This window comes from Aedes albopictus, chromosome 3, assembly GCF_035046485.1.
Source record: "Aedes albopictus strain Foshan chromosome 3, AalbF5, whole genome shotgun sequence".
NCBI lineage: Eukaryota > Metazoa > Arthropoda > Insecta > Diptera > Culicidae > Aedes > Aedes albopictus.
The window spans coordinates 10,545,988-10,690,166 of record NC_085138.1 but is presented as its reverse complement, the minus strand read 5'-3'; the positions used below and the strand labels follow the sequence as shown (position 1 = coordinate 10,690,166).

General features: G+C 39.6%; 2 protein-coding genes across 2 annotated transcripts in view; one reads left to right on the top strand and one right to left on the bottom strand.

Annotated features, from left to right (window-relative positions):
- The window catches only part of LOC109421757 (golgin subfamily A member 1), a 22,249-nt gene extending 7,268 nt beyond the window's left edge, over nucleotides 1-14,981 (top strand). Inside the window, exons 2-8 of the mRNA XM_062860653.1 lie at nucleotides 2,572-2,994; nucleotides 3,064-3,162; nucleotides 12,968-13,131; nucleotides 13,198-13,347; nucleotides 13,411-13,531; nucleotides 13,588-13,953; nucleotides 14,010-14,981. Of these exons, the coding sequence (XP_062716637.1) occupies nucleotides 2,572-2,994; nucleotides 3,064-3,162; nucleotides 12,968-13,131; nucleotides 13,198-13,347; nucleotides 13,411-13,531; nucleotides 13,588-13,953; nucleotides 14,010-14,171 (1,485 nt within the window). The 3' untranslated portion in view covers nucleotides 14,172-14,981. The remainder of the gene's footprint in view (nucleotides 1-2,571; nucleotides 2,995-3,063; nucleotides 3,163-12,967; nucleotides 13,132-13,197; nucleotides 13,348-13,410; nucleotides 13,532-13,587; nucleotides 13,954-14,009) is intronic.
- A 14,052-nt stretch (nucleotides 14,982-29,033) lies between these two features.
- LOC109421754 (long-chain fatty acid transport protein 4) lies at nucleotides 29,034-139,934 on the bottom strand. The gene is made up of 8 exons (XM_019696291.3): nucleotides 139,197-139,934; nucleotides 53,645-54,006; nucleotides 31,617-31,767; nucleotides 31,077-31,549; nucleotides 30,791-30,992; nucleotides 30,527-30,719; nucleotides 30,329-30,459; nucleotides 29,034-30,266 (listed from the first exon to the last, which is right to left on the bottom strand). Exons 1-8 carry the CDS (start codon nucleotides 139,215-139,217, stop codon nucleotides 29,649-29,651), a joined length of 2,151 nt encoding a protein of 716 aa, XP_019551836.3. The 5' UTR covers nucleotides 139,218-139,934; the 3' UTR covers nucleotides 29,034-29,648.
- Between the last annotated feature and the right edge of the window lie 4,245 nt (nucleotides 139,935-144,179).

The window sequence follows — 144,179 nt, the reverse complement described above, 5'->3', positions numbered from 1 at the left end:
CAGTTCTAAGTTACTGTCGTATATATGTACGGCGAAAAAGCAATTTTCATTGCATGTGTTGTTATTTTTTAGAACTTATTGCGATGTATCTGGTAATGCAAGAATTAATATTTATAAAGCATGACTACATCGTAGTAATAGATATTCTGAAGTTTTATTGTGATGCATTTAACATACTCGGTAGCAGGCTTGAAAAGCGTCAGTGTCAACACGAGACGACATGCGATTTTTTCAAAAGTGCCTCTCTCAATGTTATTGAATCGGGAGACGGTTTCGAAGAGAGTCTCACAATGTTCGCTCATTTTTCAGTCATGGCGGAGCGTGTTGTTGTTTGAGTCCTTCAAATCATAAATATATATCCTCTCTATCTGTTAAATACAACGACTAGCCTAAATTAGATTGGACCAGGTGAAAATTTTAATTTCGAAACAATTAAGGAAGTTTCCATCACGACACTTGATCATTCTTCATTACACCAACAAAGCTAGCCATGAAAATGTTTGACGCTTATCAGGTAATTTTAACAGACCATACACATCAATCTTGTTGCCGTTCTTTTCATGTGCATGTTACATTTGTCAAAATTACCTGAGAGTTGTCAGTCATTTTAAAGTTAGGTTCGTTTGTGTAATAAAGAATTGCGAAATGACATGACGAAGTGCGCGAGTGCTCGTTTCATCTTGTGACGATAAAAGGGCCTACTTGCATCGTCATGGGAAGGCCATGACTGACCAATAGCAGCGCTGCTCATAAGTGTGAGAGCAAATTTGCAAAGTGTCAAATGAAGTCGCATTAATGCGATTATACGACTTTGCTCGGTACTTCTCTTATTATGCCAGTTTAACTTACATTGGTATCCGAATGAAATCGCATAAATGTAAAAATAAATTACGGGTTTATTTTAACCTTTAACGCAGTGTTGATAAAATGCGATTTGATACGGATGGATAACAATGGAAGGGGTGCTGTTGGACTGCAGATGCAGTACCTAAAAGTTATAAGAAAGTAAACAGCCAATATTATGGTTACAATGTCATTAATCAACAATGGATAGCGCAAGCCGGAGAGAAGTAGTGACGTGGGTAGTGAGTTAGAATTAGTTAGAATAAGGTGTGCCGCCTTGAAACCTAACGTCCGGCGGAATCTCTTAAAGTTTACCGAAACCAATAAAGTAGGTTGAAACGTCAAGAAGATTGAAATAGTAGTTTACGCAACAAGGTGCAGAATGAAGATTTTTACAGCACGAGTCGTACATTTATCCAACGAGGCTTGCCGAGTTGGATAATTACGACGAGTGCTGTAAAAATCGAGTTCTGCACAGAGTTTCGTACAACGTTTTTTGCAGCTTCATAAATTACCACTTGAGGATAGTTTTTAACAAAACTGTTTCATCAGACTGCACACTGATGTTCATAGCCATGATTAAGGAAATCTGATCATAGCAGGTTATACAGTACAGTTGTCACAATTTTTCAAACCTGCGTCCAGAAAGCATCAATAAGTTGATCAAAACTGAAAACAGTGCTGTAATGGTTCATTACGCAACGCAAATCAGTGCTGTAATGAACCATTACAGCACTGTTAATTTGGTGTGGGAAAGTAGGCCTTTTCCTGGCAGATTTGCGTGAGGTAAAATGGCCTATTACGATGAGAAGTTGCAAAAAAGAGTTTTGAATCATCATCGAAAACCATGGAATGAAATCGAAAAAAATAAGACGCTACATTTTGTCGCTATAGGGCATACCGTACTCCACATAACATAACACTTTAAATCATACAGCGTTATAATTGCCCAGCCAAAGTACGTATATCGCCTCCAATTGTGTATGCATAAGGCACTTTCACTGCATCTTATGCGATGTAATTTTACCGCATAAAAGTACGTATACACGATCATAAACTTCATTATGCGTGCAAATAGGTTATCAGGGAACTTTCCATCGCGGGTATACAAAGAGGTGTACTTAATTATAATGTGTTGTCTAGATATACAAGTTTTGTATATCTACAATAGAAAAATCCTTTAGATTCAAGTTAAAATATAATAATCCAACCTAGAATCCATCATATGAAAGGAAGGGTTCAATTCAAGCATCTGATACAAGTAAAACAATTTGATGAAACAGTATCCTTTATCTGCGATTGAACTATACAGTCAGGTCTTTTTTACGCGGTTTTGATTTACGCGGCCGCGTAAATGAAAACTCCATACAAAAAAAAAATTTCATCGTCTTATTTTCGCATGATTCGTCGAGAAATGGTGAGACTTTTTTTACGCGTTTTTTTTAAATTTTGAACTGAGTTTTTTTTACGTACCGCGTAGAAAAAACCTGACTGTACAGATACCCAGATTTGCATTAATCATGTATTCATGACAGCAACTTATATCCAGATGGGAAAATTGTATCAATTTGTTCTGTTCTTTAATTCAAGATCATGGGTGATATCTGCCCTCCTTCAAAGATAACACCTTTGATCAGAGGAGATTTCTAATCCGCTATACAAAACTATAACGACATTACATGAAAATATCGAGCTTGAAATATTTTCCTAATATTTTTTTTATTTTAGGACGAGCTCGAAAACATTCGGCACTCAACCAGCATCGAAAAGAATAACCTCCGATCGACGCTGGCAACCGTCGAAGAGGAGAACCGACACCTTAAAAGCCGTATTCAAGTCTTAGAGGAAAGCCGCGCATCGCTCACAACCGGGACCACCGATGACAAGTTCCGCGCCCTGCTGCAGGAGCGAAAGTTGCTCGAACAACGCCTCGAAGCAACCCATCTGCACCTGTCGGACATCAAGAGCACCTGGAGCGGTCGGAACCTGGCCCTGGAAACGCAAGTCAATCGACTCTCCCGACAGGTCGCCGAAGAAACCCGCGAAAGACATAGTGCTCTCAAGCTCAAAGACGATCTCATCGAAAAAGTCAAACAACTGGAGTTTGAGCTGGAAAAGACTCGAAACGAAGTCACCCAAAGGGACAATAAGGTGAGCGACAAACACAGTTGAACCACGTTTTCCAGCGCTTTTTGAATGCTTACATGATTTTCGTTTTAGATTACATTAATGAGCGAAGAAATCGACGAGCTGAATTCCGCTCTGAGGGAGGCCCGGGAGCAGCATGAAGAGGAAGTGACGTTCATGAACTGCAAGCTCGTAAGTAAACACAACAAGTGACACGATATCAACTTTATCACACATACACAAACACAAAACAAAACTGGGAAACAGGTATAGAGCCTAATCTGGAGTCAAACAGGTCACTAACAAAACACACACAGACGCGCGTCCTAGTCGGAAAAATTAAACGCTTAATTTACCTTATCAGTATGGTGTGTTCTGGTTAGCTGCACATTACGGTTACTCTTATCAGTGTTGTGCCTTTGGTTGGGACTTTCTATGCTTCAGTTTTGCCTTTCGTTTCGAAACCGAAATCGTACTTATAATTTATCGACCGCTGTGAATAAGACCTAGTGAAACAGAGTTCCTTTAGTGAAACGTGGTTCTGGAGGCGTATCTACTAACAATTGTTAAAGTTTCTTTCATTTCTTACATTTAAGTTACATCACAAATGTTACCAAAACAAAGTATGACAACAAGTACAACTTAATAAAAATATATTTTGCATTTATTTCGACACATCTTGTTTTATTTTTGTTTCCTTACTTCCTGCACCCTCTCTTCTGTTGGTTTGCGCAATTACTCTTACTTTCGCTTTCAAACATTAACCATCAACAAACGGTGAAAATCAAAACAAAACAGATAAGATTTAGTTGTAAATAATAAAACATCGCACAGTCAGCGTGTCTGTCAAATCCAACTAGATGTGAAACCTGTGGAACAGTTTAGCTTTGAAATGTTTCACCACGCGCGCGCTCTCTCTCTATATCTCTCTTGGGCTGCAAACCATGTTCTCTCGTCCGTTAAATATTATCAGGGAGTGAGCAGTAGAGTGGGTCATCGTTTATATGGAAAAATAAAAATTCAATGCTATCCCATCAGATCACAGCTTTTTTGATCCCATTTCAGGGCCCAAATAAGTGTGCAAAATTTGGGCACGATCGATTATGTCTACGTTTTGCGCATCGCGTTTGAAGTTTTGCATTTCTCTCATATTTAACAAGCTCGAATTTTTCTAAAACCATGTAACCGATAAAGTGAAAACTTAGCCTAGGGTGTCCTGAAAAACTTTGTCAAAGACCACGAAGTGATCTGATGCTTATGAAAAAAGTTATAGCGTTGGCATTGGTTGGCGAAACAGCATGATTTTGTTGCTATTGTTATTCCTTTACATGTTAAAACATAAACACATGCATGCGGTTCTTTGGCTATAATAACTATTTTCACAAACATCGGATCGCTTTGCGGTCTTCAACAAAGATATTCAGAACATTCTAGGATATCATTTTACAGTATTGGTTAAAAATTTTAGACAAACTTTTTCAACTTATGATAAAAATTCAAAAAAGTATGTTTTCCCATACAAAATCCCATACAAATTTCAATTGCAATGCGCAAAGTGTAGACGCAACCGATCGTGCTCAAATTTTGCACAGACACTCAGGACCCGAAGCGGAACCAAAAAAGCTTTGATCTGAGAAAATGGTTCCGATGACCACACTAGTGAGCAGGCACTTGAACAAACTTGCTTGTATTGAACGGAAACCCCCATCGCGTGAAGGCGTTTTGCCACGGAGGCGTTATGCTTAGACCGAGTAAGTTTTGGCCACAAAGGAGCATTACCTTGTAGTTGAAGTTTTTTCCTTACGAAGAGTGCTTGGTCTTGGCCTAGCTATCCCTGACTCCGTTCACTGTCTGCTGCTATTGTAGTCGATATTGCTGTGTGCTTTTAAGATACAAGCGTTACTTAAAAGCGCTTCAATCGTGGTAACACAGTTTTACTAAAGGCAACTTAGCAACAATAAACAATATCACCGCCAACTAGGATTCAAAAACTCCTACTGACATCGGGTTACTTGTTAGAAAATCTTACCGCATTTGGTGTTCCCGCGTTTTGAATGCACACAGCAATACTGTAGCAAATCGCCAGGCGGTCGATATGAATGTAGGCATCATTTACCTTCCAGTTCGTTGACATCTAGTTTCACCCGCTATTACAAACGGCCTTTGTCCTGTCTGCATGGCCGTCAAAAAGTCCAGCATCTGCGTCAACTGTTCGATCGATCACTGCGCAGGCGCATAGAGCAGCTAGAAAAGAACACCCCGTTGACATTGGCGTCCACGAAGCCCTCGTAGGATGTACTTAGACGCCAGCTCCTGCACTCCAAATCGCTACCATTTTAGGCCCATTTGCGACTCAGTTACCGTTACCGGCGGGTACTCGGTATAGATCCGCTTCGATAGCGATATCCGTTAACCACTCAGTGACTCCCTGACACAACAGCCGCTGGGCTGCATCACAGCGGTTCATGTTCAGCCTGTTACCTACCGTCGGTAGGCTACCAACAAGCTCAACTTGAGCTACCATAATATGTTATCGGACTTGTTAGCGTCCGCCAGGGGTAGCTCAACCATGGCCATCTATTTCTCTGCCGGATCTTTCCAAAACCGAACGACTGCAGTGGCTACCTAAACTTCAAACGATTGACGCAGTGCCGTGAAGAGCCGAATGGCGATTGATTGGACGGTTTGACCCGGGCGGTGTAGAGTTAGTCTAGATAGAGCACCGACTGTGGTCTGGATAGGCCACAACCGACAGCTTGGACTTGGAAAAAGCTATAATTGGATACGACCTGAATGGGTCTTGGCCGACGGTTACTATGTGACTGAGTCCGAAATAGATTTGGGAACGCGCCCTGGATGAGCCACGGTTGGAGCTGCTCTGAACGGCTTGGTCCGGACGGCATGAGTGGACACGCGAAGGTCAGTGGGCCTTAGAACTTCCCGCGGCCGGGTGAAGTCCCGGTCGGTTTTCCGATGGGCACTCGGGCCTGAGTGGTCCTGAGATTGGGCTCTTGGATTTCCGCGGCTTGACTGAGTCCCGGTTGGCATTTCGTTTGGCCTATTGGTGAGCACGTGGGCTTCCCACTGCCTGAATGTGCCCGGATGGAAGAGCGTTCAGCGGTGCCTACGGTTGGGTATGTGACCTCCCCACTGCCTGAAAGTAACCCGGGTGGTGTTTCACTGGGCGGATGGGTTCTGCGGGGTCTTGGGTTGGCCACGAAGGCTCTCATTGGCCGGGAAGGACCCCGTTTAACGTTCTGCGGAACCTACGAGCACGTGGGCGTCCCACTGCCTGGAAGGGTCCCGATCAGGCAGTGTTCTAGTCGGTGTTTCGTCGGGTGGTTGGGTCCGGCGTGGATCTTCGCTTGGGTACTTCAGCATTCCGCGGCTGGCGCTTCGCAGAGTGCTGGGTCCTCTTCAATACCAATTCTGTTTCGAACGGCTAACTTGGACTATCCTTGTTCCCACAACTGACACTCTTCTTTCACAATTTACCACCCACTCCCTGTCATCCTTTCATCTTCGCTGTCTCCCCGTCTCATTCTTCTCCACAGCTTCGTAGCTTCGCCCCAGGTTACTTCACCCCAATGAGAAAGCCGAATTGACCAATCCAAATGCCTGTGCGGTATCTTGCATGCTTACTTCTAAAATAACTCCATTTAAAAAAAAAACCTGGGAAGTTGAGCAGAAATCTTCCAGGAAATCTTTCAAAAATTCGTTCATAGATTCCTTCAGAAATTCCTTTAGACATTTATTCAGAAATTTTTCCAGAGATTCCTTTAATAAAACTTTCAGCGATGCCTTCAAAAATTGTTCCAGAGTTTTTCAGAAAATGTTTTAAAGTTCCATCAAAAATTTGTACTGTGGTTACTTTGGTAATTCGTCCAATGATTTAACAAGAAATTCCCACCACAGCAACTTCCATTTGTTTTTTTTTTCTGAAAATCCACTAGGGATTCCTCCAGAAATTTTACAAAGAGTTGAGTAAGAAAGTTGTGTATGAGTTTCTGCAGAAATTCCGTCAGAGATTTTTTTAGAAAATCCTTCAGAGGCTTTTCTATAATTTTTGCCCAAAAATCCTTTAGGCATTCTCTCAAACGATCTTCCAAGCATTTATTCCAAAACTTTCTCCAGAGTTTGCTTTAGAAATTGCTTTACTTCTAATTTTTAATAATCGAAATTTCCTCCAGGGGTTCTTTTGTGTGAGATGTGTGAGATCCATTCAGAAATTTTCTGCAGGGATTCCTACAGAAATTTCCCTTAGGGTTTCCTAACTAATTTTTCGAAGGATTCTTTCAGAAAATCTCTCATGGATATTATTATAAATTCAACTAATAATTTCTTCAGAAAAATCTCCAGAGATTTCGTAACAAATTTCTCCAAGGATTACTGTGTAAAACAAAACTGCCAAAGATTTTTCGATTACACAAGTTTACAAAATAAAACGAAAGTCGTGAACTTCTGTCAACGACCAAAATTTTTGAAGCACAATTTAGTGCTGATTTCGAAACCGACCTTCAAAAAATTTTAAGGAGAACAGTTTTTGAGTTTTAGCTCAATATCGAGTTTTGCAACTTTTAAAAATATATAATTTACTAGAATTCAAATATTTTGCATTTTGTTCAACCAATTTTAAATCTTTTTCCATAAATTAAAAGCTGAATACAATACCATTCGATCATCTGAAAACAGGTTTTGCGTCAGATTGATAAAATTCAAGATATTGGCGAGTTTTAGGGACGATCTTCTTAAATTTGAGCAAAATTCCCAAAATTTTTTGAAGAAATGTATTTTTTTCAATAAGAAAAAAACAACTTAAAAATTCTTTCTCGACGTTTATTTGACATATCATATGTAGGCGAGTTACAGTAAAAATTTCAGCTCAATCGGAGCATTAATTACGGAGAATGAGATGTGTGAAGTGAGCGACTTTGCTTAAAAATAGAACAAACATCGATTTCAAATCATCAACCTTGTATGGAAAGTCGAAAAAATTTCCGCTTTACTGTATTTTTTTTCCTTCGCGTTTTCGAACTCAGGGCATGATTCTACACCAAAAATGATCATCAGCTTACCGAGTTCAAAAATGCTGTAAACTAGTGTTATTCTTCCATGAACCCTTGCTGAAATCCATCCTAGGATTTATTTATGAAATCTTTCACGAGTTCCTGAAAAATCTCCCAGGGGTTTTTGAAGAAATTCTCTACGAATTTCTCCTGATTTTTTTTATAGAGATTCCTCCGCAAATTTTTCAAAGCATTCGTCTTAAAACCTTCCGTAAACTTTCTCTATTTTTTCATTTTTTTTTTTTTTGAAAATAATTCAATACATCAGAATATCAGAACTCCTTTATTTTTTTTTCTTCAAGAACTACAGGGGATACTCAAAATAACTGGGACAGGTAAAATTTTCACTTTTCAAAAAATGTTCAACTAGCTGTAACTTTTCGAAAAGGGCATCAAATATTCTCAAATTTTAACTGAAAGTTCATCAATTAGTTGTGCATTAGTGGTTAAAATTTGGAAAAGATCGGGCCATTCTACACGAAGCTATAAAGGTTTTAGAAAAAGGTATAATTGTCCGATAGCCAACTTTGAGCTGTTATATCTCCGGATTCAATGAACTGAATGCAATGAAATTTTACCTGTCCCAGTTATTTTGAGTATCATCTGTACCTAAGATATTCTACAAGAAATTATTACGGCAATCCCCAAAGTTTCTTCACATTCCTTCAAGACATTTCTCTTCCAGAAATGGTTCCATAGAGTAGAAATCCAGTCTTACAAAACCCTCCAAGGATTCCTTCAGAATTTTTCCTAAAGATTCTTTCAGAGATTCTTGTAAGGATTCTTACGGAAAAGCTGAAAAACACAGAGATTTTATCAGAAATTCTGCTAGATATTTTTCTATTTGTTTTTTTAAATAGCTGTAACTTTTCGAAAAGTGCATCAAATATTCTCAAGTAACTCACTGTAAGTCGATCAACTAATTGTGTATCAGTGGACAAAATTTGGAAAAGATCTATTCTGCACAAAGTTATAAAGATTCTAGGTAAAATTACTCGATAGTCAACTTTGAGCTGTTATATCTCCGGATTCAATGAACCGAATGCAATGAAATTTTGACCATTCATGACTTATATAATGAACTTTGAAAAACTTTTCACTTAACTTAAAGTTCTTACCACGGAAGAAAATTATAACAATTAGATTATTTTTCTAATAAAACGCCAAATTTTCTTAAATTTCAACATCGTTTCAAAATTCAAGCTAATTATAGTTCATGAATTCCCTCTAATTGTCTTGAATACAGATATGTTTTGAAAGAAAATAATAACATAGCCGGCAATTCATTGAAAAAGTAATGAGATGCATATTAAAAACAGACCAATTTACTAAAAAATCATAAAATTTATGAAATCGCTATAACTTTTTCTCTTGTTAATAATTTCTAGTTGAGTCGAAAGTTTTTCAGAGCTCTTTATATAAGTCATAAATCAGCCAAATTTCATTGCATTCTGATCATTGAATCCGGAGGTATAACAGCTCAAATTTGGCTGTCGGATAATTTTACCTTTTTCTAAAATACTTATAACTTCACGGGATAAATGACCCATAAAATGTTAAAATCCCTGGTAATAAACAAACACCAACAACAACAACAACTTATAACTTCGTGCAGAATAGCCCGATCTTTTCCAAATTTTGACCACTGATACACAATTAGTTGATCGACTTACAGTGAGTTACTTGAGAATATTTGATGCACTTTTCAAAAAGTTACATTGGACATTTTTTTGAAAAGTGAAAATTTTGCCTGCCCCGATCATTTTGTCTATCCTTAGGTTAGGTTCCTGAAATATTCCTGTTTTTCAGATTTTTTTCAGGAATTTATTCAGATTTTTCTTCAACAATTCTTTCGGAAATATCTTTAGAGGCTTCTAGAATATTTCTAACAGAGTTGTAAAATGTCTTTTTTTTTATTTACCCACAGTAAAAAATGTTCATCGATATCGTTATTTCACTATAACTAACCAACATTATTGAAGGTTTGTGTTTACGGATGTAAATTTGTATTAGAAGTGGTAGAATTGGAAAATGTCACGAATATTTTAACGTTTCCGTTACATTTTACAACTTTGATTTCTAGAACTACTTCAGAAATTATTTCAGCAATGGTTTCCATGGATTCTTAAAAAGTTGTGTCAGCAGTTCCTTCAGGAATCGCTCAACCGGTTTCTTCAAAGATTCCTCCAGGAATTCATTCATGGCAATGTACCAATAAAAGGGTGCTATATTCGGTGAACCTAGACAAACCAGCTCTGGTTTTACCATGAAAGCATTAGAAACAATTTATCACACATCTTGTCAGTAAACTGCCTGTCAATTAGCTGAGTACACGTCAAGATAGTATAAGGCATCTACCAACAACAACGGTGAGGAAGTCATAAGAAAGCTTGAAAGAAAATTGTTTGAAAGCTTTAAGGAAAAGTCTAGCGAATGGGTAGTTTGCATGCATCCGCCAAAAATGTTATCATTGCTGAGGGATCTGTAAAAAAAATATCGTCAGAGAATCACCCCATGGACTCCGCTCATCGTGATCATCTACGAAGCGAGAGATGTTTATAAATAAAAAATGAAATCAGAAAGATGAGATTAGGGTAAATGTTTAAAACTAAGCATATCATGATGTATGCGTTGGTGCTATCATGGGTGCTCTACAAATCAATTTATTGGTATGAAGTGTTCCGTGTGTCAAAGAGCTGAAAACCCTTGCATTATAAGTCATCATAATACAAACTGCATGTTTTAAACTGATTGAATATATTAAAAATTTAACCATTTAAAAATGTACATAAAATCGAGAGTCTACTAAGTCAAGGTATACCTGTAATAACATACTGTGCAACAAATGAACAAACCACTCTTAAGCTTGATTACTTGGGAATCTAGGAATCTTTTAAGGAAATCCCTGAAAGAATCCCAACGGAAATTTCTGAAGGAATCCTTGGAGTAATCTCTAGAGAGATCCCTAAACAAAATCCCGAAGGGATCACTGCAGTAGATTTTCGGAGGAATTGTAATAACTGGCAGCTTCCCAGCCTTGGCTTTCGTGACCCCGCTTTTCGTAGAACTATCGCAGCGTGCCTTCAAGCAGCTGGGGGGTCGTGAAACAAAGATTGGGAAACCGTGGCTTAAGGAATCCCATAGCTGAAGTTCCTGGACGAATTCCAATTACAATTACCGAAGAAGAATCCCATGAGGGGTTCCTTGAGTAATCCTTGTCTCCAGAGAAATCCTAGCAGGAATTTCTCGAAAGATGGCAGCACGAATTGCTGAAGGAAGACATTATCTGATACGATAGTGGTTGTAAAGGTTGGATATGGTATGTCCTAGATGATCAGAAATTTATTATTTTACACAAGTTTTTTGCCTTCTCTAGAGACATTTTAGGGTGTAGAGAATCATCGTGTCTACCACAAGATAAGAAAGTGGCATTATCTTGGTAGGGCTTCTATTTTGGACACTTTTGCGCTGTAACTCTGTCAATTTTGAACCAATTGACATATATTTTCACACACAGTGATATACGTTTAGTATCTAGCCACGAACAAAAACTTAAGTCAATTGGTTTGGAATTGACTGAGTTACAACGGAAAATGCCTAAAATACCAGCTACTGCCCAAGTGGTTCGACGACTTAATTTGGACTTTGGCCCAAGTGCTTCGGCACCCTATGCAATTACAGAGTAATTATTTGACGGAGATGCATTCCACAAGCACTTCCAACGAGAACATACATACCTGCTATGGGTGCCCTAGCCACCAATCATCATTGGAGACTTAAACGCTCATATAGGCTAGGAGCAGCAACTTATTTCGTCGCTCCCGAGAATTTGTTTGTCCATACAGCACCAGCTTCCACCACAGCAGACGGAATCACTAATTCTCGGATACTTTTTCAAAACGACGTATCAACATAGGATTTGCGTGTATAATACGTCGTTTTGAAAAAATATCCGAGAATTGTTCTGATTGATGGACGACACTTCTACGACATTATTGACTTCAGAGCCAACCGTGGCGCTAACATCAAAGTCTGGACGAATTTTGGCAAATAAAATAGTTGATATCGATATCCACTTGTGACTAATTGAGGTTCGATCGATCAAAAACGATCAAATCTGACTATACATGTCAATGGTTGCTACTCCGTTATTGATCTGAGCTGGTACCAATTGCACTGAGATCCAAATGAATAAGGGCTGGGACACTCCACTTATTCTCAAAGTGCAATTCTAGCAGCTCATACATTTTGGATCAATACCGGCGCCGGCCACGTCCCTATAGTCAGTTGGGAAGGGAAAGGAATGTTAGAGTGTGCTGGTTGTTGCTACTAAAGACCGAGATCACCTCTGCATCCCCACATCCAGCATGGACTGGGGAATTTGTTAGACGGAAAGGATGGAAGATCTGGGAGTCACCGTTGGGTCGGTGATGCGATCCATGGATAGGGGGTTATTTATAGTGTTCGTAAGGTGATAGATTGTGTGGTGAATGAGGTGAATAAGGTCAAGCGGCACAGCACGCTTTGGTTGCATAACTTGTAGGCGTTATATACACTGTGCTGTGAAGTGGATAGAAAGATACAAAGTAGGATGAAAAGGGACGGGCCAGGGATTGAACCCATGACCTTCTGCTTACGAATCAGAAGCGGTAGCCACTAGACCACCAAGCCCGTCAAGTCACTTGTGACTAATTGAGGTTATGAAAAAAATATTTCTTTCTTTGTTAAAATATTTATATCATAGACAAACGGAACTTTCACTTGGAAAACTAGAAATCGTCCAATGCTAACCACAATTTGCTTTGTCAAGCGCTTACTAGGTGTCAGCCTACAAGTAACAGACAACACTTTTCAAACGCCGCGCGGTCTGAGAATGATAGTAAGTACAGGACGTTCGAAATCTAACGTTTACGATTCTTTCTATTGTACAGGAACAACTTCAGGGAGAGATGAACAACATCAAAACCAATCTCACCGAAACCGAGCAGAGGTTACTGGAATCACTGGAAGGCTCCGATCGGTCCATGAACTCGTACAAATCGCAGATCTTGCAACTGGAGGATAGCGTGCGTGCACTGGATGGGCAACTGTCGATGTAAGAACGATCATCATTGATGAAAAGTGTTTATTCAATTTTAATGGAGATTTGTATCAATTTAAGGGAGAAACAAGAAAAACTGTCGATATTGATGAAAAATGCGGAAATCTCTCAGAAAGAGGAGATTTTGCGAACGGAGCTTCGACAAGAACAGGAAGAATCACAAGAACTGCACGAGAGGGCGACTCTACTGCAAAGGGAGTTAGATAAAAAGTAATAACTTGATTCCATGAGTTGTTTTAGATACCTTATGATGAATACTTGTTAACATTTCAGATTGAACACCGTTAACGAGCTTCGCAAGCAAATCGACGAGTTGATGAGCACCAATCTCGAACAAAATGCGAAACTTGCTTCGCTAGATAGCCTACACGCGGAACTGATCGATAAAAATAAGGTATTTTAAAAATCATTCAAAAAAGTTAGAAAATAAATGTAACCTCTTACCAACAGATCATAAAAATCCTAAACCAACGGCTAGTCGACATGAAGAAAACTCTACAGGAGGAGATAAACAATAATAACAACAATACCACAACGCTCTCACCACATTCCAAATATCCCGATCACATCTACGAACGGGCCAACTCGAGGGAAAAACAGGAACCTGCTGGACCCAAACAGCAAAACGGTGCCATTAGTCACGCTAGTAGTAACAACTGTAGTAATAGTAGCCATATTAGTAACAATAGCGTCGCCACTAATCCCCACGCCGATCAAAACGGCACCCAGAAAGCCAGCAGTGGGACGATCGTCATGGATGAAGTGAATTTTCGCTATTTAAAACATGTGATAATAAAATTTCTCACTAGTCGAGAGGTCCGTGGCTTACAGTTTTTAAACTTCGCAATCATCAACTATTGTTTTTCCAACAGGTGGAAGCGCGACAACTTGTCAAAGCCGTGGCAACGCTGCTTCAGCTGTCCTACGAGGAGGAGAAACTTCTCCAGAACACGCTCACGTGGAAGATGAGCTGGTTCGGCAGCCGACGTGGTCAGCATTCTCAGATCTCCCTGTCAACGATACCACCAAGTTAAGATAACAATACCCAACACAAGAGTCAGTGATCGGAATATTTCTACATAGGTTTTTAGAGTCTACCCAAATCTGTTGCAATGTCTATTCTTCCCGGCTCTCTTACACAAGAATTAAAACTATATATGCAGTTAAGTATGATGGCAATACATGAAAAAAAAGAGTTGCAAGAAGATATAAAAATACTGAAATTTCAATTATTTCAAGCACAAAAACTGAAACATAATCAAATACCTAGCTCCAGACAACACTATATCATAAACAAAATGTAGTAATCTCTTCACGACTAAAAAGCTACACTTAAGTTATCCCTCTTGGAAGTATTATCAACAGTCCATCACCTCCTAGAAAAAAAAGTATACATATTATAGTAGCTTTCGAAGCTTCAGCATTTCGGCATACCTGATTTACATTCCTACTATTTAGCTTAGTGTTTTATTTGTTTTTTTTTACGATACTTGTTATGTTTATGTCAAATTTTATCTCCTGCATCGACGACACCATTAATGATTTCGCCTGCATCTCAAGCCATGTATTGTGTGATTTGTTTTTAGTTTCTTAGACTGATGCAACCGGAAGCTTGAAAGAAATAGCTTCTAGCCACAGCTTTATCAAGAGCGTCATAAATCTTTGACAAGGTCGTTATAGGTACTAGCTGATGAGATGAGCAGTATTGAAGCGTAGAATGAAATGGCTAAAAAACGCGGAACGAATGAAACAGCATTATCGAATGTGTTTATACCTACTTTGCGAAATGGGCGTAGAAACAAATAAAGGCTAAACCAGAAATGGAGAAAAAAAAACTGATTAAATTTGTGTTTTGAATTCACTGAAAAATAAGTATTGCTAACAGCACAACACATAGGGGTAGGCGGGGCAATATGGACACCCGGGGCAGAATGAACACCCTCAATATTTTTAGATATGCGAACTTTTTTGAACTTTTAATGAATGGATAATATAGTCCATTTGTCTAAAACGTAGTTTCAGGAAAGAAACATTTGAAATTAAAATTATACTTGATTTTGCACGAAAAAGTTGCGTCCTCCGTTTTTTGTGCATGGAAATTATAATTTTCACACTATCTAAAATAAGATTTAGTGATTAATTTATTGCAGTTCGATTAAAACCTGATATTTCTAGAACATATGCAAGTAGTTTTGCTGTTCTACATGCTTAACATGTTTATATTTTCTTCTTTATTATATCAAAAATCAAGTTTGGAAATATCTTCTGCTGCCGGGGCAAAATGGACACTTACCATTTCGGAAGAAGCGGCAAGGGAAAAAGATAACCTAAATCACAAACCAACCAAATTCTTCGATTTCAGTATATTTTCGGTTAAATGTTCACTATAGTAACCATAGGGTGAAACAAATTGGTCAAAAAACGACAGCAGTGGAAAATAGTTGTTCTAGGCACAGCTGTACATGCCGACAAAAACGAAGCTTTATCCAAAACAGCCTGAATTTAACCCTCAAGCCGGATTTTTTCCAAGCGTTATTCTGGAGTTTTTTCTACGTTTTTCTGTAGTTTTGGTATTCAATAGTATAAAAACGGTAGAATATTATGCGGAATATTTTTTCTGGACATCCTAGGTCATCCAAACTATTCTTGAGTTTAGATTCTTAAGTCTATGGGTGTAACGGTAAATGCTTTCATTATGCAAAGCTACGATTTGTAATCTATCATGTCCAGTAAGTCTTCTGAAAATTCAATAGACAGTATCAGATCAGTCGGGGTATCCTAGGTCATCCAAACTGTTCTTGAGTTTAGATCCTAAAGTCTACGGTGTAACGATAACAGCTTTCATTATACAAAGCTACGATTTGTAATCCATCATGTCCAGCAAGTTTTCTGAAAGGTAAATAGACAATATCATATCAGTAGGGATATCCTAGGTCATCCAAACTGTCCTTAAGTTTAGATCCTAAAGTCTATGGGGGTAACGGTAACTGCTTTCATTATACAAAGCTACGAGTTGTAATCTATCATGTCTAGTAAATCATCTGAGAGTTCAATAGACAGTATCAGATCAGCCGAGATATCCTAGGTCATCCAAACTGTCCTTGAGTTTAGATCCTTAAGTCTATGGGTGTAACGGTAACTGCTTTCATTATACAAAGCTACAATTTGTAATCTATCATACCCAGTAAGTCTTCTGAAAGTTCAATAGATAGTATCAGATAAGTCGAGATATCCTAGGTCATCCAAACTGTTCTTGAGTTTAGATCCTAAAGTTTATGTGTGTAACGGTAACTGCTTCCATTATACAAAGCTGTGATTTGTAATCTATCATGTCCAGCAAGTCTTCTGAAAGGTAAATAGACAGTATCAGATCAGTAGGAATATCCTAGGTCATCCAAACTGTTCTTGAGTTTAGATCCTAAAGTCTGCGGGTGTAACGGTAACTTCTTTCATTATACAAAGCTACGGTTTGTAATCCATCATGTCCAGTCAGTATTCTGCAAGTTCTATAGACAGTATCAGATCAGTCGAGGTATCCTAGGTCATCCAAACTGTTCTTGAGTTTAAATCCTAAAGTCTGCGGGTGTAACGGAAATTTCTTTCTTTACACAAAGCTACGATTTGTAATCTATCATGTGAAATAAATCTTCTGAAAGTTCAATAAACAGTATCAGATCAGTCGGGATATCCTTGGTCATCCAAACTGTTCTTGAGTTTAGATGCTAAAGTCTATGGGTGTATCGGTAACTGCTTTCATTATACAAAGCTGCGATTTGTAATCTATCATGCCCAGCAAGTCTTCTGATAGTTCGGCTGACTTGGAAGGAACATTCCCAAGTGTCTCTAAATGACATTTAAGATTTCAAGAGCTTCATGGATCTCAGCACATTATGCTATGCTATTTGTTATGGTGAAAACAAATGAAGTTTTTCTTGAAGATTTGAAGGACTTCATTATAGAACAGTTTGGACGACCGTGAAAATCCCAAAGGTTTATTACAAAAAAGTAGACTTCAGATTGCTGCAGTAACTGCGGTTGATTATGCAGCGTTACTCAATATAACAAATATGGATACTGTTACGAGTGTAGACCTGAAAACCTGAACTCCAAGGTAGTTTGGCTGACCTGGAATATCCCTGTAGTGTCTCTAAATGACATTTGAGATTTCAAGAGTTTCGCGAATTCCAGTAGGTTGTGCAATATTATTATTTATGGCAAAACACATAAAGTTATTCTTGTAGATTTACAGGACTTCATTATAGAACAGTTTGGACGAATCTGAATGCCCCAAAGGGTTATAATAAAAAAAAATGACTTTAGATTGGTTCAGTTACCACGGATAAATATGCAATGTTACTCAGTATAACATATATAGCTGTTGTTACGAGTGTAGACCTGAAGTCTTGAACTCCAATGTAGTTTGGCTGACCTGGAATATCCCTGTAGTGTCTCTGAATGACATTTGAGATTTCAAGAGCTCCGCGGACCCCTGCAGATTGTACAATACTATTATATATGGTGAAAACACATATAGTTGTTCTTGTAGATTTGAAGGACTTTATTATAGAACAGTTTGGACGACCCTAGATGTCCCAAAGGTTTATAATAAGCTAGTAGACTTCAGATTGTTCCAGTAACTGCAGTTGATTATGCAGCGTTTTTCAGTATAACAGATATGGATACTGTTACGAGTGTAGACCTGAAGTCCTGAACTCCATGGTAGTTTGGCTGATCTGGAATATCCCTATAGTGTCTATAAATGACATAGTAGATGTCAAGAGCTTTACGGATCTCAGTAGGTTATGCAATGCTATTAATTGTGGCGAAAATACATAAAATTATTCTTGTAGATTTGAAGGACTTCACCAAAGGACAGTTTGGAACACCTAGAACATCCCAGAATATAAAATACCTTTTGATATTCTTGATAAAGGCTAAATGGATACATATACACCATACCCACATCCAAATTCAGCTTTTAGGGCAACTGGTATGTCAATTATTTCGTTTTTGCAATTTTCATGGTGTTCAGGATGTTCTAGGTTATCAATGAAGTCCCAAATACAAATATCCCCATTTTTCCCTAATAGAGGACTCAATTTGCAACAACTTTGCCGAAGACAGCATTCTGTTTTATCGAATGGGTGAATTTATACAGTCGTTTCTATGTTGAGGTCATATATGACCCCTCCGGCTCCAAAGGGTTAAATTAACTGGACAAAAATGAACTACTTCGGCGTATTATTCATCCATAATAGTTGTTTTGTAATGAAATGAAAATGACTTTAAATAATGTACGAAATTCGTAAAAGTCTCATGGTGTCCATATTGCCCCATGGGGGTGTCCATTCTGCCCCGTATGCTTGAAGACGGTCATGAAAAACTTACATTTTCATAACATTTTTTGAAGTGGATAATAGTTATTTATGCAACAAGTTGCAAAATGATGATTTTTTCAGCACGAGTTGTACGTTTATCCAACGAGGCTTGCCGAGTTGGATAAATACGACGAGTGCTGAAAAAATCGAGTTTTGCAACGCGTTGCATACAAAGTTTTTTGTAATTGCAAAAATACCCGTAAAGTATAATCTCTCTAGCCACACAAACGTGTAACAGCAGCAACCACGTGCGAGCCTCCATGCGCGACAGGACGTAGTGAATAGTATTTTCTTCGATCAGGTAGGCTATGGTAGGCCAACTGTCGCAAGTTTTCAAGCTCCCGTCGTCGTCATGCAGCATCATAAGCAAAAGCAAAAGTAGGTTCAGTTTCTGCTTCTACGCCTGATTGGCAGTTCAAATTAGAATCTGAATCGTCCTGATTTGGATTCGAACTGCTCAGTGCATGTAGAAGCAGCAACTGTATCTACGAAAGTAGCGGTGCTTAACAAAAAGTGTGTGCTGGCAAAAGTGCCGAAAAGTACTACTTTTCAGCACTCTAAAGAGTGCCGAAAAGTAGTACTTTTCGGCACCTTTGCTTCAGTGAAGAAAAGTAGGCCGTTTTAACATTGTTTCCGCGAGTGAAAAGTAGGGGAATTCGCAACGCAATTACAAAAATCATTTTTCTTTGTGAGCATTCTTATGCAATAGACTTTAAAAGGATACATGTATCAAAAAACTAAACTGTTTTGACATCTTGGTAGGTAAAGTTGGCAAAAACCTTAGGGTGTCCATATTGCCCCGCCTACCCCTATCGCATTCACATGATGACATCCCTCATCATGCATAAGTTTCAGAATGGTGGAAAATCTGAACGATTTCTCTTTGTTGATTTCCTTTTTCGTTAATAACTTTATCAAAACAAATTTAATCATTATTTTTCTTGTTCATATAGCAAGATGTAGCTGTCCCCTACGGATTTCAACCACTCAATGCACATTGTGTGATAAAAGAGGATCGATAAAGATGAATTGATAATATCAGTTAGGCCCTAATGAAAAATCATTGTCGAAGAATCGCTAGGATCATCGTTCTTCCAGAGCAAAACTTTGAGGAACAGTTTTCTCCATTTCTTGCAACTTCAACAACACAGTAATCCAAAGTACTACGATACAAAAAATTAACTCACTACTATTTTACCCCCTTTATGCTAGAACTAGGTAACTGGTTTTGCGAAATTTCGAGAGTTATGTTTATATCTGAACATACACCATAATGAACAAAAGTTTGTCCATTGGAACTTCGAAAACACATAATGATTCATCTTTTAAGCCCAATAAAGTGTTTGTTTTATACCAGGATTAGTTTTACCAGCCATTTTATCCGCACTTTCAAAAACGAGTTACCTAGTTCTAGCATTAGGGGGGCTATTTATCATTAGTACACAGACAAACAGACGTAACACTTGCGAAATTTCCATCGACCACGCTTTTAACGATCATTTTATTTTTTATAGTTGTGGCTTTCATAACCAGAGGCGCGCGCATCGTTTTTCTATGCGTTTGACGTTTCACACTAGCGCCTTCTGTTGACGATATTGCACAACACAGTGATTCGTGTCACTTTTACACCAGGTGATGGTAGTGTGAACTGGGCGATGGATTTCTATGAAAATCGTTCAAGGTGTTACGTCTATTTGTCTGTGATTAGTATTTGTACCGATTGGCCTACCGTACCGATCACACGACCCATGATTCGGAACATTAGACATTCAGTTTTTTGGTAATTTGGATCCCTCTGATGAGTTATTTTTCAGTTCCTAACTGCATAACCTTATTGACAGCTCTGTTGAGATCGTAGCAGGCTGTGCGCGCGAGCGGCTGCGTTTGCGAAACTGTCACGCTATTTCTTTGCTCCGTGGCGTTGTTCTGATTATGGCCGGCCGAATTGAGAAACGGCTGGTGGTGCTATGCCTTCCGCAAATTTTACTTCGAAAATTGCTTGATCTTCGGTGTTCTACGTATTTCTCTTACCTGACGATTCAGCTGAACAGTATTGAGAATGAATCATGAAAATAACATGAAAGTATTTGGTGATATTGCTGCTGGATGTCCGAGAGACGCAAATGGAAGCCAAAAGTATCGTCTCGATAGTACTTGAATTCGTAAAAATTGGTGAGTTTGTTCCTGTATATAGTTTTGGTGAAAAAACGTTGAGCAAACTTATCCTTTGGACTTAACCCTTCCACTTACAACAGTCAAATTCCCGTGACACCTAGACCTGAGAGTACGTAGAGGTCTCTGCACACCTTTCTTAGGTGTCCAACTAATCTTCCTATCCCATCCCTCAGCTGTCGCAAGGACGTGGCCAGGGCAGCTATGGCCTGCTGGAGCATTGCGTCATTATTGTCTTAGAGTCAGTATTAAGCCCCAAATCTCTGTTCTTTGGTAACGGGTGGGTAGGAGGCAATTCTCATAACAGATGTCTGGGACTGCACCACCTACCTAATGCTAACCTAACTGACAGCTCTGTTGTTTTTTTGGAATAATGAAGATCGTGTTGGATCGGTTTCGATCGAGGTTTAACTGTTGATGTTGAAATCGCGAAACAGCAAGTGCTGAAAATGAGGGATGTGCCTGTAAACATTTAACTCGACCAACGAACTGTCAGGTGGATTTGAGGACCAGAGCATGTTGGGATCCCAGCGTAGTGGACACTTATACGGTACCTAACCGATCTACCGTTAAATTCCCGTCCCGGGATCGCGTGATACGGAGAAAGAAAACTTTTTACAAGGAGTGCTATTATTATTATTAGCTTTATTAGGGAGATTTTCAGCCCGAGGCTGGTTCATCTCCAAGGAGTGCTATTTACAGACGTCTATTTACAAACAGCGCTAAGTACGGACTAAAATAAACAAAATAATAACAAACATAAATTATCATATCTATCAGCATACTGTACATACGTTCGTCAACTGTTCAACTCATACGCATACATTCATAGACACTCACACGCAGCTGTCATCGTCATCTCACAGGGGGTTGTCTCTACACTTTTATTTCAATGCCTACCAGGGGGCTGCCAATACTCTACTACAACAGAGCATAAAACAAACCACTTCAGACCCTAACCACCTCCCGCCCTCCTATGGAATCTGGAGAAAGAAATTCCGAAAATCTGATCATCCGGTCACGGATCACTGCTTAGACTCCCAAGTAACATTTTAAGTTTTGTTCGGCTCCACAAGAGATCTTCATCACCAATTTTATAAAACTTGCAATAAAACTGATTTATACATCAAAACCTCTTGATAACCTCTTTAAGAGCATCTTCCGGCTAAGTGGACCACTCTCGGAGAGGTTTTGCTACCCGCATTAGGAGTAGCAATAAAAGCTTTTTAAAACCTAGTAGAAAAATTTCCCATTCTCGATTGTTGTTGTTTTTTTTTTCAACAAAAACTATGACAGCTTAAAATGCAGAGAAGCTTCTTCGATGGCACGCAAAGTTCAGGACGATACATCATTCGTAAGTAGAAGCGGTCATTTCAAAGTAATATTTTAGTTGTTATTGTGTTGGTAGGCTTATGCGCATTCAATTTTACCGTGAATATTGGGGTTGCAGAATCAAAAAAATAATGCGCTTCAAAAATAGTGAATATAATCATCTTGGAATGAAATGATTCAATTTGTTTATTTAGTAAAACTTTCTCGAATCACAAGAAAACTCAGCGGAGAGAGTTTATTTATGTGAGCATGTTATGGAAATGGTGACAAACTATCAATTCATTGCTAATTTGAGCAAAATTAACTATTTTCCATTCACGTTAGCGAATTCTTCAATATGGCGACAACCATAATCAGCGAAAATAAAATGAAAGCAAATTTACTTTTATGATGACCGCAATAAACCTAGTAATGTCGTAGTTCTGCTTTTCCACCAGCAGATGTCGTTACTAATCGAACGGATCGCCATCTGTTGAGAGTTTTAACAGTTTCATTGTGGTAATAATGATTGCCAGAAGGTTTACAAATCGGAAAGTTTTGTTTACTCTTAAAATCTGTCTTCATGGATATCTTCAAGTATACTATAAAACATTTTATCAATGGTTTTCATAAAAGCAGTCATAAAACTGTGAGTTTTAATTATTGCTGTGATAAAACCCTAATAAAAATCAAACAAAACCAACCAGCAATGAAATTGTTACTTGGGCTCTGTGCCAGGAGCTTTTACCAGCGTCGCTTTGCTGGTCATGGAAAACCATTGGCCACCTGAAGTTCAGCTGAAGCCCCGTTGCATTTAAGGCTTCCATCGGCTCTAAATCGGGCATCTGATGTCAAGACGTTCGATCTTCGACCAACAAGACCACGCCATGTACTCTGTCTCGTGTCTAGGAGTTCACCTTCGTCCTCGCCGGTCCGACAAGCTCTACAAGCTGCCAGTTATTGGGCGCGAGAACAGGTCTTGCTCCTGGGTTCCTTTGAATTGGATCCAAGAGCGCTTCCAGATAGCTCAAAAGAAGAGGGATCCAGGGGACTTCAGCAGGCTTCAGCAGATTTTATGGGAGTTTCGATAGAGACCCCCTGAAGTGCCCTTGAGATCCGCTGGACCCCTCTGAAATGCCCCTGAGATGTCCTGATACTTTCTGAAATCTCCTGAATCCCCTTGAAACGCCCCTGAGACTTTCTGGTACCCCTCTGAAACACCCAGGGATCCATTGAAACGCCCACCGCTCCATCAAACGCCACCGAGACCCCTCGGAATCCCCTGAGACACACTGAAACGCGGTTTAGACTAGCTGGAACCACCCCCACCCCCTCCTAAACGCCGTTGAGACCTTGTAATACATCATAGGAACTCCCTGAAACGTTCTACAACCTCCGGAAACTCCGTGGGAGCCTTGAAACGCCCCCGAGTCCCAGAATGCTTTGGAACCCCTTGAGGTCCCCTAAAATGCCCTGGAACTCCCTGAAGCCCTCTAGGAGTCCTCAAAACCTCCCTGAACTCCACAAAACGACCCCAAGACCTTCAAAAATGCCCTTTCGATCCTTTGGAAACCCCCTGAGATCCCCTGAAGCGCCTCTGAGATCCCTGGAATGCCTTTTGATACCTCCTGGAACACACGTGAGACCCTCTGAAACCTTCCTCGGAAAAGAACCTTTTACGGTAAGAAAGAAGAAAAAAGTGAGAACTGAGACCAAGTGAAAAGAGAGGTCCTGGGCGATGACGTAGAGGTTAGAGACCTGTTTAGAGGGGGCAACTAAACATCTGCACTGGACGCCGAAGTGCTCGCAGACGCCTTTGAGCAGCAGTGCATGATAGATGTATCAATCCGTCTGCAAAAAAACCCCGAAAGGCTCTCAGTAGAGGAGGTAAACAAGGCAACCACAGTTGGGAAAATCAGAGTTAGCTGACCAGTTTCAGAAAGTTTCAAAAACAAATTTCTAGAAGTTCTTCTAGGCTAGGGGGTTGCTCAGAAGTTCCTGAAATATTTCTCCAGCGATTGCACCTTAAACTTCTCGTGGGGTTCATTGGGATCTCTCTTCAGGGAGTGTTTCAGATTTTTCCAGGGACCCTTCTGGTAACCCTTCAGATATTTCCAAGGATATGTCAGAAATCACTTCTGGAATTATTGATTGGCGTTTCTCCAGGAATATCTCTAGAAATTCTTTGTCGAATTACTGCAGAGCATTCTACAGATTTCCAGGCATTCCTTGAGAGATGCCTTCGAGAAAATCCATTTCTTAAGAAAAATATTTTGGTGATATCTTCAAAAATTATAATAGATTTATTTCAATTTTCTGCTGAATTTCCTCCGAAATTTTTACTAGCGATTATTAAGAAAAAATTAAGAGATTTTTGTACACTTATACCTTTAGAAATTTAGCAAGAAATCATTGTAAAACTCCTCCCGAAGTATCTCCAGCATTTCTTCCAGGTTTGCTTCAGAACATCCTCCTAAAAACCCTTCAGAAATGTATTCGAAATTTTTCGAAATTCGAAATTTTTCCGGGTTTACTTCAGAAATTCCTCAAGTTGTGTGCCCTTTAGAAATCTCTTCCGGGTTTTTTTAGAAACTCCTCCAAGAATTTTTCCTTGAATTTTACCAGAAGCTCCTCCTAATTTTTTTCCAGGAATTTCTCCAGAGATATCTCAAGATGTTCTTCCAGGTATTCCCCAGGGATTCATACAGAAACTCCTCCAAAAATTACTTAAGAAATTGCTTCAGATAATTCTGTTCAGGAAATTTTCAATAAAAAAAAATCTAGGAATCTCCAGAAGAATCTTCAGGAATAACTTTGAACATTTCTTCAGTGAATCCTTGGAACATTTCTCCAGTATTTGTAATTTCATGAAGTACTTCCGTGAAGAAATATTTGATAAAAACTCCTGGAGGAAACTCCGACAGAATTCCAGGAGATATTTCTAAAGGGACACTTGAAGCAGTATTACGAAGAAAACTTCTAGATTTTTTTCAGTAACCCCTGACATTTACCCAAAGATCTAGATGAATTTTTGAAAAAAAAAGTCAATGGAAGAATTTCTGATGAAATCGCGAATTGACATGTATGAAAAAATCTTAAAACTACTGAAGGAGTCTCTGGAAATATTTCTGGAAGAATTCCTGAAGAAGCTTAAGAATCCGTGGTGGAACTTCTGAAAGATCCTTTAAAGATTTTTTTAAATAAATCCTCTAAAAATTTCTGGAGTTGTTCTTAAAACAAATCCGTGGAGAAATATCTGAAAGTACCCAAGGGAAATTCCCTAGAAGTGTTCCTGAAGTAATACCTTGAGAAATACATAAAAAGGAGCTTGAAAAACCCTTCGTCGAATTGATTCAGATATTTATTGAGAAATATTCGGTGGAATTCCTGGAGAGTTTCCTTATCAAAATTCATGGATTTTCTAAAAGAGTACCCGGAGAAAGTCGTTATTTTTTTGTGTGTAACGGAATTCCTTTAAAATATAAAATTCGAAATTCTAGTATATAGGGTCTGGGACTATTTGGGCAGAGATTCCTTCCCAAGAAACAGGGATAGCATAAGCTGAAGTTTGCTTAAGAGCTGTTTATTCTACTTTTATGCAACTAAAATGTTTGCTGGGTTTCCATAAATCTTCAACGTTTTTCTACAAATAAAAATCTCAAAAGGATGCTGCGCGAATTGGTTCGGAAATTTTCCCCAGAGCTTCCATAAGAAATTCCTCCATAAAATTTCTACAGAAGTTTATTTGCAAAATCTTACATGGACTTTCTCAGAAACTTCTCCGGAGAATCTTTAGCGAAAATCTTCCTTGGAATTTTACTAAATCCCTCAAACGATTTCTTAAGAATAATTCAGATTTTCTCCCGATTATTTCAACAATTTCCTCCAAAAAAATTTCAAAAGAATTCCATGATAGTAAAGAAATTCATTCAAAGTTCTTCCTCCTTTTTTGACAATATGTAGAAATGTATTCAGAAATATTTTCTGAAGAAATCCCCACAGAAAATATCCAACAGATTTTCATAGCAATATTTTCAGAAATTCCTCCATTTGTATCTCCTTCAGAATCCTTCAGAAATACATCGATGGAAAGTGGGGAGCTTTTTCATAAAATCTCCAGTAATTGTTATTAAAATATCCCAAGATATTAAATGATTTTTAGCAAGGGATTTTTGATTTTTTATTTTGATTTCTTCACAAACTTTCTAAGAAATCTCAAGTATTCTAATTCTTTAGATTTTTTTCTTTTTCTTTTAATAATTTTCTCAATCATTTCTACAAGAACTCGACTGGCGATTTCATTAAAAATTACTTTAGAAATTTATTTTGGGAATTCCTTCAACGAGAAATTCTTCCAGGGATCCCTCCACAGCTTTCTTCAGTATTCCAAGGATTTCTTCAATAGTTTCAGCAGGAATCTATCCTGAAAACAGTTATTTGTTTTCTCCGGAATTCCCATGGAAACTGCTATAAATTTTCCTCAGAAAAATCCTTCAGAACTATCCTCAGTGATGCTATTTGAAATGATCAGAAATATCTTAGGGGATTCCTCCAGAATTCTATTGACATAGTCCCAACATGAAGAAGTTTTTTCAGCACAATTTCTAAATGGGAGGCATCTTCTCGGTTCTACTCTTTGCTTGGGAACCGATCACCAGTGTATTCCTACGTACGGTGGCCATTGTTAACTAGGTTAAAAATAGTATTTCTTGATAATGCAACAACGAAATCCCTGGATGAATCTCTGGAGAAATTCCTGGAGGAAATCCTGGTGTAAATCCTGGAGGAATTTATGAAGGAATTTCTGGAAGATTTTCCAGAGAAATTCCTGGAAAAAATTCTGGAGAAATTTCTGGAAGGATTTCTAGAACACTTCCTGAAGGTATTTCAAGTGGAATATCTGGCAAAATTCATGAATTTATTCCTGGTAGAATTGCTTGAGAAATTCCTGAAAGATATCCTGGAAAAATCCTGGCGAAATTCCTGGAAGAATTCCTAGAAGAATTCCTAAAACAATTCCTAGAGCAACTCAAGAAGGAATACCTAGATGAATTCCCAAAGGAATTCCCGGAGTAATTCCTAGAGGCATTCTTGGAAGAATTGCAGGAGGAATTCCTAGAGCAACTCCTTGAGGAATTCCTGTTGGAATTCCTGAAGGAATTCCTGGTGCAATTTCTGGAGGAAGTCCTGCTGAAAATCCTGGATGAATTCCTGGAGAAATTTCTGAAAGAATTTCTGGAAAATATCCTAGGAGAATTTGTGGACGAATTCGTAGAGGAATTCATGGAGGAATTCCTGGCAAAATTTCTGAAACAATTCCTACTGGAGTTCCTGAAGGAATTCCTGGAGGAATCCCTGGAGTAATCCCTGGAGAAATACCTGGAAGAATACCTGGAGAATTTCCTGGAGAATTTTTAGGAGGAGTATTTGGAAGAATTCCTGCAGGAATTCGTGGAGCAATTCCTGGAGGAATTTCTGAAGGGTTTGTTATAGGATCTCCTATAAAAATTCTTGAAGAAATTTCTAAAAAAAATCCTGGATGATATCTTGGTGGCATTCCTTGAGAAATTCCTGGAGGATGTCCTAGAAGAATTCTTGGAGAATGCTGGGAGGAAGTTTTCCTGTAGAAGTTTCTATAGATGTGTTCCTGAAGAATTTTTCGAGTGGAATTTTTGGAGAAATCTCGGGAGAAATCTCTGGAGGAATCCCTGGATAAAACACTGGCGGAATTTCGGGAATAATTGCTGGCGGAGTTCTGAGAGAAATTCCTGGTGGAATTCTTAGAGGAATTCATGGTGGAATTCTTCTGGAAGAATGTCTAGAGAAACACTTAAACTTCTCCAAAGTATGATAGGAAAATCTTATGACTAATTTCCAAAGGAATCTCTGTAGTAATTTCTAGGGGAGGAAATCCTAGATAAATTAATGTATTTCTTGAAAAAAATCGCTGTAAGAATGTCTGGAATCCGTGGATGGTTTTCTGAAAGAGTCCCCGAAGCAATTTCTGAAATATTCCCTAGAAAAATTCTTGCTGATATTCCTGGAGGTTGCTCTAGATTCTTGAAAGATTCTTCAAACGCCCTAGATCCCACTGAATCCCCCAAAACTACCCCGAGACTCTCTAAAATGCCTCTGCAATCCCTCGGAACCTCCCTGAGATCCCCTGAAGCGCCTTTGCGACCCCTGGAACTTCCCTGAAACTTCTTTGAGAGCTCCTAAATCACACTTGGACCATTTGAAACGCTCCTGAGACTTTCCTCAGAAAAGAGGCTTTTACGGTAAGAAAAAATAAAAAAGTGAGAACTAAGACCAAGCGACTATCAATGGTGGACATCTTGAAGAGATAACCGACGCCCTTGAGCAGCAGTGCATGATAGATGTACCAAGTGCATCAAACTACCTGCAAAAAGACTCCCAGATAGTCGTGGGTAGGCAGGCTCTCAGTAGTGGAGGTAAACAAGACGACCGCAACGGGGAAGACCTGATGCTGGTCAGTGTACCCGATCTGCAGAGGCGATTGAATTTTCGCACAAAACATGATTGACGAGTTAAATGTTTCATAAATTGGTGCAGTTTGATGTGCAGCATAATGGGACTTGGTTCAGTTTTATATACGGCCAGCTCTACCGGTGCTGGTCATAACTCCGGAACGCCTTGGTCGATCCGGACAGCTTTTTAATAGCAACCAATGCGGTGAAAATCCGGTTTGATTCGTGGTCGAAAAATCGACCAATGGGAAATGCTTTAAAAATGATTTTTTCTGTGCACACACATACATGAACACACATACATCCACACATACAGCCATCACCTCAATTCGTCGAGCCGAGTTGATCGGTATATGTGACTTGACCCTCCGAGCCTTCTATTGACAATTTGTTTTTTTTAATAAACATATACCATTCAATACACTCAGGTGTATGAATTATAGAGGCTTTCAGGCAAAACATGATCAATTTCTCTTCATCGATGCTCTCTGAAGATCTACCCAATTCCAAGGGATTTCTCAAAAAAAAAGTCCATCTTCAAACCCAATTACAAAGTATATAACCACTTTATTCCACAGCGTATCTATAAGACAAAACTTCATCTCTGGTTTCTCATTTTTTCCATTTTCGTTCTTTCTGCTTAAATGCAAATAGTTGCCTAACTAAAAATACGCATAAGTACAGGAAAACAATCCAAAAACAAGTTAATCTGCTGCCACGGACGAAGCATGAATCGGCTAGTTATAGTAACAACGTGTCTTCGGGATCTTCTACTCTACTAACATGATTGGGTGTATAAAATGTGAAAACTTCCTAGCCGACAAAACAAAAATTCGTACAAAATTACTGATAAACACATATCATTATTGGCGCCATCCTGGATCCTGTAGGGGAGGAAACCCCCCTCCGTCGATCCCGTTCCGTTCCTGGGCCAGCAAAACCCACCCACTTTCACGCGATATCACAGTTACTTATAATAATGCGGATACAAACAGCAGAGAGGAACAAACTAAACGGGATCGTTGGACCATTGCAAAACTATAGACGGAACGAAACAGGACAGTAAGGAGGAAGCACACAACAGTTGAGCATCATGAATTGGACACGGAAAACGGATGGAATTTCGCTTGAACCCGGGGAACTACTGGCTCAGTCAGAGCACTTAGAATCTAATTTCACCTCGGTTGATCTGGTCGAAGACTTCCTTGGTGAGGCTTTCGTAGCTTCCCTTTGGCGATAGGTAGTATAGGGCATCTTCGATCACGTTGGGATCGAAACCTTCCTTTTGGAGATCGATTTTCTTCAGCTTGAAGGTGCCTGTCATGTCCACTGTACTGAGTAATCGCACAAACATCGGTCTGGCGTACGATGGAAGGGTTTCCTTGAGGGTTTGGGCTAGTTTCACCAGATCAACCTGCCGTTCTGGGTCCAGAACCGCAGCCATTCCGGCACGGCCTTCCATGTGGGGAATTTCCACACCGTACACGACGGTGTCCCGGTAGCCGGAGGCATTGCTGACTTCGGCCTCCACTTCACTGGTGGAGACGTTCTCTCCCTTCCACCGGAAGGTATCACCCGTTCGGTCCTTGAAAAACAGATTGCCCCGCTCATCGGCAACCAGCAAATCTCCGGACAAGAAAGCCGCGTCGCCCTTTTTGAAGATATCGCGAACGATCTTCTTCTCCGATGCGCCCTTGTCCACGTATCCGAGGAACGCCCGACTCGGGTTGTTGGGCAGGATCTTGCCGATGAATACCCCAGGCTCGTTCGGTTCGCACAGCTGGGAAATGGATAGGGAAACTGTTAGTGGATGTACTTTGTGATATTGGCGACTTCAAGTACCTGACATAAACCATTTTTACCGCGAATGGGTTCACCGGTGGCAGGATCTGCTCGGATGATCGAGATCGGGTACACTTGCGGAATGATACGGGACACGAACCCGATGGCACCGACCGTGTTGTCGATGTTGACTGTTGAACGCAAGATCCGTTAAGTTTGTGTCGACACTATAAGCGAGTTAACGAAAGGACTACTCACCAATATTGGCATTGCCTTCGGTAGCTCCGTAGAACTCCGCGACCCGTGGAATGTTGAACCGACCGACAAACTGCGGCCAAATTTGCGGACGAAGCCCATTACCGAAGATCAGTCGAACCTTGTGTGCCTTATCGGTGGGAGAACCCGGAGTGGCCAAGATGTACCGGCACATTTCGCCGATATACTGACCAACCTGTGGATGGAAATGATCCGTTCGTTAACTGTAGTCCACACCACAACCACCATCAGATTTATATCATGTACCGTGCAGTTGTATTTCTGGCAGTCGGCGAAGTATTGCGAGGCAGAGAACTTCTTGCGGATGACAACGGTCGCTCCAAACAAGAGGGCTTGGCCAACACTCATCATGCCACCAGCCGTGTGATACAGCGGTAGAGGAGTGTAGAAGATGTCGTCGTTTCGGAAACCGGCCACCATGTGGATGGCTGCCGTGATGAATACGAATCTGAAATTGCGAACCCCCAGTTATGGACGGACACGGTTCTAAAGGGTCTACCGCATAATGCAATTTGGTATAGAATTGTCAAACCTGGAATGAGTGATGACGGCCGCCTTCGGCAGTCCAGTGGTTCCCGAAGTGTAGATGTACAGCAGCTGATCGTGATGATCGGGTTTCATAACGTTTGCCGTTGGCTGTTCCTTGGAAGCGTTCTGCAGCAGCGTGGCCAAATCCTTCGCATTTCCGATGACGGTCTGCTGAACCGCATCGTTGAGCTGGTACAGTGCCAACGAGGATGGCAGCGATTCGGTGATCTCCGATACTGCGTCACGCAGCGATTCTCCGAAGATCAACGCACTGCACTTGGCCACGGTGACACTGTGCAAGAGGGCATTCTTCCGCAGGTTGTGGTTGATCAGCGGAATGATGATACCAAGCTTGGAAAGACCCAACCAAGTCGCCACGAACTCTGGACGGTTTTCCAGCAGCAAGCCTACCACATCTCCACGCTTGTAGCCGTGGGTGTGGAACACGTTCGCCACTCGATTCGAGTAGTCACTGACCTGTGAGATATATTACGCTCAATCAAGGTAACCGCTGAAAATAAATCATCATCAAAGCAGTCCAAACCTCTTTGAAAGTCCACTCGCGGCCTTCGTAGATGAGGCACGCCTTCTCCGGCTGCTTGGCAACATACTCGGCAAAGATGTCCGCGATCGTGGCATTCTGGCGGTTGTATTTTTTCACCAAAGTCAACAATTTGACGTACCGTGCTAGAGCTCTGAAAAGGAGGGAAAAATAGTGAACAAACAGCGATTGGATGCATGAAGGGAGAAAGGTATGTTTCAAAGGTCAAACTGAGAGACGTGTGCGATTCGGTGGTTCCGTAAGTATGTATAATCATTACTAGGCAATACTTACTGCTGGTAGTTGAACAATCAGTTGACAAAAAGTCGTCTCAGTAGACAAACAAATGAAAAGCGCAAGATAATTGAGTTGAAGCAAACAAAAAAACTTTGACGCTAATGAGCATTTGATTTGAAGATGATAAGTTCCTTTGACCGAAGAAGGGCAAAGGCGATTATTGAACATTTCCTTTCAAACATTCACAAAAATTAGATGTACGTGTAACTCTGTGAACTGTATATACAGTGGCTCGTTAAAAAAAACAAACTTGATAAGGTTGTGTTCTTGTAATGCCTCACCCAAGCAATTTCAAAATCATCAGCTTCTCGACAAAAGTAACGTTACGAGATGGAACAAATAATACAGGGACGAAACTGATAAACTGACCATTTTTACGGATATTCCAGATCTTCCGAAAGTCCACCCGTTGGCTTCTAAAAAAACCCCCCGCGGTGCTCTGGGACGAGATTGATGAATTTGCCATTTTAACCGTTATGTGGCCGGCAAACTTTTTGCTTTTTTCTACACCGTGTATTTTAAATGGGTGCTGGGTACCCGGGTACCCTGCCGGCCACATAAGGGTTAACAGATCTTCCGAAGGACTAGGATTGGAACCTACCTATATTTGTTTAGAGATGAATGTGACCAATTCAGTTATGGAGATGACCCAGCCTCGCCCTGAAAATCTCCCTAATAAAGCTAATAATAAAAATAATAAGTCTTGCATTACTTCTCTTAGGGGTTTTCAATGTGTTTCTAGCTACGATGTAATGTAGCTATCTTGGACATGAATCAGTTTCAAAAGTTTCAGTTTTTGTTGAAAACGTAATGTACGCGTCCAGAGCAAATGAAGGCCATGCCTGTTCTGTTATTGTTATTGAACCGAGGGTCGTTCTTCCCTTATCGCAAGGTACTATTTATTACTGCTGTTATTTTCTATGCTGTGATTGTAAAGAGTTTAATTTTGCCTAGTTTGGGCAGAGGCTACGGTTAGGATAGCCCAGATTAATCTTCAGCATAAAAGATCAGCAACGATCAATCTTTGCAGACTTATGCAAAATAGAACAGCCCAAGTTGCTTTAGTCCAAGAACCTTGCTTTCGTAAGGGGAATTTCTATCTAGGAAACCTTGTGAACCCGGTGTTTGCTATTTTCAGCAAAAATGAAATGGCGAACTTGCGTGTCATGCCTCGAGCAAGTGTGCTTGTCAACAACGCAATCGATGCTACACACATCTCTGAACGAACCATCAGACATGTGCTATCACAATTGATGTATCTGTCGGAAACCTCAACAGGAAATACGTCTATTTTTCGGTTTATTTACCGCATGATGAACCATCCCCTACGGATGCTTTCAAACAAGTCATCGCATATTGCACTTCAAAAGGCCTTCCGCTAATTGTTGGCAGTGGTGCCAGTGCTCACCAATTCAGAGATGGAAAATGATGAAGATTGCAGCTGAGCAGACACAAACCAAAACAAACATACTCGCGAACAACAGGGGCCCGAGAATACTCGCACTTCTTTATTCGTGAATAAACGAAGCTGGTAAGTACTCGCATGTGATTCGCGAAGCTTCGTGAGTTTTTTGCATTTTGACGAAAAACGCATTTTAACGACTGGCAGTGCTGCTTTTCAGGAACAATGAAGCATAAAGCATTAGTTTATGTTCGATAATCACTAGATTTGCTAATATAATTACAATAAAATGCACTTCCCGCACCTATTTCTTCACGAATAAGCACGAATAAACTCACACACTGTTTACTCTCGGAAACGTGAGTCAACCTTGTGTTGGCTTTACACTCGCGAATTGCTTCATGATGAGAGTAATTCCACCACTGCTCACCATATCATCTGGTGCAGCTCGGACATTTACTTGAGAGGCTTCAGTTTGATGGAGTACTTAAATAGTACCGATCTTGGATTACTTAACATAGACAACGCAAGGGCGTAGCCAGCTTTTCGGTCAGAGGGGGGAAATCACCCTTAGCAAATTTGTACCTACTAGCTTTTATAACTAAGCGCAGCACGATGAAATTATATATTCTTAAAGCGTAATTTAATCCTTCAGCTATCACGCTGTTGTATTTTGTTCAATACGTTAAAAAAAGCTTGCCTGATCTAAACAAATCAACTGGTGACCAGTTTCTGGAAGATTAAGGATTTTTATTCACTCGTGCATCATTTTGCTCTGATTTTTATATTAGTAAAGTCTACAAAATATTCATAAGAAATTATAGCTGAAATCTTTTGAATATAACAAACACTTTTGAAGACTAACCTAGAATTTCCTGGTTCCTGTATGCATCCCTTTTAAATTATCTTCCAATATTATTCACTGGAGGAATGCCTCCACAAATTCTTGAAATAATTAAAAAAACATCATGTAATCCTGAAAAAGTTCTTGTGTACATCCCTGAAAAGATGCTTGAAGGATTTTTGAAATTTCCGAAGGAACATCTGAATGTATTTTTGAAGAGAACCTGAGAGGAATTTCTGAAGAAATCACTTGAGGAGTTCCCGGAGAAATCCCTGGAAGACTTCCTGGAGAAATCCCAGAAGAAAAACCTGGATGAATCCCTGTTGCAATTCCTACAGGAATGCCTGGAGGAAGCCCCGTAGAATCCCTGGAGGAATTCCCGGCGGAATCCCTGGAAGAATTTTTGAAAGTATACCTGGAGGAATTCATGTATAAATTAAGGGAGGAACACCTAGACAAATTCCTAAATAGATCTCATGACGAAATCCTTGAAGAAATTCTACATACATTTCTGGAGGATTCCTTAGGGGAAATCTTGGAGAAATCCCTGAAGGGATTTCTGGAGTAATCCTTGAAGCAACTACTGGGAAAATTTCTAACGAGAATCCTGGAGGAATGCTAGGAAAAACTTCTGAACAAATTCCGGGCGTAATTCCTGGAGAAATACTTGGATAAGACCCAGCCGGAATTCCTGGAGAAATTTCTTGGATCAATTCTTGGAGAAATTCCTGGAAGAATTCCTGAAGAAATCTCCAGAGGAATTCTGGGAGGAATTGCTGGAGAAATTTCTGAAATAATCCCTTGAGAAATTCCAGGAGGATTTCCTGGAAGAACCCTTGGAGGAATTTCTGGAGTAATCCCTAGAGGAATCCCTGAAGGAATCCCTGAAGGAATCTCTGGGAATATCCCTGGAAATATTCGTGGGGGGATCCCTGGAGAAATTCCAGAAGAAAATCCTGGAACAATGTCTGGAGGAATCTGTGGGAATTTAGCTGATGGTTCTCGATGAGAATCGCCCAGCGCAGCGACCAGATACACTGCACGTCCGACGTGGTCGAACGCTGACCAAAGAAAGAGGAAGAGTCGTGGCCTGCTGTGATGTCGTCAGCAGCTGTCACTCGATAGCGTGGGCGTTACCCTGGGTGGGGAATGTGCATGCGTTATCAGTTGTCTGTTGACATATTGGGGGATAAGACTCTAAACACACTGAGAGATGCTTACTGTCAGACATATACCACACATTCTCCTTCTTCCCTCAAGAAAAACGAGAAAAAATGCTCCTACCGAGGGATTTCACAAATGTAAAGCATTACTGCCTTTTTCACTGAAAATTTTCTTTGCTTCGTTGAATTACATGAGCGTTTCAACGAAGGTTTACGCAATACTGCACATGTTTAAATTCCTCACTAACATACCAAGAAATCTGTCAACATTAACTTATAGCACAATGCAAATACTCTATTTGCATGACAGCACTCACAAAACTAACGGGTAACCGCGGTCAAATACCAGAATAACCAACTGCCCTGCGACTGCTGTCATAGTTATTTCTTCGTCAACGGATCTTGCGTCGGATCTTCGGCGTTGAAACCCAGAAGTTTAAACCCACTTTGAGGTTTACGAACAATATAAAGTCATCCATTAAAAGCATCGTCATTCTGCAATAGTTGATAGAGAAAATAGTCCATTGCCTAGTCCATTGCGCAATTTAAGTGATCAAACATATGACTAAGTTTCAAGTTCATGATAGAGCCAAACTATTCGCATCTTACTAGCAGAGCGATGACGAATGATATCACTGCTGTACCGTGCAGTCCAAATTCTGTTTCACAAAACGACTCATTGGCCCATTATCATTCGTACACAAGTACTTCAGGAAGTTTATTCTTGACGAATGAAAACTCCAACTTGAACATGTTCGGAGTGCTATTGTAACGGTTTTGGAATTCGAACACGGCCTATGGTCCAAATTTCAAAGAATGTATCTACCAGTCGATTAGATTTGTCTTTTTGCTTTTTAAGTCCCAAACCAAAGATTTCTCCACGAGTTTCCTAGAAGCGTCGTCCCACTTCGCAAAATGTACACTAAACATTTCGACGACGTGTCTGTCGATTCCTTTTTTTATTATTCCAAAACAAAGTCAACCAAGCCTGCGGCCTTCGAGGCAAATACAACACATGTGTTTGTAACGATCATCCCGGTGCAACTTCCGGTTCTTCAAAACCATGCTATTAAAACACGACGTTCTTCGAGACACGTTCCTCATTCACTATTTTGAAGTTCAAAATCAATTCGACGGCCTTCAAGACACGTCCCTCTTTCTCTTTCCCCGATCCTCTTTTAAATTTCTCGACGGCATTCGGGGCGCGTCATTCTTATTCATTTCTAGACGGCCTTCGAGGCGCGTCACTCTTTTCCTTTTCTCGACGGCCTCCGAGGCGCATCTTTCTTTTCCATTTCTCGACGGCCTTCCAGGCGCGCCCCTTTTTTGCATTTCTCGACGGCCTTCGAGGCGCGCAACTTTTTATTTTTTCTCGACGGCCTTCGAGGCGCATCTTTCTTTTCTATTTCTCGACGGCCTTCCAGGCACGTCCATTTTTGCATTTCTCGGCGGCCTTCGAGGCGCGTCCCTTTTTTGTATTTCTCGACGGCCTTCGAGGCGCGTCCCTCTTTTCCATTTCTCGACGGCCTTCGAGGCGCGCCCCTTTTTCGCATTTCTCGACGGCCTTCGAGGCGCGTCCCTCTTTTCCATTTCTCGACGGCCTTCGAGGCGCGTCCCTTTTTCGCATTTCTCGACGGCCTTCCAGGCGCGCCCCTTTGTTGCATTTCTCGACGGCCTTCGAGGCGCGTCCCTCTTTTCCATTTCTCGACGGCCTTCGAGGCGCGCCCCTTTTTCGCATTTCTCGACGGCCTTCCAGGCGCGCCACTTTTTTGCATTTCTCGACGGCCTTCGAGGCGCGTCTTTCTTTTTCATTTCTCGACGGCCTTCGAGGCGCGTCTTCCGATTCCGAAAATCGTACATAACCTATCCGACGGTCTTCGAGACACGTCTCCGAGCATGGCATACTGGAAAATCAGGTCATTTGGACGGTCCTCGGGACGCGTTTTTCTATATTTTTCAATCCAAAACTTCTATTCGGTGAACGACGTGACACCCCTTTGCACATTTTGAACGAAAAAAAGAAACTTATACCTGCCGCTTCACCACAATACTGCCTTTTTCAATCATTTTCACTTTTCATTTCACTTAACTGGCTGAGCGATTCTCACCTATGTTTGAGTTTATTGCAAAAAAATCGCAATAAAGCCTGGCAGGATTGCCATTGTGGGAATTTAGCTGATGGTTCTCGATGAGAATCGCCCAGCGCAGCGACCAGATACACTGCACGTCCGACGTGGTCGAACGCTGACCAAAGAAAGAGGAAGAGTCGTGGCCTGCTGTGATGTCGTCAGCAGCTGTCACTCGATAGCGTGGGCGTTACCCTGGGTGGGGAATGTGCATGCGTTATCAGTTGTCTGTTGACATATTGGGGGATAAGACTCTAAACACACTGAGAGATGCTTACTGTCAGACATATACCACACAGAATCCCTGAAAAATTCATGAAAGTATTCCTGGAGAAATTCCTGGAAGAATCTCTGAAGAAATCCCCAGAAGATTTCCTGGAGAAATTCTTGAAGGAATTGCTCATATAATTTCTGAAGGATGTCCAGAAGCAAATCCTGAAGAAATTCCAGGGGTATTTCCTGGAGGAATTGCTTAAGAGAAATTCCTGAAAATATTCCTAGATAAAATCCTGGAGTAATGCTTGGAGGAATGCCTGGAGGAATTCGTAGAGGTATTCCTGTGGGAATTGCTTGAGGAATCTCTAGAGGAAATCTTGAAAGAATTACTGGATGAATTTTTAGAGAAATCTCCAGACGACTTCAAGGAGATTGCTAGTTCTATTATTTTTCTATTTCTGAAAAAAAAAATACCTTGAGAAATCCTCGAAGGAACTCCTGAAAAATCCCTGGGGAATCCTTGAAGAAATTTGTGGAGAAATCCCTGGAGGAATCTCTGGAGAAATTCCTGGAGGAATAGCTGGAGAAATCCCTGAAAAAATACTGAAGGTATTCCTAGAGAATTTCCTGGAATAATTTCTGAAGGTATTCCTAGAGGATTTCCTGGAAGAATCCTTGAAAAAACTTCTGGAGGATTTCCTGGAGGAATCCTTGAGAAAATCTTTGAAGAAATTTCTGGAGGAATCCCTGAAGCTATTCCTGGAGAAATTCCTGAAGAAATACCTGGAGGAATTTCCAGAGGAATTTCTGAAGGATATCTAGGAGCAATTCGTGGAGAAATATTTGAAAGAATACCTGAAAAAATCCTGGGGTTATTCCTGGAGGAGTTTCTGGAGAAATTCCTTGATGAAATTTCGGATAAATTCTTAGAAGTATTCCTGTGGGAATTGCTGGAGGAATCCAATAATTCCTGGTGGAATTTTCTGAAGGTATTCCAGGAGAATTTCCTGAAATATTTTCTGAAGAAATCCCTAGAGGATTTCCTGTAGGAATCTTTGAAGGATTTCCTGGAGGAATCCCTGGGAAAATCCCTGAAAAAATTCGTGAAGAAATCCCTGGAGGAATACCTGAAGCAATTCATGAAGGAATCTCAGGAGAAATTCCTGAAGAAATGCCTGGAGGAATCCCTGAAAAATTCCTGAGGATGTTCTTGGAGATTTCCTGGAACAATTTCTGAAAAAATCCCCAGAAAATTTTCTGAAGAAAATCCTGGAGAAATTGCTGACATAATTTCAGAAGGATGTGCAGGAGCAATTCCTGGATAAATTCCTAGAGAAATTCTTGGAGGAATTTCTGAAGAAATTCTTGGGGTAATTCCTCGAGAAATTCCCGGAGGAGTTGCTGGAGAAATTTCTGAATGAAATCTTGGAGGAATGCCTTTGGGAATTCTGGAATTCTGGAAGAATTCTTATAACAATTACTGAATAAATTTCTGGGGGAATTTCTAGAGGAACTGTGGAAGAAATTTCTGAAAAAAAATCCGCAAAAAAATTCCTGGAAGAATTTCTAGAGAAATTTCTGGAGGAATTTCTTGAGAAACCCTCGAAGGAATTTCTGAAGGAATCCTTGGAGAATCATTGGAGAAATTCATGGAGAAATCCCTAGTAAAATCCCTGAATAGGTTTCTGGAGGAATTTTTGAGGAATCCTTGCAGCAATTACTGAAGGAAGATCTGGAAGAATTCTTGGAGGAATTCCTGGAAAATTTCCAAAAGGAAAATTCTGGAAGAATTTCTGAAGGGATCTCTGAAGAATTTCCTGGTGAAATTCCTGGATGAACTGCTGACGTAGTTTATTAGGGAACTCCTTGATTAACTCCTGGGGGAATGCCTGCATGAATTTCTGGAGGAATACCAAAAAGAATTCCTGAAGCAATCCCAGGAGTCCCTGAAGCAATGCCTGGAGGAATATCTGGAGGAATTCCTGGAGGAATCGCTGAAAAAATCCTAGAGAAATCTCTGCAAGAATCCAAGGAGGATTCCCAGGAAGAATGCCTGGAAAATTTCTCGGAACAAAGCCTAGGAGAATTCCTGATGGAATTCTTGGATGATTCTCTGAAGTAACTCCTGTAGAAATCTTTAGAGGAATTCTTGTACGAGTCTCTGGAAACAATCCTTGAAGAAATCCTTTAAAGAATTCCTGGAAAAATTTCTGTAGGAATTCTAGGAACAATTCCGGAAGCAATTTCTGAAGGCATCTCTGGAGGAATGACTGGAGGAATTCATGAAGGAATGCATTGAGAAAACCTTGGAGGATTTCTTGGAGGAATCTCTGAAAAAAAAATTGTAGAAATTCTTGGAGGGATCCGTGGATATTCTAGATATATCCTAGAGAAATGCCTGTAGGAATTCCTGAAGGAATTTCCAGAGGAACTCCTGGAGAAATCTCTAGAGGAATTTCTGGCGGAATTTTTGGAGGAATGTCTAGATGAATTCCTGGAGGATTTTTTGAAGAAATCCCTGCAGGAATTCTTAAAACAAAAAATCGTGGATAAATTTCTTAAGGAATTCGTAGAAGAATACCAGGAATAATTCCTGAAGAAATCGCAGATAGAATTTTTGGAGGAATCCTTAGAAGAGTTCCTGGAGAAACACCAGAAGGAACCCCGGAAGCAATTTCAAGAGGAAATCCCTAAACAGTTCCTGGAGGAAGTGCTGAATTAATTCCTGGAAGAAATCCTTAAAGAATACAAGGAGGAATTCCTAAAGAAATCTTAAAAAGAGTTCCTGGGAGAATCTTTGGAAGAATTTTTAAAATAATTTGTTCCAGAAAGAATCACAGAAGCAATTCCCGAGTTAAGCCTTGCAGAAATTCTTGCAGGAATCCCTGGAGGATATCCTAGAGGAATGCTTGTAGGGATTAACGAAGGAGTCTCTAGAAATACTCCTGGAGAAATATCTAGAAGAATTCCTGGAGGAATCTCTAGAGGCATTTCTGAAAGAATTCCTGGATGAATTTTTAGGGGAATCCTTGCAGCAATTTCCAGAGGAATAATTCCTGAGGGAATCTCTGAAGATATTCATCGAAGAATCCCTTGAGAAATTCTTGGAGGAATCCCAGAAAGAATTCCTGAAGAAAGTGCAGATAAAATCCTTTGAGAAATTCTGAAGGAATTTTAAGAAGAGTTCGCGAAGGGAACTCCTTGAGGAATCCCTGTAGCAGTTCCTGAAGGAATCCCTACAGGACTTACTGAATCCCGGAATCAGTCTCATGAGGAATTCCTTAGGAAATCCCAGGAAAGCATTCTTAACAAATTCCTAGAAGATTTTCTGTAGGAAATAAAAATATGAAGGAATCCAGGTCTGCCATTATTTTTGGACGAATTATTGTTGGAATCTTTGGATGGACTCCCAAAATAATGTTTTTTACAATGCTTCAAGGAACTCCTAGATTAATTTTTAGCTTATATCTGGTAAAATTTCCTGTAAGGGTTTCTGGAAGATATTGCTGCTGAAATTATTCCAGATTAAATTATTGGTACAATCTGTAGTGGAATTCTTGAAGGAATATATGGAGAAATTCCTGAAGAAATCTCTGAAAGAATACTTGCAGAAATACTTAAAAGAATTTCTGTTGACATTCCTTTGGGAATCCTATGGAGAAATTTCTGGAGGAATCCTCGAAAAAAACACTGGAACAATCACTGGAGGAACCTCTAAAGTTATCCCAGGAAAATTCACGGAGAAATGTCTGATGAAACCCATGGAGAAATTCTTGAAAAATTCTCTGGAGCAATCGATGAAGGAATCACTGAAGATATCTATGCAAAAAATCCTGGAGTAATTCGTTGATGCATTCTTGCAGAAGTATCTGTAAAAATTTCTGAAGGAATCGTGGGAGGAATTCTAGAAGCATTTCTTGGAACAAACCCTAAAACAATCACTATTAGAACACTGCAAGATACTCATGGAATTCACGAAAAAGAAACTTCTGAGAAGTCCCTTGAGGAATTTGTGAAACAATCCCTGGAGAAGTTCTTGAATAAATGCCTAACGGAATTTCTGAAGGTGTCCTTGAAAGTATTCGTAAAGAAATCCGAGGTATTTTGCTCTTAGCATGATGTTTGTTTGAATTGAATACTAGTGAAATTCGTGTAGCAGTAGCACATAACTGCACTCTATAGCAGCATATGGTTCTACAAAATCCTTGTTTTCCCTACCGGAACTGGTTCCGGCATATCTGGAAAATTTGGCACGTTGTTTTTGTATTCCATGAATAAACATCACAAAATTTAGCCATTCAACCAAGCTTGTTATTTGTTAAAATTCTATGATAACATTGAAGTGGTTCTCTTGGAAAAAATACTTGGCGAAATTCCCTATGGTTCTCAAGTAAAAACGGTTTGATAAGTGTGGATAAAGACCTTAATTATTAGAATAGTTATTTTTTTGAGATATTTTCTCTGGAACTCTTAATTATCGTTAATATTTAAGTTGGCTCGAATAAAAAAAAAATCTGGCGCCAGGGGCCCCTCTCTTGCTACGCCCATGGACAACCGCCCAACCTTCATGGTATCTGCTAGAGAGGAAATGTTAGACATTTAGCTTTGGTCTAACAGAATTAGTCACGAGTTGACCAATTGGCATGTGTCAGATGAAGAATCTTTATCTGATCATCGCTACATCTTTTTTGAACATCTGAATGTTACTTCGCAAACTTTGCGTTTCAGGAATCCCCGGTCAACCAGCTGGTATCTCTTCGCCGATTTGGTTGCGGCCGAATTTCATGGATACTCACCATCCATTGATACTCCAATTGATTTAGATGATGCCGTTGATACTACAACGGCCCTTATCATGGAAGCTTTTGAAGAGGCTTGCCCTCTGTGGTCTGTGAATACCACAAGAGGAACCCCTTGGTGAAACTCTGATCTGGCGATGCTCAGGAAACAATGTAGAAAAAGTGCGAACAGACATCACCTCAATTCACCGTTACCTTCATTCGAAAGATCGCACGTCTGTTTTAGGTCATAGGTAGGACAGTAAGTGGTTTGATCGCAAGTCGTCCAAATACAGACTACTCTTGAAGGTTTAAAAAACGCAGATTTTCTTGCACAGTAATTGTTTCTACGTCATTCCGCTTAAAAGACATTGATGATTTTCTCTAAAAAAAACTCATTCACCATACCACATACAGCCATTTTGCATGGTTTCAGAGCCTAAAATTCCACAAAACAGCCGCATTCTTGAATTTATGGCCGCCATGATGGATTTTATGATCATCACTTTGAGCCCCGGACATCTTCCTCATACCAAATATGCCCATTTACATGGTTTTAGAGCCTATAACTCCATAAAACAGCCACCTTGAATGTTTAGCTACCATTTTGGATTTTAGGCCGCCATCTTGTATTTTTTGGTCATCAGTTTCGGAATCCGGATATCTTCTCAATACTAAATATACCCATTTTGTATGGTTTTAGAGCCTAAGCCTCCATAAAGCAGCTGCCGATTTACAATTTTGGGCCGCCAAGTTGGATTTTGGGCCGCCATCTTAGGTTTGCTGGTCACCATTTTTGGACTCTGGACATCTTCCCCATACCGAATATACACATTTTGCATGGTCTTAGAGCCTATAACTCCATAAAACAACGGCCATTTTGAATATTGGGCCGTCATCTTGGATTTTCTGGTCACCATTTTTGGATTACGGACATTTTCTCCATACTAAATATACTCATTTTACAGGCTTTAGAGCCTAAAATTCCATAAAAAGCTGCCATTTTGAATTTTGGGCCACCATCTTGGATTGTAAGCCACCATCATAGGTTTTCTGGGCACCATTTTTGGACTCCGAACATCTTATCATTACCAAATATACCCATTTTGCATGGCTTCAGAGCCTAAAACTCCATTAAACAGCCGCTATCTTGAATTTTGAGCCGCAATATAGGATTTGAGGCCACCATCTTGGCTTTTCTGGTCACTATTTTTGGACTCCGGACGTCTTCTCCACACCAAATATACTCGTTTTGGAGTTTTGACCCATTTTGAATGGTTTAAGAGTATAAAGCTCCATAAAACAGCCACCATCTTGAATTTTGGGTCGCTATACAGTAGACATTCGATAACTGCAACAACTGACAGACGTCACGGAACTGTCAGTTGCTGTGAAAGGCAGCCAAACCCAACTAACAATCGCCAGCCGCAAACAAGCATGCATGCTGAATTGTTGCTTTATAATAGTAATTATAGCTGAACTAAAATTATGCTGTACACATTACTGTACAAATGCTATTTCAATTGAAAAAGTAGCCAATGTTCAACTTTTCGTATTGGTAATAACAATGATAATTTAAAACACTTTTCAAGCGTTTGATAAGATATTTATTCGACTCGCAGTAATTCCTCTACAACATAGTTTAACAAGATTTTTTTCTGCTTCTTGTTAAGTTCATATAAAAATTAGGACATTTATCTGTATAATGTGTTTTCACTAGTCAAATAAGCGCTTTCGTTTTATCATACTTCGACTCAGAGTACATGATGAAAAACACGTGTTTTTTACTTAACAATAGCTGAATTAATCTGTTGTTCAGTCATTAACCATAATGTTGTGCTAATTCACCACTGCTGAATAGGAGTCGAAGTCTGATCATTGTTAAACCACGGGAAGTTTATGTTTTGATTTGAGCGCTGCAATTCATCATCTCTAGGATGGCACAGATGAGAAAGCATGCGGCTGGCAATCGACGGGCCTCGAGTTCGAATCTGGATTTAGGTAAATTTATGTGTAGTTATTATTTCACAATATTTGTTCACAGCATTAAGTTCCAATCATAAATTCTCGTGGAAATTGTAAAATTTTGCATTTTTATAATTTTTAATTATTTTTGCTAAAGCTGAATAACAGCTTTACTATATAGCTGTAGAACGATTTAACAACAAACAGTTCAGTTGGTACACAACACTATGCTTTATAGTTTCTCCAAATTTGTGTGAACAAAACCCGAACAAAGGTTGTGCCTGAAAATTATCCAAGTGTTATTCAGCATCATGCTGAATCAATTCGTCGTAAAGGTGCTTGTAAAATGAGTGATTGTTAGTTGGGAAGTGCATTCTGTAAACATCGCTGTGTAACAAAAGTGCATACAAAAAAACAATGCAACTGACTGATGTTGATTAACCTGGGCTTTTTAGGGGAATATCTGTAAGTAAAAAGAAAATCGTGTTAAGTACTGTTCCTTTGAATTCCACTGAGAGTTTGCATCCTTTGACATCAATGTCTTGAAGGAACAGTACTTCAGTTGAAAAGCATTGCAGTTAAAGCGTTTGCACCGAGCGAACGTCTACTGTATTGGATTTCAGGCCGCCATCTTGGATATACTGGTACCATCTACCCCCGATGGTTTGAACGACACCTCATGCAAACCAACGGGGTTCATTTTTAATTTCAACTTCTAGTAACCCTATGAGCATCCAAAAATACACTGCTGCTAACCTAATTTGCTGTAATGTATTGATTCTGCATTCCGTTTAACCCCGTTCCATGGGCAGAATATTGTTTGAATCATTTTTAGTTTGAACCATGTGGGCATTTTTTTTATTACCGCACGGGTTTGGGCCGAAGGGTCTCAGATTTTCATGAAACTTTTTCCACAGGCAGGGCTCATCCCAACTAACAATGAATGCTGAACAGCGAGAGTATTAGCTGAACAATAACTGATTAATGGTGACAATGGCTGAACATCTGTTGTTCAACCTTTAATCAAATAATTTTTGACAGCTGGACTCAAGCATGTTTTCGTGAAGTCCACATCGCTTCTTCAGCCTCAATACAGACTTAGTTCAACTTGTGATCGTGACTATTCAAACACAACAAGTAATGCTCTTGTTCTCTAGGGTATGTATACAAGTGTGTGTGGTGTAGGTGCTAAGGTGAGTCAGAGCGTAAATGATTAATCATAAATTTATTTATCAAAAATCATTAATCATAATCACAAAAAAATATCGTTTAATCGTTAATCATTAATCTTAATCACACTTCTTTCGCAATTTAGTCATTAATCAGCAATCATAATCATCAGAATTTTTTTAATCAATCATTAATCATTCAGCACAAAAAATGATTCACCATATAAAATATATGATCCAATTTGTATTAATTTACTTGCTGTTCTAAATATTAAATGCAACTTTTTCAAAGCCCCGCAATATTGTGCATAAGAAAATGTAAAAATGACGGTAACTATGGCAACGGCGGCCAGGGAGCGTTCTTAGGGACGAGCAAAGGGAGGTTACAAGGGGTCAAAAAGGGTTTTCATCGGAGTACCAGGAGATAGCAGAAGTTCTTGTTCTTCTGTATGGCTCTACGGTTCCACTGGAACTTGGCCTGCCTCTCTTCAACTTAGTGATCTTTGAACACTTCCAAAGTTATTAATTGATGGGTTTTCTTTGCTAGCCAATGCATGAATTTGTACATTGTAAGGCAAGCACAATGATACACTATGCCCAGGGAGTCAAGAAAATTTTCCCTACCGGAACAGGAATCGAACCCGCCGTCTCCGGATTGGCGATCCACAGCCTAACCACTGGCTAACGGGAGACCCCAGGATAGCAGGATTGTTGCAAGGGGATACCAGGAGATCTCAGCAGCGTTCAAGGGAGTTTCAGGGTCCACTTAGGGGGCCTCAGGGATTCTATGAGGTCTCAGGAGTGCTTCAGGGGGTCTCAGGGGCGTTTCAGGGAACCCCATGGGAATTGCAGGGGTCCTCAGGGGGGTCCAGTGGAGTTCTGGCAGGTCTCAGGGGCGTTTCACTAGGGGGTCCTCAGGGGCGTCGCACTAGTGCTTCAAGAGGTCTCAGGGGCGTTTCAGGGAACTGGGGACTGCAGGGGTCCTCAGGGGGTCCTGGGCAGACAGGCCCGTGCGCAGAAAAGGTGTCGAGGGAGGGGTTTTTCCGGTTTTTCCTAATTTTGGCATAGGGCGGAGCGGCGCCTAGTGTATGGAACATCGGCAATGCGAGGGGTTTAACCCCCAAAACCCCTCCCTTGTGCATGGGCTTGCTGGCACGTCTCAGAGGCGTCGCACTAGGGGGTATCAGAGTGTACCAGGAGGTCTTAGGGACGTTTAATGGAGTCTCAAGGGGATCCTGGAGGTCTCAGGGACGTTCCGAAGGGTTCAGGAGCTTTCATGGAGTACTAGATCTCAGGGGCATTTTAGGGGAGTTCTCTGAATTCAGGGAATTGCAGGAGCGTTTTAGGTGGTCATAGAGGCGTTTCAGGAGATTTAAATGATTTTCAGGGGTCATCTGGAGGTCAGGCCGGGCCCTGCCAACACGAATTCATATATGATGCAGAAAAGAGGCGTAACGCAATTGTTTACGGGAGTTTCGGAGAGTCTCAAGTGCATTATATGAGGTCCTAGGCAGTTTTAGGGGATTTCGAAGGCACTGCAGGAAGTTCCAGAGAATCTTCGGCGCGTTTCAGAGGCGTTACGCAAGCGTTTTTGGGGATTTCGCCCCAAAAATTCTCTGAAATACCTCTGAAATGCCATTTATACTATTGAAATGAAACCTGACGGAACGCCCTTCAAATGCTCCCGAAATCCCCTGAAACGCTCCTGAAGACCCTTGGAACCCCCTTTTATTGGGTTTCTGGGAGCTCCCTGGAAATTCCCTTGGCCCCATCTCAAATGCCCAAGAGGTCTTGTTCACGCGAACTAGATTCGATCAAACGATCAAATCTGACTATACATGTCAATGGTTGCTCCTCCGTGATTGATCTGAGCTGGTACCAATTGCACTGAGATCCAAATGAATAAGAGCTGGGACACTCCGACACTTATTCTCAAAGTGCAATTTAAGCAGCTCATACATTCTTGATCAATAACGGCGCCGGCCACGTCCTAATAGTCAGTTGGGAAGGGAAAGGAATATGTTAGAGTGTGCTGGTTGTTGCTACTAAAGACCGAGAGTACCCCTGCATCCCCACAACCAGTACGGACTGGGGTATTTGTTAGACGGAAAGGATGGGATATCTGGGAGTCACCGTTGGATCGGTGATGCGATCCATGGATAGGGGTTATTTATAGTGTTCGTGATAGATTGTGTGGTGAATAAGGTGAATAAGGTCAAGCGGCACAGCACGCTTTGGTTGCATAACTTGTAGGCGTTATATGTACACTGTGCTGTGAGTGGAAGTTGGAAGGGAGGGAAACGAGACTTTTTTTGTTCGTTTCTGGTTCTAGCGATGGCTATGAACATATGAATATACATGAGTTGTATATGTAGAGAAGAGAGAGAGCGAGAGAATGTGGATAGAAAGATACAAAGTAGGATGAAAGGAAAGGGACGGGCCAGGGATTGAACCCATGACCTTCTGCATACGAATCAGAAGCGGTAGCCACTAGACCACCAAGCCTGTCATTCTTGTTCACGCGAACTAGATTCCCTCATTAATTCCTGACTTAATTTATGCACAAATTTCCCTCTTTTTTGCCCGTTTCAATTAATATACTCCCAGCCAATGGCAAAAAAGAGAAGTCCAGAGTAATTCCCTTTTTTTTTAATCTCTAATACAGTGTTACTTTCTAAGGCTAGTTTCCACATAGTACAAAAAGATAGGACTAGTAAGGGTCAAGTATGTAATGAAATTACGAAATTACTTGAGCGATTCGCAGATGGCAAGAAAAATGTAACACCGTTAACATCTCCCATGCAATTCAAATAGAGCTGTCACTTTTCCTTGCGGAAAATAGTCCACTCTATTTTTCCGTAAGGGAAAGTAACGCTTCCCCCCATACTAGATCAGTTGTCAAAAGTACTTGCGGGAAAAGGTGGAATTCTACTTAAGCGCTCTACTTGGGAACAGAAAACTTAGCTTCACTTTTGTAATTTCAAATATATTTTAAGTGACTTAAATCTAGTTGATCATTAATCATTTCCAATTTTGTGATTAATTAATCATGATTAATCACGAATATTAATCAATAAGCCATCTTTAGTCATTAATCATAATCACTAATCATAGATGAAACTAAATTGAATCATTAATCATAATCAATAATCATCCTAAAAATTAAATTAATCCTTAATCTCAATCATTAATCACAAAATTTGGATGTTTAATCATCAATGATTAATCATGATTATTTTTTTTTGTTAATCATGAACGCTCTGAGGTGAGTGACTATAAATCAGGAGGTCCGAGTTCAATTCCCAGTTTTCCCACACATTAATTTATACATACCTAAACATCTCTTCTGGAAATACACGCAGCTAATGGTAAAAATAGGCTCACGAAAGTGTTTTTATTTTATTTTTACACAATTAATAAATTCAATTGATTGCTGATTAAGCGCATATTAAGGCCTTAAATCAGCCTTCCAATGAACCTCAAATCAGCTAAAGGTTGAATAAAATTACCAAAATGAGATGTTTAGGAGCTGAATAAAGGATTATACCTCTTGTGCTCAGCTTTTGTTCAAATGAAGGCTGATTTAAAATAGTTGGAGAAACGTTACCCCTGATACTACTTTGAAAAATCATAACTCAAGAACGAAATATCGTAGAAAAAAGTTTTTTCATGAAAATGAATGCAAATTTCCTCAGGAATCAAAAAAAAAAATATGAAGCGGAAAAAGTTTTCCACAAAATTGTCTACCGTTGTTGTTCTATATAATATATGCGTACATGATCAGTTTTCACAAAATTGACCATAACTCAGGAAAGAAAAAAAAAAGGTGTATTCCAAAAATTTCAGCGATCAAAGCTTATGAAATTACCTTCTCAAAAATATTTTTTTGAAAATTTTCCGCGAGTTCAGGCATAGTTTTTCCGGCTTTTCTTTATGAATTTTCTCAACCAACGGTGGAAAATTTTGTGGAAAACTTTTTCCACTTCATATTCATTTTATGAATTATCTCAACGGTGGAAAATTTCTTCAGTTCTTGAGTTATAATTTTTCCAAGTAAGTAAGTAAACAGTTTTGGATTCCGGACACCTTTTCCATATCCATACCAAATACAGAAAAAAAAATGCGCTTGATTCCTTATCCTAAGCCTTTGCAGGACATTTTCCCAAAATCATTGAAAAACAGATGGTCCAGTCTGACTTAACGCCGACCATATGGCCAATTACACCGGTGCTGGCCCGGATCACCCAAATGGCCATAACTCCGGAATGACTCCGGGCAAATCCGGACCATTTTCAATAGCAAACAATGCGGTAAAATTCCCATTAAATCCGTGCTAAAATCGATAAAATCGGCCAATGGGAAGTGTCTCAAACGTGAGTGATTTTTTGTACAGACATACATACACACATACAGACATCATCTCAGTTCGTCGAACTGAGTTGATTGATATATCCCAGGTAACGATTTGATGTTGATTAAGCGCTTCTCCAACTTATGCGTATCAGCCTTAATTTGAACAAAAGCTGTGCAAAAGAACTGTAAAAATATGTTCAGCTCTTAAACACCCAATTTTGGTGATTTTATCCAGCCATAAGTTGATTTGAACTCTCCATGAAGCTGGATTAAGGTTGAAGAAGCGCTTATATCAGAGCAAAGAACGCTTTTCAGCCTTTATCCAGCAATTATTCAGCAAATGGGAAAGATTTATGATTCTATTTATAGAACAGACAAGAATTAGGTGCAGCTTTAGAGTAGCTTAATCATCTTTAGTTCAGCAATTAATCATCACTTATACAGCACTACCAAAAAAAAATCAGAATTAGTCCCACAGAATTTAGGCCAGAATTGCCAGGACTCTTGGTCTAGATGTAGAATAGTAGTTCATAGTTGCTGAAATTGAAATATATAAATGATGATTATAATTGAGAATCGAACTTAGGTGCATTGATTCATAGTCACTTACCTTAGCATCTACTCCACCTGAAATGGTACGAGCTTAGTGATTTGTGAAAGAACAAGCTAGATACCGTCGTGTCTGAATAAAGGTTGAACAATTATGAACAAAGGCTGTGTTGAGGTTGAATAAGCGATGGAAGTGCTTTGTTACGAATGCATGGATTAGCTGTCAAAACATCATTGTTTTGTTTACAGTTCAGTGCTCGGTTCGGTTATCGATAAACACCGCTGCAGTCAGAGAAAATTAACAGAAATACAGGTAAATATTCATAATTAATATTCCACGGTGTGGATAACAAGTATCTGTTATCTATTTTTAGAGAACGCTAGTTGTTTCGCCGTTGTCGAAACGATAGAACGCGGAAAAACCCTCATCTCTATCGTACCTCAACGTTGGGTCAACGGAAGCGTCTTGATGTGGCCAGACAAAAATGCCGCGACGCTCATCAAAGACCGGTCGTCAGCCCCGTCCTCGAAATGGTACAAAATTTCCTGCACACTAAAACGAAAGTCCTTCAAGACGTTCGCAGAAGCGGAAGCTGAGGCGACGGAAATGTATTATACCGTCACCTTCAATACCATAGTCCTCATCATTGACCGCGTCACTGGGACCCTAGTAATTGTTCAACATCAGGAATGCCGTTGATGCCTTCTAAGGGTCTGTTCCAATTGGAGAATTAAAATTAATTTTCACTTAAACTGAAGTGTCAAGTTTATTATTTCCATTGAAGAACTGTCAAGTTTAAGTGTCCAACTGTCAAATATAAGTAAAAATTTTAATTCGGCAATTGGAACAGACCCTAAATAAGCAAATGTAATATTTGGTCAAGCAATACTTTATCATTTATAAATTCTGTACAGATTACCTTTCGATAGTGTAACTACTGCAGCAGGTTCGCAATCCATCGTTCGATGATCGAAAACGACAAAATCCGTTTCTTTATTTTCGGAAAATATGGTCTTCAACACTTTTTCACATTTCTCACGTCTTTTCTTCAAATTGCGGTATTAAGTACAATTCCTTTTGAATGTTATTTTAAATTTACAATCCATTTTTTGTGAATTATTATGATCCGCACATCTTTCTCACTGATAGTTTGTTATTATCATTAAAGGCTGAATAAAAGAATCCTAGCGCATAACTTTCAATATTGTAGAAAGACTGGATAAATGGATATAGAGAAGTCGGATAATCTTCTTTTGAGTATCATATTCAGCATACGATGATAAGCTGAATAAAAGATATTTTATAAACTCAACAAGCTACTTTTCAACTAGATGTTCAGCTTACGACTTATTCAGCTATTGGCACCATTAACCAACCATTGTTCAGCTGTGACTCTCACTGTTCAACTACCATTGTTACTTGGGATGTGACTCGACGCTCCGAGCCTTCCATCAAAGATTCGTTTTTGAGTGAACATATAGCCTTTCAGTACTCTTCAGGTGTCCGAGAAAGGCAAAAACGATGACGAATGACGAAGCTCCGCGCCGCGCCGTCACTGAAATAAGCCATTACGAAACACGCTTACAACGCGACTTGTTGTCAGTTTTGCAGTAAAAGATAGCTGGCTAGGTAATACAAAATAAAACCCAGCTGGCGCTGAACGGACGTTAGCCTCGCGTGGCCCTGCAATTCTGCTGCCTGCACCACAGTACAGGTACAGTCCGGAGAGGGGGAGAAAAGGAGAAAAATCGTCATCGCCATGCGATGGTTTGGACTTCATGGGCTACTATGCAGCAGTGTGCAGTATGTAACACAATATTCACTCTGAATGACAGAAAGTGAAAGCGTGTAAATTATGGCTCTGGTGATAGCAGGCAGTGGATTTAGGAATCCATTGAAAGCAAAGCAGGCCGGTCACGGTGGTATCAAGCTGTAAATGGAGGTGATAACAGCATGAGCCGGTTCGGTTATCACTTTTACCGAAAATAAGTCCGTACAAAGGAATTCGACCTCGAATCAAGAGTCAGTCAACCAAGTAGTCAGCTTGTCGAACGTATAAATATGACGTGTTGGGCAAATAGTTCTGGGAGGAAGCGCCGAAAGACATGACACTCAACAGCGCGCCAAGGTCCAATAGATCGATCATCAATCGACGCTCATATCACATACTGGCTGCGCCTACTTGGTATGCGACGACGCGTTCGACTGTCAAAACGACTCATTGGGTGTAGAACGCGTGGTCTGGTGCACTGCGCGACGATAAAATGATGGAATGTCACGCACGTTTCACCCATGCCGGAGACCGATGAGGTGCATTTTTCCGGATATATTTGAATATGACTTTGGTAGAGTTTCTTAAAAATTGATCTGTATGGCCAGATTGGAGCACGAATCTATAAGAAGTTCAACAAAACATCCCAACCGGCTTATCATTGACAAGTATCGCGAAAGAAGTTTACACAATAGCCTAGTATCACCTTGCTTAACCTGTTGAGGCACCAACACACTTCAGCCTCATTCCGGAGAAGTCAAGAGTCTTGCATAATAATCGCGCAAGTCAGTCGTGCTGTGTTTCGTCTTTTGTTGCTGCTGTGTAGCTTGCTAACCTCCACTTAATGCCTTATAGGAAATTCACACTAGCTCGCTCGATCGAGGCAATTGTTCAGCCACGAAGCTAATTATTCGCGATTCGGGTACGAGAGTTCAAATTGACCGAATACGTCACATAGCCGCTGGTGCTGGTACTGCAAGGTCAATCAGTCGCCACTGCTAACACCACAAACAGCCCCTGCTCATCATCATCATCATCAGCAGCAGCAGCGTGCCATTACCAAAACAACAACAACTGAAGCGGCGGCCTACTAGATGCTCAATCATGGTCAACCGCCGTCAATTGCTCAAGCCTCGAAGAAACCGGTTTCCTCTCGTCAAGATCAAAGCAAACCTTGGAAAACACTTTCCATGGCTTGCTCCGTGTAGTATGTCGTGCTATCCGATGATCACTCGTCCATGGAAAACCACAATTAACGTCTTTCGGATGAAAATCTCTAAAAAATTTTCCCTTCAACTACCGAACGCACACGCTCTGCAATTAGCTTCAACTATCTATGTAATACGTCAAGGTATGTATTCATCAACCACGTATTCCACGTGTCACGCTCAACTCACGTCACATCCCGCGGGATCGTCACGGCGGCGATGTAGAACCAGCGCCACTTCCCGCTGGCGATCAGCACGGCCAGCAGGGCGATCAGCAGCGCCGGCAATCCGAACTCCCAACCCATGTAGTACCAAACGAGGACGATACCCGCGACCGAACAACCGAACCCGACGAACTGAATCACGTACAGGAAAACGCGACTGATCCGCTCACTGGTCGAGCGTGGACTGGCACTGGCACTCTCGCTGGTCGTCGCACCTGGAACGGCGTTCAGGGACACCGCAGCGGAGATGTTGTACTGTTTGCCGTTGTTGACTCCGCTCGGGTGGTCATTTTCTACCCGTCCCTTCTCTATGTCGATGATGGATGGCTGTGAACGAAGAGAGAGAGAGAGAGAGAGAGAAAGAAGCGAATAAGTCGACGGTCAGTGTAAAGCTTTGGCGGCTTAAAAGCTCAACAGCAAGCTGATCGCGGTTGCGTGGTAGCCGGCGTAGGAAGCTCAAGCTTTCCTTATCTCTATGAGCAGCCGAATATGCTATAAAGCCGCGAGATTTGAACTGTATTATAAAGTAGACAAAGGCGAATTGAATGGCAACGACCTTGATAGTTTATTACCGTCTACCCCCGTTGGTTTGACCGCATGTAATCTGAACACTTTTTAGTTTGACCTCTCAGGTTTGACCCCCTCTAATCTGCACATCATTCAAACTAAAAGTGGTTCAAACGTCATTCTGCTAATGAAACGGTGTGAAACGGAACGCAGAATCAAAACAAAACACCAAATCAGGTTGCCAGTAGTGTGTTTTTCGACTTCTAGCAACAGGGTTGCTAGAAGTTCAAATTAAAAATGAACCCCGTTGGTTTGAATGAGGTGTCGTTCAAACCAACGGGGGTAGACGGTAATGATACTAGGACAGGACCAGTGACATCAGTGTTTATTGGGTTTCTCATTAATGTTTAGACTACTGTGATAATTTGAGAATACACTGAATCATCATTTCCCAGCGAAATTTCACACTAATCAAACATATTTTGTTTACCTGTTGTGCATCCGACGCCCCTGTCTTGAACTCAACCGAACTTGTGCATGCCAGCCGCTGCGAAGTCGTGTGCGAAATTCGACTGTGATGATAATGAATTTCGGCCGAGTCTAAATGGGTGCAAATGTCGCAATACAACGTGAACTACATTTAGAAATTCAGGAGGGAATCCTGACTGCTAGTTTTGACATCTATAAAAACCCTAATTGGGTTCTTTAGGGGTATCCGGATTATTTCAGATTCGGATTCTCCGCCCAAAAATTAATTGAAATCCAAAATTTCATAACTTTTGGAATCCGGGAACTATTTTTAAAATGCATTTAAAGTTTGTATGGGGAAATTTTTTTGTTCGGGTCGAACTGTCATTTTATCAATTGAACTGTCATTCTATCCACGGAAATTAAAACTATTTTGTTAATTTAACCATCAAAATAAAGGTATTCGAATCCAATAAAATCACTTTATACTCAGAAAAATGAGCTCTTTCGATTAGGCTACAGAAAATAGCAATATTTTATTCACTAAACAACCCAATTGATCCACCTAGCGGTGATGGCGCCTTTCTCGTGCATTCAAAAGCCCATTTCAACAAAACTTAAGTGAAATGTTGAAGAATATCGCACTTTCATACGTTTCATACCGTTTATTTGGGCCTTAATCTCTTAAAAAAACCGCGATCTTGAAATTTGAGCCGCCCTTTTGGATTTAAGTCCGCCTTTAGAAAAATCTGGTCGCTATTTTTGGACTTCAGACTTCTCCCCCATTCCAGATATAGCCATATGGAATAGTTTTAGAGCCTCTTAAATAGCCGCCATTTTGGATATTGAAACGTCATCTTGGTTATTCTGGTTGCCATTTCTGGACTCCGGAAATCCTTACTATACCAAATATACCCATATGACATGGTTTTATTGCCTAAAACTCCATTTAACAGCCACAGTTTTGAATTTTAGATCACCATCATGGATATGCTGGTCGCCATTTTTAGCCTCCGGACATCTAATAAACCCATATTGAAAGGTTTTGGAGTTTCACATTAAACAGCCACCACTTGAATTTGGAGTCGCCATCTTGGATTTTATACCGCCATCTTGGATATTCTGGTCGCCATTTTTAGTCTCCGGATATGTTCCTAATACCAAATATACCGATATTGCATGGATTTAAAGCCTAAAACACCATTAAACAGCCATCATCTGGAATTAGAAGCCGCCATATTGGATTTCAGACCGCCATCTTGGATATTCTGGTCACCATTTTTGGACTCCGGACATCTTCCCCATATCAAAAATACCCATATTGAATGGTTTTAGGGCCTAAAACTCCATTAAACAGCCGCCATCTTGAATTTGGAGCCATCATCTTGGATTTACTCTGATTTCTGTACTCTGGGCATCATCGTCATACCAAATAGACCCATATTGAATTGTTTTATAGCCTAAGACTCCATTAAACAGCCACCATCTTGAAATTTGGGCCGCCATTTTGAATTTTATACCACAATCTTGGATATTTTGGTCGCCATTTTTGGACTCCGGACATCTCCCCTATACCAAATATACCCATATTACATGTTATGGTGGCCTAAAACTCCATTAAACAACTGTCATCATGAATTTAGAGCAGCCATCTTGGATTTTAGACCACCATCTTGGATATTCTGGTGTCCATTTTTGGACTCCGGACACCTTCCCCATATCAAATATGCAATTAAGGGTGCCTTCAGAGGGTCGCAGGTGAATTTCACGGAGGTTTCATGAGTGTTTCAGAGGCGTTTCAAAACGTTTAATGGCGTTTCAATGCGTTTCAGGAGGTATCAAAGGGGTTTTAAGGGGCTTCAAAGGATGTCAGGTAAATTTCACGGAGGTTCAATAGGGATTTCATAGGCGTTTCAAGGCGTTTCAAGACGATTCAATGCGTTTCAGAGCGTTTCAGGAGGTTTCACTGCGGTTTTAGGGGCCTTCAGAGGCTCTCAGATGAATTTCACGGAGGTTTCATAGGGGTTTAAGAGTCGTTTCAAAGCGTTTCAAGGCGTTTCATGGCGTTTTAACCCTTCAGCGCGCGCGCCGTTGTAATAAGTACAACACTACCCAAAAACCTCGCTCGTCGTATACAGCGCGAGCGCGATGCAGTTTTACCTGCTTGATGGCGCGCGTCCTGAAAGGTTAATGCGTTTTAGGGCGTCCCATGAGGTCTCAGGAGGGTTTTAGGGGGCTTCAGAGGCTCGCAGGTGAATTTCTCGTAGGTTTCATGGGGGTTTCAGAGGCGTTTCAAAGCGTTTCAATGCGTTTCAGGAGGTTTCGGAGTGGTTTCAGTGGGGTTCAGAGGCTCTCAGGTAAACTTCATGAAGATTTCATGGGGGTTCTACAGGCGTTTCAAAGCGTTTCAAGGCATCTCAATGGTCTTCAGAGCGGATTCAGGGGAATATGAAAGCCCATTTAACTTTTCCTCTATTGCGTAAATCTCTTAGAGACAACCAAATACGTTAGTAGATCCGATGACCTATACTCAAGGAAGTTCTTGTTTTATTTGAACCAACATCAACGGAAGTGACATCACTTTGAAGTCGCTTTCTATGGAATTGCCCATTTGCTTTAGATTTAGATACTAAGTGTTTATTTTTTGCAAGGGCGAAAAAAAAAACCAAATACATCTGAGATTCGTCAAGGAATTTCACCTGGTAATTCTTCTGGTGTCACGAGCATTTTCTAGCTTTCCTGCAAGCCTTCCTTCTGGGAATCTGTCAGGATTTCCTTCTAAAAAATCCTCCAGAGTTCGTTGTGGAAATCTTCCAGGAGTCAGCCCAGGAATCCTTAAAGAGTTACGTCTGGGAATCTTTTCCTGAAGGAAGTCTCGCAGGACTCCCAGACTAAAATTCTTGAAGAATCCCTAGAGAAACTTCTGAAGGCCTTCCTGAAGAAACCCCCAGAAGGCATTCAGGAATCCCCAGAAACAGTTCCTGAAGGAATTCCTAGATGGAGTTCCTGGGGAATCCTCAGCAGTAATTCCGGATGGCATGCCTGGAGTAATCTACAGATGGAGGAATACCCAGTTGGAATTTCTGGAGCAGTCCCCAAAAACAACAGAAGGTATTGCCAGCAGGGATTCCTGGAGTAATTCACAGTTGAATTTCTGGATAAATCCCCAGAACGAACACCTGTAAAGTTGCCTTAACATCACAAAAAAAATAAAAGGAGACGAGAAACAAATGGCTCCATTATCCGGGGTGATTCTTTTTTCAAACTTCACGGGTAGTCCGACCTGAATATGATATTAATTCAATTCAGTGAAAAAACATAGATATTTGTATAAGCTTTCGGTTCCTACTAAAAGAATGCAATGCGATACAGAGCAAAAAATTCTGAAAATTACACCCGACGTAAACAAATTTGTCATATACATTTCTATTCCCTTGCACTTAATTTTACAATAAACAACTTCTTGTATGGGAAGTTGTATGCAAGCTTCATACTGACAGCAAATTTAAAATTTAATAACGGATGGAAAAATGTGGGTCCTTTTGTAACAGGTTATATGATGTAACATTTTTTAACTGTGCTCGATGATTGTCATTTGATTTGTATGTATAAAAATATATTGAAAGAAAAAAAGTGCTTCTTTTGAAAGTATCACTTAATTGTTCAGTTCATCTGGTTGTAGTAATAATAATTAGGGGATTCACTAAAGAGTGTAAACTGATTAAACTGACGTCACAATCACCAAGGCAATCTTTGATTATTTCATTCGCAATTTCATGAAACATTTCAATAATCAGATAATCATGGCTTACGCAGTGATTTAATCTGTTTAGTGAACACCTGTGAATACCCCATATATTTTTTTAAAGTGAACGTTATTACTAATGTAGGCAAAAATGTAGAAAACGGATTTCCAATAATTTCATAATCACAGGAACGAGTCCCGTTCCGAAAAAAAAATCAAAGTATTAAATATAATCAATTATTACAATTAAAATTATTAAAATATTTTAAGAGGAAAAGTGATTACAGCGCCATTGGAGTTCTAATAGGGGGATTCACTTAACAGCGTAAACTGCTTATTAAAGTTTATTCTGATTAAACGTCGCGATCACCAAGGTAATCTTTGATTATTTCATTCGCAATTTCATGAAACATTTCAAATAATCAGAAATTCATGGCTTACGCAGCAATTTAAACTGTTTAGTGAGGCCCCTTAATGTATTTCTATTGTGACAATAGTAATAGAAATATAATTCAAACTACACAGCAAAAATTTCTGAAAATTACACCAGACGTAAACAAAATTGACATATACATTTCTATCATATGTCACTGTATTTTATATTAAACAATTTCCGATGACCTATACTCAAGGAAGTTCTTGGCGATCTTCATACTGACAATGAACTCACCACTTGACAGCACATAGTTGCATGAGGCTATGCATGCATAAATTACATTCATAATACTCCAATAGATCACTGAATACGCTTGTCGATCAGATGGCCTTAACTCTAGGGAATTCTCGGATATGCTCTACAATCATAGAACCCACCACTTGATAGAACATAGATGCCTGGGGCTGTGTGAGTGTAAACATCATTCTTATTGCTCTTAAATACAACTACTAGCCCTCGTAGATTCGATGACCTATACGCAAGGAAGTTTTTGGAGATCCTCAAACTGACAATGAACTCACCACTTGACAGCACATAATTTCATGAGCCTATGCAAGCATAAAATTTCATCCATAATGCTCCAATAGATCACTGTTTACGCTTGTAGATCAGATGGCCTAAACCCCAGGGAGTTCTCGGATACTCTTTAACTTTTAACCCTTAAACACTCCGTAAACGTCCCTTAACTCTTAATTCTGATTTTTTCCCGTAAACCAACTTAATTTGTAATCTTGAGCACTCCACCTGCTCTGAACACAATCAAACTCCATTAAGGTAACGTTACCTAAATGGAGGGACCTAAATAGATTTTACCTAAATTGATCCTAGCTTAATGGAGGTTTCAGTGTAGCTAAGATGACGACCCTGAATGTCCCAAAATAGTGTAACGATATAAATCAGGCTTCCAGTAGGGTCTTGTACCATTTGGGCAGGTGAACCTACTTTGGGCACTTGCCACTATAACTAAGTCAATTTTATACCTAATAAATTGATTTTTGGCACACGATATGATACGCACAGTATCTAACCCTATACAAAAAATCAGATCAATTGGTATGAAGTTGACTTGGTTATAGCGGCAAGTGCCCAAAATAGGTACACCTGGCCAAATGGTACAATATTCATGGTGCGGTAACCATAGTTGGTTGGGCAACGTTGCTTTGTAAAGTGCGGATATGACTACTGGTACGGGTGTAGAGTAGATCTGAATTTCTGCTCTTCGGAGTAGTTTGGCTGGTCTGGAATATCCTCAAAAAGTTCCGGAAAGATTCGTACAATTCCAAGGAGGTTATAGATAATAGTTTAATACATGATGTTACAGTTCATAGCCAAAATCATCACTGTTACGGCTGTGCATGGCAAGGGCTATACTTCAGGATAGTTTGGACGAAGCTGTATATTCTTAAAGTATACAGCAATTGAGGTCCAATACTTTCAGTGGAATATGCAAAGTTACTCTGTATGGCGGGTATGACTACTGTTACGAGTATAGATCAGAGGTTCTAAACTCCTAGTTAGTATGGATAACCTGCATTATCTTTATAATGTCAAAGAGTGACTCTCGCGTTTCCAAGAGATTCAATGATTACATCAGATTATGCAATGTTACAATTTGTTGCTGAAACGCAGAAAATTACTCCTGTAGATTTGAAGGACTGAATCTGAGAGCAGTATGGAACACCTAGAATATCCCAAGATATGGAAAACTATTCCATATTCATAAAGAAGACTATTCGAGTACGTATGAATGTAAACGATATCCAAAATCAGCATTTAACGCTACTGGTCCTTAGCTTAGTCTGTCCCTTTAGCTAAAACTGCTACACTGAAAGCCACCTTGCAGTTAAAATTACTACAATCGACTCTCCATGTCTCGGTGTTCTACATCTCGATATTTCTCCCACTGTCGATGATTTTCTCTCTATACACTACCCGTCATAAGTACGGGCTACTCGCTTGAGAAAGTATTGCAACACATTTTAGTTTGCAATTCTGCCGCTAGGTGACGCTAGTCAGCCTTTTTAGGCTCTATCTCGTGATCCCAACACGATAGACTCAGGGGTTCTCAAACTTTTTCAGCTTGTGACCCACTTTTGATTTTCAAAGAATTTGGCGACCCACCAGCACGAAAATTTACAAAAATAAGTTTTTTTTTTTTGCAAATTTGGACTGCCTTTTCAAATAAATACATTTTATCACTTTCATAGATTGTGATAAATTTACGTTACGTAGCCCTCAATCTTTATTTATTTATATCCGGGTAGAGCGAAATGGCAAATGAAGGAAAAATTTCAAAATAGAATGTTTGAATGGCAAAATTTGCTATTAGTTTGTTTTTTTTTTATCTAGTTCATTTATTTGGGGCTCAATCGCGTATAACGCTTTACGGAGCCGAGGATCTTTCTTTGTACTTAATAGTATACATTATACAGAGTAATAACTTTTTAATGATTTCTGTTAGTAATGGGTGGAAGCCAGGGTACTCGTGGCAGCTCGAGGTTAGAAGGTCACATTTTGAGGGATGGACAGGGTAAGGATTGGGCCAAAGGTTTCACTGCTGCTCATCCGGGGGTGAATCGCATCTTGCTAGCGAATTCGGTGCCTTGTGGTGTTGGTACCAACTTGTTGTGGGCCTTGGTCTTCCGGATTGCTAGGAGTAGCTTGGTAACACAAAGAGGACAAAACAGAGAGAAAAAAAAACTGGAGAAGAAAACACAAGCGAATTAAACTTTTATACCAGCAGTGCGAAGAAAGTCGAAAATACATCCCATATATGTGACATCGCGGGTCCCCAACACATCTCTCACAAGAACAAAGGGTTGTCTACCTCGGGCCTCAAGGGTATCCAAAAGTAGCGCTCTGGAGGCGTCATTATCCGGGCATTGCCAAACTACGTGGTCGATGTCATCATAACCGGAACCGCACTTAGTACAAACATTGCTCAACGCGAGGTTAATCCTGTGTAAATGCGCGTCTAGCGAGTAATGGTTGGACATAAGTCTTGACATCACGCGAATGAAATTGCGACATACATCCAGACCATACCACCACACTCGCAAAGAAACATTAGGAATAATGGAATGTAACCACCGTCCCAGCTGGCCATCTCGCCAATCATTTTGCCAACTTTGAAGAGAACTCTGGCGAACAAAATGGAAAAATTCATCATGTGAAATTCTTCTATCATAGATCTCACCTTCCTGTGCGCCCACCTTTGCGAGAGAGTCCGCCTTCTCATTGCCATAAATTGAGCAATGTGAGGGGACCCATACAAAGGTAATCTTGTATGATCTTTCGACCAGTGCACCCATCTGCTCCCTTATTTTTGTAAGAAAGTAAGATGAATGTTTTACAGGTTTCATCGACCGGAGTGCCTCAATCGAACTAAGGCTATCCGAGAAGATGAAGAAATGGTCTACGGGCATGTTGGAAATCATCCCCAAAGCGAAGTTGATTGCTGCCAGCTCAGCAACATAAACCGAACAAGGTTCCTGAAGTTTGCGGAAGGCGGTGAAATTTTCATTGAAAACACCGAAACCAGTGGATCCATTTATGCGAGACCCATCAGTGAAGAATCTCTTACAGGAATTGACATTTTGGTACTTTTCGTTAAAAATGCGAGGAATAGATATACATCGAAGTTGATCTGGTATTCCATGAATAGCTTGTTTCATGGACAGATCGTATTTAACAGAGGAACTGTCATTAGTGAAGTGTACACGGGGAGGATTATAACTTGGTAGGCTTATGTCAGATGACATGTAGAACAGATAGATTCTCATGAATTTTGATTGAGTGTTCAGACTGAGCATTTCTTCGAAGTTTTCAATGACAAGTGTGTTGCTCACTCCACACTTGATAAGTAACCTTAGCGAGAGCTCCCAGAATCGGTTCTGGAGAGGTTTCACCCCTGCCAGGACCTCTAGGCTCGCATTATGCGTTGAGTGCATACAGCCGAGAGCAATACGCAAACAACGGTATTGAATTCGTTCCAACTTTATTAGGTGGCAGTTTGCTGCTGAGTGGAAGCAGAAAGAGCCATACTCAATAACAGAGAGAATAGTCGTTTTGTAAAGTTTTATGAGGTCTTCCGGGTGAGCACCCCACCATGTTCCGGTAATTGTGCGTAGAAAATTGATCCTTTGTTGACATTTTTGCACCAAATACTTGATTTGGGTACCCCAAGTGCCTTTTGAATCAAACCAGACCCCAAGGTATTTCGAAGTCAAAGACTGGTCGATTTCTATTCCCAAAAGATTGAGTTTCAGTTGGGCTGGGTTCCGCTTTCTAGAAAACACAACCAATTGAGTTTTTTTGCGGAGCAAACTCGATCCCTAAATCTCTTGCCCAGATTGACAGATTATTTAGAGAATTTTGCAATGGTCTTTGCAACATTTCTGCATGTGAGCCTTTTAGAGACACAACAGCATCATCTGCAAGTTGTCTTAGCGTGCATTGTCCTTCCAAGCAACTATCAATGTCTTTCACGTAAAAATTATAAAGCAAGGGACTTAAACATGAGCCTTGGGGTAGGCCCATGTAACTAATTCTGGAAGTTGTCAGTTGTCCGAGATTGAAACTCATATGTTTTTCTGACAACAAATTATACAAGAAATTATTTAAAATTCCTGGAAGTCCACTATTGTGCAGTTTTTCTGACAATATTCCTATTGAAACTGAATCAAAGGCGCCCTTAATATCCAAGAAAACTGAAGCCAGTTGCTCCTTTTCCACAAAGGCCAGTTGAATATCTGTTGAAAGCAACGCTAGACAATCGTTTGTTCCTTTGCCCTTGCGAAACCCGAACTGTGTATTTGAAAGCAAGTTATTCGATTCGACCCAATGATCGAGTCGTGATAGGATCATTTTTTCCAACAATTTCCTTAAACATGATAACATAGCAATTGGGCGGTATGAATTATGATCAGACGCTGGTTTACCAGGCTTTTGAATAGCTATTACTTTGACCTGTCTCCATTCATGCGGAACGATGTTGTTCTCCATGAATGAGTTGAACAGGTCCAGTAATCGTCTTTTCGCGATATCTGGGAGATTCTTTAGAAGATTGAACTTGATCATATCGCGTCCCGGAGCGGAATTGTTTGATGAAAGAAGAGCCATAGAAAGTTCCAGCATAGTGAAGGGTCTGTCCAGAGAACCGTCTCTTGGGGATGTTTCCCAAGAAATCGGTTGTGCTGGGACTGAGTCTGGGCAGACCTTTTTCGCGAAGCTGAATATCCAACGGTTGGAGTATTCGTCACTCTCATTAGAAGAAGAGCGGTTTCGCATGTTGCGAGCCACTCTCCAAAGCGTTGTCATTGAAGTTTCTCTTGAGAGACCCTCAATGAAGTGTCGCCAATAACTACGCTTCTTCGCTTTCAGCAGGTTTCTCAACTGTCTTTCGAGCTTTGCGTACTCTTGATAAAGATCTGAGGTACCGTGCCTACGAAAAGTTTTGAAAGCATCAGATTTTTTAAGATACAACTGGGTGCAATCATCATCCCAGCCTAGTGTGGCTGGTCTTCTTTTGAAGGTTGCACTTGGAACACGTCGTTTTTGTGATTCTAATGCACTCTTATATATCAGTTCAGACAGGAATCGATACTCATCCAAAGGTGGGAGGGGATTGAATGATTCGATGCCAAAAGATACCGCTTCTGCATACTTTTGCCAATCGATATTCCTTGTGAGGTCAAAAGGAACCTGAATTGGATGGTCTGACCTTTCACTATTATGCTTTATGGTGGTTATAATGGGTAAGTGATCACTACCATGAGGATCCTCGATTACCTTCCACAAGCAATCGAATGATAGTGAACTTGACCCCAGTGATAGGTCGAGACGACTTTCTTTGCCGTCAGATGCAATACGTGTCACTTCACCTGTATTTAAAATGTTTAAATTGAAATCGTCGCACAAATCATAGAAAATGGCCGCTCTATTATCGTCATATGGTTCGCCCCACCCTGTACCATGTGCGTTCATATCATCCAGAATTAAAACTGGATGTGATAGTGCAGAAACCGCATTCCAAAGATGACGGCGGTTAATTGAAATTCTTGGAGGAATGTAAACGGAAGCTACGCAAAGTTCTTTACCCTTTACGTTTATTTGGCAAGCGACGATTTCTACGCCAGGATGAGTCGCGATTGGAATTCTATAAAATGAGTAAGTCTTTTTGATCCCCAAAAGAACTCCCCCATAATGATCATCTCTATCCTGGCGTATAATGTTAAAATCGTGGAAGTTGAGTTCATCTTCAGAAGAAAGCCATGTTTCACAAAGGGCAAATATATCACAATCAGAGTTGTGAATCAAAAACTTAAACAGGTCTAATTTAGGTTTTAGACTATGACAGTTCCACTGTAGCACAGTGATCATATCTTGTACCTCACTTGATGAATTATCCATCGAAAGATATGATCGCAGCAAGGAGGAGCCATGATTGTGTCAGATTCCGAAGATATTCTTCTACTGTAGGTATAAACATATCAATAATGCCTCTAAATGTTTCTGGAAGGCTGAGGGCATCATATAAGCGATCCACGAGAACCCTAAAAGTAAACAGTCCTCGCTTGGGTCTAGGAGGCTTGCTTGAACTGCGAGGAACTTTGGTAGCTTTTTTCTTGCTACCTTGTCGATTATTTTTCTTTGAAGTGTATTTAACAGGCGGAGACGGGGGTGACAGGTTCTTACTACAACATGGATCTGAAGCTAGAGGAACCTGATTCTTCGGAGTTTTTAAGTTTACCCCGTCTCCTTTGACATTAGGCAAACTTTTGAGGGAAGACTTTAAAAAGACCTTTCGGCGCAATCCCGGGGAAGATGATGACTTCCTTTTTCCAGGTGCGTGTACCTCCGAAAGAGATCCACCCTCATCAGTTTCGCCATCGTCCTGATCATCGGAAGACAACTCCTGATAGGGATTTTCAACTGGGACAGCTGATTCAGACACGGAATCTGGTGTTTTAAAAGATTTCACCATCTCCGCATATGTCTGTTTCGAGCGCTTTATGATAGAGCGACTCTCATTTCGAATGCGTCTTTTGTAAGCCGGGCAAACTTGCAAGTCGTGTGGATCTCCTCCACAGTAGCTACATTTTTCCGCTTCCTGTGTGCAAGAGTCCTCCAAATGAGCTTGGTTGCATTTGCCACAACGGGGCTTGTTGTCGCAAAAGCTATCACTGTGACCAAACTGCTTGCATTTGGTACAATTAAAAACCTTCGGCCTAAAAAGATGCACTGGGTAAAAACCACCATCAATTACAACAAATTCCGGGAGGACGGAACCTGGAAAAGTCACTCGAAAAAACGCTGAAGGCGAGTACACCTTTTTATTTCCTTCCATGGAAACCTTAGATAAGCGTTTACAGTCTAGGATAACCACATCAGGAATTGACCTATTTTTGAATCGACCAAAGCCGGTCTTGATGTCCTCACATGTCAGCATTTCGTCGAGGATCTTCCCCTCCACCTCCACTTCTCGTGCTGGCACATAGACGGCGTATTCAACAGTAAACGCTTCGTGTTGAGCAATTTCATTTGCTGCTTTGTAGCTAGGTGCGGTAACACGCAGCTTGGATGCTTTCACTTGGTGAATAACGGTCCCAGGATACTTACGCGTCAGCTCTCGAGAAATCGAAAGCATATTCAATGGTTTGCATTTGCGCCGGAAATAGACAACCCAAGGTCCAGGCGAAGATGGCTGATAAAACCGCGTACGAGCAATGATATCATTGGGAGGCGTTTCGCCTCCAATCGAATCGTCCATGTGGAAACAAATTTATGGATAATAACTCAAAAGTGCAAAAGAGGAAGAGAAAAACCTTAAAGTATTTACAGTGCACTTTCTTCCTTAGGACGACAACTGTTTGGTTTGTAAACCAAACAATGTTAATAATATATAGAAAAAAATAAAGCAAAAAAAAAACTTGTACTAATAATATACGAATTCAATTCTTATGTTTATTTTAGCGCACCCTGTAGGATGCAAAAAAAACGGTATTGAAAAAAAGAAAAAATAGCTAATAAAAAAAAACAAAAAAAAATGTTCTGTTATTTACAGTTTGTACACCCTTACCCGTATACAGTAGTTTGGGAACCACTGTTATGGATGTCAAAAAAACACGTGGTCGAATGTGGACTGGGGATACAATAGACAAAAGCGATCAAAACAAATTGGGCGGACAAAAGAGTGTATCGAAAGAGTGATACTTATCTGACCGAATCAGGTAGATATTTATCACAGGCAGGTCGATGGTAAAGCTGTCCGTCGCGTCTGCCTTCGCACCCGTCGCCGCCGTCCTCTTCGATGACGGAGGGGCTGATGATGGCGATAAAGATGACTTTCTTGGATGCGATGCTTCTTCTTTGATGTACGATGATGCAAGCACCTCGCTTCCCGGGTTGTGCTAGATACCACCTTGCGACACTACACTTCGCACAAGCAGGAAAACGTAAGATATAAAAAACCTTCCGCACTTGCGGGGGAAAAAACTCCACTTATACGAGGTCTATCGCGTGGTGAGATACGGAGCACACGTCCGACTCGTCCAAATGCACAACTGGGAATGACTATTAGTTTGTTTGAAATAAGTGTTAAAATAACAAAAATAATAACTAAATTTGTATGGCATAACAACTTAAAAATAACAGATTTTGCCATTGTAATAACAAAATAATAGCAAAAAGAATGTCAAAATAATAACATATTTTAATATGATGGTAAATTATGTTATTGTATTGATATTATGGCTGATAGTATGATAGTAATATTTGCTATAATCATGTTATTATACTATTTAATAATAACTCGCCAATTACAAGTTTTACAATGATAGCATGTTTTGTTATTTGTGTGTCATTCTGATCTATGCATAAAAAACTAAAGAATTGCAAACTTAGATACGATGACAATAGTGGTTTACGCAACAAGGTACAGAATTAAGATTTTTACAGCACGAGTCGTACATTTATTTTGCCGAGTTGGATAATTACGACGAGTGCTGGAAAAATCGAGTTCTGCACCGAGTTGCGTACAACGTTTTTTGCAATTTCATAAATTACCCTTGAGGATAGTTTTAAACAAAACTTTTTCATCAATCTGCACACTGATGTGCATACCCATGTTCAAGAAAATTTGATCATAACAGGTTATACTGTGCAGTTGTCACAATTTTTCAAAACTGCGTCCAGAAAGCATCAAGAAGTTGACCAAAACTGAAAACAGTGCTGTAATGGTTCATTACGCAACGCAAATCAGTGCTGTAATGAACCATTACAGCACTATTAATTTGGTGTGGGAAAGTAGGCCTTTTCCTGTCAGATTTGCGTGAGGTAAAACAGCCTATTACGATGAGAAATTGAGGCAAGCAGTTTGGTTCGCATTCATCTGATTCTCATCATATCTAAGAAATTCGGATGAGAATCTTTTTAAAGCCAAGTGATTCAAGTCTGAAACATTCTCAATTCAAGTGATTCAGGTTTGATTGGCTGAATCTTATGAATCAGCTCTGCTTCACTTCATATTCGAGTGCTTCAGGTCTGGTTCATTTCATATTCACATGATTCAGGTGCTAATCACTTAATATTAAAGTGATTCAGATCTGCTTCAAATTGTAATCAAGTGATTCAGGTCTGATTATCATCAAATCTTTAAGAAAATTGACAGAATAAAGAGATTTCAATCGTAACCAATAATAAGTTAACACCGAAAGTCAACATAAATAAATCTGAGTATTACAATATAATGCTGGAACCAATCCAGTTCATTAGCGATCAGACCACATCTCCATTTCGAAAATATATGCTAGAATGGATCTCATTATCAGACGAATGCTAATAAGTATGGTGGGATTTTGAGAACCGATAAAAAAATATGCGTCCCACCGGATGAATAGCAAAGAATGATGTAAAGCTTTAGCTACTAACGTTATTCACATGTTTATGTTAGTTGATTAACACATCAAGTCTATCTTATTTAGTGAGACACGCGTCCATTTTTCTCCAATAATTTGAACCAACATCAACGGAAGTGACATCACTTTGAAGTCGCTTTCTATGGAATTGCCCATTTGCTTTAGATTTAGATACTAAGTGTTTATTTTTTGCAAGGGCGAAAAAAAAACCAAATACATCTGAGATTCGTCAAGGAATTTCACCTGGTAATTCTTCTGGTGTCACGAGCTTTTTCTAGCTTTCCTGCAAGCCTTCCTTCTGGGAATCTGTCAGGATTTCCTTCTAAAAAATCCTCCAGAGTTCGTTGTGGAAATCTTCCAGGAGTCAGCCCAGGAATCCTTAAAGAGTTACGTCTGGGAATCTTTTCCTGAAGGAAGTCTCGCAGGACTCCCAGACTAAAATTCTTGAAGAATCCCTAGAGAAACTTCTGAAGGCCTTCCTGAAGAAACCCCCAGAAGGCATTCAGGAATCCCCAGAAACAGTTCCTGAAGGAATTCCTAGATGGAGTTCCTGGGGAATCCTCAGCAGTAATTCCGGATGGCATGCCTGGAGTAATCTACAGATGGAGGAATACCCAGTTGGAATTTCTGGAGCAGTCCCCAAAAACAACAGAAGGTATTGCCAGCAGGGATTCCTGGAGTAATTCACAGTTGAATTTCTGGATAAATCCCCAGAACGAACACCTGTAAAGTTGCCTTAACACCACAAAAAAAATAAAAGGAGACGAGAAACAAATGGCTCCATTATCCGGGGTGATTCTTTTTTCAAACTTCACGGGTAGTCCGACCTGAATATGATATTAATTCAATTCAGTGAAAAAACATAGATATTTGTATAAGCTTTCGGTTCCTACTAAAAGAATGCAATGCGATACAGAGCAAAAAATTCTGAATATTACACCCGACGTAAACAAATTTGCCATATACATTTCTATTCCAAACAACTTCTTGTATGGGAAGTTGTATGCAAGCTTCATACTGAGAGCAAATTTAAAATTTAATAACGGATGGAAAAATGTGGGTCCTTTTGTAACAGGTTATATGATGTAACATTTTTTAACTGTGTTCGATGATTGTCATTTGATTTGTATGTATAAAAATATATTGAAAGAAAAAAAGTGCTTCTTTTGAAAGTATCACTTAATTGTTCAGTTCATCTGGTTGTAGTAATAATAATTAGGGGATTCACTAAAGAGTGTAAACTGATTAAACTGACGTCACAATCACCAAGGCAATCTTTGATTATTTCATTCGCAATTTCATGAAACATTTCAATAATCAGATAATCATGGCTTACGCAGTGATTTAATCTGTTTAGTGAACACCTGTGAATACCCCATATATTTTTTTAAAGTGAACGTTATTACTAATGTAGGCAAAAATGTAGAAAACGGATTGCCAATAATTTCATAATCACAGGAACGAGTCCCGTTCCGAAAAAAAATCAAAGTATTAAATATAATCAATTATTACAATTAAAATTATTAAAATATATTAAGAGGAAAAGTGATTACAGCGCCATTGGCGTTCTAATAGGGGGATTCACTTAACAGCGTAAACTGCTTATTAAAGTTCATTCTGATTAAACGTCGCGATCACCAAGGTAATCTTTGATTATTTCATTCGCAATTTCATGAAACATTTCAAATAATCAGAAATTCATGGCTTAAGCAGCAATTTAAACTGTTTAGTGAGTCCCCTTAATGTATTTCTATTGTGACAATAGTAATAGAAATATAATTCAAACTACACAGCAAAAGTTTCTGAAAATTACTCCAGACGTAAACAAAATTGACATATAAATTTCTATTACATGTCACTGAATTTTATATTAAACAATTTCTTGTACGGAATGTGGAACGCAAACTTCATACTGAGAGTAAGCTGTAAATTTAAAAACTGATGGAAAAATGTGTGCGATATGACGGGGTCCTTTTGTTACAGGTTATATGATGTAACATTTTTTATCTGTGTAACTGTACCCCGCAAACTTTGTCTTGCCTACTGCGTTTTTTGCACCCGGGGGCGATGGCGTCATGTTTTCGATTCCAAAATTGGGCTGACAAAATCGGGTACCTGATGAAATCGGAACTCAATTCTTTACTCATGAAAATGTTTCTGAGCTCCATTTATTACAAAATGATAAATCGACATGACTCTTGTGGTACCTTGTGGTATGCACATAATAAATTATTGTATTACTCTATTACGTTTAGCGTGTATGTTTACATTGAGTATCTGTCATATGTGGAGATGTTGTTATTGTTGTCTGGAGTGTGAATCATTGTATGTAATATTGAAGTATCGGTAATAAAGTTTATACAAATAATGAATACAGTTGTTGAATAATCATTACAGAGAAAGATTCTCACATTGGCGACGAGAACGGTGAACAGTGCATGTGAAATTAGTTTAATTTCGGTACGGGAAGTGTTGTCTTTGGGAAAAGAAAGAGATGAATGGTGTGTGTAGTGCATGCAGAGTGGAGATGACCTTCAGGTGATGACTTGTGATTTAATTTCAACATTGGAATCAAAAAGGTAAATATTGTGTACTAACTGTTCAATATGAATCAAACAATCTATTTGTACCTTCGACTAATGACAATGATCAACCTGTGAGAGATTTTGATGGTGATCGGTATTGTTTAGTTCAAATCGATGACAATCACTATTGTCAGATAAAGAAATAAAGAACTGTGAAGAAAATCTAAGTTTTGTTGATTGTAATATTGATACTCGTTGAATGGGGCTGTTGTCCTAAATCTAGACTTAAATGCTGAATGATGATTGAAGTATTGATTTGTTAACCGGATGGCCGAGGAAGGCGTAGAAACGAAACAATATTTTGAAATCAAATTTTGCCTTGCTGTTAAAAGCCAGTGAAGGCGATGAAAGCCAATGAAGGCGATAAAAGCTAATGAAGGCGACATTCTTGAAATAGCCGTAAAAGGCGGAAAGGATTACAGATAGAAAAGCCGTTGAAGGCGGAAAGCAGGAAAAATTCTATAGGCAGAAGGCTCGACTAAGGCGAAAAACTGTCGATGGCGGAAAGATCCGTCGGAGAGTGAAAAGCTGTTGAAGGCGGAAAAAGCCGTTGAAGGTGGAAATGCCGTTGAAGGCGATAAGACCTGCAAGGCAGATATAGTCGATTCTTTGTAGAGCCGTATAAGGCGAATTGTGTTATTAAAAATTAAAGTAAAACAAAAATTTTCGTAAGAAACAGATTACCAGCCAACGCAGATTTAAGGGCTGTTTGCAGATCAGAAGGAATTTCTCGGCCTATCTTGATGCATGGGAAATTCCTTGGCTGAATCGCTTAAGAAACCGTTTTTTCTTCGATCGCAGTACGCAGTTGCGAAGAAATGACAGTTCAAATGGCAGTCACCGTAGAAAGTTTCTGCCAGGAATCGTTCTAGAAGTTTCTTGAGTGATTTCTCTTGAACTCTAAATGAAATTTCACACCAATTAAGTGGCAGCTGGGAAGGCGAAAGATAAAACTAAACTTTAGACTGACCGTGACTAGAAAAACAGGAACGAATAGTATTTGATTATGTTCCAAATGCGAATATAACTGAGCAGATACTGAGATTGTTGTTGACCCACCTCAGGTGATATATATTGAAGTTATCATTGCTCAGTAAAGTATAATAAGTCTACGAGACGTAAAAAGGGTTGGCTCTTGAAACCAAATTAACATGAAGACATGATTTAACTAATGCTTTGCCCTCTCTTACAAGACTAAAAATGTAACTTCAAGAAAATTAACATCAATGTGTGAGAATAATAATTAAACTGTCTTGGTAGTTTGCAAGATAGGAAGTCAAAATGACAGTTAAAGCATTCGTTGAAGCTAGATGACATATTCAGAGCAGTTGCTAACCATTAACCTGTTAAGTATCATGCTAGTCAAATGGCTAGTTGAATTGGATATTTAAAAAAATTCGAACAATAAAAAATGAAACTTTTCGGCTTAACTAGAAGTCTCAGGAATTCGAGTAAAAAGCGCTTTATAACCTATTGAATGCCACTAAATGTTTATGCGATTCAAGTGAGTTCTTGAGTAGTCACTTCTGAAGTCTTTGAATATAAAATGTATCGGGTGTGGTCAGGAGGGGCATTTTGACTTATGATTGCCTAACACTGGATATAGTGCCATTCTTGCTAATGAGTGGGCCATCTTGCCAAGAACTGTGGAACAAGTTAGAGAACAAGGTACAGCAGTACGCTCAACAACAACTTCTGCACAATAATTTCCTTACAAGAAGAGACAAATTTTGATAAGTTAAAGAAGTATTGAAACTATTATTGAGGAGAATAACGTACAGTATATCAAAAGCACAAGATATTGGAATAATAAAAGATAATCATTTCTGTAACTACAGGAATAGATATATCTAATGAAAGCTGGATTATGAGGTTTGTTTTTCAGTCGAGCTTATTAATGCAAACAGGTACAATTTACTAACATGTTACCTTGTTTGAATTTTTAGATTTCATACACTGCAAAAACTGCAAATATTGTATGCATGTGTCGCACACATAGATTTTTGCAATTTGTCATAGATAACCCTGTTCATGTGTAGATACACATAGTTTATATAAGGTCCATCGATTTTATGTGTGATCCAGCGTGGAAAACGAGTATGTGTGTACAAATAAAATTTATATCCATGGATTTTTACCAATAAAAATGTGTGTACATGTATAAGTGATATTTGTGTTAATAAGTTCATTGAAAATTTGAATAAAAACGTGCTTTAAATTGTTTCAGTACATAGAAATGAATCGTAGAGGCAAGCGTAAGGGCCATGACACAGACAATCATGGTCAGTGTGCACTAAATACGTCAGACTTGTAAGCGTTAACAAAAAAATGAGGATGTATTTCATCGAAAAGATGTGAAATAAGTGATATGATAGACAGATGATTGGGCTTTGTAATAATGCAGAATATTCTAGTACGATCCAACGAACTGAGAATATTATCAATATGATGAGCATATGTAGAAAATCAGAGTTACTTTAAGATAAAAAGTTCTAAATGTTGACGGTACATTGAATGCGAATAATTTGGAAAAGGCTTGCTGAAATAGCTTCATTAGGTATCTAGAGTGAGAACATATCATGTTGAGGGGCTTTTGCAATATTTTGGAGGTACACCATTAAAATAAGCCCTACAGTTCAGAACCCAAAAGAGCGACATCAAAGGAACAAATTTTTGGTTTTGTAATGTTAAAATAGGTTTGATTGAGCACGAATCACCAGTTAATGCGGGAAAATATGCTTCGTAGAATGTAAATCTATTGAACGACCAAACCGTAAAAATAAAGTCATTCAGTTTGAAAGGTAAATGGTTAATCATGAGAATTCCGAAATTATGGGAAACATGATTCCTAAAAACGTGGACACCTATAGGTATAGGTATAGGTGAACCGTTTCATTACGTTTTCGGTTGGAAGCCGAAGTGACTGGCGGTGCGAGTTTTGTGAACAATATGTATTAAATATAATTTAAAAACTGGATGTTTTCAAGTTTTCAAATTACTATTTAGCTAAAACTAGTATTACAAATATTGCTTTGGACAAGTGACGTTTTTCGAAATCGTGGTTTGATTTAAAAAAAGTATCAATCCCTTTGATATTTAGAAAACAAAATCTGTAAAGCCAAACTTCTGAATATATTCTGAACAAGAAACGAGTTTCAGCGAAGTTCGCTAAAAAAACATAAAATGAAATAGTGTTTTTATGACACTTGGACACTTTGGATCGAAAACGAGTTAATGGATATTGATAATTTTTCCACTGTAACATTCGTGCAGTGTTCCGACATGTTAGTTAAAAAAAATGTCTGAATAATAATCTGAATATCCATACTTTTGTATGAGATTCTTCTATGAAGGGACATGTCAAAAAAATAATCAGTGGGCAGTATACAATGTTTGCATGCTAGCTGTCATTGAAAACATTGGAGAAGAAGAAAGCAATTCAATTAATTCATCAGCAAAGGTAATATTTAGCTTGACACTCAGTATTAAAAATATTTTGGGATTTGGGAAAATATTTGGGTCAAAATAATATTTCTTTTTAGGTACAACCATAAGTAACGGCCAAGTAATTTACCAAAATGCCGAGCAGAGATGGATGACCAAATGGATGACTGTACTACTAATTCTGATGTGAGACTGAAGCGAGACGTTCATAAACTGAGGAGACTATAAGCGAAAACGGTTCTACGACATTACCCGGAAAACCATTACCCGGAATGCCATTTACCGGAAAACCATTACCCGGAATGAACCATTTACCGGAAAACCATTTACCGGAAAGACCATTTACCGGAATGGACCATTTACCAGAATGTACCATTTACCGGAATGAACCATTTACCGGAAAACCATTTATCGGAAAAGATTTTTTCCCGAAATTTGTTTCCAGATTGCACAGCGATATCCAGACATTTGATCACATGCCTTTTGCACTGTTCATCTTTTGACCCAAACCATGACCCGGTCATTTAGATGAGGGATCGTCCATAAATTACGTCACGCTTTGAGGGGGGAGGGGGGGTTCAGCAAAGTGTGACAACGCATACAAAAATTTCAGAGGTCCCATACAAAAAGTGTGACATAGAGGAGAGGGGGGTTGAAAATGGCCATTTTTGCGTGACGTAATTTATGGACGTTCCCTGAACACTAGTTTCGCCTAATTATGATTAGCAGTAAATTAGTAACTCGACAGAGCTTTCATCTTTATATTGTTACTTACATGTGGATCTACGTGTTTATAAATAATGTGCTGAATGTGATTGCTAATATTTCCAGCAGATGTTTTCCCTTCTTTTAACATGGCTGTTCTTTCTAGGTTTACTGTTATGGTCGAACAGTTCAAATTATTTCCCGGAAGGACATTTTCCGGAATAATGAATTTCTTAGAAAAACAATTTTCCGAACTGCCCCATTTCCCGAAATAATCCATTTCCTGGAAAGGCGTAGGAAAACCTATGATTTCAATAGATGTTTTGGTGTCTTTAAACATTACCCGATATTTTGTTTCCTGTATGGAATAATTTTATCAGTTGAGCCTTAAAACTATATTCTGAATATTTTTTTTCACGAATATAGAACTAGAACTAAATTCTCGGTGCAGTTCACTTAGCAAAGTAGAGTTAGCATCGTTAAGCTGAATGAACATTTTTAGACTGGCAGCGAAACTGTAGCTTTTTCATATGACATTTTCTTCATTTTCGTCGAAACTTGTTCTTCTAGGTTCATTTACGAAGTTTATTAGCAGTCAAACTGTTTACTGTATAGGAGATTTGCCCTTCTTCAAATTATAGGCTGTTCTTTCTAACGATTTAACGTTACATAGTTAGTTAGCGGCCAATCTATTAATTCCATCTAGTGTTTCTCCTTCTTAAAAAAATGGGCTGTTCTTTTGACTTAAATTGTTATAGAGCGTTTGGGTACCATATTGTTTATTGGAATTTGCTGCTTTTTATGTAGGAGTTTTGCCCTGCTTTAATTGTTGCTCGCTGCAAACTTGATTAGTTTCCTTTTTTAAAATGTGTTGTTCTCTCAACTAAGCCTATTACAGAATTGTTTAAATTACATACTGGAGGACAAAAAGGATCCATCGAGTCGACGAAGCGAAGTAAGTTTGAAAAGCAAGCGGAGTGCAGCGAGAAGTGGTGTAAGCGTGAAGAGCAAGCGTGACCAGTTGGAGAAATGGTTGAAGGGAGTTGCAAAGGACAATGCTGGACAGTCGAAGCCATCATCGTCGGGATATCAAGCTGCCCAGCCGGTTCACATAGTCAGTGAATCGAATCAATCGTCCGTAGTGGTTAGTGAGTTGCCAGTGCCGTCCGCAACGTTGCAGATTCCAGAGCCGTCAAACGAGAATCAGCTTTATCATTCTGCATCAGCAACAATGGGGAATGTGACTTCATTGGCAAAATCCTATGAACAGTTAATGTCTGGACAAGATGTGGTTACAACATGTGAAAGTGCAACAAGGAATTTGCCGATAGTTTCATCCATTTCTGCATCAGTTCCAGTTAGGCCAGCAGTATCTTCGGTTCCGCAAGTGATTTTATCCGGTATGCAAAACATTCGAGTACAGAATTCCGATCCAGTTGCGGTGTGTTCACCCAGTAACAATTTGTCAGCCCGGAACACATTGGATTCTTCAGCACCAGGGATCGCACCGCTAGTGTCTATCGGTTCAAGTTGTCATCAGTTTACGGAAGTCATCCGTACTACACGGCCCCTCAGACTATTACATATGGCACCAACAAGTATGACAGGTGAAGGAATACCAAGCAGTTCAACAGTTTTCCACGGAAACGGATCTGTGGGAGCAAATACGCTAGGACCATCCCTTCCTGTATCCAGATCATTCGGGCCTGGACCATCTGCAGTACGAATGGGCTCTATTATGGGGGGCAGCTATATTATCGCTCAATGGGGCCAACAAGTGCTCAACTGGCAGCAAGACAAGTAATGCCTCGGGAACTGCCAAAGTTCAACGGAGATCCTCAAGAGTGGCCGATCTTCTACAGTTCCTTCAGGAATACGACAGAGGTTTGCGGTTACACAGATGCGGAGAATTTGGCCAGATTGCAGCGATGTTTGGGAGGCTCCGCATTGACGGCGGTACTCAGTCGCCTACTATTACCAGCGTCTGTTCCATATGTGATGGATACACTGCATAAGCTATATGGTCGGCCAGAAATACTAATCAGTTCGCTTCTGAAGAAAGTGCGGAATGTGCCTCCACCCAAGTCGGAGAACTTAAGCACGATTGTCACGTATGGGTTGGCGATTCAGAACTTGGTCGACCATATCGTCTTGGCCGATCAACAAGCTCACTTATCGAATCCAATGTTGCTCCAAGAGTTGGTCGATAAACTTCCCACATCGCTGAAGATGCAGTGGGGAACCTACAAGCAGGCCTTTGGGAATGTCAACTTGACGACATTCAATGGTTTCATGGCCGGCCTTGTAAATCTGGCATCTGAGCTGACCATCGATGTAGACTCCGCACAAAATCACCACAAGCAAGTTCGTGTGGAGAGACTGAAGTCTAGAGGGAGAAGTTGTTCCTCACGCCAACGAGTCACCTGACGCAACGAAGAGAGGAAAAGATACGTCTGCCGAAGTGTCTACGTCAAAGGCCTGTTCTTATTGTGGAAACGATGGTCATCAGAACCTGAACTGTTCCAGTTTCAACACAGAGAACAGACATTTAAGCTCGATCAAAAATACGTCGAAATCGTGTGTAAAGGATTTAAGTGTACCTCTACGCCACCAACGGAGACTGCTCCACTTATAAAGTCGATTCGACCCCACGATGGCAGTGTTCATCGTTAAAATACACTAGCCCACAAAACGACACGAGCGCTCAAATGCCAGAAACGGTGAGCACTGGAAACAAAAATAACAACACGACCGTGTTATTGATGGGATGCTAGCGCCACGCAACGGGAGCATAACCACATATTCTGATATGACCGTTACAAAGTTTTACACAAGGCAGAAAGCAAAGATAGACGTCTGTTCTCTGTGGTTTCAAGTCGTTGGATATCGGAGCGAGATGGATAGCTATGCGTCAGAATAACCTGTGTCGTCTGTGTTTGGTTCCGCATAGGAAATGGCCATGCCACTCGCAAGAGTGTGGCGTGGATGGCTGTCGTATACGGCATCACATGTTGCTGCACAGCAACCAGACTAGCCGAAACGATTCCGTTGAGACAACGAAGCCAACCGAAGCGGTACAGCACAACTATCACCACACGAAGTCGTTTTCTCTCTTCCGTTATCTGCCAGTCACGCTTTACGGAAACGGAAAAGGAGTGGAAACTTACGCATTCCTGGACGACGGATCATCATCGACATTACTGGAAGAAGCGATTGCAGTTAAGTTGGGGATTGATGGAGAACCGGACAACCTTTGGTTAGGATGAACCGGAAAGATCGGCAGACATGAGAAGAGTTCCAAAAGGATCAGCTTGGAGATTTCTGGAGCAGGAAAGCAAAGTACCTTCCAGTTGAGCAACGTACGGATGGTGCGAGAGCTAGGACTTCCCAGTCAAACGTTGAACTATTCTGAGCTGTCAAGATCCTACCCACACCTACAAGGTCTTCCAGTCAGCAGTTATGTGAATGCGAAACCCAGTATGATTATCGGCATCGAGCACGTGCATCTCCTCAACAGTCTGAAGCTTCGCGAAGGGGGAAGAAGTGATCCAGTCGCAACGAAAACTCGTCTCGGTTGGTGCGTCTACGGAAGAAATTCTGGAAGTGAAGGATCCGTGGAACAGCTGAATCTACACGTCGGTCAGGAGATGAGCAACAGTGATCTGTACGACTCGATGAAGAAGTTTTTCGCCGTCGAAGAAGCTGTGGTCACGAAGCACCTACAGTCCGACGAAGATCAACGAGCGCGCAGCATTTCGGAGGCAACTACAGTTCGCCAAGGATCAAGAATCGAGTCAGGTTTGCTGTGGCGAATATACACTTTCCCGAGAGCTACAAGATGGCGATGAACAGACTCCTGGGGCTGGAGAAGCGTCTGTCCAGAGATTCGAAACTTCGATAGAGAGTGAACGAGCATATCAACAGCTTCGAACAAAAGCAGTACATCAGTAAAGCATCAAAGCAAGAAGTCGACAGTCTAGATTCCCGCCGTGTCTGGTATCTACCGCTGGGAGTAGTGATCAATCCCAAGAAGCCAGGCAAGATTCGGATGGTTTGGGATGCGGCCGCGAAAGCTTATGGAGTCTGCTTCAACGATATGCTGCTGAAGGGTCCGGATCTTCTCGTACCGCTAGTAGACGTTTTATTGCGATTCAGACAGGGGAAAGTCGCCGTGTGCTCCGACATTCGGGAAATGTTCCTCCAAATCCTCATCCGTGATGAAGACAGATGGTCGCAGTGTTTTCTTTGGAGAAGTAGTCCGGAGGAAGAAGTACAAGTATACGTGATCAACGTGGCGATGTTCGGTGCAACCAGCTCTCCTTGTACAGCGCAGTTTGTGAAGAACTGGAATGCTTCTGACTACAGCGAGCAGTACCCCAGGGCAGTGGAAGCAGTAACCAAGAACCACTACGTTGACGACTTCCTCGACAGCGTCGACTCGGTGGAAGAAGCAGTACAGTTGGTACAACAAGTCCAAGATATTCACGCAGCAGCGGGTTTCCAGTTTGGGAAGATACTGTTCAACGAGAAGGAAGTGCTAGACCGACTAGGAGAGACGAATACAGCGATCAGTAAATCACTGCCAGTAGACAAAGACCGAACATACGAACGTGTTCTGGGCGTCACATGGATTCCGTCGGAAGATGCCTTCACATTCACTCACCAAGGATTGGAGGAAGTTCTACGAGCCGATTGGGCGTTACCAACGAAGCGCCAGGTCCTGCGTATTGTGATTAGAGGGTCTTGCCCGGGATTTCCCGGGACAAAAATCCCGGGATATCCCGGGATCTGAAAAATCCCGAATCCCGGGATATTTTTCAGAAATTCCCGGGATTTCCCGAAAATAAAAAATGGCAATACTAAAACATATCTTTTCACTTTGAAATCTTCTCTTTATCAATGTTTCCTTTTTTCCATCCAATTCTACGCCATCTGTCAGGTATAGTTTATTTCTACTTACATCAAGTTTAGATGAAAGTCCAACTAATTATACCAAAGATATTTTGGCTGAATTTATGTAATTTATTTTTCATTTTTTTTTTACTTATTCGTTTAGGCTCGGGCGCCACATGGGCATAACTGAGTTGTTTTAAGGCGAAACTGGAAGCATTTCCTCATTTTTTTGGTTTTTGATTTTTAATAAAATAACGAAGCAATATTTTCAAAATCGGTTTTCGTACACATGTAGAGTATGGATCAATGTATCTCCTAAATTTTTCCCTGGTGCAAAAAGTTTTTCGTTTTTGCAGAAACCATTTTTTGTGCAATTTTGTTTAAAAATGGTTTCTGGAAAAACGAAAAACTTTTTCCACCAGTGAAAAATTCAGGAGATACATTGGTCCATACTCTACATGTGTACGAAAACCGATTTTGAAAATATTGCTTCGTTATTTTATTAAAAATCAAAAACCAAAAAGTGAGGAAATGGATCCAGTTTCGCCTTAACATTGATTTTACGTTTTACAATTTATTACTGCCTTTCCATTTTTCATTTATGTGGCGTTACATTACAATTATAATCAAACTGAATCAACAGACAGAATATCGGAATGGGAAATAAAATGATTTATTTTAAGCTAGATTGTTCTGGTAGTATTCTTGGAATTTATGGCAATGTTCAACATTTTTACAATATGTGAAATATGTAAACTGTTGCAAATAATTTTAGATGTTTCTGGAGTTATCCCTTAAGAATACTGTGTTGTTATATAATATTCAACAGCCCTGATCAATTGCTTGTACATTTACGTTTAAATTATGAGGAAAATTCGCAAAATTTTCAAAAGAAAACGGATAAACAATCTCTAACCTCTGCAGGACTTTGACAATCTTTGAAATATTTGTGTTGACAATTTCGTAAAGATATTTCCGATAAAATTCGTTGAGACATTTTGTTCTTAAGTCCAGGCAAAATTTTCTGCGGAACTCATTTCAACAATTACTAGAGATAATACAAGTAATAGTTTTGACGAAATTTTTAAGAGAAATCAGGAATTTATTTACAAGAAGGAACAGCACACCGTTTTTAGATCTTCTGCAGAAATTTCTGTGATGATTTATGGTGAAAAACAGAGCAATATCGAATTGAAAAAAAAAGAAATAAAGCGAATCGTACAATAAAATCAAAGAATATAATTTAATACCATATAATAGAAATAAAAGAAATGTGAAACTTGTTGTAAAAACCACAAAAAAACATCTGAAGAAATTGTTAAAGTTGTCATCCTGCCAAATAAATCGAAAAAAAAATATCAATGGACTTTCGGGATAGAATTGTTGAAATGGAAATCATAAATAAATTTTTGAAAGAATTTTATAAGGATTTTTTTTTATGATATTCATATCAGTTTAACAAGAAGTTTGTTGAGTGGGTCTGTCTTGAATTATTCTGGATTTTTTCCACAGTTTCTTCAATGTATTTCACCAAAAAAAAACTAATCGAAATTCTAAAATGTTAACATGAATGTATATCCAAATATAATTGAAATAGTAACACATTTTCTTAAAGAAAAAAAAACAAAATGCGGACAAATAATATCTTAAGAAATTGTCGTTTGATATTTTCAAATCACCATTCTAACACTGCCATTTTAACTCCGTCATAAAATTCTCACACAGAATTCATTCACGTCTCAGGGTAAATTATAAGGGATTACTCTAGAAATATCATCAAGTTCTGTCAAAAAATTCCTTCGGATAAGTAAGGCAGAAGTTAGCCTATAGCCCAAGTTAACCTATTGCGGAAGAAGATGAACTTTATTTGAAAATTTTCAAATACCTTTGAATGTCTCCAACTGCCCTCACACAAATGTCCATGAAATATGTACTTTCTTTCGAATATAATGGTTATTAGTTGATCGAATTTAGTTAAGAAATCGTTCCATTAGCTTTTTCATCGTTTTTTAGAAAATTTAGATTTTTCCCGGGATCCCGGGAAATCCCGGGATTTGGAAAATAAAAATCCCGAATCCCGGGATTTTTTTCAGTCCGGGAAACAAGACCCTCTAATTGTGATGAAGCTCAACGATCTCTTGGGATTCATCGCACACTTCGTCGTCCAAGAGAAGATCTTGATGCAGGAGATTTGGCGGACAGGTACAAACTGGGACGAGCCTATTGCGGAGCAACCCCGCGAACTTTGGACAAGGTGGATGGATCAGTATCAGCAGATCAATAAAGTAAACGTTCCGCGCTGCTTTTTCAAGGATTTCTGCCCACAGCAAGTCAGCGATATTCAGGTACATGTGTTCACGGATGCGAGCGTGTCCGCCTGTGCGTGTGTGGCCTACCTTAGAAGCACAGTAGATGGAGAGAGTCAGTGTTCGCTGATCGCAGCAAAAACAAAAGTTGCGCCTCTTCGAGCGCTTTCTGTTCCACGCTTGGAATTACAGGCTGCCATGATGGGTTCCCGTTTACTACATTACATCTGCTCAGCCCTAACCATCAACATTCAGAGGCGTTTCCTGTGGTCAGATTCAGCAACAGTTCTTGCTTGGCTTCGCTCCGATAGTTGTCGGTATCAGGTCGTGTCTTTCCGTGTTGGCGAAATCCTGTCGTTAACCAGTGTGGATGAATGGCGCTACGTTCCTTCTCGCGAAAATGTTGCGGACGATGCCACGAAATGGAATGGGCGGCCTTCATTCGACCCTGTTGCCGTTGGTACCAGGGTCCTGCATTTCTGCAAGATCCGGAAAGTCAGTGAGTGGCCTACGGAACGGCCAGGAGATACAGCGGAAGCAGATGTGACGACTGAAGAAATTTGCCTCGTTGCCGTACACCGAACAATAGAGGAAGTGGTAGAGGCACAGCGTTTTTCTAACTGGAACAGACTGCTACGGGCGACAGTATATGTGCACCGAGCTGTAGCGGTATGGAAGCAGTTGCCAAGCGAGACAAGGTCGCTTAAATTACTCAGCCAGAGTGAGTTCGCGAAAGCAGAGGAAACACTATGGCGGCAGGCTCAAGCACAGGAGTATCCGGATGAAGTTCAGCAAAAATCAGTCCAATTCGAGCGTTGTCTCCATTGCTGGTCGAGAAAGGAGTTCTACGAGTTGGCTGCAGAATCGGACAAGCTCCATCGATTCCATACGAAGCGAAGCATCCAGTCGTGTTACCGAGAATCCATCGAATCACATACCTCGTTGTGCTCAGCTTTCATCAGCAGTTCCTTCACGCAAACATCGAGACAGTGTGCAACGAATTGAGACAACGGTTCTACATCCCGAGGATGCGAACAGTAGTGCGGAACGTATGTCGTAGCTGTCAGTACTGCAAGATTAAGAAAGCAGCTCCAGTTGCACCGAAGATGGGACCGCTTCCGAAGATGCGTCTGACTCCCTTTATCCGTCCGTTTACGTACGTTGACGTGGACTACCTTGGCCACTTCGAAGTGAAAGTCGGTCGCAGTCTAGTGAAGCGGTGGATATGTTTGTTCACGTGCCTCACAGTTCGAGCTGTTCATCTGGAGCTAGCACACAGTCTGTCAACGAAGTCTTGCGTAATGGCGTTCAGGCGTTTCGTTAATCGGCGAGGAGCTCCGCTGGAAATATTCTCGGACAATGGTACCAACTTTGTGGGAGTCAGTCGTCAGCTGACAGAAGAGATCCAGAAAACCAATGCCATCAACGAGGATTGTGCGGCTACATTCACCAACGCCCGTACGCAGTGGCACTTCAACGTCCCTGCAGCCCCGCATATGGGAGGTCCGTGGGAGCGAATGGTGAAGTCCGTAAAAGTAGCAATGGCAGCAATATCCGACAGTCCGCATCATCCGAATGACGAGGTGTTCGAAACCATAATGCTGGAAGCAGAGGGGATCGTTAACAGTCGCTCACTGACCTACGTACCTTTGGAAGCAGCAGATCAAGAAACGCTCACTCCGAATCACTTCTTGCTGTACAGTTCAAGCGGCATAAAGCTTTATCAGTCTGTCTTCGAGACAGCTGGTCAGTCACTAGCAACATTGTGGATGAGTTCTGGCGCAGATGGGTGCTGGAGTATTTGCCGATGCTAACAAGGAGGACGAAGTGGTTCGAGAACGTGAAACCTTTGGAGCCTGGTGACCTAGTCGTGATAGTAGATGAACAGACACGGAAAAGTTGGGAAAGAGGACGGATTGTGGAGGTCTTTCCGGACAAATCAGGCCAAGTTCGACGTGCAGTAGTACAGACAGCTCGCGGAATCTTCGCCAGGCCGGCAGTGAAGCTGGCAGTCCTGGATGTTGCGAGCAACCACAAGAAGGCGGATGAAGTCTCACCAGCAGTGTTGTTAGCGATCACAGTCTTTGACACCTTTTCGTCGATATTCGGCTGCCATTGTCTCCAACATTCACAACACAAGCGATCAAACTACTGTACGGAACAAAAATGTCGAATGAATGCGCTTGACCACGAATGCGCCTTCGGGAGATGGTTCGGTTTTTGTTATTCCTGTGTTTCCCATAAAGAGAGCTGTTTTGGGTAAATGTATGTGTCGTAATCGATTTATCACACACGGATAAACTTGTATTATACCAATCTTAATCAACATTGGCTGAAATCTTGCAAAAAGCTGGAATTAGACAAATGTCATCGTGTCAGACGACGATGATTTGATCCACTTTTTTGTTTATTGATCTTCGTTCTGCCGCTCGTGTTGTGTGTAAGAGGTAGCGGTCGCGCTCGAATGAAACAAAGCAAGCTGACACCCGACCGCGGCAACGAATTGAAGGTAGTGATAAGTGTCGAATGTTTACAAGCCTGCGTCACCAGAAACGGAAGTGGTTCACGGGGCGAGGGATGTTACCGGCAACACTGTTGACCGCGAAACGACGGTGAAACCACCGTCCGTTCCCTCGCAACTAAGCGGCTGTCGTCGAGCGGACTGACAGATCGGACAGCAGCTGACAGAACAAAGACAGACAGATTGATTTAGATTTCGCTAGTATACAGAAGGTAGTATTTAGCCCACGTTATAGTCTTATTTCGAGAGTTTAAAGTGAGTTTGTGAACTAAATACTGTCAGAATTACTGTACTGAATTTATTCTGATATGTTTAGTTGAAAATTACAGAAGTTTTGGCTACAGTCAGCACCGCACAGAACGGAACAGTTCCAGTCAGTCGAGGTACGTTTTAGTAGGAAATTCCAACCTTTATTATACAGTGAATTATGTAATTTTCAATAGATTGTGAAATCCACGTTTTTCCCGGTAACCGACATACCTGGAAGTAACAGAAGAATACTGAAATTGTAAGATGTAACTAATTATCTGTGACCCGACCACCGACTAACTGACTCTAATAAATTACAGCTTTGTTGCTGCTAAGTTTGCAACTGAAAGAACGGTGTTTGTTCTGACGATCGGGAACAACTGCTGAATTCTTAATAAAATTTGACAGTGTTAACCTAATACAATAACATATTTTCAAGCAAATTTTGAGTCATTTTGGCTTAACACTCAAAGTAAGTTAGAAAACTTTGAATGCCACAATAAAATAAAACATGTTTGCATATTGGAGCTTTTGGCTACATATACGACCACAACTTTATATCTGTTTGACCAAATCGAATGAAATTTAAAAACAATATGTCCACATACATACGCCAGCTACAGATTTTTTTTTTATTGTAATCGGTTCAGTATTTCTGACTCAAGAGTTACCCTATATATAAAATATTTGTTTTTTTTTTTTATTCTTTGTTTGAACAAGATTCCCAAAATGTAAATTTCTCGCGTCGGAGATATCTCTATCAATACTTAACCGATTCTGATGAAATTTTGATGACACCATCTACACATAATAAACTGTTGCTGGTCGAAAAATCAGCCATTTTGATGCATGCAATCAAAAGCTATACCACAGACGTAACTGTTAGAGGAAATTCATTAAAAAAATTGCCAGATGTCTTTTTCATGAACACACTGCCACCTATTGGTACAACCGCGCGAGGCACTGTCGGCCATGATGGATTGTAATCTGACGTTTGCCTAATACGCACACTACTACACAAACCGCCTGTAATTTCCGATTCAGCATTCAACAACGTGTACACACTAGTAAACGTGAAAGCGATCGAACACTAGCGCCTCTGGTTGAAGGATCGCGTAAATCAAATGAAATTTAAAATAATCGTTAAACGCATGCGCCAAGCCGTTTTGAAGAGTGTTACGTCTGTTTGCCTGTGGTTACACACTATTTTCTGTGATGCAATTTGATTGTGGACACCTTTTACTTTCTCTTCTTGTCTTGGCATCCCTACTGCACCACAGCCTTCACGCAGCACACGGAAACTTATCACAACAGTAAACGAAATTCCTAACGGAATTCCTGGAGAGATTCATAAGAAAAGTCTCTGGAGGAATCTCTGTGGAAACCTCTGATAAATCCCAAGAGGAATCACTGGTGAAATTCCAGATGAAGTTGCTGGAGGAATCCTAGGAAAAAAAACCTAGAGAAACTACCCGAGGAATTACAGGGATTCCTGATAGAATCCCGTAAGTAATTTCTGTAGAATCCTCCAGTGGGGTTCCCAGATAAATCCCTTGAGTAATTTCTGAAGGAATTCCCTATTGCAATCTCCGACGGAATCCTAGAGGCATCCTTAAAATAATTCCTGGATAAATCCCTGGAGTAATTCCTAGAAGAATCATTGGATGAATTCCTATTGAAATCTCTGAAGAAATCACTGTTAGGATTCCAGATGAACTTCCTGGAGAAATCCATGAAGGAACTCCTCACTAAAAATCAGTGAAAATATATAAAGCGGATTCAGGAGAAATCCCTTCAGAAATAGCTTGAGCAATAGCATGATTTCCAAGAGAAATCCCAGCAATAATTACTCGAAGAGATTGTTCAGGGAGTCCGGAAGAAGTCACAAAAGAAATTCCTGAAGCAATACCAATATATATTTGTGTAGGAATGCCAAAAGGAAATTCTGGAAGAATCCTAAGATAAACCCCCGGGAAATCCCTGGCGAAAGCTCTATAGGGAAATATATAGGGGAATCCTGGAGAAATACCCGGAGGAATGCCTGCATAAACTGTTTGAGTAATGCCTGAAGAAATATCTGAAGGCATCCATAGAGATATTTTTAGATTTTTAAGAGGGATCCTCGTAGCAATCCTCGTATGTATCCCCGCTATCATTTCTGGAAAAAAAATCCCAGCAGAAATCCCTTGGAAAATCCCTAGATAAATTCCTGGAAAAATCCGTGGAGTTGTTCTAGGAGGAATCATTGGAGAAATCCCTACTGAAAATTCTCTGGATGAATTCCAAGAGGAGTTCCTGTACAAATTCCTGAAAAAGTCCTGCAGAAATACCAGCAAGAATTGCTGGAGGAAGTCCAGCAGGAGTTCCTGGATAAATTCTAAGGCAAATATCTAGTAGGATTCTTACGTAAACCCCCGGAAAAAATCCTGGAGGAATTCCAGGAGCAACACCAGCAGAAATTCCTGTAGGAATCACAGCAAGAGTTTCTGGTGGAATCTCTCTACGAGTTCCTGCAATAGGAATTCTTGAAGGAATCCTAAGAGGAATTACTTGTGGAATTTCTCAGAAAAAAAAACCTGGAAATTTCTGAGAAATTCCTTGAAGAATCCTCACAGCAATGCAATGCCTGAAGCAATCTCAGAAGAAAACATTTACCAAAATAATTGCATAAATCCAAATTATTCAATAACATTTACAAAATTATTTTTTATTTGTTTATGGGAAATTTCGACAAACGGAGTTTAAAAATTATACTTGAAGCAATGCCAATTAGCATGCATTTTCGCTTGAGATAAACACCGTTCCATAATCCATGCTTGTCGTGTCTTTGAATTCCGACACAAATAACCGTCATTAGGCAGTCGTCGCTCCGACGAAAAGATTGAGATTAAGCTAAGATGCATAAATTATACAACGTTCGTCAAAAGCTAAGCTAAGGTACCTATGTAATCACCTTCTTGCACTCATACCGCCTCGCCCTGGACCGGGCATAGTTTTTCACCGACCGGATCGTTCGTCAAGAGACAACCCGACTCTTGACGTTCAGCTGCTGGGTGAGGAAAAGAAAATTCCGAAAAATCATCACTCCCTCTCGTGCTTTTCCTCAATGGATGTCGTCGACGTCACTGTGGGTGATTGAGGGGCGCCGCCACTGCTGGAATGAATGACGGCGATCGTGGCGCTATGTTGTGCTGGGGGTTGCGTGTGGTAGATCACGTGTCACGCAGAGTAGGCCGTGGGTCGACGAAACTTCAGCTGACAATCAACGGACTGATTAGCGGCGCATACTGCGATCGACTTTGCTGCGAACCGCTACACTGTCTGTGGTATGAGCAGGGGTTATCTAATTAATGTCTATCTTCGTCATGTCCATAAAAAATCAGGAAAATTCGACATCTTTTTGCTCAAGTATAAAAAGTATATTCTAGTAGTGTATTCACAGAATTTTACGAAAATTTCACACCAAAGAAAAACTGTAACTAAAATCTGGGTAAACTCTAAGGGACAAGAAAATTGGCAACCCCTGCTCTATTGTTGTTCCACAATTCGCATAAGGTTGGTAAGGTTTTGAGGCGAAGGATGGAATTGATAGAGGCACCTGCTGCGACTACTGCTACCGCTACTTGGTGGTGCGTTGACTTGGTTACGTTCTGTTGAATCTCAGCCTACTGCCTTTACCGCCGGGTCTGCCACGAGGCACACATAACTAATGATTGCACTGCATTGTCTGTAGGTTTTTCATTATTTCTATGCAAAAACCGAACGATTTTCCAATCAGGCAAACTCTGATGAACCAGGCAGTTTCACTTTTTTGCTTTCCATCATACACCATCAAAACCAACTGCTATAGAGGTATTTAGTTCGAAGACTTTTAGTGTAATCAACTCAGCCGGCAACTGAAGCAGTTGAAGAAGTAGTAAGACTCTCGTTTCAATAGAGGCGCTTCGTATACTTTTTCCAACGCGATTGGCAATTGTTTTTCAATCGTCTCTTTTTGTTTGTTTCGGAATTCGGTTACTTCACGCGAGGCAATTTCCGACTGGCGGAATCGTTGAGAATAGAGAAACAAAACCCCTCAGCAACAACGATTTGAATGCGATTTCCCACAACTTTCACTATCAATTGCACTATTTCAACGGCACGGCGGCACGATGAAAAACTGGGAAAAGTATTGACAGAAGGAAATTTGCATCAGCTGGTACAGTACCAGCTGTATTTACACCGTAGATGCGCAGAAAGAGGCAAGTTTCTCGACGGAGTCCATTCGTTCTGCGCAGCAATCATGTGCACCGCGTTGACCAGAGTGGTCAAGGGTTTTCACTGCTTCTACACGGAATTTGTCATCGAAGGTAAAAGCCAACTCGCTTTTCTTCTGTTATAACTAACTCCGACCGACCGACGTCTTTATTCAAAAATGTATCTTATATATAATTACAATTTTTTGGTTATTATTTTTTTTCTCCCCCCACTTAACTTAACTTAAGCGCCTAGCGTCACATTCTCCGCTCTCGCTCTCTTTACTCAAGTACCAACATTCTAGTACTTCAAAAAGCGCGAGAGAGAAAGCTCGCGTCTCTTACTTAGTATCTAATTGGAAGCGGCTAGAATGCTTCCTTATATGAGTCACATGTTTTATTATGTTATACTCCGGTAGTTATGCATTCTTTTTGGCTTACCGTATGCCAACTAGAACAGGTAGAGACCTGCTGAAGCAAACTAGGTCACCCGCTGACCAACTACCGCGTGTGATTTGTTTATTTCGCTTTCGCGCATGTCACATATGATGATTCAATAATTTAAATGTACCGTATGTAGGTAGTCACCATCCTAACTTGAGTTTTGCTCATGATGATGCAAAATGATCAATTAATGAAAGCTAATGTCTAATGTAGAATAAATGATTAATTGATCATTTAGGCTATGGTTGGTTCAATATCCCCTTCGTTAATTAGCTGTTTGATATCTTGAATTGAAGATTTAAGATGCAAACGGTTAGCGTTGGTTATTATTATTCATGGATTTATAAAATAATATTGGTTATAAAATGGAAAGTTCGTAAAAGTTGTATTATGATATATGTTTGGAGTCAATTCTCATTATCAGTTATAGTCATATTTTATCTTTAACCAAATTTCTTGTAAAATTTACCGAAACTCTCGAAATAATTATTCTACAAATTTCTACCATTTACCTTGAAACAAATTCCTTTCTACCAATCATGTCGTACAATACGCTTGAGAGCATGTTGTCCTTCGCCTTCGGTCATCCTGCATGCTGTCCTTCGCCTTCGGTCATCCTCTCGTTCCGTAAATTACTTTCCCAGTTCTCCTAATTTCGATCTTGTCCACACAGATAGAGTGTCTCACGTTAGGTGTTAGGAATGGACTTCCTTCGTCTATATTCCTTCGTCACGATATCGTTCCTCAGACGGATGAGATGTACTTCCGCTCCACTCAAAGAAATATTCAATTTTACTGTTACTCCATTCCATCGTGACTTTTACAGATGTTGTCTTCTTCTAAGTATTTCCCGTTTACCTCTTCCAGTTGATCATGAAGATTGAATCCTCTGATACATAAATTATTTTCTTGTTGATAAACTTTTTGTTTCAAAATCGTTCGTGAAACAGTTTCTGGTTTTTTTTTTTTTTTTTTTTTTTAATCGTATAATGCATTCGTAAAAAAAAAATAATTGATGGATCGAATGACATTCACTGCAGAATTTCTGCTATGATTTGAGTTGAGAACTTCCTTGATTCTCTTTAAGCACATAACTTGGCTTCAATAAACGTTTCTTTTGATAAGAAGATTTTTGAATGTTGAATATTGTTTTGACTCGCTTTCCATATGTGCAGTGTGCACCCTTTCGTGATGGTCTCGTTCTTCCAAAGAATGTCCAATACCCTCTACCTTCCGAAGACTGCTCTTTTATATGATCATGTAATTGACTGATATGTTGCTTGCCTCCGATCCCGCGGTATGCCGGTCGCGAATGATGATGTCTTCACTCAAGATATGATGATGTCTTCTCTGGTCACTAGCTCTCAAGGTATATGTAATGTCACTTTTGCGCGGTAATACCTATTTCTTATTTTCCCTAATTAGTGATCCCTTTTGTATTGTATAAAAATGTATTTCTTATTTTCCCCTGATTATTTATCCCCTTATTGGTTAATGTGGTCCCTTGTGACCCTTATTGACTCTTTATGTGTCTATTTATCTCTTAAATTTTTAATCATTATAGTTGGGATATTGACCATTATTGATTGTCGTTTCACTATTTTGAAATGCATTGAAATTAGTGTTTGAGATTTAAATCTGTACAAAATGTACATTTGTAAAGGGATTTTGATTCAAATTTTGAGTAGTATTCACGATTTCCAAAAATGAAATACCAATGGAATGTAACATTTCTCGTCCAAAATAGAAATGCATCTTTTCCGTTAGAATTATACTTACACTTTTCCGGTTTTTTTTTTTTCGGGCTTATCTGGATGGATACTCCCCCTTTTCCACAGCTTTTTCATGGGTGGTGTAGGTTATCCGTTGTCTAAAAAACAACTTCTTCCTTTCGTCATTTCCCCTCTTCAGACATCTAAAGGGATTTAGATGGTTTTCCCTGCTGTAGTTTTCCACATCTCCAACTAAGTTTTAACCCTGTAACGAGACTTAGATTTTGTGTGTAATCCTCATATATAATGTTGGAGAAAGAAAAAAAAATGCTCTTATACTAGTACCGCGGTAATCGCCTAAAGGTATGTAACGATTAGCTTTTGTGTACAGTTGATTTTTTTAGTACTCGTATCGTAGCTTTATATGGTGAGTAACTTAAAATCACCTTTTCATGTCCTCAATATAGTAATTTTGCTGATCTTGCTTATTAATCATAAAAATTCAATTAATATTCCCAAATGACTTGTTCCCATGGTATATTTGTTCTGTTTTTGTTCAAAGGAAGCTTTAGAAGTTTGTGTTAAAAGAAAACGAAGAAAATAAAGGTGGTATTAAGTTGTTCATTCTCACTGTTCTGTATTCCGGGCGGCCTTTCCCTTGTCCAAGTATAATTTCATTCACTCATGCTTTCATACTCCCTTATTGACAACTTCTATATCAAGAGAAAAAAAAATAGGTAGATTCGTGTTTGTTGCTTCCTTTTGTCCCCTCTCTTCCCAGATACAATGTACAATTTTATATGCCTATATTATTACCTTTCCCTGATTGGACTTCAAATCGTAAATGTTTAGTATATTATAACCCTTTTATTTGTTTAATTAAACCCATTTTAATTTCCTATAGTTTCCCAAATGCAAGCGTATGCCAGTGTTTTTCCTATTGCGAGGATGGATGTGGACTTGTTGTTGAGCTGAATTACGATGTAGAAGGTAAGAAATCGTTCCAATGTTTGTATCGTAAACAATGGATTCTAAAATAAACCTATATCTTTTTAGGTAATGACGGTAATGTCTGACGTCTTGAATTCAGTTTGTGAGTATTGTTCTATTCGATTGTAATTAGTTTTATGTCCCTCCCCTTTATGGTTTTATCATTATAGATATTTTGAATGTATTGTCTGTTTATATAGTGCATTGTTTATGCATACGACGTTTTCTCAAAAGTTTAATAATTTGTTTTAAAAAAAAAAAAAAAATATGTTCAACACATAATCGTTTAACTGATATTATTATCTTTCAATGTATATTGTATTTGTTTATAACAAAAATCTGGAGGATCATTATGTCCTAAATAATGAACTTCCATAGTTCACATTTTTTTAAGTATATCCAGTAAATATCAGAGTTTAACTGATTGTATATTCTTTATTCTCAAGTTATCCCTTGTGTTAGCTTTACCCCTCAAGTATGTTTATCCCATATTTCGTAATTGGATCTTTTCAAAGAAATTATAGTTCCAAAAAAAAAATTATAATATGCTCCCCATTTGTATATTATTATACTCATTGCCGGTGTTCGGTCTTATTTTTAAGTCTCTGCTTGATTATAATTGAGATTTGTTTGAGTTACTTATTAATCGAAAATTAGATGTACACAAGTATATGCATATTTGCCACCATATAATTAAACCAGTATATAAAAAAATATCGTTAAATATTACCTAAGGTATTTTATTCTATATATATAGATATATTTGTTTTTTTTTTTTGTTATTATTAAGGAAACTTTCCTTTTATTACCTAGATATCAATCTTAAAATTTACTTATTCAACGCTATTATACTATCATATTGTAGTATATTTAAATAGTAATAATTCATTAAATAATGACTTATCTAAGTAATGATTAATATATTTAAACCATAATAATTTTTATGTCTAATTCTAGTGTAGCATATTCGTTCTAAAAGAAAAGTAATTAGTTATGCAAGTGTTAATTCTAAAGTTACACTACTATTAATTTGACCCGCTTAATTGAATTAATTTTAATTATTGTATATTAACTTAGAAATACGCAAATATTTGTTGACATTTATATTTGCTCAATCAGTTAGATATATTTTAAAATTTACGTATTTACATACAGTTGTATCTTGTTCATTAATCATTATATTTTCGAAGTCTGTTATTATGAACTTTTTCTAGCCTTTTTCCGTTTTTAACGATAGTTGTTTGTTCGCTAGGAAAACTGACCACTTCATAAGGTCCTCTCCATAACGATTGCAATTTTTGGCCTGTACCTGTAGGGTTGGCCTTAACAAGAACCATGTCACCCCACATTGGTTGCCATTCATTAGTTTGTTTATCGTAAATTTCTTTTCGTTTTTTCTTTGATACAATCAAGTTCTCTCGTGCTCTATCATGAAAATGTTTTAGGGTTAATTTGAGTTCGTCGGCATAATCGCAATAAGTTAGTTCCATATCTCTCATTCTGTAGATTGAGTTCGGAATCCTCGCAGCTCTGCCATAGAGTAATTCGAAAGGTGTAAATCCAGTTGACGAATTAATTGTCGTATTATACTGGAATGTAAAATGCGGAAGAAGTTGATCCCATGTTTGAGGATCTCCGCCAATGAATTGCCGTAAATATATTTTCAACTCTCTGTTAGATCTTTCTACAAGGTTTGCTTGTGGATGATAGGCAGTCGTTGTAATCTTTTTAATTTTCAAAATTTTACAAACATTTCTCATCAATTGGCTAACAAAGTTTGTGCCATTATCAGTTACAAGTTCTTTTGGTGCCCCAAATTTGCAAATAAAACTATTCACAAATGTTTTGGCAACTGTTTGACTTTCCTGGTTTTCCATTGCAGCTACTGTTAGATATCTAGTCAAATCATCTTGTATGACCAATCCATATTTATTGCCGCTATTCGATTCGGGTAATACGACGATATCCATAAAAATCTTTTCAAAAGGTTCTGTGGACGTGGTTGTGATCTTCATTGGAATTTTATTTGCAGCACTAATTTTGTTCTTTTGGCACGAGTCACACTGTTTGACATAGTTTTCTATATCTCTGCGCATATTCTCCCATTTGAAAAGTGGATTTATGCGCTTTAGCATGCGTTTGCTTCCGACATGTCCACCTAGTGGGCTGTCATGAAATTCTTGTAGGACAGTTTCCCTTTCCTCTGGTGTTACCCACATTCGATCCTTCTCGGGAGTATACAATGTGAAAAGTTTGTTGAACTTTTCTGCAATAAATCTTAAAACATCCATATATGGGGGTGTTTGAAGATTTCTAAATGATATGATTTGTACATTTTCCGCATCTTTCGCGTATTGAGGACTATTGGTAAATGCATCTACGAGCCCTTCGTATAAAACTTTAGTATCACTTTTAGATCTTTTGTTTCCATTTAAAATTATTCCCCATAACTTTTTATTTGGGATTGAAAATACATTCCCTTTCAAGTAATCTTTAAAACCATGTGGTAGGTCAACGAATTCACTTAATTCTTTATGTGCTGACCTGCTATTCAAAATCAAAAATGTTGCATCTATACTTTCCTCTGATATTATATTCCTTGAAAATGTAAGTCTTTTAATATCCAATTGATCGCTTAAAGCGTTCTTGAATTCATCGCTTGAAACAGTTTTGCATGGCCCCTTGTGTTCATCCATAGCAAAATCAATATTATCTAGCCCATCCATATGTGGGTTCCAGTTGGAGTTTTGCCTGGGGTTTGAATGTTTATTCACTACGTCTTTGGAAGTACTGAATCGTTCAACATTTGTAGTCTTAGAATTTACTTGCTCCCTTTGCTTTTCATCATGCTGTTGTCGTTTTTGTTGTCTGGTCACGACAGCAACAACATTAGAATTTTTCTCGGGTTCGCTTTCTGTATGAAGCCTGGATAAGAAATCAGCTACTACATTATCTTTCCCTTGTTTGTATCGAATATCGCATTCTAAACCTTGTAATTTTAACCTTAATCTTGTCAAAGTTGGCGAAGTCTCCTTGAGATGCCATAAAGAGATTAATGGCCTATGATCGGTATATACAATGAACTTTTGATTGTAAATGTAATGCCTAAAATAATTTACTGCCCATACGATTGCTAGTAATTCCTTTTCAATCGTATGATATTTCCGTTCAGCTCCAACAAGTCCCCTGCTAGCATACGCAATGGGTCTATCCGTGGATTTCTCATTTGAAAGTACTGCTCCGATTGCATATTCGCTCGCATCTGTCGTAAGGACAAATGTGTCTTTGTAATTCGGTCTTACTAATAAGGAATCAGATGTTAAAAAATATTTTAATTTTTCAAATGCATGTTGACATTCTTCCGTCCAATTAAACTTAACGTTTTTTCTCAACAAATCGTTAAGGGGTTTGCGTATCTCTGCAATCTTTGGAATAAATTTACCGTAAAAATTAACGGTTCCTAAAAATGATCGAACTTGTTTCATTGTTTTCGGTACAGGCATTTCTTTAATAGCTTTAATATTGTCCATTAATGGACGAATTCCGTGTTTATCTACAGCATGTCCCAAAAATTTTAAATCGGTTTTCAAAATTTGACATTTTGTAGGTTCAACTTTCAAGTTATGTCTACGAAGAGCCTCCAATACTTTTTTGAGATTTTCGTTGTGTTCCTCAATTGTACGGCCAAAGACAATAATATCGTCCAAATATACGATAGCTTTTACATCTTTAATTTCGTACAATACTGTATTCATCAACTTCTGAAATGTTGATGGACTATTTCTGAGCCCCATAGGCATTCTTGTGAATTCAAAATGTCCTTTTGGGGTTGAAAATGCTGTTTTAGCAGCATCTTTCGGGTTAATAGGGACTTGGTAGAACCCGGATTTCAAGTCGATTGTAGAAAAATATTGGCTGTCTCCCAAACTGTCTAAAATATCATTGATGAGAGGGATTGGGTAAACGAAGGGTTTAGTGACTAGATTCAAAGCTCTAAAGTCAACTACAATTCTATACTTTTTATTTCCTTCGGAATCTAAATCTTTCTTTGGTATACACAAAACTGGTGCGTTCCAAGGACTTTTGCTGGGCTTTATAATCCCTTGCCTGTGCATTTCCTCAATTTCCGCATTAATTTGTTTCTTTGTGGACTCCGGAAATCTGTACTGTCGTTTGTTAATTGGTACATTAGTTGTAGTTTCAATTTCATGTACTGCGGCATTTGTACTCGTCAGCGGGTCTCCTTTCAAATAAAATACATCGCTGTAATTTGTCATAATTTCTTCCATGGCATTGAAATTATTCTTTTTTAAATGTTTTAAGTTGATAGTTTCAATTAATTTAGATAGGCGGTTTTCACCTTCAATTTGTTGTTGATCTTTGTTATCTAGTACGCTGAAGTCTTGGGTTGAATCCAAGTCTTCTGAAAAGTATTGTTGTGTTTGTGAATCAATTTCTTCAAAATATTCAGCAGAATAGTTTTCTGTCATTTTGTCTTCGGTATCTAAATATCTAGTCACGTTTTTTTCTAAGCCAGTTGGCCAGTTTGATGGTTCCCTATTGTTGTAAAAATGATCATATGTATTGCAAAATAAATTGTTAGAGTTTTCTACGTTGCTATGATCTTCAAAGTTTATTTGGCATTCCTTTTCTTTACGTTGTTCCTGTGTAAATGTTTCGTTGTATCTCTGTTCTAAAGAGTTTGTTTGGCACGCTTTGTCGCTTACTAAAATGTGCTTATTTTTCTGAGATAATGGTTTGATAGTATTATTGATTTGGTTTTGGGGAACATCGCCTTTGTTGTTTATTACTGAATTCATGAAAAATTTTCCCGTACGCGTTGCCGTGGAATTTTCGTTATTGCTCGGCTTGCGTAATATTATATATTTAAATTGTTGATCTATATATAGTGTATATTTTTGTAAGAATACTGCTCCTATGATACCAGGAACGCATAATTCCTTAATTAGGTGAAATTTCAATTCATATTGAGAGCCCCCCATTATCATTATAATTTTCACTGACCCTAATGTCGTTGACATTGTTGAATTAAACCCTATTATGTTTAGTTTTTCAGCATAATTCACATCATTTACTCCCATATTAGCAGCTATATCCCATCTCATTAAATTGTGGCTTGCTCCCGTGTCAATAAGGTATTTACAGGTTTTATTTGGTTTATGTAATGAAGCCAGTGTCAGTAAAAATTGGTTATCCCTTGTGTAGGTTATTGCTAATTTTTCATGCGCTGGTATGCATTTATTCAGATTGTCTGAATTTTTTGTAGGTTTTTGTTGACTATACAAATTTTTATGCCAATTCATGCAATTATTTCTGACAATATTTGCCTTAAAGCGTCTGTATGAGTTATTTTCTATTCTTTGAGGACTTCGGACGCAGAATTCAAAGCCTCGGTTAATTAGTTTTTTTGTTGTCTATATCGTACCAGTTGGTTCTGTGGGGAAACTTGATGATTCTGGTATTGTTTGGAAGTGTTTCCTCTCGGCGTATTATATTCCAATGCTTGTTGATTGTTTCTGAAAAGTCTTTGAGGTGAACTCTCGTTGTTAAAGTTTCTCGCATGATATGGAATGTTACCATTATTATTCCCTTGAAAGTTCTGGTTCTGTTGGGGTGGATTAATATTATTTTGTTCGTAATAATATCGCCCTTGCAGTGAAGGATTGGGGGTATTATTCTGATTGAAATTATTTCTGGGTAGATTTCTGTTCAAATTCTGATTGTAACTTCTTTGAGCATTTTGCTGAGAATTGTGTTGAAAGTTTCCATTATTTTGATTTTGTCTAAATTGAGAGTTTCGAGGTGAATTATTTTGGTTGGCAAAATTTCTGCTTGAGGAGTTGAATTTGCTGCGGGGAATGTTGAATTTATTATTTGGTGTCGTTGTGTTCAACGTTTCAGCTCGTGTATGTATTTCTTTAATTTCATCCCCATCCTCACACTCTTTTTTAAGCCATGTGAGTAATTCTGGAAAAGACTTGTCGCGTTGAGATTTTCCCGCTTGTGCTAAACCTTTGTTCTTTAGTCCCCCCAAAAAATGCTTTCGTAATGAACTAATTGCATAATTTCCTTCATTTTCTACCCACTTAAATAGATCTTCTGCTCTGGATTTGTATTCGTCAAAAGATTCGTCATTTTTTTGTAATAAGGTTTCCACCTCTTTCATAATTGAGTAACTGTTTCTCTCAAGTTTGAATTCATTTTTAAGTTTATCCTTTACTTCTGGCCATGTGTCAGCCGTAATTTGTTGAAGTTTTTGTAGAGCCTTTCCTTTTAGTTTCAGGTAAACTACATTCAAAAGTGGTTTAATGTCACCTCTACCTACTTGTGCGGCGAACAAGTCAATTTGCCAAAGGAATGGGTCCAGTTCATGTGGATCACCTTCAAATGTCGGAATGCATTGAAATGCCATTAGTTGTGAAAATTCCATTATTGATGGATTTCTGTGAAGTCTTCGTTGAAAATGGAAACTATGTTCTAAACAATCTTGTTTAAAGTTTTCGATTTGTTCTTTGAAATTTGGTTTATTCTCTGTGTCTGATGAAATGTCTTCCGGCTCTTCGCCCGAATTTCTCCTTAAGGTGGAGGATAATATTTGATTTTCTTTATTGGTAAATGATGAATTTATTTCTTCCGAATTTTCTTCGGTATCAAAGAAGTTTCGGGGTATAACAATATTTGTGTAGATACTGGTTTCAGAACTACGCCGTTTTTGGGTTTGAAGAATATCGGTTTGATTTAATATTTGAATTGAATTATGTACTTTGGATTTAAGTATATCGAATACATCAGTTAGTGTATTCCATTCGTTAACAGTTATAATGGATTCATAATGTTTTAATATTGTTTCGAACCTTTCTAAAGAATCTTGTAGTAATTCTTTTTTAAGGTTGATCCCTGCCAATGATCTGGCTCTATATTTACTTTTATTTATGTTCAGAAACTCTCGCTCTATCAAATCTTTAAGATATTGCAATTCCGAGTAATTGGATTGATGTGTTGAATCATTCGGGCTTTTATTTCGCTCAGACATTTACTGAATGACAATTGACGATGGCGAATTAAAATAAGTTTAGACATGTATTAAATTTGTTCTAAAAAACACCTAAATTTAGACTTCCGGTGGCACAGCTATAACGCTTATATTGTTTAACATATTCACCACACTTCACTAATTTTCACCACATAATTGATATAAAAAATGTTTTTCATTTTAAATCATGCTAACTGCATAATTTATTAAAATCCCATGTAAAAAGAAGAGAGAGAAAAAGGTTTGTACTTACAGTATTGCAGCTGTTGTAATATTTTCCATTTTGCCGGTTGCCACGTTTTCTTCCACTCAACTAAAAGATTCGCACCGTTTCTTTATTCTGGTACCTAATAGTTTTTTTTGTAGTAAGTAGTACGGCCTCTTTTTTTCACTTTTTCACTTAACAAGTTTCACCATATCAGTTAACGGCGTACTTGCACTATTTTCTTCGCGCTTCGCCTAATAGTTTTCTGCGCAACACTTACACGATTTCTTCTGTAGTAACCAGCTGGGTCTTAGATACTTCAATAGGTTTTTATTCTTTTTCACTTTCCAATCACAAACGGCGTGCCTGCACTTGTTTAGCGCTTTTCCGCTGTCACCAAATGCACCGCGTTGACCAGAGTGGTCAAGGGTTTTCACTGCTTCTACACGGAATTTGTCATCGAAGGTAAAAGCCAACTCGCTTTTCTTCTGTTATAACTAACTCCGACCGACCGACGTCTTTATTCAAAAATGTATCTTATATATAATTACAATTTTTTGGTTATTATTTTTTTTCTCCCCCCACTTAACTTAACTTAAGCGCCTAGCGTCACATTCTCCGCTCTCGCTCTCTTTACTCAAGTACCAACATTCTAGTACTTCAAAAAGCGCGAGAGAGAAAGCTCGCGTCTCTTACTTAGTATCTAATTGGAAGCGGCTAGAATGCTTCCTTATATGAGTCACATGTTTTATTATGTTATACTCCGGTAGTTATGCATTCTTTTTGGCTTACCGTATGCCAACTAGAACAGGTAGAGACCTGCTGAAGCAAACTAGGTCACCCGCTGACCAACTACCGCGTGTGATTTGTTTATTTCGCTTTCGCGCATGTCACATATGATGATTCAATAATTTAAATGTACCGTATGTAGGTAGTCACCATCCTAACTTGAGTTTTGCTCATGATGATGCAAAATGATCAATTAATGAAAGCTAATGTCTAATGTAGAATAAATGATTAATTGATCATTTAGGCTATGGTTGGTTCACATGGTCAGGAAGGATGAGTTCCATTTTCACTAATTTTCGTGCTTCCATCTGAGCGTAGCACCTCAATTTTAAATGACCTTGCCGCATTGGCTCCGGTTTTATGATTGATTTCAGAGCCTACTTGATCGATCGTTGGTGGTCGGTGGAACCGATTGAGGCCCGGTGTTGAGCCTAGTAAAACACTTGGCAAGATGCAGCCTGCTGTGTGATTGTTCTCACCTTGTAGGCAGTTAGACGAACCACTAGGCAAAACCAATCAGAGTTTTACGCGTATCTTGAAACGAATGGACGCGTCAAAAATATCGTTGGTGTTCCATGGAAGAATTTGATGGCTAAAGAAATTATGGCACTCTAAGTTTTACACGTTTGTTTTATGATCCGTAGCCAAAGGCTCAACCTCAGCGCGCCGTTCCAAGATCAAATAAAGCCAATTTAATTGCCGCACTAACCTTGTAGCGATCGCATCAATCAATCACAAAGTGGGGGCTCATCACTGTTTCGATAGAAATGTTCATCAAATGCTTAGCAAAGGCTTAGCTTGAAGGATTTCGGGACGAGATTTGGAGAAACTTTTGAAGACCGTGAACTGATTGCTATAGGAGGTTCTGGCAGAATTTTGATATGATTGCATGAAGAAGTTCTTAGGAAATGTTTCGCCAGATTTTGGAGAGGTCCTCGAAAAGAAAGACTGGTGGAATTTTCAACAAAACTTCAGGATAAATCCCTAAAGTGTCCACAAAAAAGTTCTAATTGTAGTTACTTGTGAAAGTTCCGCTGATATAATACAAGGAATGCCAGGAAAACGTCTTGCAAACTTCATTTACCCTCGAGTTATCGCACTGTTGTGTTTTGCACAATACGTTGAAAAAATCTCGTTTTTTCGCGCGACTAACATTTATGGGAGAATTCCATGTAAAAATCATGAATAAATTATAGTGGATGTCCCAAATTATGATATGAAATCTACTTCTCAACAGTTTAACGCTAGAGAAATCTTTTGTGGCATTTAGGAGGAAATGTATTGAATACTTAAATTAGTTTGTATGTACCTACATATATACATACATAGAATATCAAAACGTGTTTTATATTCTGGGATGTTCTAGGTTTCCCGAACTGTCCTGTAGTAAAGTCCTAATCTACAATGCTATGTGTTTTCACCATAAATAATAGCATTGCATAATCTGCTGGGATCCGTGGAACTCTTGAAATCTTAAATGTCATTTATAGACACTATAGGGATATTCCAGGTAAGCCAAACTACCTTGGAGTTCAGAAACTGAGTTCAACATTCGTAACAGTAGCCATATCTTCACATTTAAGGTGAAGGTTGCTTGAGATCACAACAATAAGCTTGGCTCCCGCTCTAATCACCCTCTCAACCACCCACTCAAAACAACCAAATCGGACGGTGCACAGTGAGGTGTAACTTGGTCAAACAAGCAAAAACAAATCTGCTTAAATAAACAATATTAAAAAGCAGTTATATTTACCTTTGCATTTTTGCACTCACGTGATTTATTGAATCTGCTCACCGACACAATTTGTTCTTATAAAACATTTTCAAAGTGATTTAAACTCATGCTTTGCCCAATATTGTTAAAATTTATCCCATTGTTTGCCGCTTTATTTACGTTTTTTGACAACTCTCTCCTCTCTACTTTCGCACTTCCTCTCTCTGACTGTAGAAAACTACCGTGTTATGGGGTGATATTGATAAATGCCATTTTAACTCATAAACAGTGACCGGTTGTTCTGTTACTTATTGTAATCACATTGGCAGTATGATATTTAAGAGCCAGTTCGCGAGAACCGCGACCCCCTTTCCAAAGGAAGTGGAATCGATGTGCTCCGATTGAGCTGAAATTTTCAGGGTATGGTTTTCCATATAAAAGATGATATCTGGCCGATTTTCAGATTTTTCCGTTAGGGGGAAGTGGGGTAAAATAGCCCTCAAAGATTTCTTGTCTAAAAATAGGTAAAATCACTAAAATCGCAATAACTTCCACAAAAGTTAACGGATTCAGCTGAAATTTTGTATGGACACTCTACTCTTATGGCACTTCCATTTAAGCCAAGCGTTGGATATTCTATGATATTTAATTTGAAGAAATAGGTTATTTTCATAATTTTTTTGACGATTTTAAGGGCGCCTGTTTTCGTACCAACAGAACTAGGATGAAAAACTGAGAACTACGTTTTGAAGGATTACCCAAGAGCTTTCATTTGATATGTGACCCAGAGGCGCCAACTTAAAAACTTTCGAAAAATTTTTTTTTTTCTCGGGGTATGCATTTTACCCCATATTTTTAGTGTCTAAAGAAGTGTTGTCGCAAATTATGACAACGTTATTTAACTTTCAAGGGTTTTTCTTCAATATTAATTCAACAGAAAAATGATGACTAAGAAATGCAATTATTAGATTTTTTCATTTGGGGAAAGTAGGGTAAAACGGACTAACTCAACCTCCTTTCGAAATAATGTTGCTACGATGTTCTCTGATCGGACTCGAATTTTCAGAGTTCTTTATTCTACTCAAGAATAGATTCTTTATCACATATTATTTTTTTATTCTACAGAGGATAACGGGGTAAAACAATTCTCAAAAAAAATGTTGAAAATAATCAAAATTTCAAAACCTACAAATGCTTTGGTAAAACTTGGCGCAATTTCATGAAATTAGAAAAAAAATCTTATTTTTTATTGCTTATTCAAATGAGCAAGTCTGACAACATTTTGACGTCGAGAAATGTCACAGATTAGCACGTGTGTGATTTACCGGATTCTTTCTCGATTTTTCTTTTGACATGCATCTCCGGTTCAATTTTCTCTCTTTTTTTCTCGTGAAAGTTGCAGCAGTGCACAATGGTCCACGAAAAAGATTTACGAGGAAAGATGCATTCAGCGCCTTCAAATGATTTTTTGAAAAAATATGGTCTTCAACAAAGTTGTTCCCAAAAATCAGGCCCTCTTTTCAATGTACATAAAAATTAGGGTGGTCCATATTTTCAAAGAAATTGGGAACCAAACTTTTTTATTTGCAAGAATAACTGTATACATTCTTCGGGAAAGTTGTAGATCTATCATTTCTTTAACAATTTCCTGAAGACACTTTTCATGTAGCTTTAAAATTTACCAATCTGGAGATTTTTTTCTGAATAAACTTAGGGTGGTTCAAGAAAAATCAGTTTTCTGGCGTTAACTGTTTCAGTTTCGATTTTTCATCAAAGTCACCCAAGAAACATTTGTAGAGCATAGTTTTTTGAAAAGGTGTTATGACGGGTTGGGGCAATCATAAAAATTATCTTTTGCCCGCATTCAAAAGAAGAAACGTTGTTATAAAACATATCAAAAAATTAGAGGGGTGTTTTTTTTTGTAACTCAAGTGAAAAATACTTGAAAAGTACCTATTTTTTTTTCTAGATAATCATCAATAACTTTTGAACGGAATGACGTAGCAACATTCTCAGCGAACGAAAATGCGCTTTTTTGGAAGCTGTAAAAGTGGTTCTTACGCGACTTAGACGAGAAATTTTAAACAAAAAAGAAAAAGCAATAAAACTATTTGTTCTAGCGTCCCCCTTTATCTTTATCTTTTTTGTTTCAAATTTCACGTAAAAGTTGTCTAAGAACCATTTAAGAACACGTCAAAAATAACGCACGCGCTGGGAATGTTGATTCGTCATTCCGTTCAAAATATATTGACGATTTTCTAGAAAAAATAGGCACTTTTCAAGCATTTTTCACACACCAATCGATCATATCACCTTTTCAAAAAAAATATGATTTTTTAGGTAAAACACCTGTAACTATTGAACCAAAAGAGATAAAGACCATTTCAGCGCATGAAACGACGCGTCTTCAAATGCTCTACAAGTGTTTCTTGGGCGACTTTGATGAAAAATCGAAACTGAAAAAGTTAACGCCACAAAACCGGTTTTTCTTGAACCACCCTAAGTTTATTCAGAAAAATATCTCTAGATCGGTCTTTGAAATAAAAACATAAAAAGTGTCTTCAGGAAACTTGCTCAAAATTGATAGATCTACAACTTTCTCGAAGAATGTATACAGTTATTCTAGCAAATAAAAAAGTTTGGTTCCCAATTTCTTTGAAAATATGGACCACCCTAATTTTTATGTACATTGAAAAGAGGGCCTTACTTTTGGGAACAACTTTGTAGTAACCCATATTTGTCCAAAAAATCATTTGAAGGCGCTAAATGCATCTTTCCTCTTAAATCTTTTTCGTGGACCATTGTGCACTGCAGCAACTTTCACGAGAAAAAAGAGAAAATTGAACCGTAGATGCATGTCAAATAAAAATCGAGAAAGAATCCGGTAAATCATACACAACGTGCTAATCTGTGACATTTTTCGACGTCAAAATGTTGTCAGACTTGCTCATTTGAATAAGCAATAAAAAATAAGATTTTTTTCTAATTTCATGAAATTTCGCCCAGTTTTACCAAAGCATTTGTAGGTTTTGAAATTTTGATTATTTTCAACATTTTTTTTCTGAGAATTGTTTTACCCCGTTATCCTCTCTAGAATAAAAAAATAATATGTGATAAAGAATCTATTCTTGAGTAGAATAAAGAACTCTGAAAATTCGAGTCCGATCAGAGAACATCGTAGCAACATTATTTCGAAAGGAGGTTGAGTTAGTCCGTTTTACCCTACTTTCCCCAAATGAAAAAATCTAATAATTGCATTTCTTAGTCATCATTTTTCTGTTGAATTAATATTGAAGAAAAACCCTTGAAAGTTAAATAACGTTGTCATAATTTGCGACAACACTTCTTTAGACACTAAAAATATGGGGTAAAATGCATACCCCGAGAAAAAAAAAAATTTTTTTCGAAAGTTTTTAAGTTGGCGCCTCTGGGTCACATATCAAATGAAAGCTCTTGGGTAATCCTTCAAAACGTAGTACTCAGTTTTTCATCCTAGTTCTGTTGGTACGAAAACAGGCGCCCTGACAATCGTCAAAAAAATTATGAAAATAACCTATTTCTTCAAATTAAATATCAAAGAATATCCAACGCTTGGCTTAAATGGAAGTGCCATAGGAGTAGAGTGTCCATGCAAAATTTCAGCTGAATCCGTTAACTTTTGCGGAAGTTATTGCGATTTTAGTGATTTTACCTATTTTTAGACATGAAATCTTTGAGGGCTATTTTACCCCACTTCCCCCTAACGGAAAAATCTGAAAATCGGCCAGATATCATCTTTTATATGGAAAACCATACCCTGAAAATTTCAGCTCAATCGGAGCACATCGATACAAGAAGGGGTTGCGGCTCTCGCGAACTGGCTCTTAACCTTCCAGGACGCGCGCCATCAAGCGACCGAAACTGCACCGCGCTCGTGCTATATACGAAAACCGAGGTTTTTTGGTAGTGTTGTACTTTTTACAACAGCGCGCGCGCTGAAGGGTTAAAATAGTTACAATGTTTGACAAAAATACAGCCTTGTTTCGCGATAAACGTGTACAACGGTTTGATCAATTTTACCCTGCGTTGAACAACATCACCCAGTTTCACGGTACGTTTTTTCGTTTTAAAGAACCGCGATTGAAATTGATTCGAGTTTTCGACCAAAAAAGTGGAAAACGCGTCGGTTTTTCGCGGTAAACGGGTGGTTAGGTGAAAGTAATAATAGTTTCAAATAATCGATCAACTTATCTCAGTGCTATGTTGTTTGGACGACTAATAAAAACTGATTTAAAAAAATTGGCGACGTACTTGCCGAAGATAAAAAAGTGCAGTGAGTGCCTCTTTTTGGCACGGAATAGTGAAAATAAAGTGAAAAATTAAAAGTAATGCTTCCCGACGGATGAGAAATATAGTTGTCTACCACAAGTAGCAACCTGAGTGCATTTCTACAAGGTAAGCAAGAAAAAATAGGAGAATTTGTTCAGCAGCCTCCACGCTATTCGATGACTGTGGTGAGGGGAGTGAGGTGTAAGGGGGAGACTGGCTGCCATACTCGCTGCCATTTTGAAACCCCTGCAACTATGTCCTTAACCGTAGTTATTGGATCATTCTAAAGTCTACTTGATATTATTATAAACCTTTGGGACATTAAGGTCGTCAAAAACTGCCCTGGAGTTAAGCTTTTGACATTAGCAATAGTTATTCTCACAACGAACTGTAACATTACACATCCAGCTGTAATCTGTAATCCCGCAGGCATTTCATGAGTCATTCCTAGATAGTTTTGAGATATTTCAGATCAACCAAGAAGCTACTTCGGAAGCAATAACTTCAGGTCTAAACTTGTGATAATAGCTTTTGCCAGTACGTTAAGTAGTGTTACATTCACTGTATTCACCAAAGTAGTTCGAGGAACAATAAGCGTTGGTATATATTTTAGGGATATTATGGCTTATGGGTTATTCTTACTGTTATGAAACCACTATAACACGAGGTGATTTCGTTTTATATAGTCACGTTACACAACCAAATAGGATCCATGAACCTCTTAACTGTCAAGGGTCACTTCATGATAGATTTGTGATAATTTAGTTCATCCAATCTTTCATGGAGTAACAACTTGATATGTACACTTGCAATGCTAGCCTGCTACACTGAATAATGATACATATTCTATCTATATAAAAATGAGTTTGAAGTCCCTTTGAGGCAACAAAACTCACGAATGAATGAACCGATCAGAATGACCCTTGCATGGTTCGATTCGTATTCATGGCGGATGTGTCTATAAGTAGTAAAACTTGTGAAAATCATCTAAAAACCCGGATTAATCCACCTAGCGGTGATAGTGCCTTTCTCGTCGAACATGTACTCATGATATTTCCGTCGACGTAAGCATCCTGAATCCTGTGAATACTTTATTTATAAAAGCAAGAATTTCATCCAAGCCATCATCGACATGGGAAACTTATTGTTGGCACATAAATATTTCCGCCGTTATGTTCAATGTATAGGCAGAGCTGAAAAATATCAGACCTCTTAGTTGACTGCGTGACCACCTTTACTATTACTGGAGGCCGTTCAATACCAAGACGATAATAACAAGCTAAAATATAGTTTCATTTACAACCAAAAATCACTTTACAGTCTTCGATAAACTTTCTCCTGCACACTTTACTGGTTACTAGATTCATAAAATTTGACAAAAAATGAAAGCAAGTGAAATTTCCCATACTGAATCCAATTCAAATTTGAACCATATCACAGAGCGCGAGGAGCAACCTGCCGGATCAAAATTTTGCGCAGTAATTTTAGGCGCAAAAGGGGGTTGAAAAATTCTGTTCGATGTTGATGCGATTAAATTTCAATTTTCCCATGCAACCCTCATTCTACTGTATATTTACACCTCAGGAATTTGAAAAGGTGTGATTTGATGAGCCTGCTTCAGTTTTGTCAAGATTTTGTTCTCTTACACATATTTATCGCTTGTATTGATTATTTTCACTGTTTTACCACTTCCTATGAGATACCCGGAACCGGTTCCAAGACCTGAATATGGTCTGAGACGAGTTTCTTGCTAACTGTTCAACAGGTTTTCCGAAAATCCGAAAATTGTACATGCATGGATTTGATTCATTTTACATTTTGGTCATTCTGGCGGGACACACAAAACGGGTTCTGGAACACTACCGGTAGTCTCTAATGTGATCTGAGACTATTTTATTGTAAACCGTTCATCAGGTCATCGAAAAAGCCGTGGTTTGATGTGAAGTGGTTCTGGGAGACTACCGGTAGTCTCTGATGTGATCAAAGGCTGTGTTCTTGCAAACCGTTCATCAGATTATAAAAAAAGCCACGATTTAATGTGTTGCATGCGTGTATTTGACTACTTCCAGCAGTACATCCAGAACCGATTCCGGAATACTGCTGGTTGTACCAAATATGGTCTGAAACCATTTTCTGGCTAACCGTTCATCAGGTTATCTGAAGAGCCGCGATTTGATGTGTCGCATGCATGGGTTTGGTTCAATTTTATATTTGGCCACTTCCGGCGTGGCATCCGGAACCGGTTCCGGAACACTACCGGTAGTCTCTGCTGTGATCTAAGGCAATTTTCCTGCTTAACGTTCTTCAGGTTATCGAAAAAGCTGGTATTTGATGTGTCGCATGCATGGGTTTGGTTCCCATCTACATTTGACCACTTCCGGCGGGACACACGGAACAGGTTCCGGAATAATACTGGTTTTCCTAAATATAGTCTGAAACCATTTTATTGCTAACCGTTCATCAAGTTATCGAAAAAGCCACTATTTGATGTGTCTCATGCATGGATTTGGATCACTTTTATATTTTTCCACTTCCAGCGGGACATCCGGAACCGATTCCGGAACACTACCGGTTCAGATATGGCCTGACACTATTTTCCTGCTTACCGTTCGTCAGGTTATCGAAAAAGCCGCGGTCTGATGTGTCGCATGCATAGTTTTGTAGCATTTTCATATCCGGCCCCTTCCTGGGGTACCGGTCCGGAACACCTAAATGGCCATTACTCCGGAACGGCTAAAGCGATTCGAGCCATTTTCAATAGGAAACAATGGGACCAGAATCCGCGTCGAATGAACCGTCGGTCATTAAAATCGGTTGAGGTTTACTGTCAAAAAGTGATGTGAGTTTAATTGTACATACACATACTCACACACACACACACATACACACACACAGACATCACCTGAATTCGTCGAGCTGAGTTGATTGGTATATGTGACTCGATCCTCCTATCAAAAAGTCATTTTTGGAGTGAACATATAGCCTTTCCAGTACACTTAGTGTACGAGAAAGGCAAAAAGTAAGAAAATTGATAAAAACTTGATTTTTTATGAACTGGGAAGAAAATCAACACGATCGCAATAAAACCGATCTAGAATGCCGTGCTGCAATGAACCCAACAATAGGGCACCGCACTGTTTTGAATTTGTATGGGATTTTGACGTTTCTTGGCCTTGTTGTTTACAAAATTTCTGTAAGAGTGAAAGAGAAGGAGATAATTTCATGCACTGCCCTATGGTCCACTGCACGAATTTATGATGGCCTGCTTACTCTCGCCGAAAAATTGACGTTTGAGCGGTGCCGGCACCTCTCAAACGTCAAATTTTCTGTGAGAGTGAGCAGGCCAGCATAAACTCGTGCAGTGGACCGTTGTCAAACCGCCACAGCTTGGCAAGATCAAGTTTGCCGGGACAGCTAGTGAACCATATTTACTAATATTCATTGTAATAGGCATTGTTCTCTACCTTGCAAACATTTAAAGTTGTTCAAACTTTTATGAAACTCTTTTTTTTTAATCTGCATTCGTTGTAGTCATTATTTGTGCTCTAAAAAGTTCTGTTACCTAGGCTAACCCAGCCAGATCCGTGAATTTCTGTGAAACTCAGAGCCATTCCAAAATACCTTTGAGATATTGCAAGATTACTAAACTACTAAGAACTTCCAGCTAAGGTACACAAATATGAAGGTAAATATGGGACACGGCCGAGTATAAGGACTGCGGCCACAACCCAGTGTTAGAGTGCAGAATTGTTGAATCAGTTTTATTATAATTGTTATTAACGCTAAATAAATGAAATAGATACATAATTACGGTTGGTAATGATGTGTAAATCACAACAGCAAAAAAGATATTCTTACGGCTGTAGACTCCATGTTGCATGTTGTCCATATTGCAGGTCAGTATGTACGATTTTGAATGTCCTGAAGCTATGTCATAGTCTCTGATTGTAGTTTGTGAGCTCGAGTTAGTATAATAGATTACACAACATAACCCGACTATAAAATTGTAACAAAAATATAACAAAATCCTAACAAACCATGATATTTATAACTGATTGTGATATAATTATGTTCAACAACCTTGATGTTTTCAAAATACTATAACTCAATTATATCACATTGTGTTATTAATGTTGTTTGATAACTCATTGTATTATAATTTAGTTTTGAGTCTTCGACGTTTGAAAAATAATGTTACAAGGTTGTATCAAATTTTGATAGAAACTAGTATTCCTGAGGCTAACATTTATATCTCATTTTGTTATAATTTTGATATCATTATAACACAATAGGTTATAATCTTAATTGGACCAGTGTACATTTTGTTACAATTTTAGTTATTTTAACATAATTCTGCACCTAGTTTATAACATAATAAGTTATAGAAAAATATTATAACATCATAACACAATACCGTCTACCCCTGTTGGTTTGAACGACACCTCATGCAAACCAACGGGGTTCATTTTTAATTTGAACTTCTAGTAACTCTGTGGTCATCGAAAAACACACTGCTGGTAACCCTTTTTGCTGTTTTGTTTTGATTCTGCGATCCGTTTCACCCCGTTCCATGAGCAGAATGACGTTTGAACCATTTTAGATTGAACGATGTGCAGATTAGAGGGGTTCAAATCAAAAAGTGTTCAGATTAGATGCGGTCAAACCAACAGGGGTAGACGGTTTGATATAAACTTGATATAATTTTCTAGTCGGGAACCATATAGCCCATACAAAAACTTCAATTGCTGTAGAAGCACGATTTCAAACATCATAATAGTAATAGTAATAATATTGACCCCAGCCGATCTGATGAAGTTCATTGAACATTCAGAAAATTTACTGAACATTCTTTGTATAATGAAAGAAGTTACCGTTACATCCGTAGGTTTTAGGATACAAACTCAAGAACAGTTTGGATGACCTAGGATATCCTATCTGATCTGATACTGTTTATTGAACTTTCAGAAGACTTACTGGACATGATAGAATACAAATCGTAGCTTTGTATAATGAAAAAAGTTGCTGTTACACCCGTAGACTTTAGGATTTTAACCCATAAACAGTTTCGATGACCTAAGATATCCCGACTGATCTGATACTGTCTTTTGAACTTTCAAAAGACTTATTGGACATGAAAGAATACAAATTTTAGCTTTGTATAATGAAAGAAGTTACCGTTACACCCGTAGACTTCAGGATGCAATCTCAAGAATGATTTGCATGACCTGGTATATCCCAACAGATCAGATACTGGCGATTGAACTTTCAGAAGACTTACTGGACATTATAGAATACAACTCGTAGCTTTGTATAATGTAAAAAGTTACTGTTGCACCCGTAGACTTAAGGATTCAAACTCGAAAACAGTTTGAACGACCTAGGATATCCCGATTGATCTGATACTGTCTTTTGAATTTTCAGAAGACTTACTAGACATGATGGAATACAAATCGTAGCTTTGTATAATGAAAAAAGTTGCTGTTACACCCATAGACTTTAGGATATAAACTCAAAAACAGTTTGGATGACCTAGGATATCTTGAAAAAATATTCTATATCATATTTTACCCTTTTTGTGCTGTTGAGCATCAAAACTACAGTGTGTGGCTTCGTGGTCATGCGGCTAAAGTCACCAAGCCTTTAGTCGCATCGTGCTGAGGAGCGCGGGTTCGATTCCCGCCGCAGCTGTCAAGAAAAGTTTTCGACTGTGCCACTGGGCGTTGCGTGCTAGTCCGTTGTTGTCTAGTGTCGTGCTTCCTTCAAAGAGCAAATAGCTCACTGGAATGCATTAAATGTGTCTTTAAGTACGTATAAAAAGCTCTATAATTACGCTTGGAAAAATTTCGGCTTCAACGGGTTAGGAGAAGTCCTCAGGGAGAACTTTAAATTAGTTATGGGACGATTTCAGGGAATCACAGAGAGTATCAAATGGAACTCATAGGGACGCTTGAAGAAGTTCCAAGGGGATCAGAGCATTTGGAAAAGATTCCATGAGGGTTTCTGACGGGGATGTTTCTGGAGGTTTCAGAGGTTCCATGAGGGTGTTTAGAGGTTTTTTAGAGCGATGGACAGGGTTGCAGAGCGTTTTAGAGAGTTTGGGAGGATAGGGGGCTTCCCGAGGTTTTATTGCGTTTAAGGGCTATCAGCACTCAGCCCAAGTAACACGTCTGTCATATAAGAGTTACGGCAGTGCAAGTTTTGGTTGTATAGAAGTTTATTTAACTTAACTCCTACACAATAACATCAAAGTAACTCCGTTGGTTGGAACGACACCTCATGCAAACCAACGGGGTTCATTTTTTAATTTGAACTTCTAGTAACCCTGTGGGCGTCGAAAAACACACTGATGGTAACCCTTTTTGCTAGTTTGAACGATGTGCAGATTAACGGGGGTCAAATTAAAAAGTGTTCGGATTAGATGCGATCAAACCAACAGGGGGAGACGGTACAACCAAACTCTGCGCTGCCGTTACTCTCATTTGACATACGTGTTGCTTGTGAGAGGAATTACGTAAGTTTTCAGGGGCTTTTAATGGGGCGACTCAGGAGATTTCAGGAACGTTTCGCTTCAGGGGGTTTCAGAGTCTTATGGCGTATCGGGGAGTCTTATGAAATTTTATGACGTTTCAGGGTGAAACCCTACGTTTAAAGACGTTCCAGAGAGTTTCAGGGGATTTCAGGGTCTCAGGGGGTTTCGGGATTCCAGGGTGAGACATAAGAGATCTCAGGACTGGGGGATTTTATGGAAAGAGCGATAGACGGCCTCAGAGAGTTTGAACTTTAAGCTTTAAATTAGTTCTGGGGTGGTTTCAAGGTATTTCAGATTCAAAGGGGACTCAAAGAGATATTTGAAGAAGTTCCAAGGGTCTGAGGGAATTTTTGGAGATTCTGGGCATTTTAGGGGGCATCAGGAGTTTCAGAACGCTTCAAGAAGTTAGGAGAGAGAGAGAGAGAGAGAGAGAGAAGGGGGTTTCACGAGATCTTAGAGGGTTGCCTTTCAGGGCTTCCAGGACTGTTTCAGAGGGTCAAAAATTTGGTAAACTTTTGTATTAAATGATCAAGGAAGGTATTCAAGTTCATTTGGAAATATTATGGGGATGATAATATTCTGTTTTGACATAAATCCAGAACGACGATTGACGTGACGTGAATTATAAGTAGAAATTTGCTATTTTTTGACACTTTGGGTAACATGGGATTAAGTCTCACAAGTTGCTCAGTTATTTCGAAATAATAATTAGTTAGAATAAGTGAAATAAGGATTATACGCAACTACCGTCTACTCCTGTTGGTTTGAACGACACCTCATGCAAACCAACGGGGTTCTCTAGTAACTCTGTGGGCATCGAAAAACACACTGATGGTAACCTGATTAGCTGTTTTGTTTTGATTCTGCATTCCGCTTCACCCCGTTCCATGAGCAGAATGACGTTTGAATCATTTTTAGTTTGAACGATGTGCAGATTAGCGGGGGTCAAACTAAAAAGTGTTCAGATTAGATGCGGCCAAACCAACGAGGGTAAACGGTAAATATGTAATAGTTTCCATAGACAAATTGCTCAAAACGGTAAAAAAATCGAAAAATATGTCAACACGTTTGTTTTCGACTACTGTAACCAATTTTCTCAATAACTTCAATAAAACTGCCTTTAGCGGCCTGTACCATTTTTTCTGTCAATAGAGATAAGTGACATTTCAACACACGAACACTAGCGCAAATTTTTCCTCACACAAAAGTGCACGCCGATTGAAAGGCTACTCAGATTGCATATGCAAATATTACCCAATCGATTTGGGTAAAACGGGTAAATAATGATAAGAGTGGAGAGTAAATAAAGGCAAAAGTGCAAATATTTTCCTCGCAGTTTCACAACTACATCTACAAAAAAGGCACGCATACATTTGAACGTGATTACCTCTATATCTCACACGTTCGCGGTTGTGCACTAAAAGAAGTTTCCTAATTGCAGGTTTGAGTGTAATTTTTCTTTCGGTTAATTGTACGGTGAAACTCTAGCGTGCGCAGCTTTTTCTTTTTTCTCACTAACTCTCGTAAACAAACACGAGCATTTTGCCCCCTCTTTTATCTCGCTCTTTCTTATGTTTGTCGAAGAGAATGAGCGAGAAGAAAGAAAAAGCTGCTCACGCTAGTGCGGTGAAATAAATCAAGCCTAACTTTACCAAACACCGTATGTAACATATGTAAACGAAAAAGAGATTTTCACATGAGGCGCTGAATTTCGTTGACGACTACAGTAGACGTTCGCTCGGTGCAACGCTTTAACTGCAATGCTTTTTAACTGCAAGTCCGCTTAGTGCAACAATTTTGCAATTATCGCACCGCTATCCGTCAAAATGAAATGGCAACAGCGATGCGATGTTTTTCACATGCACTTTTGTTGCAATGCGATGTTTTTCGTATGCACATTGGTTCGATGTGGATTACCTAAGGTGCGGCGAAAGGAAATTAGTCGGCTCTTTCATTCCTTCGGCGTTCTTATGGGAGTGACGTCATGTTCCATATTTGTAAACATGACGTCACTCCCATAAGAACGCCGTAGGAATGGAAGAGCAGACTAGTTTCCTATCGCCGCACCTATGGGTAACTCCACATCGACATTGGTTGCATTCTGCAACAACTGACAGATATGTGACGTCTGTCAGTTGTTGCAGTTATCGAATTTCATTCGACGAAAACATGCTGCACTTAGCGAACGTCTACTGTACTTGCACAGAGAACAGACATCCAAGTCCAGTTCCAAAACTGTGTAAGGAATTTAACGACCATTTGAAATCGGCAACACAAGTGGCAATAGCGTGGCGCTGCAATCGGTTAATTTCCCATACTAATTTAATTCACCACTTGAAATGTTTCAATTCACCACTGACTGTGGCAATATGGTGTTTGGTAGCGTTAGTGTTGTCATCGTGTATTGGTTTGCAACCTTACTCAAGTAAAGATTCAAATCCTTACACAACTTTCCGAATGAAATTTGTTCTAGCCTGGATGTCTGTTCTCTGTGGTACTTGTATCACTCACATTTGGGAATGATTTGTGAAAAAATATCCGGATTTTTCACGTTTCCGAAATGCTCAATGTATGAGTTGCTATGGGAACAGCGAACTTCCCCTTCGATTTTCTCCGTTCGTGGATTTTGTTAGATACGGTGTTTGGTAAAGTTAGGCTTGAAATGGAAAAATATCAGGCAGCTATGCTAATAGAAGTAAACTGTTTAGTTTATCCTAGTGTTCCCCATTTGTTTTCCAGCAAAGTTTATTTCCATAACAATAATATCTTAAACTTTAAATCTTGTACCGACTTTTCGAACCCTCTAAGCAGAATACCCTCTTCGAATAAGTGTAATCCACCAGGGTGCGATGACGTCACGATTTCGATTCCCGCATCTTGTACCAATGTTTAGGGAACCCAAATGCATTGTCAATGGGGGAACTCAATTGATGTTGGCTGCAAACAATCCTATTGGGTGGGAATAGGGATGTCATATACGTGGTGTAATCAGTTTCGTACCTTTTAATTCCGCCCTATGTTGCTTATCCTTTGACAGATACGCTTATTTCGACTACCACTTATAATCTTCCTCAGTGTCAGTTATCCACTCAGTGGATAACTGGCACTGAGGAAGATTACAAGTGGTAGTCGAAATACGCGTATCTGTCAAAGGATAAGCAACATAGGGCGGAATTAAAAGGTACAAAACTGATTACACTCATTCGAATTAAAATTTAAAGTTTTGGAATGGTGCAGTTGTCTTGAATTGTACAACAATCATATTCTTTATATCAAGTCTTGGGGTCTTACGTTTTATTACTACCAAGTTCATAGCATCTCTTTGTATCCATGTAGGTATTGTCTTCTGATCGGGATATAAATTTGAATATATTTTCGAAATCCATCACCGTTACGGTACAGCTTCGAAATACCCACTTGTAAACTAAAAAACCGAAAACGCTAGGCGTCGTCGTTCACAGACATCTGATAGCACTGTAAACACATTTTCGGAATGTTTGAACAAACCAGCAGTCAGTCTATGACAAAGTGGCGTCACCGTGGCTTTTGTTCAGCAAGAGCACAGGTAGATTGGTGGGTAGGTACATACAAGTGTGACACTGCCCTTGAAATGAACGTCTTCACGGTTTTCTTGGCTTTGTATATTTGGTTTTGGTCACCAACAAACGGTACGTACACGGTATTTACCTTTCCCATTTATTCGATTTATTTGTACATCTACTTTAATGTAAGCCTCTCAAATATATCTTTAGGTCAGTCACTTGAGATATTGTTAGTGACGTACTCAGTTAGTGTTCAAATTCTTAGAAATTAATATTTTAGATCAGACTTGATTAGTCTGCTGATTAATCGAGCGTCAAACGCTTCGGCCATATGGACCCTTCCCGAGCAAAGGCGGATATCAAAATGATAACAAGTTCTGTTACCTGGTTATCATTCGTTTGATAATTGAGTTTGTTATCATTTAGGTTGAATTAAGAGCCAACATAACAAAAATGATAACTCAAATTTACTTCACCAATACCAAAATGATAAGAAGTTGAGTTATCATTGAGTTCAAGTTGATAACTAATTGTGTTATACACTATTTTATTAAATATTACATTTAGTTATCAACACGAAAAAATGCAGCTGATTGATAACAGGTTTTGTTATCATTTAGTTATCATTCAGGACTATTTTATCGACCAAAATAGTAAAAATCTACTTTACCGACATAGTTAGCAACTGAAAAAAGTTTCTTATAATTATAACCCATGTTTTCAACTATTGCGCCCAGTGGGTCTCGAACCCTGATCGAGTGATTACCGGTCGCAGCCGAAAGCCCCTATACCAACGGGACTCAGTGAGAGGGAGAGTAGTTGAAGGCTACGCTTTCGTACTGCAGTCGCATTGAAGATGGAAAGCGGAATCTATTTTTAGATTCGAGGTCCACCAGACCCTCAGTTTTGGGGAAACTATGAAATGTGCTTTTGGAAACTGATAACATATTTTGTTATCATTTAGTATTTTTATGTTATCCCGACAGACCAAAATTATTGATAACTAAAATTGTTATCATTTGATTATCATCAGTTGGAAAAGATGATAACAAAAATAACAAAATGATAATACCGATAACATACTTTATTATCAAAGTGATATCACTTAGTTATTTGCCTTTGCTCGGGTTTTCATGCAACTATCGGTCATTCTATTAATTCTCCTAGGTTATATGGGTCATTTGCGTCTTGCTAAGAGAGTTCCAATATTACAAAGTTGGTAAAAAATGTTGCCCAGGAAGGGTTAAGCGCTATGCAAATCGTACCCCGCTTTACTTTGATTACCGATGCAAGTTTTTACGTGACTAATCGATGATCCACGCTCATTCATGATAACGATCACTGACGTTGAGGCTAGGCAGGGGCACGTCACTTCTATGGGAACTTTGCTAGTATTGCTACCAGTCGCAGTAAGCTAGCAACAATTGACTCACCACACCAGCACCAGCGCCTTCCAGACTAACACTGATCTTGATCTTGATCGCTGCATGTGAACTAATAAAATCATCGTCGCCGATCAGTTGCATGTCGTGAAAAAATCTAACCTAAGTCGTTCACGGAATTCTCAAGAAAACCGCTGAGCTGATTTTTGCCAGCTAAACGCTTGAAACCGGAATATTACGTAGGTTTAGGCGTGTCGGAAATTGTGATCCAAGCAATCCAGTTCGGTGGCTCCCCGGACTGTCTTCCTGCCTGTATGGTAGCCATGGCGATAATTGGGTTCTTTAGGGGCATCTGGGTATTTCAAAATCGGATTCTCCGCCCCACAATTAGTCGAAATCCAAAATTTTATAATTTTCGGAGTCCGGGAACTATTTTTAAAATGCATTTAAAGTTTGTATGGGGATTTTTTTTTTGTTCGGACCGAACTGTCACTTTATCAATTGAACTGTCATTCTATCCACAAAAATGAAAACTGTTTTGTTAATTGAACCATCAAAACAAAGGTATTGGAATCCAATAAAATCTCGTTATACTCAGAAAAATGAGCTCTTTCGATTGGGCAATAGAAAATAGCAATATTTTATTCACTAAACAACCCAATTGCCGGCTTGTTGGACAGGTGCAGCTGAATTACCGGTAATTTTAGGCCAGTCAGTTCAAATGCCTTGGCGGATTTGCAGCGATGATAACCGTTGAGTTGTGAGTAGGTCAAAGACCTGTAGGGCCGGAGATTTAACTTTCGAACATTTCTCAAAATCACCATCGAGTACGGAAAAAGTATGCCTACTATGATGATAGTGACCCTCCAACTTTCAAATTTGACTTCTGAATGTTTGTCACCCAGGCTACCTCGTTGAAATTGTATTTCCTCTGCGCCAAGAGTTACATCAATAATGGAAAAATCTCAAGAAACCACTTTATTTTTGCGCTGCCGCCGCGAGATCTTCCAATGTCAAGGTCGGCTCGACATCGTCGGCATTTAAATCAGCTGCCACGTGCCGTCCAACAACGGAAGCAAGAAACAAGTTTTCTCGTCGAGTTCGATAAACTTCCTTATGCGCGGTGCGTAACTCGCTCGCTAGAGATTCGCAGAGCTGCTTGCGATCGAACGGATACGAATCTCCAATTTACCTATAGGTAGAATGTGTTTGGTCAGTCCGCCCTGCGCTACGCACATTACAAGGTACTAAGTGCCAATTTAGCGCTGTAGTTAAACTCCTCGGTTGTTGATGTAAAACCGGTTCAATCGCAGCAGGCGTGGAGAGGTAGATGCACCGCACGCTGTGGCTACAAGCGCAGTCACTTCACTTTTTGTTGTTGTTCCAAAGAACCGCGGTCAAGTTCAGGTTCAACCGAAGTGAAGGACATGGGAGGAATCCTGGTTGATATAGTTCTTGATAGCAAACGCAGTCGCAGGGCGCGCTGAACCGCTTCGTAAAGCAAATAAAGAACTCGTCAATTTTACTGGCAAACGACGACGGTAATTGCATACTAAACATCGGTTTGTCAAAGCGAATATTTGCGACGATGCTACCGGGGCTGTGTGACGAGAAAATATTTGCAAATCGTTTAACAAAGTAGGCGCAACACGTTCGTCTTACTTATGGGGCAGAATCTGATCTTATACGGCACTCAATAAACCTGTCCGAATAGACTATTGACCCCGATTGTGTCACTCGCACTTGTCATCCAAGTCGACTATGCTCTTTGCTATGGCGATGGAGTGTAAACAAAAGACAAGCTATTCATCAACGCCTTCTTGATCTGTACCCTTTCGGCCTCTTTAGAAACCATAGAATTGTTTACTTTTCTTGGACAATTGTACCGAAAGGAATTCATTTCATCGTAGCTCAACCGCGCGTCCTACGCCATTGTGAAACACCATTTCGCAATAATTGTATAGCTTTTACAAGAGCAAAGAAGGCATTTCAGGGAGTCCCAAGAAGTATCAGCGAGGTACTAGGAGATCTTGGGGTCTCCAGTTAGCCTAGTGGTTAAGGCTATGGATCACCAATCCGGAGACGGCGGGTTCGATTCCCGTTCCAGTCGGGAACATTTTCTCGACTCCCTGGGCATAGTGTATCATTGTACTTGCCTCACAATATACAAATTCATGCAATGGCACGCGAAGAAAGCCCTTCAATTAATAACTGTGGAAGTGCTCAAAGAACACTAAGTTGAAGCGAGGCAGGCCAAGTCCCAGTGGGGACGTAGAGCCATAAAGAAGAAGAAGAAGAAGAAGAAGAAGAAGAACCAGGAGATCTCATGGGCGTTTCAAGAGGGCCTCGGAGGTTTGAGGGGATATCAAGAGGCCCCAGTGGCGTTTAAGAGAGTGTCAGGCTCCGAACAGCTACCGGAGGAATGGAAGGAAGGGGTTATGGAAAGGAGAAATGGAAGGAATGGGTTGTATCCTTGCGATCACATTTCTGAATGCCGCCTACAAAGTGATATCCCAGATCAAATTTAATCAAATTTAATGAGTTTGTGGAAGGTTATCGAGCCGGCTTCATCGACGGCCGGTCGACAACGGACCAGATCTTCACCGTACGGCAAATCCTCCATAAATGCCGCAAATACCAGGTCCCAACACACCAGCTGATCATCGACTTCAAGGCGGCGTACGACGATATCGACCGCAGGGAACTATGGAAAATGATGGACGAGAACAGCTTCTCTGAGAAGCTTATTAGATTGTCCAAAGCGATGATGGTCGGTTTAAGAAACTGCAGCGATCTGTCCAGTTCGTTCGAACCTTGCCGGAGACTACGACAAGGTGATGGACACTCATTCCTGCCGTTCAACATCACCCTGGAAGGTGTTATGTGAGCTCAACAGTCTCAACTGGGGTACGATTTTCACGAAATCCGGTCAATTTGTCTATTTTGCGGATGGAATGGATATTATTGCTAGAACATTTGGAACGGTGGCAGAACTGTACACCCGCCTTAAACGTGAAGCAGCAAAGGTCAGACTCACGGTGAACGCGTCAAAAACGAAGTACACGCTGGCATGCGGAACCGTCCGTTGGACGCGTCCGAGGATGGAGAGCTGCAGCCACGAACCAAGTATTCCGAGCGTTCCAGGAAGCCTCAGGGCGCTTCAAGGGATTCCAGAGGATTCCAGGGGTTTTTCAGTGGGTCTCAGGGGCATTTCAGGGAGTTCCAGGAGGTATCAAGGGCTTTCAAGGAAATAGCAATGGCGTCTCATGGGGAATCAAATGATTCCATGGGGCTACATGGGGTCTCTGGGGCGCTTCAGGGGTTTGAGAGCCTAGCGGGGGGTACCAGGATGTATCAATGGTATTCAAGGGGGTCTCAATAGCGTCTCCAGAGGCCTCAAGGGGTTCCAGTGGTCTCAGAGGCGCTTCGGAGGGTCTTACCGGCGTAGAAGTCTTAGAGGAGTTTTAGGAGAACACAGAAGCGTTTCGGAAGATCCAAGCGTGTTTCAGGAGCTACCTAGAGGTCTTAGGATCATTCAAGATGATCCGGGGAGTCTCTGGGGCGTTAAAGCTCCCAGTCATGGCTATTGTTGACAGTGACGCAATGTAGACCTGGAGTTCCAGTGTTTCCAAAAACTGCGAAAGAGTCATGCGGGAGAACCTCGAGAATCGGAAGTGTGTGAATGAGGGACATTGATTTTTAGAGCAGGTTTTCGGAAGTCTGAGGAGGTTTTCGAAGGCATTGAAGAGAGCTTCAGAGATTTTTCGACGGATTTTTGAGGCGTTTTCGGTAATTTCTAAGCATCTTAGGTGCGTTACATGGAGTCAGTGAGGGTTTTAGGGGGGACTTCGGAGGCATTTCAGGAAATTTCAGAGGCGTTAAGCATGGTTTTAGAGGGTCTCAGGTGCGTTATATGTGATCTTAGGGCGTTTTACGGGGACTTCGAAGGCATTTCAGGGAGTTTTTTCGGCGGGGTTCGGAGATGTTATGAAGGCATTTTCGGATTTCGTAGGATCTTAGGTGCGTTCCATGGGGTTTTAAGGAGAATTCGAAGGCACTTCAGTAAGCTTCAGAGGGTTTTGCAGGCGCTACAGGTGCGTTTTCGGAAATTTCGAAGAATCTCAGGTGCGTCTCTCCATGTCCGAAGGGGCTTTATGAGGACTTCGGTGGCATTTCAGAAAGTTTCAGAGCATTTTCAGCGGGTTCCAGACGCGTTACGGAGATCTTTTCTGTTGCGGAGGTTCTCAGGTGTCCCAAGTATCCACGGTGCTGAAGCCTTATTGCATGCAGATATACGGTGTATTTAGTGCAATCATTACTTTACATGCAAACTTAAGGTTGATTTAAAGTGAAAGTGGGCAATTATAGAATCAAATAATGATTATACTGGTATAATCTTGGAGCAGTCGCATAATTGCCCATATCCACTTTAAATCAACATTAAGTTGGCATGTAAAGTAATGATTGCTCTAAGTACACCGTATATCTGCATGCAATAAGGCTTCAGCATCGTGGTTACTTGGGGTGCTACGTTACATGGGGTCTGAGGAGGTTTTGAGGGGCATTCCAAGAAGCTTCAGAGGATTTTGGGTAGGTTTCAGAGGCGTTACAGGTGCGTTTTCGGTGGTTTTGGAAGGTCTCATGTGCTTTTCATGAGGTCCGAGGGGTTTAAGGGGAATTTTGGAGGCATTTCAGTATGTTTCAGTGTACTTTTAGATACCTCCTCACAAAAATCCTTTAAATCCTTTGAAGTGCCCCTGAAATTATTTGATGCTATCAAACGCTCCTAAAACCTTTCAGAACACCCTCAAAATGTTCCTGAAACCCCCTGAAACTATCTAAAATGCCTTGAAACGCTCCTGAAGCCTCTGTAACGCCCATTGAAGACTCCTGAGACTCCCCTGAATCATCCTTAAAGTTATGGGGCAGGGACGTCCCTCAAACCCCAGTAATACTATTGTAACGCCCCTGAAATTGCCGTAATCTTATTAAAACGCCATCGAAATCAGACCGAAAGCCTTTTAGGCTTCCAAAATTCCCTGAAAAAACCCCTGATACGCCACTGAAGCCCCTTCGAACTCTCTTTTTTTTGGCTCAGGCTCCTGGGAACTTGCTGGAAACCCCATTGGCCCCATCTCATATGCCCAGGAGCAAAACCTGTTCTCGCGAACTAGAATCCCTCATTAAAGCCTTGACAAAATTTAGGCACAAAATTCCATTCATGCCCTTTTTAATTTATGCAGATTTTTATTTTATTTATGTGTACGTGAAAAATATTTAATCCGTCAGAAATACATTCAGTGATTTTTTTAATTCTTCTAGAAATCTTCCAAAAATGTCTACTGAGGTATATTCGGTAATTTCTTCAAGAATTCCTCCACAACTTTCTCTACGTTTTCTTACAAAAATCTTCCAAGAATTCATTCGGAGATCTTCTTCAGGGATTCCTTCAAAAATTTCACTAGTGAAATAAGGCCAGACTAATCATTTCAAATATGCTACCCAGTACCCTTTCCTCACAAAATGAAAATCATTTAGGAGTTTCACAAAAAATAATAAAAAAAAACTTACATGAAATGCATCAGATATTCCTTCATGATTTTTTTTCAAAAATTCTTCCTGGGATTTTTTTAGAAATTCGTCCAGAGATTCGTTCAAAAATTTCTCTAGAATATGATTCACAAGTTTTTTTAAGGATTGAAATTCCTCACGATTTGCTTTACGAATTCTATCAAAAAATCAAGTTCCTCGTAACTCCTCCCTCTCTCCTCCTCATTTTCTCCTGATTTTCTCAGTTCCTCCATAGATTCCCCTGAGAATTACTTAAAAATTCTCTTCTGGAATTATTTTAAGATTTTTTATGAATTATTTTGAAAATTTCTCCGGTGATTTCATCGGAGTTTTTCCAGGGATTCTTTTAAAAAAAATCTTCCAGAGGCTTCCTAATAAATTCCTCTTCTTCTTCTTCTTCTTTTTTCTTATTTATGGCTCTACGTTCCCACTGGGACTTGGCCTGCCTCGCTTCAACTTAGTGTTCTTCGAGCACTTCCACAGTTATTCATTGAAGGGCTTTCTTTGCCTGCCACTGCATGAACTTGTATATTGTGAGGCAAGTACAATGATACATTATGCTCAGGGAGTCGAGAAAATTTTCTCGACCGGAACGGGAATCGAACCCGCCGTCTTCGCATTGGCGATCCATAGCCTTAACCACTAGGCTAACTGGAGACCCAATAAATTCCTCTTAGCATCCCTGAAAATACACAATGTCCATTAATCAGTAGGTCGGCTCCAGGGCATGATTTTCTCCATTCGGGAAAATTTGTTCCACAAAGGCACAAATTCATGTCCATTAATATCTTTAAAACTTCCTCAAAAACTTTCCCTTAGAATTTTTTTCAAGAGATTTCGTAAGAAAATCCTCCAGAGATTCCTCCAGCAATTCCAGCAGGAACTCTTACAAAAAGTCTTCAAAAGGTTCTTAGAAAATTACTTCAGGGATTCCATCAGAAATTCCTGAAGAGACTCCTTAACAACTTGCTGACTTCCTTAAGAACATATTTAGGTTCCCAAATTGCTGAGAGGATTCCTATAGAAAATCCTCCAGGAAATTTTCCACGGGTTCTTTCAATCAACTGAATGTTATTCGGCGAGGGTCCGAATACGTAGACTCCAAAGAGGGAGGAAATTGTCTGAGCAAAGCCTACGGCTTATACAAATATTTAAAATATTGTATGGAGAAAAGCCTACGAGGGGAGAAAAGAAACTTATGAGATATCTGAAAATGAAATAGCCGCAGAACTTTCAAATTACAAAAGCAATTTCTTGGCTTATCTTGATGCATGGAAAAATCCTTGCCGGAATCGCCCAAAACCCCATATATCTACGACCGCAGTACGCAGTTGCGAAGGAATGATAGTTTAAATGGTAGTCTTCATAGAAAGCTTCGGTCAGGAATCAGTCAAGAAATTTCTTGAGCTATTTCTTCAGAACAGGAAACTGGGCTTTACTCAGTAGAAACATAAACGCAGATGTTCGACACAGATGATTTTGCTGAAATACTTCGAGAAAAAAATTAAATTTGTAGGGTAGAAATCTACTTCGTCATATGCGCTGATTCCCGTCATATCAGATGGAAAATAACAAACAGTTACAAATATTATGGATTTAGCACTATATTGGTGTCGGAAGTAACTTCATTTACTTCCGCTGCCTTTCCTATGCGTTAAACATAACGTCGGAAGTATTGCGCTGTATAGAGCATCAGATTTGCTATACAGTGCACTACTTCCGACGTTATGTTTAACAAATAGGAAAGGCAGTGGAAGTCTGTGAAGTTACTTCCGATACCAATTTGGTGCTATATCCACAATACTTCAACTTAGCTCTGCCAATGACTCATCAGATGGAAGCAAAAAGATGCATATTATCAATAACCAGTCACTATTGCACTGTAAATCGAATAATCACGCGAAATTTCTCGTTTCAATTTTACTAAACTTGCGAGTTGATTTTTTTTTTCGTTTTGCGTACAACGAAGGCAACCGTACCAAAGCAGCAGCTAGCCGAATTGTTCTTCATCGCCGTTCAATGTTTCCTTCGTTAGATACACTAGTTAAACCAACCTTCAATTCACATCCCACAAAAGCTCAGTGGCATTTCAAAGTTGGATTTCAACGCCTGCAAAAAGAATGCAGCAAAAGCTGTTCAATTACTCAAATAAATAACTTTTTCCGTAGTACCATAGTGTCACGTAGAATGTGTGCCGGAAATTGAACTCAGGTTGTGCCCGAAAGAGACGTGGACTAGACGGAAACAGAATTCGAGGGACAATTGTTCAATCTTTTAAGAAAATTGTAGTTTTTTTTACAATATTTTTACATGATATGAAAGCTAATTTTTTTAAGGCATTAGGCGAGGTGCAAGAATCATTATTGGTCGGTTCTTAGTTAGACATGAATTAGATAAAAACCCTATTTTGTATTTTGGCGCTTCTCGGAGATGATTCCAGTCTCTAGAGATTTCTATCAAAATCAATCATCAAAATATTTATAATAAATCTCGTAACAACCCTTCTGAGATGCGTCTAGAACGCTGTTCAAAAAGCATCATGATCATTTCAAACCCATTTAAAATTCTATCTACCAATTGTGAGATACTTGTGAAATGATTGATAGATTTCGAGACGATGTTTCATTCTTCTGGGATATCTTTCTTAAGAATTCTTTAGGTATTTTATTAGGCAATAAACCAAAGAAAATAGTAAGAGACGAACCAGCCAAGGGCTGAAAGTCTCTTAAATAAAGACAAATCAATCAGAAAATAGTTTTCACCGAAAATATTTCCAGCATGTTGTTAGACTCCAGTGGGAAGCAACATCACTGCTAGATGAATTACTCTGGGTCGTGTACCTCTGTTTAACGACTCTTCATGAGAGTCACACATCAGCACGACTTACTGCGATGTGTTGAAAGAGCACTCAAGGTTTTTGACGTTTGATTTGAAAAGTGCACCGAAGATGATGAGGCACACCGTTAACCGTTGAGTTGGAGTTGGAAATGTCACGTTGTCGTGTCAGATCATCGTATCTTCAGATAGAATGTAACGTAACATCAGATGTTCAAAAACAAGGATGTTTTGAACATCTGGCGAGAGTTTGGCCAAGTGCTGTTCTAAAATTCTTCTGGAATGATGTTCCGGAGCTTTCTTGTCCAAAAGTGTTGTCACCATAGAGAAGCTAAACAGTTCGTGAAACTTGTTCTCAAAACACATAATAAACAAATCAACCTAATGAATTGGAAATCTTCCCTGAACCGGTTTCGTCTTGGGTTTTTGTGTTGTAAACTGCAAAAGAATTTCTCAAGGTCAGACCAATCTGCACGATAACAAGTTATTTCCCTGTTCTTCTCCAGAAGAGTCGATGTAGATGAAGGAGTAATCGAAAGACACTTTCGCATCAATTTAAGCTGCTACCACGTAAGGAAAACTCCTTATTTCGTCTTCTCAGCAGTAGGCGCAGTAGGCACACAGGCGATAGCCTAGCTCTAGCAATTGTTGCACCGAAACCAATCGCAGTAGGCCACTAAAGGCGAGTAGCCATGGTGTTTTACCTTGAACAAAGTGAAAATTTATTACACGCTAATAAATACACGTTAGTTTGTTGTTAGAATACCGGTTCCTATCAGCAGAAGCAGCATGTAAATAACAATAAAACTTAAAGCTTCTTGATGGCGGGATGACTTAGAACGAAGCACATGGGTAAAATGGTAATTAAACAATGTTAAATTCTGCCCAAAGAATGGCGACTTTTTCGGTGTTTATTTTGTCATTAAATTCGAAAGGTTAAAACTGAAGGTTAATTATGACGGAGCTTTGGGCGCAATGGCGCACTTGTAGTGGTCCTGCCTGTACGCTATGACTTCAGTGACTTCCGTTTTGTGCAGTCATTCAAAAGTATATGCACTGCATTGAGCGTTGGTACTGAAATGCAGTTCTTTTTTTTAATTAATTTTATTTTTACGATCAGTAGAAAGATTTTAACGCTATTTGTATTGAGAATTTTACTAAATATAGGTATAGCGGCACATGAATCATCAAATCACATTGTGTAGCCAAATCAAATCATCCAAGCAGGCTCTCAAATACTCAAACCTCCAAATGACAAACCATCAAAGCGAAAAAAAACATGAAGTAGCTAAAAAAAACCTCTTCACTTCAACAATGGACAAAACCACCGGCTTTGATAGCCTGTACTTCCACCGAAATGAACAACACAACACAGGAGATCTACGGAATCTCTTAATTATCCCGAACGCAAAAAAAAAATAATGATAATAAAACGATTGGAACGAATCAGTAGTAGATTCTGTTGATCAGAAGTGCTCAACAATACCTATCTACAACATTTTCGACGGTCATGGTTAGATGACGTCAACAACGTAGAGATTGGCTATAAAAAAAGGCTAATGATCAATGACACACATTGCGCAACTTGTTGCAGTTGAAGAGATGACAGCAGGGATACTAAAGACAAGGTTCTATAAATAAATGTGTCAATTGCAGAATGTATGTTGTACTCATCAGATGATATTTTTTTTTGTTTCCTATAATATTACAAGGCATTACCAATATAGTACTGACAATATTTCCATCAATATATGAACGTTGTTTATATGATGGTACCAGATTTTCAGGGTGTCAAACAATAACTCAGTATGCTGTGATTTCTCTTCTCAATAGATCGCAGGCTAGTACCCCGTTCTTCCCTATAAGGCACTGCATTGTTATGATTTTATATGGGATTTTGACGTTTCTTGGCCTTGTTGTTTACAAAATTACTGTAAGAGTGAAAGCGAAGGAGAGAATTTCATGCAGTGCCCTATGGTTCACTGCGGTCGCGGTGTCGACACCGCTCAAACGTCAAATTTTCTGGGACAGTTAGTAGGCCAGCCTAAATTCGTGCAGTGAACCATAGGTTCTTTAATAAGTGATCAATATCATTGATCAGATGTCTACAACGAAATCGATCGTTCACACACGCGAATTGTCTTCCTTGTTACTAGATATGTGCCATACTTCGTACCGCTTTGAAGTAGGTTAAAAATTCGCACAAAAAATTGCTGAATCCGGCGGCCGGCACCATGCCGGTACAGGTACAGCAAAATGATCACGAAATAACGATGCTCAATCTGTTAATTGCGGTAATTGCCTGGTGCGTTCATTTGGCGTATACTTCCGTTCGGCTGATGCAGTCAATTGCTCGCCAAGGCAAAGATCGCAAAAAGATAATAAATTAAACTGAAGCAAATATCAAACGTTTGAGTGGGAAATGTAATGTTTGCCCGGCGAGCTAGATTTGTAGTTTAACCTACAAATAAGATCATAACAACCTAAATACTACATAATTTAACAGGCTAAAAGTGGGTGAAACCTATTAAGAATAAACATCTTGAAAAAATCAATCACATTCAACCAATTCCGAATAAAGACCACTTTCTAATGCATTTAAGCAATATGTTTTAGTCCGAAACTGCTTCCGATGCGAACTAAATATGAATTTTATGGTAATGTCTTTGGTGTCACATCCGAGCGCATGGTATAAATAAGCGCCAACTTATTAGCATAACAAATCTTATTCATGCAAAACTGAGATCCACGCTAGAGCTGGAACATTTGACAATGTCTGCATTGGGTTTGATTATCTTGGAATCAAGCTTGTTAATTTGTCATAGGTAATCAGCATATGGTATCTGTTAACTATATGTACTAAAAATCAGCTATATGTACTATTATGTACTAAAAATGCAAATAATAGTCAGCTCTGACATTGCAGGCACCGCAAGTGGCAAGGTAACTGATCTAGAAGTACGTGCAGAGGAAGACTTCTGAACCCAATCTAGGCCCTGACCTCCAGGAGATTGAGGAAGAAGTTGGCCGATTGAAAAGCCGCTGGAGCACATCAACTACTTAGCGAGCTTCTAAAATACGGCGGAAAAGCACTGGTGAGCGCTCTACACAGGGTCATTACCCAGATTTAAGAGGAGGAGGATATATTGTCGGTATTGTGTGTCCCATCCATAAAAAGGGCGACAAGTTTGATTGCGATTACACTACTGAGCACTGCCTACAAAATACTCTCTCAAATCTTATGCCGCCGTCTATCACCGATTGCAAAAGAGTTCGTGGGGCAATATCAAGCTGGATTCAATGGGTGTAGCGCCTTCACCCGGATCCCTCCAGGTGTTGCAGAAATGCCGCGAATACGACGTGCCCAGAGCACTGCCCAGTGCCCACACATCACTTGTTCATCGATTTCAAATCGGCGTATGATACAATCGATCGAGTCCATCTATGGCAGATTATGCACGAACACGGATTCCCGCATAAACTGATACGATTGATCAAGGCGACGATGGATCGAGTGATGTGCGTAGTTCGAGTATCAGGGACACTCTCGAGTCCCTTCGAATCTCGCAGAGGGTTACGGCAAGGTGATGGTCTGTCGTGCTTGTTGTTCAACATTGCTTTAGAGGGTGTAATTAGGAGAGCGGGGTTAAACACGAGTGGAACGGTTTTCACGATGTCCGTTCAGCTGCTTGGTTTCGCTTATGATATAAATATTAGGTATAGCTCGAAAATATGAGACGATGGCGGAAACGTACATCCGACTAAAGAATGAAGCCAGGCAAATCGGATCAATCATTAATGTATCGAAGACAAAGTTCATGATGACAAAGAGCTCTAGGGAAGAATTACCGCGCCCGCCGCGCCGCGAATTCGTGTACTTAGGCTCACTGTTGACCACCGACAACGACACCAGCAAAGACGTTCAGAGACACGTTGTGGCAGGAAATCGTGCTTACTTTGGACTCCGCAGAACTCTACGATCGAATCACAAGCGCTGATTAGACCAATAGTCCTCTATGGGCACGATACATGGACTCTAGTGCAGAGGACCTACGCACCCTTGGAGTTTTCGATCGGAAGGTGTTGCGTACCATCTACGTCGGAGTGCAGATGGATGACGGAACTTGGAGAAGGTGAATGAACCACGAGATGCATCAGCTGCTGAGAGTACCATCCATACCGCGATAATCGGGAGGCTACGGTGGACGGGTCATGTCATCAGGATGTCGGATAGCAACCCGACTAAAATGGTTCTCGAGAGTCATCCGACCGGTACAAGAAGACGTGGTGCGTAGCGAGCTAGGTGAGTCGATCATGTGGAGGACGATTTGCGGGCTCTTTGCAGAGTGCGGAACTGAAGACACACAGCCATGGATCGAGTAGAATGGAGACGACTCCTACGTACAGCAGAGGACACTCAGGCCTTAGTCTGACCGGTAAGGTGAGGTTGTAATAGTCCTAGATTTTGTTTCTTCTTACGTCGATATACTCTGGCTCACAGGTTGCTGGACCATGCTTATTTGGGTGTAAACTGTTTTGGCGAGACAGAGCTTCTTATGTTTATTCAAAAATCTTTATTACGACAAAGGTTTATCTTTTTTCTTCTTCAATCTTGTGTTTGTCAAACGTTGATTGGTTGCCTCAATCTTTTAGCCCCTCCAATATCGAAATTCATATGTGCATGATACTTATATTTTATTTTGTATACTAATATACTCTCTTTCAGGAATATCAAGGTAAGTTCTTTGAGTAGAGCTGTAAACCACCCATCGAATGTCAACTGTGCTCTATGTGAGGTATAGGTTTTTCTTCGCGGAGCTTTGGTTATACGATTAATCACAGCAGGCGATCTGATGCGTTTTTTTGTGCTATGAACTGTCAAGTTGCCAATGTTAGTATCCCTGAGTGTATACTGCATAGCAACCACTGCAAATAACACCCAATTATATTCACTCTTTCCACTCGTAAACCGACGTCAGCCATGGTATTGTGTGACACTGTAGACTGTCTAGTAGAGCTCCTCATAATAATCCCACCCTACTAACATAAATTCCTTTTCCTGAAACGTCTGTAGGAATAGTTTGGGTGCCCTGTATCTTCTCAATTATGTAGTCGTTATACTAACATTCCTGCCCTTTCCCAGCAATTCTAAGGACGTGGCAAATCCCAAGTAACACACTTGTCACAGAAAAGTCACGGCGGCGCAGGTTTTTGTGTTGCGGAGAATCCAGTGTGACTGACTTCCAACAAATAAAAACTTACTTGCTAGAAGTAAGTCACAGTGACTTCTGCGGAACGAAAACCTGCGCCGCCGTGACTCTTCTGTGACAAGTGGGTTACTTGGGATGTGATGATTGTTCCGACCAACTCTAAGAAAAAGTAGAAAAAGGCCTGCTAAGCATTATTTTAGCGACACTACGTCTCAGACTTTTTTTTTAACTTATAAGCATTGTATAGCTACCCACGATGTGTACAATCGCCTATGCTATGCTAAATCTTCAAGTTCTTGTAGTGCTCTTAGTTAAGGAGTCTCAAACTTGGCCATTTTGTATAAAAAATGCAGTTTGTCCCATCAATTATGTATGTCACGAATAGGCTCGAAAACGGATCATTGGATATACTTGATATACCGTAAACCGGGGTCTAATTGACCACTTTAAAACAACTTTTGCAGATAACATTAGTTACCATTCAAATATTGCTCAAAGAATTTCTGCAAAATCAGTATCAAGTGGATCTCTTTAAAACTATGTAACCAAATTTTGTTTAAATAATTTAACCATCGAGCGATCGCGCTGTTGTATTTTGTACAACACATTGAAAAAATCTCGCTTTTTGCCCGAAGGTTAATTAAATAACTCCAAAAATCAAAAAAAAATTGAAAATAGCTACCGTACTTCAAAGTTACACAAAAACGTTAACACAGAAAATTCACAGGAACTCCTGTTGACAATCGATTGTTTAGTGTCAAACATTTTAGCTAAGTAAGAAATACATTACGAATTCTTAAAAAAAATAAGCAAGACTAACTTTTATTCGAAGAACTGAAAAATCTACACACACCTTTAGACATGTATAAACAAGATTAGGTAAGAAACTTATGATCATAACGACGAATAAGATGAAAATTCCATTTTATGGGCCATTTTTTCCAGAAGTGCGTGTCAAAAGCATAGAAGGCATGCAATACGACGTTTACAGGGACAGCTATAGGGCACTGCATGAAATTCTCTCCTTCTTTTTCACTGTTTCAGAAATTTTGTAATTAACAAGACCAAAACACGACAAAATCCCATACAGAATCAAAACAATGCGGTGCCCTATAGTGTTTAGCAGAGAATTTGTGTATGTATAAAGAGAAGTGCGAAGACTGAAACCAAAGGTTCCAGTTGAACCGTCCAGTTGAAGGGTTTAGAACAACAGAGCACGACATGGTAAACAAAACTCACCATGAGAGTGTATTAGGGAGAACCGTGTCGTTACTTATTTGCTTGACGTCTTTTGGGCAGCTAAGACTAATACGAATAAGGCAACCTAACGATTATCACCCTTCCAATATATACATATATATGTTTGTTTACCTAAAAAAAACGTATTGTTGTTTGGAGTGATGTAAACAAACATAACTAAAATCCTTTCAGAGTTTCCCTATAATATAACATATTCCCTGCACGGAACCGCCAAACTACCCAAAATTGAGTTCTTTTGACGCAATCCCATAGTTCGGCCCAATAAACCAAATTTGAGTAAATCGATTAAACTCACACTAGGTAAATTGCCTTCACCTCCAGCAAAAACATTTACTTAAGAGTAGGTAAATTCAACCCAAGACCCCCCCTCATTCAACCCAAATTTGAGTAAACCTACATTTACCCAAAATTGGCTTATTGGGCTCAAGGACCCCCGTTGGGTAGATGCATCTCTGTTTGTGTTTGACAACATCGGTGAGGGAAAGAGGGAAAACAACCTAATTTTGGGTAACTAGTTTATTCGATATACTCAGCTTTGAGTAAAATCGACCCAAAAATTAGGTAGTTTGATTTCTCCGTGTGGTGTTTGGAACGCAAATATGCGTGTATAACTGAGTTCTTCCACAGTTACCGTCTTACCCCGCTGGTTCGACACGTTTTAATAAGACACTTTTTAATTCGTACCCTGCTTATTCGACATATGTCGAATTAAAAAGTGCTCAAATGTCACAGCGCGCGATGTACACTACAAATTCAAAACAATTTGATATTGCGCTTATACTCGCACCCGCAGCAGCTCCTCTTGCAGCCGCTAATTCCGGAAGTTCTGAGTTGGTGCTATTCGACCAACCGGAAAGGGTTGTATACACACTAAGATTCAGATGTTCCAGCTCAGTAATTGTTTCACTGAGTTCAGTATTTTTTCCATCTTTTTACTGAGTTTTCAACAGCAGATTTATCTCGGTACACTCGGTTATCGTATTTACCGTTCACCAGTAACGATATTTGCCGTGTATCAGTAACTTTTGACAGTTTATTATCTGAGCTCGGTAACTCATTTACAGAATATTTGCAAAAGAAACAACCGAGCGTACCGAGTTAAATCTGCTGTTGAGAACTCAGTAAAAAGATGGGAAAAATACCGAGCTGATCTTAGTGTGTACCATTTCGCCGAAAACCATTTCGCGGAATTTTTTTTCGCTGTGTAACATTTCGCGGAATGAACCATTTCGCGGAATTTAATATTTTGTAAATAATAATAGAATGACAAATTATTTTCTCTGCTGAACTTTACTGGCCCCATCAGAGATTCATATGGAATCATATTCTCCTTAGCTCCACGATTGTGCCAACTGATTTAAATTAAATCTGATACCTTTCTGAATGAATATTTGCCTTCTTTGATTCAAAGAATTCTCAAGAATTCTAAACATAAGGCTAAAGACCATTAGGTCAAATGTCATTAGCTTGAATGGAAATAAGACCAAATGAACATTAGGTGTAATTATCAATAAGCAAACATAGATTGTACATTCAACGGCTTATATTGCTAACTCCATAAGAGAATCTTCCTTCTTTCAAATCAAACGCTGTTCATGTATTGTGGAGTTTGTGGCGATCAAATTGATAGCTCTATAGAAGATTTCACCTTCTTTTAATAATAGGCTGTTCTTTCAAGTACACTGTTGAGTATTTTGGCTAGCGACCACACTACTAACCAAATGAAGAGATTTTCCTTCTATGTATCAAGAATGGGCTGTTCTTCAGAGTAACACTATTAGTGAGTTTTCAGATGGCCAGGCTGCTGAACCTACCTTTAGAGATTTATCCTTCTCCAAATCAAGGACTTTTTTAGATGCATTTTTATGTTGTTTATTGGTGGTCTACTGCTAACTCCCTAGGAGATATTTCCTTCTTTTCAAATAACACGAGCTGGTGACCAAACTGATATCTACATCTAAGATTTTTCCTTCTATTAGAAATAAGTTGTTTACTTATAAGTTGCAGTGCTACAGTGTTATTTGGAGATCCAGCAACTAACTCACTCTTATGAGATTTTTCTTCATTATAATAATAGGCAGATCTTTCGATCCAATTGGTCTAACATCTATTCTGCCCAGTGATTATTCGGCCTCATGTCAATTTAGCCTAATGTCCCAGTATCAACATTTTGAAACTGAACCTGCTTCTACGATTCTAGACGACCACCCTTATTGATTGAAAGCAATATATGTTGAAATAATGCTACAACCATGTAAATCATTTGTAAACCATGTGACCCTTAAGTCAAGAACACTCCTTAGTAGTAACTTTATCAGCTTTCTCTTTTTTTTAATGTTCTAACTTCCTTATACTGTTATAACAGAAATCAAAACAACATTTTTGTATCACAAGCTTTTCCATCTGTCAAACATACGCTCTTTTTTACAGATATGCTGTTGTTTTTAATCAGATATTTGTCCTTCTTCTAATCAAAGGCTATTCTTCCATAATTATAATGCATTACACTGATTTTAGAATAACAGCTGCTAAATTAATGTTATCAGAGAATTTTCCTTCTTTCATGCATAGGCTGTTTTTTTTTCAAATAAAACCATTATAAAAATTGAAATGTTGATTTGAAACATTCCAAATTTCAACCACTGTTTTGAGTTTTGAATCTTTTAATGATGTAAATAGTCTCTCGATCAGTTAAATTGTTCTCTCTTATTAACGATTTTCCGCGTAACGGTACATTCCGCCAAATGGTATTCGGTTAAACGGTGCATTCCGTGAAATGGTTCATTCCGCCAAATGTCATTCCGTGAAATGTTACACCGCGAAAAGGAATACCGCGAAATGGTTTTCGGCGAAATGTTATACAATCACCGGAATGAACTGAGGATGGCAACAATCATAGAAAGAACGAGCTTTTTACTCGCACCACCGCAATATCTGTTGAAATTATGTTTCATAACAAATCGGGAAATCAATACAAAAACAAAAATAGAGTTGCCAAAATTCAATGATCATGATGGTGTAGGGTAACCAGTTTGTCGAATTAAAAGTTTACCCCGGTTATTCGACAAAAGTCGGTGTCGTATTAGCGGGGTAATACGGTATTGACTAAGAGCTTTCTTCGCCAATGACCATTTTGCATCCGTATATTAAATGGCAAACACGAAGATATTATATGTCCAAAGATGTCCTGGAACTACTCGGAATTAAACTCGGATACCTTAGCATGATATTGCTGAACTTCCGCGGGAGGTTACCGAGAAGCAGAAGGGGAATGCAGTATACCAGTTACAACAACACTTTAGGTATTTCATGGGATATTAAGGAAGGTTATTTCCATAGAAGTTGAGGCCATGGCGGGTTTTATAATGATCCATGAGGGTTCTCAAGCGTGTTCCAGAGGCGTTTCAAAGCGTTTCAGGGGGCATTGGGGGAGTTTCAAAGCGGTTCCCGTGGACTTCATGCATTTTCAGAAGGGATGTAAATACGTTTCAGGAGATGTGAAGGGATTGCAGGCAAGGATGGGAACACTCACTTGGAAAGAGTCACACTCACTTGCAGTTTTCTCAACTCAGAAGCGGGCAATCAAGAAACGATGTATGGACGACTTTTACCTTGTGATTTCGTCTAAAACTTTGCCGAATAGAGTAGGGGTCGCACACGCATACCGAAGTCGTGAGGGAACTGCGAAGGCAACTCTCCACGAGGTGAATGTAAATCACACTCACTTCGTGGAGAGTTGCTTTCACAGCTCTGTCACGACCTTGGGATTCGTGTGCGATCCCTACTCTATTCGGCAAAGTTTTAGACGAAATCACAAAACAAAAGTCGCCCATACATCGCTTCTTGATTGCACGCTTTGGAGCTGAGAAAATAGCAAGTGAATGTAACTTGTTGCAAGTGAGTGTTCCCATCCCTGATTGCAGGATTTAAAAAAATCTATAATTATGTTTAGAGTGCTACCACATTAAAGCTTTTCTAAATATCACACGACCATGGGTTGCCGTAAAAATATATTGATAGTTTGTATTACGTTGTCCATAAAATTTCTATATATGAAAATGAGTTTGGTTTTCTTTAAGGCTCTCGACCGGATGAACCAGCTTAATTTTTGCACGGTTCAAATCGTCTTCAAAGTGGCTAAAACTGATATAAAACTTAGAAAAAGTTTCAATCAAAAAGTAAAAAAATAAAAAAATAAACCTAAAATCATTGGGAATTAGAAGAATCTCAACAATAGTCAAATACGAAGTGGCAGTACAACGTTTGCCGGGACAAATAGTTATGAATAATATTTTCAAAACAATTTCAATCACGAAAAAATCTGAACATTGTTTTGTGGAAGTCCTCGTGGACTTAGCGGAGGGGTGGTATCTAGGAGGGCGTCGGGGAGTCACAAGCCTCTTCAGTAGATCATCAATATCCTTTTAATTCTTCGTAACGGAGAATGGGCGTGGCTGGCAAAAGAACGTTTTTATGTCTTCTAAACTATGACCTTTCATTGAAAAGCTGTTATTTAATAAAAAGTTTTCGTAAGTAGGGTATGTGTACCATCAGTAATCTCACGCTCCCATATTCATCCTATTCGAAAACAAGCGATTACGGCACTGATTGAATCCGTTCTTTTTGTTTTCATGGGTGCTCACTTCTAACAAAAAATACAAAAATAAGAAACAAAACAAACAGCGCTCCAATCCTTTGTTTTTTGTAGGATGAAAATGGGAGCCACATGCTTAATAAGGGAACCACTACCCTAATTGGAGCATGGATTTTTTAAGTAAACAACATGAAAGCTTCCAGTATGCAATCGACGAATCACTTCGTTACCACGTAACGCAACACCCAACGCAACGTTAATTTAGCTGAAATCATTGGTATATAAATTATAATGAAATGTTTAATTAATATCACACAATTTATGTCAAAACTTCTTCCATTTATAGAGAATTGTAGCATCCACGGCGGTTGAGAGACGCGAATCCCACAGTGATCAACTTCACCCCAGATAACGGTAATGCACAGGAACAGGAACAGACTAAATGCCTATTTAGCAATCCGAATGATCCCGAAGAAAGAAATTTCACTTGTCATGAAGAATTATTGAAAACCACGGATTCCAATTCGCAGAACCCAATTCCATTAAAAAGAATCGAATAATCAACGAATCGCTCATCCGTAAAACAAAGTGTTGCATCGGAAACCATTTCATAAATCCAAAACAGCGATTGATATTGGAGGCACACAGAGTAAAACAGCTCTCTGGCAAATATTTAACATATATCAAAACCACAATGTTTTGCTCGTTGTGACGATCCTTATCCACATAACTAGAAACCCCCATCACAGAGAAACAGACGTCACACTCCACTCGCTTCCCATCGATAACCTTTTTAACGGTTGATTCAAATATTCGGTAGTTGGTTCGCGGCGCTGGCATCGTTTTGGCTCCTGTTTGACATTTGCTCACTACCGCCATCTAGTGGAGGTTTGTTCAAACATGGCATAATTAGCTTTGAGCGATTACGATTTCATAACGATTTCCTGATTTTTAACCGTTATGTGTCCGACAAACTTTTTGCTTTTTTCTACACCGTGCTTTTTAAATGGGCGCTGGGTACCCGGGTACCCTGTCGGCCACATAAGGGTTAATATAATTCGTTCTAAGTGTTACGTCTGTTTCTCTGTGCCCCTTTCATAAAACATAAATAAAACCAGTTAGGATATAAGATGATACCCGGGTGTTGACCGTATAACCCCGTCCTCTCCCATTGTCTTTTGACTTTCAATTAACTTGCACAAACGATAATGTGAAATCGGCTACCGTTTCGTACAATCAACCGTACTATATGTACTAAGTATCCATAGGTATGTAGAGATACACAGGTACACAGACGGTAAACCTCTGTCGAAACGGCACGTCCATGCACAAGGAGACAAAACTGCTCGGCGTGGCGGTTCTCTTACCTTGGTTTCATTGTTATTCATCGTGAATATTGATTATTGATCCATATAAAGGTTCCCGCTGGATTGATTTCGAATTAGTAGAGTCGTTGCGACCGGCGGCTCGGTGATTTCTTTCGCAATGGTGTTCAGTCACTTCGGTTCGGTTCTCTATACACTCATGAACGACCTGAAGTATTCAACTACGACACTTTTCTTCACTTTTGTTAGCAAACAAAACACTATGCAAACATGTTTCAATCAGTTATGACTGGCTTCGATAAATTTTCCCACAATCACTCGTCCGCATCGGTTAATCCAAGTAGGCACATCTCCACCGCATACCCGGCTTCCTTCGGCTTCTTCCTCAACAGATAAAATTACACACTCAATTCTTCCTAATCGTCGTCAACCCGGGAGAGCACTGACCGATAAATCCCATTCCCGGAAGTCTTGCTCGCTCGGGGTATGTAATTCCTGGTGTAATTCCAGCGGGATGACACGCGTTTTAAAACCGTAAACAAACACACGTCGTCGTGTCGAAGAATTTAAAAACAATCGCACTCCACTGCTGCAGTGATTCCAAACGGTCCCGGCTAGGAACGTGTAAGTAGCACGTGGTTAAGCGCGCACGCGTCACTGTTACAATCCGAACGGGTCGACGGTTCAAGCTGAACTGCTGGCGCGCGCATTGTCAGTGCGCGAACTAGCAGGCAGCAGCCACCGCAACGCACGCCCCGGTTCGTCGCCGGACGAACGACTTCGCGAGCTTAGCAGACGCATGGCTCGAACAAAAAATACAAATAGGGGTTGTGTGCTAGTAGTGGACCCTGCGCCTATAGTGGACCCCCTACAGAAAAACCCAAATATGAATGCCCAAATCAACTAATTCCAGGCAACTTCCATCGGGGGAACATCAATTATATTGTTCCACAGCAGTTCCTGACAAACAAATTGCCAAGTGGTCACAAAAATCGATTATTTTAACTATTTAATGAATGTAAACACTCAAAAGGGTCCACTATAGGGCACATTCAGGAGGGTCCACTATAGGCTCCGTCGGCAGCGTGACAGATAACATGGAAATCAAATGGGGGGTCCACTATAGGTGCCAAGATATGTGTAAACAATCCTATAGTGGACCCCGGTGGGGTCCATTATAGGCAACATCGATGCATATTTTCAAATGCGTATTTCACTGGAATAATTTATTATTATTGTATGTTTGACGATCTTAACATGAAGAAGGGACATGAAACTTGTCATAAAATTCCACTTTGGAACAATCCACTGACGTAACATAGCTAAAAACCCGCAGAAGTAAATGTCGATGGCTTAGGGGGTCCACTACTAGTACCCAAACCCTACCTACCAAGACCAACCCATCGCATCCATCGCCGAGGTTTCCTTTTTTGCATCACTTTGCCACTAAATTCCGACACAGCAGGCGAAGCACCGAAATTAGATTCGATTGTCTGTTTGGCCGGCGGGGTCTCCCCGCGATGAATGGATCCGTCACCTGCAAGGTGCACCAATTGAAGTTTGATTTGGCGGAAGGGTTTTTGCGACTATTGGAGTTCGAATATGCCGCATAGCATACACACTAAACGCTTTCAGCTATATATTGCTGAATTTTGCGGAGCTGAAGGGTCGGCAAAGTTTGCTGAATTTCAGCAAAACGTTACTGATGATCAGCAGAGTTTACTGAACAAATCAGCAATTTTTGCTGAATTTCAGCAAATTTTTTGCTGAAACTGTCAGCTCGGCAAAATTCAGCAAAATTTTGCTGACACCCTCAATCGATTTTTTGGTGTGTATAGCTCCTTGGATGGGATCCTTGGCGTAGTAGGCTACGCTCTGCTACGTTGTCCTGTTGAGTTCCAATCTAACGTTTGCTTGCAGATTTCGTTTCCGCCCCTGCTTAGAGTGTGGCCGACCCAGCTCCACTTTCGCTCCCGGATTTCTATCCCTATCGGCTTTTGATGACATCGACGATGGAGCTCCACGTTGGAGATCCAATTGTGAGGCCACCATGCACGAATTATATACCACAGGCATCTATTAATGAAGACCTGCCTGCAGCCGTTGAGTGTTCTCCACTGATACACACCAAGTTTCGCTGGCGTACAGCAGTACAGATTTCACGTTCGAGTTGAAAATTCGGATTATGGTGCATCGACTAATCTGGCTGTTTTCCCATACATTTCTTAACTCGCCAAAGCAGCCCTCGGAAGCTTTCAACATTCTCCACTGCTTGCTCAGCTACCGTAAAGCTGGAAGGGTTGACCGTGCTTACATCCCACGATGTGGTCTTATTGACGTTGATGGTGAGATTTGCCGAAGAGGAGCGATCGGCAAGATCATCGAGCGTACCCTGCATATCAGAGCGCCGTTGAGCTAAGAGAGCCACGTCTGGCTGATGACGTTCGTCATCAGGTGCTCCATGGTAATGGGCTGCCACAGTAACCCACTATTTGATTCACAATCAATCGCACCTACCAGGATCTCGTCGATTACGATGAGGAACAGTAAGTAGCGGTGATAGTATACATCCTTGCCTCATTCCAGCAACGACCCGGATTGGATCGGACAATACACCATTGTGCAGTACTCTGCACGAAAATGCCCTGTACTGTGCTTCAATGAGGCTGATGGTTTTCTCAGAGAGACCCTTGCGCCTGAGGGCTTCCCACATGTTTCCGTGATTGAGATAGATGGTCGAAAGCTTTTTCGTAATCAATGATCACCAGGTAGAGAGACTCTTGGAATTCTTGGAAGGGGTCCTATACACCATGCTGATATCATGCACCTTTATGATGGCTCGCAATTGGATTTTATGCACCAACTAACTTGATTAACCATCTTCAAATTCCTTGCACCATCTTATCATTCTATATATGTATCAAATCACAATTACTTGTCACGCATGCACCATCATGTGGTCCCCTTGATCATTAAGTTAGATAGCATTAGTTAATATACAACGAAAAAACTTTAAAAAAAGCACACACACACACACACACACACACACACACACACACACACACACACACACACACACACACACGCGCGCGCACACACACACAAACACACACACACGCGCGCACACACACACCATTTTAAAATTCTATACACCTTCTTGGTGTTCATTGTATCATTCAGGTATCACATACGCCACAATTGAATTGTATGCACCAATTTTGAATTCGTGCATCAAAATAGCATTCCGTGGCCCATTTTGAGAATTACTTAATAACCTGGAAGAATTCCTGGAAAATTTTCTGGAAGAACTGGAAGAACTCTCTGGAGGAATCCCTGGAAGTATTACTGGAATGCTAGGAAGAATTCCTGGAGGAAGCTCTGGAAATCTTCTGGAATAATAACTGGAGGAGTTTTCAGAGGAATTCCTGTAGAATTTCCTGGGAGAACCATCGAAGGAATTGCTAGAGAAATTCTTGAAGGAATTCATGAAGGAATCGTGGAGGAATTCTAGGGTAAATCCCTGGAGGAGTCTCAGGAGGAATCCCAGTAGGCATTCCTATAGTAACCCTTGGAAATCATCGGAGGCACCCCAGGATGAATCACTGGACGAATTTCAGGAGGAATCCTTTCAGAAATTCCTGGGAGAATTAGAGAAATTCCTGGAGGAATTTCTGGTAGAATTGCTGGAAGAATTTATCAAGGAATTTATGGAAGAATTCGTAGAGAGTAATTCTTAGAGGAATTCCTAGAGGTAATCTTGAAGGAGGAATTTCTGTGGATTCCCTGGATGTGGTCCTGGAGGATTCCCTAGAAAAAAATTCCTGAAGAAACCCGAAGTGAAATTTCTGGAGGAATTCCTGGAGATATTCCTGGAGAAATTCCGAGAAAAAATTCTGGGGAATACCTCGTGCAATCCCTGGAAGAATTTAAGAAATAATTCCTGAAGGACTCTCTGGAGGAATCCCTGGAGGCATTTCCGAAGAAATCCTAGGAAGAATTCCTAGAGAACTCCGTGGAAGAATTCCTGTAGGAATCCGTGGAGGAATCCCTGGAGGCATTCCTAAAGGAATCCTTGGAAACATTTCTGCAGGAAGCTTTGAAAAATAACTGATGAAATGTCAGGTGGAATTCCTGGAGGAAATTTTCATAAATTCCTTAAGGAATCTATGAAGGAACTCCAGGATGAATCCCTGGAAGGATTACCTGTAAGAATTTCAGGAGGAATCCATGAAGAAATTTCTGGAGGAATCCCTGAAGATATTCCTGAAGGAAGAATTCTTGGAGGAATTCGTGATAGTTTTTGGAGGAATCCGTGGAGGAACTCCTGGATAAATTCATTGAGGGACTCCTGGATGAATTCCTGCAAGAATTCATAGGAATATTTGTAGGAATCCCTGGCGGAATCCCTGCGGGAATTTCAGGAAGAATCCGTGAAGAAATTTTTGGAGTAATCCCTGGAAACATAACATAAATGGAGGAGTTTCTAGAGGAATTCCTGTAGAATTTCCATCGAAGCCATCGAAGGAATTGCGAGAGAAATTCTTGAAGGAATTCATGAAGGAATCGTGGAGGAATTCTTGAAGGAATTCATGAAGGAATCGTGGAGGAATTCTAGGGTAAATCCCTGGAGGAGTTTCAGGAGGAATCCCAGGAGGCATTCCTATAGTAACCCTTAGAAACCATCGGAGGCACCCCAGGATGAATCACTGGACGAATTTCAGGAGGAATCCTTTCAGATATTCCTGGGAGAATTAGAGGAATTCCTGGAGGAATTTCTGGTAGAATTCCAGGAAGAATTTATGGAAGAATTCGTAGAAAAATTCCTGGAAGAATTCTTGGAGGAATTCTTGAAGGAATCCCTGGAGGAAATCTTGGAGGAATTCTGGAATAAATACCTGGAGGAATTTCTGTGGATTCGCTGGATGTATTCCTAGAGGATTCCCTAGAAAAAAAATTCCTGAAGAAACCCATAGAGGAATTTTTGGAGAAATACCTGGAGAAGTTGCTGGAGAAACTCCCCCCAAA

Excerpts from the sequence above, each read along its gene's own strand:
- LOC109421754 (XM_019696291.3), bottom strand. The coding sequence starts at position 139,217 with ATGAATAACAATGAAACCAAG. Across the intron at positions 31,550-31,616 it reads GCGAGTGGACTTTCAAAGAG|GTCAGTGACTACTCGAATCG; the intron begins GTTTGGACTGCT and ends TATATCTCACAG. Across the intron at positions 30,460-30,526 it reads CGAAGGCAATGCCAATATTG|TCAACATCGACAACACGGTC; the intron begins GTGAGTAGTCCT and ends TGCGTTCAACAG.